The sequence below is a fragment of the Astatotilapia calliptera genome, chromosome 6 (assembly GCF_900246225.1).
Source record: "Astatotilapia calliptera chromosome 6, fAstCal1.2, whole genome shotgun sequence".
NCBI lineage: Eukaryota > Metazoa > Chordata > Actinopteri > Cichliformes > Cichlidae > Astatotilapia > Astatotilapia calliptera.
In genome coordinates this window covers 4793057-4914952 of record NC_039307.1, presented here as the reverse complement: position 1 = coordinate 4914952, position 121896 = coordinate 4793057, and the positions used below count along the sequence as shown (strand labels likewise).

Below are 121896 nucleotides of genomic sequence, written 5' to 3'. Positions count from 1 at the left end.
TTTACTTACAAAAATAATACAAAGTAATTGCCACAAAAAGGCCAAGTACTATTAACTATAAGCTATTCCTATTTTTTTTTTTTAATTAAAAGCCTTTTTACAAAGTTTTTAATTATTGTAAATATTTTATGATTGCAAAGTTGTGACCTGTTTTTGATTCGTGTGTATTGTGCGTCAATGTAATTGATATATGCATACTTATATTTTTACAAATGTAAAACCTTACAATGGATGGAACAGCCAAATTATGTGGACTTTTTTGCATCTACGTTCTTGTGTCATTAACTTTTGTCTTCTCTCTTCTGTGCTTAGTGTTTTGTATTTATGTCATCTGTCTTCCTTCACGTCCTAACTGCTCACAGCATTTGGCCTTGCTGAATCTGCCTCTGCTGGAGGTCGCTTCCTACTAAAAGGGACTTCTTCCTCCCCGCCATCGCCAAGTGCTTATGGAGGATCAACTGGACACAGATGAGTTTTTCGCTTTAATATTGTGGTTTTTGTGATTTACACCTTTGAATATAAAGCACCTGTTGTTTTTGTGAGGTGGTACTAAATGAATAAAACCGAACATATTATGGGATGTTACACAGACCTTGCATATAAGTGATTACTGTCAGTTCAGGAGAAGTCAAACTTTGATAAAGTCTCACGTCCGCGTTGTGTTTTTATGGATGTCCAGATCTGATCTACAGGCCAGTCTTTTGTCCTTGACTCTGTCACTCCGTGCACACTCTGACAGAGATCGCATTACGCAACCAGAGCTGACGTTGTCATGCAACTGAACTAGAATGTGATGCGCTTAAAACCAGCCTGCGGGATCTCTCCTTCTCACAGTCACAGCTGAGAGAGAGGGCAGAATGATTTAATGAAGGAAGAGGGGGATTATATGATATATGGAGGTCAACATCTGCCTCAGAAGGATCCAAACACCAGGAGAAAATACAAATCACAGCTCTGCTCATTCTTTGGTGCTTCAGTTCCTGCTATTTGTGTTCTGTTAGATTCTCGTCTGCAGGGGGCGTGCTGGTGGAGCTGTCTGCTTTTGAATGGGGGTGTGCTCTGTTCCCATCAGCACTGGTAAGCAGCAGCTGAGCGCTTCCCATCATTTCGCTGTAAAACCTGCCGGAGAAAAACTCGCTTAGCTGCAGCTGATACCCGAGCAATCATGTTCTGCAGACGGGCATGGCAGAGAGTCGGGCCGCTGGCACGGAGGTCTTTCAAGCCGACACCCAGATACGGTGAGTCAGGACATTTAATGGGACTTTCCAGGAATTATTACTGTGGCGTTAATTAGAGTAATTAAGTAGAATTTATAGAATAGTTGCGCTCGTTTATTTTCTGCTGCTGCCAGTTCAGTTTATTTTATTTTTTTAATGATTTTGTGGGTTGAGAAAGGGAAAAGTAAAAGTCCAATAAAGAGACGCACTTGCGGGCTTTCCAGTCGAGCTGCAGCAGTCTGATAAAGAAGGTGTGTGCTCTGGGAACACACAGAAGTGTACCACTTGAAATATTACATATTTCAACTTTGTTACAATAAATAATAACTAATCCAATATTTGAACAAAAATAACAATTAAAGGCGATTCTTTATGATGCATCTAAGGAGTGTAGACGATGAAATCACGTCCTAAATCCAGTTTATCTGGATAACAACGTTTATAACCTATTAGTGAACAAAACATCTGTTTTTCAGAATAATTATTTTTAAAATCTGAATCCAGAGAGCGTGCAATGACGGATATTTCAGACTGGCTCTGTTTTCACGCATGCCTGCCTGCCTGGCCCGGATCATCCTTTAGTTTGGGATCAGAGCTTTGTGGAATTCAGCCCGAGGCAAAGCTGCTGCTTCTGCTGCTGCTGCTTTAATTTCCTGCTGAGAAAGCTGTGGCAAAATGCTGCAAACCAGGCTACATCTGGCCACGATAGAAGGTTTTTGTGTTTTTGAACTTACAAGCAGGTAAAAAAAAAAAAAAGCTAAACCCCAGAAGATGTGAAAGAAAGGAGGTGAATACTGCTACTGCTTTCTAACTACACACCAGCTCGACACACTGCATCCTAAGTATGCAGCAGGTCCCTTCCTGTTTGACCATCATGTCCTCAGACATGTCTATCTTGTCTGCTGTTCCCTGACATGCGTGTCTATGTTTACAGGCTTGAACCCAGCAGCCAGGATTAAGTGATTACCTGTATAAATAACCTGTATAAGTAACCTGTCCCTGCACTGTGCTGCTGTGTCATTGGTATTAGAGCAGGAGGGAGGACAAACCTCAGCTCTGTTTTGGGTTTGTAATTCAGTGGAGCTGCAGTGAAACTTTGCACAGTGCTCTTAAATATAAAGTCAAAAACAGAGACAGCGAGTCGGCTTCGATAAAAGGTTGATGGGACGGTAAAAGCTGCAGCTTAGCACAAAGAGTGGGAAGAGGAGGGAAATGGTTCTGCCCAAAGATAAAAATAATCTAAAAGCATCTCTAAAGCTCACTGAAGCCATTTTTACAACTCACGCATGAACTCCAGACGATGCTGAAGAGTCACTTTAGGAAACAGATGTAGCATATAAATGTAAAAGGTCTGTATGATGGCCAGACATACTAGCAATGCTAGAAGAACCCTGGTTTAGTCAGACAGTTGCCTGCAGTCATGCAGGTTTAACAGGACATGACACAGACTTTGTGTTATATGCATATATCCTGTTGGGACTTTTATGTGTTTTCTCACTGTTTACTTTCACTCAAAACTACCATCAAAGGTTTAAGCTCTGAAAGCTCATTGGTTAAGTTTAGGCACTGAAGGAAAAGCATGTTTGGTTAGGTTCTGGCAGAACAGCTAAACAATTACATCAATTCAGTTTAAAGCTTTTTGAAGCCAATGAATGAGGCTGTAGATAGAGTTAAGCCTTAGTGCTTTCTGGGTTCACGGTGTCATTTCAGCTACTTTAAAGGGAACACATTATGCTTTTATTTTTTATCTCTAGTGCTCTACAAGAGTAGCTTTGCTTGATCCACGGTTCAAAACAATCCTTCCTTCCAGAGCTGTGTGCCTGATGTAAGCGATGTCCGCTTTCACTGACATCATCCAGAGCCAACAGTAGAAAATAGTTTGAAGCAGGCTGAAGCTTGAACTTTTGGTTCACAGGAATTGTTTTCACCTCATAATTTAAAACCTTAGTAAATAGTAATATGCACATCCACCGTTCTAACAGTTAATATATGACAGAAAATGTGCAAAAGCATAATGGATCTCATTTAAGATTTCAAAATGTGTCTAGGCCATTTGGCGCAGTTCTTCTGAACCTGTGAGAACAAAGTGACGTTTATAAGAGAAGCCTTTTTCTTGTATTATTATTAAACCAGTTTCAACCTTGTGAAAAGCAGTGGCTGGCGAGGTATGTGCTGGATGACAAAGAACAATCGATAAAGTTTAAATGTCAGTCAGTGGAAAAGTCAAAAGTGACAGGATGGGTTAGGATTTGCATGAACACACACAAACAAAGAGGGGTGAGATGTGCTGCACCCTGTGTTCTGTGACTGCACACTCTCACAGTGTGTGAGAGTGAGAGGTCCAGATAGGAAGAGATTAGATTGAGGCTGTGTGATTTTTATTTATGCCAACCTGCTTGCACCACCTTTAAACACCAGCTGATCTTTTTGCAGCAGCACTCGTCACCAACACCACAGCGGCAGTCCTGATTTGTGCTAAATGACTATTCCATATGAATTTGAACCCATTGCTTTATGTTGTTTGTTTTGATGCAAATCTGAGATCATCATTCAGGAAGTCTTAGTGTTTGTGTAGTGTGTGTGTGCGTGTGTGCCGGGGGTTTAATTTAAGCAAAGATTCAGTGTTTGGCTTGGCTGCTGCTAAATCTTTCCATCTCCTCTGCTACAAATGACCGGGCTGTATTGTGTAACTGGATTAAGGGATGGAGACATGTTGACGCTTTTGATGCACTGTTCTTCGTGCCCGTCGTGCTTGTGATGGAGCGACAGTTTTCTGAACAAAATAAACTCACAAAGTATCAGAGCTGTAGTGGTTTCTATCCATGACTCTCCAGTATTAGTACTGATTCTCATTTTAAATGCACTTATGTGTGTTTATATAAATAAATGTCTTTATTACAAGCTCGCCGGATAACTGTACCCGTGTGTGTCTCTCCACAGCTCCAGTGCGACACATGGCCTTCGGTGTTCCTGGAGGCTCCACCAACATGACGTACTTTGTTTTATGTGGCGGCGGCCTCACTGCTGCAGTTGTTTATGTGAGTATCAGATCAGGTTATAGGCGATGGTTTGTAAGTCCACATTTTCACCGTGTGTGTACTGTTTTTGACTGCTGTAAGCAGGTGTTACACATGGATTTTTCAGGTGAGGAACCTGAACTTGTGCTACAGCGTGGGCAAAAGAAAATCTTTGCGATCATTTGTATTAATATTCATTATTTGTGTTGTTTTCCTTTATATGAGCCGTGATCAGCTGCCCTGTGTGCTGCTGCTCTGAGGTTTACTTCTCTTTCTTGATTTAGACAAGGTAATTCAGTAATAAGCAGGTGTTATACACTGATTTTGCACTTTCTACTCCAGATGCCCATCCTGCTGCCCCACAAAGGGATTCATGTCTAAATTGAACACTGATGACTGCTAACATCAATCTAACCCAGTTTTTTTCAAACTTTTCCTCACATTTCGTTTCAAAAGCTGAAAAAGTTCATGCCTCACAGCCTGTATTTTTTTAAATCAGTAGTTAAACATAAACAAATCCATGTTAAATTTCACATAAATAGAGGTGCATGTCATCAGTGCAGTAGCATCATTAAATTAATTTATTTCCCTTTCGAAGAAAATCATTTTCACCTGGTTGTTCATGTCCGATCAGAGGTGCCCATCCCAGAGTATGAGAACCTACAAGAACCACTGCGTGCTCTGCACCTGGCTTACCTCATCACTGCAAAATGAGGTTAACCTGCACAAGACCACCTAGTACTACAGATTCACTGTAGTTAACATGAATTACAACATTACAAGTAACCTTTAAATTTAAGATGATCAAATAACACTTGTTGACCAATCCTTACCTTTGTCTGTTTCACGCTGTTTTTTTTATTCTTGGCTCTGTGTGATGTCACTGGGAGAGGATATCCCTAATATGGTCATCTCTGGCACACAAGTCACCTGCTGCTTAAACACGTGGTTTACAGGAGACAGAATAATTAAATATTACTGCTGCACACATTCTCAATGAGAATAAATGTATTAAGTCACAAAGTTTAGCTAAACGTGCAGCAGTTATATTCAGTTATTTCGTTAAAGACTTGTCATGTGTTCAGGTGTGCAGAGATTTTGAACTAGTTGTTTACGTGAAGAAAGTTTTCCAAAAGGGAGGGGGTGGTGGGGTTAAGATAGAGGATGAACGGAGAGGTTCAAGGTCCAATACAAGATGACTGAGGATTATTTTGAAGTGTTAGTCATGCAAAGCTAGTGCAAGAATAGAAACACAGAGCTGGAAATGAAAGTAATTCATCCCCCTTTTTCTACTTTTCAATAAATTCGTGTTTTTCAGTGTTATACAGGAGTGTAAAAAAGGTCTGCTCTCTTTTTACATCTTCAAAGAAACAAAATCCTCTAGTGCGTTTTTTGAATACTCATTCAAAACCAGAACAACAAGCTGCTGTACTGGATATATGCAGTTACCTGGTAGTTTTACAGGCTTCTGTCCTTGCTGGTGCAAACTGGGAGCGATGCAGTCTGAAGCCAGGCTGGTCTGCAGACGTTACCACAGCTCAGACGCTGGACGGGACAAAAGAGGCTCTTTGTGCTTTTTGACAATCTCTCCCTTTTTGCTGCCATTGTTCGGTCAAATTTGTCACCCATTCACCGTCAGGCTCTTGGCAAAGCAAACAAGTGTGTCTGACTGTGTTGGTCCATGTTGGACAAAATGTCAGCTTGAGGTTGGATTTTGTTTCGTGCCGTTATCATTAGCTGTGTGCTGGAATGTAATGAGTACATGTCTGCTGTGTTTCTCTCAGGCATACAAGACGGTCAACGATGATACCGAGCGTTACGAGGAAAGACTCGCCAACATGGGCTCCACGGCGAAGGGTTAGCTACTTTCTCACACACAAACACACACACACACACACACACACTCAAAAACAAACACTGTTACCCACAACTCAGCTTTGTGAACATGACATTGTGCAAGCCGTACACGCTGCACAGACAAGACACACCGATTTCAACTTATGTGATCGCAGCTAAAGCAAGAGATAGTCTGATATGCAACTTAAAACACTAATTTCTTGTAAATTAAATGATTTTCAAACCTTCTATTTAACCAGTATGTGAAACTCAAGGATAGGCAGCACCAGCCTAGCTTGTTTTTGATAGTAGAAAAGCTGGAGATCCTACAGGAAACTCACACAGCCACAGTGAGAGAGTGCAAACTCCCCACAGAGCTCCCGTGTGTGGGTTCAAACACAGCGATGAATGAAGAGCCCCGAAACACCATCCATGACTGTAAAAGGACCGGTTTTATCAAAGAAATCCCTCACTGTGAGCCTCCTCTCTAAAACAGGTTAAAATGGTGCTACTTCAGCTTGTGCTATTAAGATTAAAATTCCCCAAGGTGTGACAGCCTGTCGGAGTCTGTAACTGTTTAATCGAAGACAGAGAAAGCAGAAAGGAAGAAGCGAATGTATTTCAGGGCTGATTCCAGCTTCACCAGCTGCACGGTAGACTGATCACTCTGAATGTCTTCATCGTGCCTGTCTGTTTTGATTTCTGTCTGCGCAATTTTTGTCTACTCAGCCCGGAGAGGCCATGGCGCTGTGCCCAGAGCCGTTAACTGTGCTGTAATGGTGCTAAGCAGCAGCTGTCAGTGGGTTAGTTGTGATCATGCAGCATTGAAGTGTTGTTTTCACTCCGGAGTAAGAAGTCAAAGTGCTGCTGCTTACAGCGATGGAGAGGAAACCACCGCTGGTCTTTAAGGAGCTGAATGCACACATTAACCTGACGTGCTTTGCATCTATAACAAAGATGGGAAAGCTTTCCATAACATTTAGTGTGTTTAGGGGAGTTTTGACCATTCTTCCAGAAGTGCATTTCTGAGGTCAGACACCAATGATGGACGAGAAGGCCGACATCGCTGTGTTCATCCCAAAGGTGTTCTATCAGGTTGAGGTCAGGACTCTGTGCAGGCCAGTCAAGTTCTTCCACGCCAAACTCATCCATGTCTTTATGGACCTTGCCTCGTGCACTGCAGTGCAGTCATGTTGGAACAGGAAGGAGCCATCCCCAGACTGTTGCCACACAGTTAAACGTCTTACTGTGCTGAAGCATTAAGTTCTTTTCACTGGAGCTAAGGGGCCGAGCCCAGTTCCTGAAAACAAGCCGTGCACCATAAACCCCCCTACACCAAACCTTACACTTGGCACAATGCAGTCAGACAAGTCAGACAGTTGGCAACTCGCTCTGTGATTTTTCTTGGCCTACCACTTCAATGCTGAGTTTGTCATTCCCAATCACTTCCACTTTGTTATAATGCCCCCATAGTATATAGTGCTTGATTTTATACACCTGTGGCCATGGAAGTGAGTGGAACACCTGAGCTCCGTGAGTAAATACGTTTGGCGAAATAGTCCAAGTTCCTTGAAAGGAACAGTATAGACTGAAAGATTGACGTAGTTTACAGGTTTGAAAGGTGGGAGTTAAACCTGCATTCTTTCTAATGGCCAGTAGGGGGTGAATTGTGTCGCTGTAAAAACCAGTACAGTAAACAAAAATGTGAGAAAAACAAAGCTACCGCTCACGTGATGTAAAACCTCAGAAAAAGCTTTCCAGCTGGGTTTATGTCATTATAGTACGATTGGTCTGTTAGAGGAAAATAAAAAAAATAAATAAGTGTATGATGTAAGGCCAGTCTAACTTATGAGTGACAACTCAGTACTCTACGCATGTGCTCTGTTTCCCAGTTAATGATACTGGTTTCAGAAATCTAATATGGCAACAGCCAAAAATGTCTATAATATTAGCTCAGATTTGGAGACTGAGACGTTAAACTTTATCTCTAAAGTGCTGACTGAAGTCGTGCTGAGCTTTGATTCTGACCTTTTCACTCCACAATCTTCAATAAGCAGTTATAGGAGTGGTAATAATATATTTCTGTCTTTCACTGACATGTTAGGATAAGGATTATCCTTCACTTTGCTCATGTTTACAGTTTTAACAGCAGCTATGTCACCTTTTAGTCCTCAAAGACCTAAAGTCTTGACCTTTAAGCCTCCTTTCTCTGCTACTGAAACCTGCATTAATAAAAGTGCACAGTTGCTTTCATCTTTAATCTCCAGAGGTTAACACTTTATTCAGGCACAGATAAAACAAGCATCATACAGCTAACATGTACTAGAGTGAAATCTTTCACGTGTTTCTCTTTCTGGCCTCTTACGCTGCAGCTTCTTCAGCAAAGGCAGCACCAGAGGCAGCTCCACCTGCAGTTGAGCCTGCACCGGTGGAGGAGGAAGCCCCTGCTGCTGAGGTCATCGCTGAGTCGGCCCCGGCTACTGCTGCTGCAGAACCTGTAGGAGAGACAGCTGCTGAACCTGTTGTGGAAGCTGCGTCTGAAGAAGCAGAAGCCGCCGCCGCCGTCTCTGAGGCGGTCGTTCCAGAGGCAGCAGCTGAGACGGCAGCTGAGTCAGCAGAGACGGAGGACGCCGCTCCACCTGTGGAGGCAGAGGTGGTTGCTGAAGTGGCTGTGGAGGCCCCAGCAGAGGAACCTGTGGCAGAAAACGCTGGTACGGCAGCAGTAGATCTCACTCCACCTGCTGAAGCCGAGGTGGCCCCTGCTGCAGAGGTGGCTGCTTAAACCTGTGATGGCTCGATAGTTCACCCAGTTGGATGTGCTCTGTCCCTCCTCCCTGCCCCAGAAAAACAGACTCATTAACCCAATTTTTTTTGATAATGAGGGGGGGGAAAAAAGTAGTTTCAGTCTTTTTAAAAAATCTGTTGGGGGTTCATCAGTCCAGTTTTCAGCTCCCCTCCTTCCCTTAGCTCTCCTAATGCTTCACATCCAAAAACATCTGGAATTAGTCTGTGTGATTAGAGCCACTGTGGAAAATTATGTCTGTATAGAAAATCTATCACAAAAAGGAAGAAATCCAAATTATAATTTGGATACTGTACAGTACACGGGGTAAATATAATGGACAGAACTAAGTTGGTAATTAATGCTTTCGAAAAATCTGATTTTAAGTGCTCTTAAAACAGGACAGCCCTGTTTCTTGTTCCTTTCCAGCAGGTTTAGATGGTATTTTATGTGTTCAGCCATGTTTTCTTTCAACCTCTAAACTCACCGTGAAGAGTTACCTGAACCAGTTAGCTCTTTGTTAGCAGACTGCAGTGCTGGTCTTGTGTTCTCAAACTATAAAACAGTTTTTGCACAGAGTGAGACGTGGTTAAAACTTCATTTCCTACTTTGTCTTCTTTTTTAAAAATCTCGTGCAGTAAGATGCTTTCTCATATTCATCATTACCACATATCCATATTATTCTTCTACAGCTACACCAGCCTGCACTCACTTTATTTGCCTGGCACACATTTCTATTTTGTTGCCAATTTGTTCCCTAAAAAATCAAAGTTCTCTTTTTGTTGCTGCTGTCTCTTTCCTCTTTTACAGAAAATGCATTCACCCTTATGTCCGTGCATTGAAAATGGTCTTTGGTACAGCTGTAATAAAGATTTTCTTTAGTCTCTCAGATGTTTTTGCTTGTCGCTCCACACCATTAATATTGTATTTGGAGTAGAAACACCTACTTCCTGTAGAAAAGCTCCTTATCCTGAAGAATCCCTGTGCTGTGTTCATGCTCCTGTCTGGCTTCAGCTCGACTGCCATCAAACTAAGAAGTTTTTCCAGCCTTCATAATTGATTTCACAGTATTTCCCACTCACAGAATAATGAGCAGAAAGAAACCTCTGTTAAAAAAAATGCTGAAAAATAAACATAAATGCAAAAATAAACACATGGTTGCAAGTGCACAGAGGGGATATGACTAATACTTGTTTACGCTTGATTGTTTGAAAAAGAAATTCATCTGGAGAACAATATAAGAATGTGAATAAGGAATTAGTCAGTGTCTACAATACCAGAAAAGAGTATATTGCATTAAACCTGGGATTTGTAGTCTTCTGTAGAGTGCCTGAACCTGTGGTGACTGTAAAATATCCAGTTATAGATTCCTGGTCAAGGTAAGTTGAATTAATAGAAGATGTAAGAAATTATGTTTTTCATTCATAAAAATTAGTGAGAAGGCTTTAAATTCCATTTAGCGCAAAACTAAAGTAGATTTTAAAATGTTGGCATTGAAGTAAATCTGTTGATTTTTAACAGCTAGAAGGTTTTTCATCAAAACCTGTTTCTCAGCCATTACCTCATGTCTTTTTCCCTCCATCAGAGTCCGCACCAGAGCTGCTCACAGATGTTAAGCTCTTGACCGGCTCAACAGCTGAAATTGCCGCAGCTTCTGTTGGTGAGAAGGATCCGATGGAGACTGTCCAACAAACTGAAGGTGAAGGAAAGGGACACGAGGTGCTTGAAACAGAAGCTTTGGAAGAAGCCTCAGAGGCAGTGGCCAAGGAAGCATCTGAAGAGGGAGCAGTTGTAGAAGGTGAGGAGGAGGTGAAGTCTGGAGAGGGTGAGAAAAGTGCAGAAGATGCTCAGACTCCAGCTGCTGAAGAAGTGATAACGGAGGTGACATCTGCTCTGGCTGCAGCTGTGGACGAGGAGGCAGCAGCTGGATCTCATCCTGAAGAAACAACATCTCCAATGACCACTGTGGACGAGGCAGAGGCTGAAGTTCGACCTGCTCCTGAGGAGGCCATCGCTGCTGAAGATGTTGCTCCTGCTGAGGAGGCCACAGTCACCAGTGAAGCTGCCCCACTGGATGAGATTTCACCAGCTGACCAGGCAGCAGCTGAAACACCTGCAGAGGAGACAGCTGAAGCTGCTGTCAGCACGACTCAGCTGGCAGCAGCCTCCGCTGGAGCGGACCTAAAGGTTCTTTCAGTTGTAGAAGCAGAGCCTACATCAGGAGCTCCTGTGCATGAGGAGAAACCCTGCCACTCCTGCCACTCTGCTCCCTCAGCAGGAGAGGAGGTGGCGCCACCTGCTGCTGTAGGAGAGGAGTTGATCACTGATGGTGCTGTGGATACTTCACAAGAAGCCAAGGATGCAGCCTCAGCACAAAGTAAGAATAAAAACCCTCCACTTAAACACTGTTTCGGCTGAAATTCTGCATCATCTGTAGTATGTCCCAACCCGGTCTGAGAAGCAAGGGATCAACAGTGTAGTGAAACTGTGAAGTGAGAATTATTTACCACTTCACAAAGTTAAAACAGTATTGAAAGTATTAATATCAAATTGTAGTTTTGAAACAAATAGGTTTTAGTTTTACCTCAAAATGCAAAAATCAGACAAAAACTAAAATCCTAGGTTTTAGTTTAGTTTAGTTCTGCTCGAACAAAACTGAACAAACAAAAGACAAAGAGGAACCTGGAGTGCAGGATCTGTTGCTTTTAGCCTACTTTATCTTGTCAGGCAGCCAGTCCTGGGCATGCACACAGTGAATCGGTTAATTCATGATTTAACAAGAGGGGGCAATTACTTTGTCAGGTAATGTCAGGTTGGTTTGGATACCATTTTTCCTTAATAAATGTAAAAATATAAAATCTGTATTTCATTGGGTTATCCTTGTCTGATGATCTGAAACAAAACAAATCAAACAAAAACAAACAAAAAAAAACTAAGAAATCAAAAAGAGGAAAGATACTTTTTCACAGCACTGTAAATATTGGCTGATCACACGGCACAATAATAATAATTGCAAAGACACAAAAACAGCAGTGATGGTATATGAAATCAATGGTGATGTCATCATTTTTATTTGTATGTTTATGTAATATGTACATAAAAATAAGGATAAGTTGGTATGTTGACTTCATAGTTGTGTGACTTGAAGTGCAGCCACAGTGACACGGGGAGGAATTCAGTAGACTTACAGCTCTGTCTGGTGATATTTCTGTAGCACTTCCCTATCAAGTTGAACAAACAAGTTTTATCTTTTAGTATAAAAAGGTCTTGAACTTAGTTTGTAGTGTGTATTAATATATTTGCACTTTACTGCTGTTTAAGGATCAGGGAAAAAGAGGAATTGTGACTATATGAAGAATAAAATATTGGGAAGTGAAACCCAAAACATCACACAAAAGAAAACAATTATCAAATTGTTAAAGTAAAACAGGAAACAGCCAAAAGGAAAGAACACTGAGACTAACACCAAACAAGATGGCATAAAAAAGGAAACACAAGAGATCAGAGGAGCTCGTGCAGAAACAAAGAGAGAGGGAAACAATGAGGGCGCTAGAAACACAAGAACCAAAGCAGAGCTCCAAGGAATGAAGATCAAAAAATCAAAACAGGAATCCAAAAATTCAACAAACACAAAAATCAAATCTCAAAGAAAAAAAGAAACTAACAACACAATCATTGGATAAATACAGGGAGTTATACTACGTTTAGATAAAGCTAAGATAAAAATAAAAAGAATCACCACAGGAAGGCAAAACCTCAGGTTCTCAGAGGTGAACAAGACCAAAGTTATGGCCATCAAAGCTGATGAACCTTCCCAGATGACCAAATACAACACATTATCAGTAAATAAATAAAGTAGTAGGTCACTCACTGGTTCCCTAACGGCCTCCTTGCCACTCATTCGTGAAAACTTTGTGAACTCCCCCAAACGCTAAATGTATCCCTGTTCGAGTTTGCCCTCGAAAACAAGCAAGCAAAGACAGCAGTAAAGCCTTTCTTGTATTAGGCTCTGACCAGATGTATTTCTGCCTGTATCCACAGAGACAAAGGAGTCTAACTGGACTGTAAAACGCTGCTCAGTCATGTAATTTTACAGTTAAGAAGGTAAAGCAGCACAGCTGTACACAGACCTAAAGAGAGCTAAATGGACAAATATGCACACATTTTAGCAGCTCACACTGTAACAGCTCCAGTGGGTCTCATAAACATTCACAGACACTTTTCTCTGCTTCAAATGTTAAAAGATAGTTCAAGCTGCACAGCTGTGAATTCAATATTTAAAATCCTATTTTTTAAACTGTAGAAAATGTGCACTGCAAAATCCTACAGTCATGTACACCGAGTGAATGCGTTTCTGTCTCCTTTAAGTTGAAGTTGTGCTTGTTTTCTTGCAGCCATGGAGGCGACGGTGGTGGTGATAGCCCAGTCGTGACGGGACAGACAGTGTGCCTTCCACAACACTCGCCTATCTGTCAACTAAGCCAGAGCGACCGGCAGAAAACAAAAAACATGAATAGAGGTAGTCGCAGGTGTAACCGACTCAAACGTCCTTTCTGAAATGTTATCAGAGTTGTCTTCTGTATTAGTGCTTGTGAGGTGATTCCTATCATGTCCTCTAGGTGCCACTGTTGCAAAACCTTTCATGATCAGCTGAGGCTTCTTTAAATCTTTCAGTAGGCAGTGGAAGTGGGTTACTGTAATACTGTGGTGTATTTTAGCACGGTGATAGACCACTTTTATAGACAATAAGTTTGCCAATGTGGACAAGAATTTTTAATGGGAGTGTCACCTCAGTGTGATTTACCTGCTCATATCAGCTCACATACATATGATAACTTTATTTCAGAACCAGAGTTACAAAGTTCTTCAAAATATTTACAAAAACCAATCTTAAAACAGGAGAAAGTTTATAAAATGAGAACTGCACAAATAGATTTATAAAGGCGAGGAAAAGCATCAGATTCAATAACAGATAACAAAATTCAAAAGAGCAAATACACAGAGAACTAAAGAGGAAAACTACAGACAATGAAGTGAAGAGTAGGGGCACCTTCAGAATTTTTTTCCATAGGGGTGGCCATGTGGGGGCCACTAAAAATATTGGGAATTTCCAGTTTTATTATGCTGTTGTCAAATATTGGTTACTTAAAAAAATGAGAAGAGAAGAGAAGAAAAGGGCAGGACTATTTATACACCTGGGGCTAACCAGTTTTGTGTTACTCTAACGAAATGGTACTAAAACAGGAGAATGAGACACAGGTGAAAGTAATCAGGATATTCAGACAGATGAGTAAAACCCAAAACAAACTAACAAAATAAAATAAAAAACAATCCACAAGACAGGAAGAAACACTGAGCATGTGAGAAATCCATCTATCGATCCATTCAAGTATGAGTTATTGTGCTTGTTGTTACAGGCTGTTCAGTTCTTTTGCAACACAGTGAGAGCTTGGTCCATATTGCCAATAATACGGTATGTTTTGTTTTGGGTTTTTTTGCCTGTCCCATTTGGTTCTTTAGCCGTCAGAATTGTTGTCTGAAGACCAACAAGGATACCCAATGGATTTACTTTGCCAAATGGATCATCATGGCATTGCCGTATTGGTCCATTTGATCGACCTTTGTTTTTATTATTTATTTTATTTTATTTTCAGTTGTTACAGACGGGACAGACATGAGTGAGGGATAGGAAAGGGAGAAAGAAAGAGGAAGGAAAAGAAAAACAGAAGAGGAGAGGGACAGTGAGAAAGGGAAAAAAATCTCCTGGATCACCTGTTGAGAGAGAAAGAATAGAAAACAAGCCAAAAAAACAAAGCAACATACTAAACACAACACCATCGCATTAATCTAGCTAAGTGTAAACAGCAGTAAATACTAAATATTAAATTTTGTTGTGCAGCACGCAGGACAGACAGCGCACAATGTGCTTTGAAGTAGCAGCCAAGAAAGGTGTAATTTAAGTCTACGAACAGTGAACACGCGTGTGCACACCTGTGTGGATCAGCGCGCTTGTATTCAAATGGTTTCCCCATGTAATGGTCTGCAAGAGGATGTAGAGAGCCATAGCCCCGTCCCCCAGGGCATGAAGCAGGCATGGAGGAGATCCAGGCCCCAGACATCCAGAGGCCCCAGAGTGCGAGTGATAGGTTTGTAGCTTGAACCCATCCGCTGGAACGTTGGAGACAATATAATTACACTGCAAAGCAAGACACGAAGTAGGCAAAGTTCTTCATGTTTCTCGTGCACGGGAGAGACCGGACAGGCGCCGTTCCTTCGCTTGACCCCAGTTGCTCTCTCTCCCGTAACACTGCTCTTTTATTGAGGTTACATGAATATGCATAGGGTCATTAACATATAACATCTCACATAGGTATACATGTAAACAAAGAATAGTGTGTGTGTGTGTGTGTGTGTGTGTGTGTGTGTGTGTGTGTGTGTGTGACCCCATAAACGACTTCCTTAACCTGCTGGTCTGGAAAATCCAACAGTTCATCTAAACACAAAAGCACTTAGACTAGAACAGACGTAGCTACGTTAATCCTACCATAAAACAATAAAACAAGGTACGACCTCTCCATGCTCCTAGGATGTAGGTGTGCATTCCAGTGTGGAATACACACCAAGCCTTTGCAGCCTGCTAAAGATCACAGTCCTATCACAACACAATTGATTATACACCTCTAAGCATATATGGTTAAATATTTCTAAGCATAAATGACAATCAACAATACAAAACCTAACAGCGAGAGCCCAAGGAGGCCCACCGGAGGGGTATCCGTGCCACCCTCATGGGAAGGGCTGAGGATCCCCGACGAGGCGCCACCCAGTAGCCACCGAGCAGAAGCTAGAGGGGGCTGCACCGGCGTGCCCGCCGGCTCTGCCGGCAGCCAGCTGTGCCAGAGTGAACCGAGCCGCAGGCCCAGAGGCTGGAGGCCCGAGGGCCCCCCGCACACGGGGTATGTTGGATTTAGTCCTGATCGCAGTTTGACAGCCAGTGCTGTCCTCTGTCTGGGATTCCTAATTTTTATGGACAGGATTTCTGTGTGTAGGCAAGTAGTCTCCAGTTTTGTGGCCGCTTGATCTCAAGTGCTTTGAGTGCTCAAGCAGAGTAGAAAAGTGCTATATAAGAATCAGTCTATTTGCCATCTCATATCTGTTTTTATGGATGCTGTGGTTCTGTTGGCTTCATCAGGTGACAACCTCCAGCTCGCACTGGGGTGGTTCGCAGCTGAGTTTGAAGCAATGAGAATGAAAATGATCTCCTCTGAGCCTGGGTGGAGTGCTCACTCTGGGTGAGAGATGAGTTGTTGTGCCAAGTGAAAAAGTTTAAGTATCTCGGGGTCTTGTTCACAAGTGAAACGAACAGGAGACTGACAAACAGATCAGTGTTGCATCTGCAGTGTGGACACTGTACCGGTCTGTTGTGGTGAAGAAAGAGCTGAGCATGAAAATAAAGCTGTCCATTTACCAGTTACCAACCTTACCTATGGTCACAAGCTCAAGGTAGTGAATACAATGATGTAATCTCAAATACAAGTAATGGAAATTCCTCTAACTTAGAAATAGGGTGAAGAGCTCAGTCATTTATGAGTGTCTTAGATTAGAGCCGCTACCCCTCAGCATCGAAAGGAGCCAGCTGAAGTGATTCAAGCATCTGACTATGATACTTCCTGGGTGCCCTCTGGGTGAGGGCAGACCCAGCACACGCTGGAGAGATTATATCGCTCAGCTGGCTTGGACACATCTTGCTGTCGCCATAAGTAAGGTGGAGGAGGTGCCTGGGTAGAGGGAGGTCTGGGCTTCTCTGCGTAAGCTGCTCCCCCACGATCCAAACCCAGATAAGTGGCAGAGGATGGATGGATGGATGGATGGATGGATGACAATCTTTTTCTCATAATACAAAGGCAGGTACTTACATGACTGTCTTATTATCCATACATATCAGAATTTTCTAGGTTTTAGTCTTCCTCTACAACTGCAATAAAAAAAATAAGTGGGGTTTAATTTACTCAAAGGAAAAAAGAATTTTGTTTGTCAAATGGCAGAAAAATATTGTTGTTATTTATATTTTAGCTCCTGCAACAAAAGTTTGCTTTAAGTGGTTTAAATGTTAAGTATGTGAACATCAGTGCTTCCAGTTATGTAAGATTGACACAAAAGCTTTATTTTACATACAGAAATAAATGTGTTATTGATGCACTTTTCCTTCTTTTCTGATACCACTAGCACCTAAAATAGTTTAGAAAAAAGTGTTGAAAGGTCAAACACAGACACATATACACACATACGGAGGTGAAAAATACCTGAAGCAAGAAAATATCCGGTAAACACATTTCCACATCCATACCAACACCTGTCTATACTTACACAAATCTCCATTTATGTGCAGACTGGGTAAGAGAATAAGAGAAAATGATTGTAGATATATAGATTGAAACTTTGTTTAATATATCTGCATATTAAACAGTAACTTTAATTAGCTTGTAATTAGCAAATTGCTCTGCAAATGACTTCTCTGTTGTCTGATAATGTACTCAAATTTTAAATAAAGTGAATTAATAACTAATGAGATTACATGTTTTTGAGCATTTGTCTGTTCTTTTTTATCTTTTTGGAATAACTTGGTCAAAAGCAAACAGAAGAAGGATAAATATGTGCCCCCTTAGCTAAAGTTTGTGGTGCAGAACAGGTCGATCTGTTGTCAGATAATTGCATTTCTCTAATAAAAACACTTAAAAGAATAATTTAGAGACTAGACAATTTACTGACAAGCAGTTTCATGGCCAGGTGAGACCTGTTACCTCATTATTTCATGAAAAATAAGCAGATACAAGATCTGGAGTTGATTCCATGTTGTGTTGTTGAACTTAGTAGCTGTTCACTGGAATTCCCATCAGCCACCATTAAGTTGAATACCAAAAAACCTAAAAACTTTAGAAGTGCCTAACTCTACAGTCCACTATATTCTTAGAAAAGGAGGATTATTGTTATTGCTGAGCACTGGCCAGTTCAACAATAACAAAAGGCCATGAAGACCACAGAAGACATCTAAGGTGGGCGATTGCTGAATTCTTTCCTTGGTTAAGAAAAACATATCGAGTCAAAGTCTACAATCAAGAGATACATTAATGTACCTGAGACAAAATTAGACTTTACAAGAAAACACCTAAAAGAGCCTGCTTAGTTCGGGGGGGTCAAAGGTGGAAAGCACGATCCAGTGCAAATGGATAATGACCCAAAGCAAAGTGCAAAAGCAACAAAAAAAGATATTCTTCAGTTTTCAAGTACTGATCTCATGTTCTCTATGCAAACAGAGCATGCTTTTCATTTGCTGAAGACAAACCCGAAGGCAGAGAGATCCACAAACAAGCATCTGATGAGAGGAAACAGCATTTGGTCTGCACTTTAGTCACGTGTGGACTGTTTGATTTAAAACCCACTGTGTACAGCTGTAAAGAATGACTCTTTAATTGTTGGTGGGCTGGGATTGTTTATGATACGGCGTGACGTCACTAGTGTCACTTGCCTGAACAAGCAGAGAGTAAACTGACTGAGCCAGTCTCCATGAGCCTCTGCAGACTCGACCGACCGTTTCGCAGCTCACTCACGGACCCGCATTTACACCCCAGAATCGCGGATAACTTGATTCTGGTCGGCCAGGAGGATCCGGGAGGTCTCCTCCTCCCTCTCCTCACCATGAAGGCGACCAGCTAACGCTAGCCGAGCAGTGTCCGCTAACAGCGGGACTCCTCCGGGCTGACAGTTTACAGCAGCGGCGGGTTCAGAGGAGGAGGAGGAGGTTAGCACCCAGCTAACCACACACTGCTGCCTGTGAGCCGATCAGGAGCTGAAAGGAAGGATTAGACGGTGAGTGAGCTCTGTAGCAGCGTTAGCCACATGGTTTGTTGTTATCCTCTGTTTACTTGCTTTTCTTTCATTGCTAACTTAGCTAGCTAGCGTTAGCGAAGTTAATGCTCCACATTCAGTTTCTGCTCGGGGCTCTCAAAGAGATTTGGGCGTTACATGCTGAATTGAGTAGACTATTAGTTCAGGGAGGTATCATTTCAATTACAGATTCCCTCCTGTGGGCTGCTCTTTATGTCCAACATAGTCTTTGACTCCAGGTTAGGGTGAGCAGGTGTCCCAGTTTGTATGGGACTGCACAGCACCTTCAGCCTTAGTCCAGTTGACATGTTTAAGTTATTGTGTTACAATGAGAGAATAATTGATAGACACCAGCGTAAACCCCCCCAACTTTAGCAAGAGTCATTTATATGTATGAGAAGCTGTAAAAATTGGATAAAAAATTAAATGCAGTATATTTATAACTTTTATAGATCTACACACCAACACGTTGTCTTTATGAGGTTTTAATTTGCTTTCGGAAAGGCATCAGACAATAACACAAAATACAGCAGCTGTTTGTTTTTAAAGTTATATACGCTGTTGACATCAGTAATTTCTTTGACATTTAGTTTGTCGGGATCTGGTAACTACTGCATGCATGTAACATATAAACCTGTGTTGACAGAATAGTGTCAACACAGGTGAGTGTGCGGGTTGAGAGGCAGATTTGCATTATGATGTTATAACAGGTGTTGTGGTCAGAAGTAGGTCATTGTTGCTCATGTATTTATTCTTTTCCCCCCTCATTTCCTGTTAGAAAATGTGATTAGCTGAAAATGGAAAGATTTCCTCTACACGCTGTAATGCATTTTGCCATCAATGTTGTTAATTAATTTTATGTAGGCCCTACAAATATCCTGAATAGGAAATGTAATGACACAACTAAGTGGTGGGGGAGGGCTTGCTGGGGGGGAAGAGAGTATTGCTTTACAATACTTAAATAAATAAATACGATAATATAAAATATTATAATAATAAACACTTGTTGCAGATTTTCTTAAATCTTTGTCGCACATCATTTTTCTGCAACAGTTCTTGGACAGATGGGACAAAAATGAAACCAACACTAAAACCTCATTGCAGTTGTGAAGCATGGTGGAGGCAGCATCATGGTTTCAGAGATCTGCCTTGTGAGTGAATGAGTAGATAAATTAACCTTGTGATGATTGAACAAACTGTGTAGAAAAATAGCCAATATAATAGTGTGCATTATAAGGTTGATTTATGTGTGGCTTATATGGGATTTATTTATTTATTTTAAATGTATCTCTGGCCTGATTCAGCACGTGCCCCCCTGCTGGTGCATGTATCAGCTTAACGTCCTGATGTTAATCTGAGACTCTGAGGAATGACCTGCGAAGGGTTAAAGATATCCCGACTGTTCTTAGGGCTCCTGAGATGATCTGAGATCATTTGTATGGGTAATTATTACATTAGTATTAACAAAGAGTTCACACTCTTTCTCGCAGTTGTGTGCGTTGGTGTGTGGAGGTATTTACAGTTTGATTGTGTGGGGCAAAGGACCTATTTAAATGCTGCAGGCTGGGAGTGTCCACTCTTTGTGCTCGTTCATCATTAACCAGACACCATGTCCTGCAGTGCGAGTCAACAGTTGAACTGTGTGGTCTGAAGGTTTCACAAATGTTCTCCACTGCAAACATGGACCCTGGGTCCAAGGGGTTGGTTGCCACAGAAGATGATGTATGATGGGATACAAGAGAGGTGTGCAAGTTTAAATCACAAAAGGTTGCACTTGTTGTGTGTGTCTTTATATTTTGGGCTTGTGTGACTGTGGCCGAAATTATGCTCATTATTATTTAATGTTATAACTTGATTTTTGGGACATCGTGCACTTGCTCTTGCTCCTTACTACACTTGAAACCAAAGTGTTTCCAAAGAGATGAAGTCATTTTACTTCATCTGAAGCTCCAACAGCCTGTAGAGGGAGTGAATTTGGGGTTTCAGAGAAGAGTGAAAATGCTTCAGCCTAAAGAAACAAGAGTGACAGCATAAAAGGAACAATTTTCATCTGAATTATTATGTTCTTATAGTTGTTCAAAGCCATATATATGTAGCTGATGAGTTTTCTGAATCACATGCATTATTCAATTTGCACAGAGGATAGAAATAAACAATGCATTTCTAAACTGCTAATTCCATCTCATTTATACATTGTATTGTGATAAATATCTCTGTAATAATTGTGTCATTTAATCCTTCTAATATTCATAAAAGGCAGTTTTAAGTAGTTTTAAAATGAAAGTTGAAACAAGTTAAACTTGAGTTAAATATTTGATTAGTCTGTCAGAAATTCAGATGAATTATTTATTTATTTTTATCTGTTTTTATGTGGTTTTTTTTTTTTTATTGAGTTGGCCTCATTCACTACATTGAGTCACTGGACTCTACTCTGTTTGTGCAGGTTGGAGACTTTTGGAGTGTTTTTAATGGATTGTCTGACTGATATTATAGTTTGATGTGACGTATAGATCATCTGAGAAGCTTGTCTTTAGTTCTTTTTAGTTGGCAAATAATTAACGTGTGTGTGTGTGTGTGTGTGTGTGTGTGTGTGTGTGTGTTGCACCTGCATGTTAGAGTTTGACATGATAAATTACAGTCTAGCTTCAAAATGCAGCCTCCAGAACTATTAGGCGATATCATAATGTCTACATACGTCTCTTATCTTTCATGTTGATAATGATATGAACGATAGTCCTGGAACTGCATTATGATCTGGTAGAATAACACCAGCACGGAGATATCAGATACTTCATATTCAGCAGAGGTCGACCAAGGACTCGGCTGTTAATGGCATTTTCCCCCATGAAGCGTGGTACTTAAACTCTCCACCATCAATACGCAAACTGACTACTTGAATAACTGACATCCAGAAGTTAAAGGTTCAGCATAGCTGATTTACTTCACACCATTTTGGCAGTGCTGGCTTGTGTATTGTAAAGCAAACTAAAAATTAAATGTATAATCAGTAACTTAATGGCTGTTTAATTCTTTATATAAGCGGAGTGTATTTTTCTTTTGTGTGCCTGTATGAATGGAGTCGGGTGGGTGTCAAGTAAATCCTGAGGTCATACTTGCTGTGTATGTGCTTGTTCTGTCATCTGTGTGTGTTTGGCGAAGGCCAGCAGGGCAGGGCACAAGGCATGGCGTTGTATCGTGACCAGCAGCCCCAGTTACTTGGAACAAAAGGGCTGTTGTTGAGAGATCATGTGACTGTGTGTGTTCCACCCTTGTCATGTGATGTGAGCTCAGGGCAGGGTCTGAGAAGTGCTGAGTCGCTCTGAGAGGTTCCTTCCACCCAGGGAGCAGGCAGAAAACGAGCATGCACACAGGGAGAGGAGAGTGCTGGTCGGGTGGATGGATGTCAGGACAGAGAGGACTACGGAGACATCTTCAGAGACGCAGAGAGATTCAGAATAACTTCTGTTGCTTTCTCATTTCTACAGCAAGAAAACATCACATCCTTCTTTCACTCTCCTCGATTCTCTTTTTCTCGATTTCAGTAAAGATGCAACGCAGCATTTCGCATCGGCTCTGCGGCGAGGCAAGTTTATTCTAGTTTTCTTTTTAGTTCATTGAGATTGAGTGGTGGTGGTGGTGGGATGGCTTACCTGATGTCACAATGGCTGCTTAACCTCACAAAATCTGGAGACTTCGCTTACTGTGAACCCAGAACAACATTTGTAATTAAATTTAGCTGCTACTCTGCTCTCATCCTGGCAATCGGTTATGAAGTTAAAGGTGGGTTTCGCACACATGCAGAGGAAATGCAGACCGGCGCAAACATTTCCCATTCCTGGAATACCAGCATGACTAACTGCCTTTTTACTCATTTATGTTTGAGCTGAGAAGTGAGACACAGCCGCGTGTCGTGTAGCAGGTCCTGTAATACTTGTTTGAATCAGTGCAACCGGCCTGAGAGAGCCGGCTCTTAACAGATCTCTTTTGTGTGTATGTGTGTGTGCATGTAATCAACCCACTGTGGAACTGGCCCTGCAACCTACATATTCAATACCACTGCAGATTGTTTAGTTGAGTAGGTGAAAGGGTTTTTGCCGATCTGTGTCGTCATATTAGTGAAAACCTACAGTACACTTTCCACACGCAGGAGTCTGTACTTTGACACTCAGTCGCTTTCTGATGGACAGAGTGAGATAACTTGGATAGTTTACAAAAACCCTGTGTGTCACAATCGCTGACTTCTCCATGAGCTTGCATAATAACGTCTGACAGTTTGAGCGGAGTAGTGAAACACAGAGAAACACACACACACCTATATTTGGTTACCCTGTTTCTGTGTCAGAGAGCAGGAGGCATGAAACCTCAAACCTGAAAAGGTACAGTGTCTCTAACGTCTCACTTTAAGCGCACTGAAAATTTTATGATTTTATTACAGATAAAGCAAACAGTTATGATAATGCCAAAAGGCCATTAAAAAGTATTCCAGTACAGAATACAGTGCGGTCGCTCAGTCATTTTAGCTGCTAAGTAGCCGGATTGCTTGAGAGTAAAGGAAGGTTTACTCATCTTTACTTTCAGAATGGAAACCTGCAGTGTCTTGATTTCTGGAGGCTCTACACTAAATGTCCGTCTTTGAGAGGGGTCACATGATTGCCAAACATGTCTGTGAGGATAACGTAGCCCTTACAGCTCTGCCAATTAGTGTCTGCCATATGATGCTGAATAATTGAGCAGAGGACTTCTACTGAGCTGATAGCATTCTGGTTTCAGTAGCCGAGGGAACACCGGCACAGCATGGCTCATCCATTATACAGCACTTGGAGTAACCGGCCATGTCCTAGTGTCCTGAAACACACTGTGGAGCGTGTTTTGTGGTCAGCTTGGTGCACCAGGGTGGGTATAAAACTATAAAATACTAGCAGTGGCCAGTGGTACCCCTCAGCCTCCTAGTAGATGCACCTATGGTATGAATCGCTTCGTTCTCGGATTCACAAACTTGGGTGTCCAGGCTGTGTGCCCACCTGGCCGTCAGGGTGACGACAATACCGCCTTAGCCTTTTATGGCTGAGGAGCAAAAAGCCCTGGACCATGCATGAATCCCATGTCTTGTGTGTTGTAGTTAATGACCTGCTCAGTTTGTGTCTTCTTTGATATTGAAAATAGAGTGTAGTGCATGCTTCAGACAAACCTTTTTCTATAAAATATATCTGCAATAAGCTATATTTGCATTAAAATCCTATAATTATCTTAAAATCCTGTCCATGGTGGCTTTCCTTTCTTGCATAGAACATTAGTAAACATGTATTGAAATGCATAGTTACTTACTTCTGAAAGTTTTTGAGAAACCGCTTCAAGTGCTTTGTTTCCTATTTCAACATCTTCTTTTAATATTCCAGCAATGAAGTGGTGACTTCTTTAATTTTTCTGATTTCAACAACTATCAGCTGCCATGAGTCGAGCTCTCTTCAGAAGAGATTTTGTTTTTGTATTGTGAGCATCAAGTATTGTAACAGTTTATATCATGTTAAAAAGCAAGAAAAACCATAATGCGGACTGTTCTCCACACAGTGGATTTTCTAGTCCTGCACGTGCAGTTGCATACACAGTGTAAAAGCCCTGCAGGTTGGTTACTACTGTTACTCAGACATAGTTTGTTAGCCAGACCGAGTAATGCTTTCACTGCAGAGCATATGAAAGCCCAGCTTAATTCATTTCTTACACTTTTTAGTGTATTTAGAGTTAAAACCCTTTCAAGTACATGGAGGAAGTTTGAAAGGGTTTCTGTGTCTATGCTTGGTGAACTATGATTGTTTTAGGGAGGGTTGGAGGTGAGATACTTTGATGCTTTTAGTTTTACTTTTACTGAGAAGTTGAGTTTTGTTTTTTGTTTTTTTAAATTTTATTTTCTGTTTGACATACCTTTCTTTCCTTACTTTCCATTTGACAACATCAGACCACACCAACCCTTTAAACAGTGGGCAGTTAAAGATTTAAATGACTTCCTGCTGTTGTGTTCATGTTTGTATATGTTTTGGCCCAGCAGTGCAGCTCTGACGGGAAAGCGAGGGCCCTGTGGTTCCACCTTGTCTTGATCTTCCACTGGACACTGTGCATGTGTTTCAGGGGGTGGATTTGGCTTGTTGTCAGCTCATTTCTTCCTGTTACAGCAGAAAGGCACTTCCTGTAGGCTAAAGCCAGAAGGGTGGAGATGAGCGAGATGAGATTGCTCCCTTTAATGAGAGCTTGGCCTGTAGTTTGGACAAAGGAGGAAGGTGTGGCAAGGAGCTGGCCAGTTTACTTCTGTTTTGTAATGATTTGTACTCTGATTTTCACAGCTTTGGGAGCTTTTTAGTGAGACTGGTGTGTGGACTTTTTGTGTTAATGAAGTTTTTGTTTTTGTTGCCTCTTCTATTTTTTTCCAGCCCACCAGGCAGAGCAGCTGTGGCAAATTGCAGACGAGCATGAGTCATGACCTCAGTGGTGCTGGTTGACACTGGTGGGACAGTGGTGGAGTATGTCACAGCTGAAGAGGACCCAGAGCAGGTGCAGCAGACACAGACAAACTCATTTCAAACTTACTCTTTCAGTTAGAAAAATCTTTTTGACAGTTTCTCTTTTTTTATTCTCCTTGCCGACTTTCTCCAGGAGGAGGGAGAGTGTGAGGTGGACTTGGAGCTGGAGGGAGAGGTGGAGGGTGAGTGTGAAGCCGAGGAGGCCTATGAAGAGGAAAAGGAGGAGGCTCAGGACTACCCAGCAGTCATAGTGGAAGAGATTCCTAGTGCCAGCCTGGCTGAGGAGCAGAATTACTCAGCCCAAGTGTTGTTGTATGGTGATGAGGCCTATATCATGCAGGAAGTGGGAAACGAACAGGAAGTGGAGACGGATCGGGACCCAGGTGAGGCAAAAATGTTTTGTGTTACTAAAAGTGTGCCACGGTCTTTGTTATGTTATTGCATCAGTCAGATTTTGAATAATCTTTCCAGTTAAAACCAGCATAAAATCAGATTTTTTGGAGAGGTTATTTTATTGCCTCAAAGGCAATCAGAATGATTTTTAAAACTGCACGTGATTGTATTTAAAAAAAAAAAAGTTAGTTACAAGAACCTCGATAACACTTAACTCAGGCCATCAGCTTAACAAAAGACACCAACTAAATCACTGAGCAACATCTGTGCTGTACTTAAAAAATGTCCTTTAAAGTTCAACATAGCCAGACTTTCTTTGTGCTAGCTGGATGAGTAAATCCTTAAACCTCGGTCAGAGATGACTAATATTATGATGGTGAATATCAACTTTCTGTTAACTCAGGCTTTCTGCTTCAGGTGTTGTTTCATGCATCATTTCACTCTTCGTTAGCACAAAACTGACCAACTAATCAAATCAGGAATACGGGTGATAAGGATCAATAAAGAATATTTTTAAGAAGTCAGAAATCAACACTCGTGCTACAGATAAAGCAAGAGAGTAAAACTGCAGAAAATTAGTAATCGTGTGAATTCATTCCTTAACTGTATTTAGGGGTGCAAATTAGAGCTCTGAATCTTTAAACTATATTTAAACTATTTAAAGGTTACTCGGTGCATTCAGGCCCTTACTCTTGAATTCCTGTGATTACAGCAGGGCTTCCCTTGTATCTGTCACTATTCAACTCCCAGTACTTCTTTGGTGATGGGAGTCAGCACACTGGGAGTGCACTGCCACCTTGTGGGTGTTGTTGTGTAGTTGAATTTTCTGTTTTATGAGGTTTTATCCTGTATTTACTGGCTAATAATTCGATTTTGCCATATTGGTGATACCCGCCGTCCAGTCCAGTGCTGTTTTCAGTAATTTGGAACATATTTAAAGGTCAGAGAGATGGAGGTTTCAATTTTCTTTCTAAGAACTTTAAGTTGCAGCATGTAATTAAAATTCTCAACAAAAATCAACTTTTCTTCAGTGAAATATAATAGTTTTGATCATAAGAAAAAGTTGCTAAGTTTCAGGATCTTCTCTCACTTAAACACCTCAAAATAAAGTGGAACAAATAATCAACTGAAAATGTGTACACGCACCTTTACCTGACACATTTTACCGTACCAAACAAAAGCAGGGGCAGCAGATTTAAGTAACAAAAGTATGTTTCCAGTAGAGGTGGGAATCACCATACATCCCACGATACGATATTATCACAATACTTAACACACGATACGATATTATTGCAATTTTTTAAAAATATTTTGCGATATTCAGATTCTGTACATAATGGTAAACTTTGATATTAGATAAAATGAATATTGATAAAGTCTCACACTCAGTCTTTCTCTCATTTCAGTCAGTTATATTGGTGACAAACTGGACGGTTTGTATTACAGTCTAGTCCAACTTAACTGAATGCAACCATCTGGTACAATTATAGCTATTCTGAACTATGCAATTTATGAAAACTATGCAGGCCCTTCAGCAACTGAAGAATTTGAAAGTAAATTAAAACAAAATATAATTTTACATTAAATAAAAAAGTTTTAAACTTAATTAAAATAAAACATGTCTTAAATTAAAATAAGTAAACTGTCATGTTTATTGCTGCCAAAAAAAAGTTAAACACATTTGGACAGTGAAGGAATGTCAGGATTCTTGCTCAGAAAAAGGATCAACATGCTCTGAAGTCAGAGCACAAAAACCTTTTTTTGTAACAAAATATCGATTTCTGCTGTCCCTGTATCGATACATTATTAGCAAACAAAATATCACAATACTACACAGTATCGATATTTTTTTTTTTTCCCCCCCCACCCCTAGTTTCCAGTGAGTTTATAAATTCACCATCTGTCCTTTTTCTCTTTTTCACTCATCTCCATAATTTTCCTCGTGAAAGCTTTGGACTGTTCGCTGCTCGTATCGAGGCCGCTGGCGTATGGCTGGATCTGAACTGTGAATAGCTTTAGCGTTAGCCACTTTGCCTTTCTTAGCTTCTGTAAAATGTCCATGTTCAGCTGGGTGAAGGAGGTTTAAGTGTTTGTTGTTTCCCCTCCTCACAGTTTACTTAAACAAACTTTGTGTCTTCACTTACAGTGAAAAGCTTTCATACTAACAAGATATCAGTGCGTGTTTGTGTGCCGCTGTGCACATGTACTGCGTGCATGAAATAGACCAGCTCATAACTGGACATGTGTGAGACTGACCGGCCGGTGACCTCCCCGAACAGAGAACATTGGAAATTTTGATTCTGGTCCTTAGACAGTCAATCTGTGCGTCTCTATTAAAGATGATAGAAAAAGTGTATTTTTTAAAAAAAAGAATAATTTAGAAGAATAATTTAATAATGAAAAAATGTTATCATAATAATTTTATAAATAAAAGTCTGTCCCTCTGCTCATATTTGTTTTAAAGATGCGGTTACATGTTTGAACACACTTTTTTTTGTGTGTTATGTGGAAAAAAGACACGGTCCACAGAATAGTGGCTCTCAGTAAGAAACCTGTTGAGTTCACATTTAAGATGATGCATTGAAGACATGTAAGAGGCAGTCTGATATAATTAATAAACCGGGAAAACTTTTGCCAGCTACACAAAAAATACCTGATGTAGTAAATCTGATGATGTAGTAAACTCATATATGCAAATTATTCTTTCTTTCTTTTTTTCCCTTCATTTGCTCAGAAGGTTTTCTTGCAATTGTTTCATGGCTCAGACTTTAGTTTGGTTAGATTACCAAGTGCACAAAACAGGAGAGGCATTTCCTCAAGGTGTAGAAAATGATTAATGAACTCACCGCACACTTGGTTTGGGGGTCACTGGTGGAGCGCAGAATATCCTCAACACAATTCCATTTGTTTTGCAGTTTTTCAGTGACATCCTCCTTTAAAATGAGCCGTGCCCGCCTTTAAATGATTTATTTTTAATCCCAAAGAGACACAAATACTTTTCAAAGCCTGACTTGCATAGGTGTCCTCCTACCACACTAGGTGTTAGTGCAGTAGTTCATGTGTGAGTATTTAACCTTTGCTTTACCAAACTCCATGTCTCAATTTTACTTAAGTTGTAAAGTATGTGATTTAAAATGAACTCCCACAAAGATAATAGATTTATTAAATTGCAGCGTTTCAATCCAGCTCACCTTCATACACACGTGTGTAAATAGGCCTGGAGCTCCATGCTTGAAATCAGGCTTTGAAGCTTGTACAAGAAGAGAAAGACATCCAATCAATTTAGACATACAGGTTTTTCGATCAGGTGAATACTTCATACTTTTTGCTTCATGTGTAGCATCATCATCAGGTAGTTTATTTCTCTTAGTCGTCTCAGAAACCACTGAATCACAATTAAGCTCACTGACATTCATCAATAAATAAGTTTTAACATAATTGTATAAATATAAGATGTTAAGTCGCAACATATGGCAGATTTGATCTTCTTTATTTTTCCACTAGCTCTTTTAAGTTGACCAATCCTAATTTAGTTTGCATAAGTTCATTATTTTAATCCTCACAAAGCAAGTTTATTTCTTATTAAGCCACATTCCCTTGTGTATATATTGTATTTCAGTTCAAAATGCTGTCATATATTTAAAAACAGTGCTGCTCTGCCCTCCTGTGGCATTGTTATGTGCCATGACCTGTAAGCACATGCATGAATATGTATCTATATGTATTACAGATAGTCAAAGTTAAGTTAGTAAAATGGTAATATGACAAAATAAATAAAACAATGATAAATACTTTCCAGCTCCAGGGGCGTAATTTCGGGGGGGGGTTAGGGGGGTTATGACCCCCCCATAATCAGACCTAAACAATATAACCCCCCCCCCCCCAATAAAATTATGAATTATCTTGCATAAATAGGCTGTTGATTTTCTTTACTCATTTCAGTTATCACCAGCAAAATAGTTGCATGTTTAATCATCTGGGAATTTACCCAGATTTATTTATTTATTTAGACAGAGATCTTGACACCCCCCCCCCCCCCCCCCCCTCATGTATCTCATGTAAGATACATGAGAAACGTTGCTTAAATATTTATATAACATATATCAGTAGCAGAACTTTACTGGTCACCAAAATAATACTTATTTAATTGTATTTTATTAGACCTTTAAAGCATTTTTTTTAAGTGCTGGGTCTTATACTGACATGCTTTTTTAAGAGACTCACAGTAAAAATCCGTGTCAGTTTGCTTCAGCGATGTGAAAACGGTGAGCTTATTTTAAAAAACGGTGCAGCTTTTATTTGACGTGCTCACTACGCAAGAAGGGGAGGTCGACGGAAGGATTTCCTGTGTTGGTGGCGGATGGGTACCTTTGCTGGCGCTGTGACGCGTCGCGTTCAATACGAAGAGATTTCCCATTAGCGGCGGAGTGATCTGAACTAGTAGCTTCCCATACAATTCAGTGAGGAGTCAATGTGAATCTGCAGCGAGGGGGAAAACATGGCGACTTCGCAGCATGAGGGGCACGCAAACCAACTCGATCTACTCATCAGAGCCGGTAACGTAATTTTTCGCACTCGCGGCTTCGATCTGAGCTGCGCGCGGTTGTTGTTTTTAAGTGCGTCCGCTGCGCCGCCGTCCGCTGAGAAGAAGTGCGGTGAAGTAATGGAGGGCAATCAGGAAGTGATCACCTTGGTTAGCAACCTGCATGGCGTCGCCACACGGTTTAATCGGAGCCGGTTTATAAGGAGGGAAACTTCAGTTGGATGCGGTGGTGTGTACAGGTGGAGAGTTACGTGCATGAGTGGTGTTTTGCACGCGGGAGGAGTTTTTTCTGCCCTCCGCGTGGTGTAGAATAACGGTCTGCAGCTCGGCTGCACAACCAGGAAGTGTGGAGATGTTGTCTTTCCTACGTCTTTGCCACGCTGTCTGAGTCGGAAGGACATGTGGGTTTATTTTTACCAGCATCAACGACGTGTGCACAGTTAAATATTCCCTGTGATCGTTTTTATGGCCGTTTGTTTTGGTGTTTGACTGCGGCTGGCTTCGGTTTCGGGTCAGTTTAGCCTGAATAATCTGCAGGCTGATCCTTGATTAGCAGCTCCGGGGAGTGAGGCGCCGTCCTGTGTTATGTTTGTGGATTAATGTGTGATCGGCTCACGGTGGCACCCTCTGGGTCTCGGGTTTTGGTGTGTGTGTTTGTTTGTTTCACGGTTTCCGTTACCGTCCTGTGGAGCCGCTGTGTAGGCGCGTGGGACGGCCTGGCTCACGCGCTTTCTTCCTTGTAGCCGTTTGTTGTTGGCTTCAGCTTTCCAGCTACAAACTCTCTTCACCTGCGTGTTTCCTGATTTTGAATAACGGGCTTTTATCGCTTAAACGCCGTGTTTGTTTCCGCCTCTGTTTAATTTTAATGTCAAAGTATTTTTTTCTAATATTTCGATGGCGGAAGCATTGTTTATGTGAGGGGGCGGGGCGTGTGTTTGATTGACTCGTCCGTTAGTCCTGTAGTGCGCGCGCTGATTCCGAACGTAAGCAGCAGTCCAATCAGATGCGTCTGGGGGCAGGCCCTTGAACTGAGCGACAGCCAATAGGAGGCAAAGCGAGTGTTGCGTGACAGGAGGATTTGTGTGCCTCTTCGAGGAGAACTGGAGGGAACGGGTGAGGAGTGTAAACACGGAAGTCATCACGGGCAGCACTACTTTTTGTCGGACTTGCTGCTGTTCTTGGCCCCGTTACCGAGCTGTAAATGTGAATGAGAGATTTTCCCAACTTTATATATTGTAATTTTGCTTACACTTAAATAATTATTCTAATAAACTGAACAATTTTGCAATTTTTATTGGATAATCAGACATGAGTTATAACCCTGATAATTCAGATTTTGACATGTTGGTCAGGCACATCTGCAGCTGTTTGAACTCAACCCTTTCGGTGGCCTTACTGCAGCACCTCTGCTTACTTTCAAGGGCGACTCTGCAGGCCACAGGACCTCTGCAGTGTGTCCTGTTTGCTTGTGAATGAGTGGGACAGCCTAAATATAGCCTATTTCTGTCCTCGACACAGTGCCCATTGCCTCAGCAAGATAGCCAAACATGGATAGGGCAGGGTGTAATGGGATCTTGTGTTTCCCACCGGTGATTGACAACGACAGCAGGTGCTCCTGGGTGCCTTCTCAGAGCTCCCTCAGACAGGTCCACGTACAGTTTCCCTGACAGCGGCTGTATCCTGTTTTTGAATAAAACAGGAGGGCTGCGCACGTCTGAGTGGGTCAATAGTTTGATTGTTAACATATTGAATTAAACACCCAACTTTGCAGGAAGTGAGTTTGGGCTTTATATGCAAGAAAATTGAGTTTTTCCTTCATGTAAAAAATTGGTCCTCAGAGAGGTTTAGATCTTCAACTAAAGAAAAATCACCAGATTTAAAAACAAAAACAAAAAATTCTGTGAGCAGGTTTTAGTTTACCCAGGCTTCTGTTTTTGCTTAACAAACAGCCATAATTATTGGGAAATTGCGTATAAGTCAACACAAGTATTTTGTCTGCTCATGCTAAATTGTGTAGACAAAAAATTTTGCTTAATTATGGGAAGCCAAAACGTTTTAATACAATATATACGTGACAATTAAATGTAAATGTAAGTGACGAATGTTTCTAGTTTTAATTTATGTGGGAAGAGTGAATAAGACAAACATTTCAAAGGGGAAATCATACATGCCAAAAAAACCTATGAAGAGGAGAAAAAAATATATAAAAGGGGTGAAAGAATTGAAATTAAAACATTTTTGGGTGTCTACTTTGTATGTGGTCTTTGTGCTGACAGTGTGAGTTCATTGAGTTCATAATGTCTGATCTTAGTATCCTTCAGTAATTCATCCAAATGACTAAATTATATATCATAAACAAAACATTGAATAATCACATTAATTATTGTAAAACAGTGCAAAATTTGTGCTGTTCAAGCTTAAGATGGTCCCTATTTGCATATAGATAGAAATACACCTTTTTGATGTCACTATATTGCAGCATTGTATTGTACTGTACTGTGACACCATAATGATCCAGCAGGTAGGGAGTGAACTGGAAATCGAGTACTGTGCATAAGTCTTGAGTCACATGTTGTTTCTTTACATGTTGGTTACAAGACTTGGGAATTCTTACAGTGGTTTTGAGCAGTAGTTGGTTAATGAAGGTCTTACAAAGTTTTTGTTTGGACATTTGCTGCTTTTTTTACTTATTTTCAGTCCAGTACTTGTACCTGACCATTTTGTCGAAGTATTCAACCCTGAACTATGAATCAGGCAAGCATAAAAAAAGTCCCCTAACCAATGGATGAACACATAACAGCTTAGAACAAATTTTAAATTGCATCGTTACACGCATTATTACAAGCAACCTGTTGGAAAAACACATCATTTTCCACATTTCTTTAAGCAAATCTGAGTAAAATAGAACAGTTTGACAGGCATAAAATTATATTTTTGCATCAAAAAGACGATTCCCAAAGAGCTCTTAGCTGAAATTAGCATGTGTGATGTGCAAAATCTGAGAAAAAAAAGATGTATGAGGCCTAAAAACTATCTGCAGCAGATGAACAGTATCTGAAGATCTGTGGTTAAGAAACATGGGGGGGAAAAATCAGCATAAATTATGATAAGTGTGTATGGAAGCTATCAGGAGCGAGGCACAACAGTATCTACAGCCATCTGTAGAACACAGTGGAGGCTCTGTCATGGTTTGAAGCTGCATTTCAGGCAAAATTGGTGAAATTATGAACTCAGAATGTCAAAATACTTGTATTGCAATACTGGTGGTTTCCTTTAGGGGGTGCCAGATGTTTGTTTGTCCAGGAGAACCCCCACTTTAGGATTGCTGCTGTTCTCCACTCTGCAGACGGAAGCTAGAAGGCAATCTCAGTTATTTAAAACTCATTAACGTATCATATCTGTTTAGATTAAAAATGTCTTAATATTTTCCTTCAAATGTAAAAGAAGTAGATTGATGAGATCTCATGCTTAATAAAGAAGAAAAACACTAACTGTTAAAAGTCCAGGCGAGTGTTTGCTGACTGTTTTCGTGTCTTCTGTTTGTCGCAGTGGAGGCTTCTGTTCACGGCACCAATGTCCACTGCTCTGACAAAACAATTGAGGCTGCAGAGGCTCTGCTACGCATGGATTCGCCCTCCAGCCTCAAAGAAGACCACAGCCCAGGTAACACACACACAGATACACTGTTAGTGGACCACCGCTCAGGTTTATATGCTCAGTTAGCATAACTGCTGGCCAGTCTAGTAGATCCTCATCAACCCTGTGATGATTCCTCTGTGCAGAAGCGTTCCTTCCACAAAGTGGAGCGACACAAGACTTCCTCCACGCTGCCATGCGGCCTGACATGATCACAGAGTCCGAGGTGGAGATATCAACAGAGGCATGTTGTGAGGAGGAGGATGAGGATATGGCTACGGTTATGGACGATCCGGAGCCAGAACCCGACCACGAGCCAGTCAGAAAGAAGCGAGGTAGACTTAAAAGAGCTGGAAGTTAACTTATCTGTTATGTGGAGGAAGCCAGAGCCCAAAATGTTAATTTGATATCTTTAACTTTCTGGGGGCTTGTTAAACTTTGGGGAAAAAGGAAAATATTCAGTGTTTCAAGCCAAAATTTAAATGCAAAACATCTGGAAGCACTGATGCCAAGTTGTAAATCCAAAACCAGAACCTTGTAATTATGCTCAGTGACTTTATCCAAGAGCACCATCTAGTGGTCAATTTACCTCGGTCTCACAACTGACTTCTTTCAAATGTTTCCCTTCCCAGCTGGACGGAAGCCGAAGACGCATCAGTCAGCCATTTCCAACGGCTCACCGGACGTCGGCATCAAGAAGAAACCAAGAGAAGGAAAAGGTATCCGAGGTATCCATTTTAGCTCTTCCACACAAAAAAATGCTGCTTTCTGGTTAACATAGACAGAAATTCACCGTGCCTGCAGCTGTCGGAAACTCGTACTTTTATTTCATGAATCAGTCAACATGCTTTAAACATTAATATGACCTTTCAGTTAGCTTTTCTCCTTCATGAACTAGACTTTGGTTCAGTTTTATTTATACAGTGCTCAGTGCTTAACTCTCAGCAGCAGTCACCTCAGAATGCTTTGTACAGCCAGGTGAAGACTGAGTCATGTTACAGAGAAAACCTCAACGTTTCATGTTTTTAAGTTCGGTTTCCTCATTTGAAGAATAATTGTGGAGCATTTTTACAAAGCAGTCCAGCAGCGCTGCATAAATACACTGAGTACAGATGTTAATTATCTTTGATTTCCAGCAGGGAGCACCACCTACCTTTGGGAATTCCTGCTGGACCTCCTCCAGGACAAAAACACCTGTCCCAGATACATAAAGTGGACCCAGAGGGAGAAGGGCATCTTCAAGCTGGTTGACTCAAAGGCCGTGTCCAAGCTGTGGGGCAAGCACAAGAACAAACCAGACATGAACTATGAGACGATGGGGCGGGCACTCAGGTAGGCTGTCCCTATCTGGGATTATAATCGGATGTGTTACATTTTTGAAAGAAACAAAGTATATTACATCTTTATGATCCAATAAACACTTTAAATTTGGCAGCGATAAAGGCAACAGTAGAGGTTTGATAAACAAAAATAGCTCCGTATCTTTAGGATTACCTTGCTAGACTTCACAGAGGCTGATTTCCAGTCCTCTGCTGACATTTCATTTTTATTTTCTTTGAAAGCAGCATCTTATGTTCTGATGCCTTTTCTTCAGATATTACTACCAGCGCGGCATCCTCGCCAAGGTGGAGGGCCAGCGGCTGGTTTACCAGTTCAAAGAGATGCCCAAAAACATTGTCATCATTGACGACGATAAGGCGGAGATTCCTGCTCCAGAGGACCTGATCGGCTCGGACACAGCGGCGTCCTACGAGCGCGTGCCTCCGCCGTCAGACATGCTGCTCCACGCCACCGAGCTGTCATCCTCCAAGAAGCCCAACATCTTGCGGGGCGCTAACAAAACCAACGTCGTCCACACTCCAGTGGCCACAGGCAGCAAGCCAGCAGCAGGAGGAGCGGTGACGGCGGGAAGAATAGTGACGGTCTCAGTGGCGTCGGACGGGAACCAGAAACAGCAGTCCCACGCGGCAATCATCCCGAACGCCACAGGGGCGAGGTGAGGCCCCTGCACGCAGATGTTCACTATGTGGCGTCTTTGCTCATGCGGATCTTTACCCTTCTGACTCTGTCTCTCCTGCAGGACGGTCCGGGTGGCTATGCAGGTGCCAGTAGTCATGACAACATCACTGGGTCAGAAGATCTCCACAGTCGCCATGCAGCAGCCCGCGGGAACAACAGCAGCAGCCGGCCAAACCACTCTGCTCACCAACACCTCGGCTATCGGCGCCGCTGCCGGAAACGCCAACTCCCAGCAGAAGGTGTGCAAAATCAAAAATCGAAAATGATGCAAAACCAAGTTTAGAAATGTGTTTATAACTCTGAGTAATTAAGTTTGTTTTGGTGATGAAACAGTTGAGTCACTGCGCAGCACTGAAAAGATGAACTGATGATGCTTCTTTTCATCAGGTCGTGATCCAGACCATCCCCACCATGGTGCCAGCCACTGCGGAGAACGGAGACAAGATCACTGTCCAGCTCGCCAAGATCATCACCATCCCAGCCCACCAGCTGGCTCAGTGTCAGATCCAGACCTCCACGGGCACAAACAAGCCCGGTGTCGGGGCCTCGCCGGCGGGCATCAGCCTCCTCGGGAGCCCCCTGACTGTCCGCGCCCTCACGCCCGTCAACGTCGCACCGGGAACGCAAGTGATGAGACTCACCGTGCCGACGCAGGCGCAGCAACAGACTCTGGTGGTTTCGCAGCCGGGCAGCGGGGCGGGCGTGGTGACGGTGTCTGCGGCCAACCAGGCGGTGGCGGCGCAGCCTCGTATCATTAGCGGTGTCATCAATGGCTCAGAGCTGGTCATAGGAGGTGGAGCGGTGGAGAAGCTGAAGGCCGCCGGCGTCCAGGTACAGGCCATGCAGGTGCCGATCCAGCAGAATCAGGCGAATCCAAAAATGGCCCAGAGCGTCAAATCGGAGCCAATGGACTCGGCCGACGTGGCGATGAAGACAGAAGAGCCCGAGTGTTGAAATGCGTCCGTGTCTCCTCTGCCAGAGCGTGCTCGTTTGTACATTTCTGAAGTCATTTCTACTTTTCTTCGTAATAACCAGCAGCAGTCTGTGAGACTTTAAAGACGCCCAGAAGTCTCTCCCCCCCCCCCCCCCCCCCCCACCTTTTTTTTTGTGCGTGTCTTTTCTTCCTGAGCCCGTCTTCACATCTTCCATGTTGCTGCCTAGAACTAATCCGGACTGTCTCAGAGCCGCACAGAAACCTCTCCAACATAGGAAAACAGACTTGAAGGAAAGGGATGTGTTGGGAAAAGGGACCAACTTTTGATCACTACAGTTTATGCTTTGGAAATCTTTCACCGTCACTGACTTGAAATCTGGGGAAAAAAGCGAAACACTACAAACACAAATGAAAGCAAATAATCAAAAAGCAAAATGTGAACCGTCACATTCAAGAGGACCCGGAGGATGGGGCTGGGGTGTAATGCAGCTTTTGTAGAGACAAACGTTAAAACCAGCAATTAGTTTTTTTATTAATATTATTATGATATCACTGTGCCGATCAAGTGTAGGTGGTGCTATGAGAGTGAGAGGAAGAGGCGTTCCCACGAGGAGCGATATCAGACAGAACACGGTCATGTATGTACATAAATATAAATATGTCTGCTATACAGTTTACGGAGCTAATGTTAACAGAACAGCCTTAGATTTTAATTTTCTTCTTCATGTGATGTCTGAACGGTAAGCTGTTGTTTTGTTTTCTTTGTGTTTTGATACCTTGTACCAAGCACAGTATTATTGAAACTAGGGAAACTAATTTTTCTTTCTACTGGTTCTTCCGCCTCCATTTGGCTGTTTTAACGCTCACACAGGTTGAATCTGACAGGCCAGACTGCTCACAGCACATCTGAGGATGTGGCTAGAAAGGATCTCGGCTGCTCCTTTTTCTTTTAATTTTGGAACATTTTTGTGACCCTGCAGTCAGGCTGCATGCAAAAAAACGCGACTGAGCCGATGCATGCTGCCACATCTGAAAATAGGAATGTCTGTAGAAGCAAGAAAGAAATTAATCAAGTTTATGCAAAGATGGCTCACTGTGGATCCCAGGTCACTTTACTTCCAGCTTAAAACGAGGCTCCTGCATTTCATTTTTTTTAATCTGAAAAGAGGGAAGAAGAAGAAGAGACAGAGAAGTTTGTGTTCAGACTGAACTGTTTGTATATTCAACATTTGAAGTATATTCTATTTTGTTGTACTCTTGTTTCAAAGTGTATTAAAGTAGATTTTACTGAAATATAAAGACATTTGAAACCTGACGGCTGTCCCTGCATCACTTATTTATTTTTTTGTTCATTTATGTTGGAGCTGGGAGATTTAGAGTTTGGGTTTAAATGATTATGAAACAAGATAATCAGGATAAAATAGGTAACGCTGTTCTTTTACAGAGCAGTTTTCCCTCCCGTCTACTCAGTTTAGCTCAGCTCAAGCTAAAGATGGCAGAGAGACTTTGTACAGAGAGTCAAACTGTTCACAGAGGCTGCTGTCTGTTGTTGTTTTTTCGTTTAATCAAGAAGTGAGGCACTCAAATGTCTCAGGCAGGCGGCGTTAATCTTGTTTTTCAGTAGTGTGAGAAACCGGAGCTCCCCGAGAAAAGCCAAACACCAGAGGGAGAATTGGCCCCCTGGCTCTGGATGGCCTCACCTTGTCCTCCAATAGCACTTTGAGGAATTGAGTCACCGTGACCAGGATACGTTCTTCAACGCATTTGTACCACTTTCTGTTTTCTTGCGTTTGCGCAATATCTAATTAGAAGCTGTCTGAGTGATGCTGCAAAACCAGTTCATGCATTCATTTATGAATGTTGCTCTGTGACTGCTGGTTTACTTGTGGTTCACAGGGTATTTACAAGTAGAATGGGAGGCAGAGCCGTCAGCTTTCAGGCCTGTCTTCTGTGGAAGCAGCTTCCAGTTTGGAATCGGGAGACCTTTTTGTCAAAGCTTAATTAGGGATGGATCAGGTGACCCTGAATGTTCCCTGGTTACGCTGTGATAGCTCTAGGGTTTTGCATCATTAGTTATTGTTAATCTCTGGCTCTCTTCCACAGCGCGTCTTTGTCCCTCCCCCTCCCCTCACCCTCAACTGGTTGTGGCCGACCGGTTCCTAGTAAAAGGGAGTTTTTCCTTCCCAGTTTTGTAAAGTGCTTGGTCATAGAGGGTCATCTGATTGTTGGAGTTTCTGTATACCTTACAAAATAAAGAGGCTTGAGGTGACTGTCGGTTTCTGCTGAGCTGCGGTGCAGGTAGATGTTAAAGTTGAGCAATAAACTACATTTTTAATATCCCGAGCTACTTTATGTTTATCAGCACAAAGCTGAACACAAGAAGCAGAAGTTATGTTTTACCATCCGATATGAAAAGGGTCATGTGAGTCTCCTAATATTATTTCACACATGAAAGTGAAAAAGGGTTTGAAGAGTTAAAGAAATTTCACAAATTCTGAGAATCTGAGCCACCTGTAAAAAAGCTGTTTTAGACTATGATCTCGAGCTTTTTGTACATTATCAAACTTTTTTCCCAAACATTACTCCAGGTGTTTGGATCAAACTGGACAAACAGTCGTGTCACAAATACAGCAGTTACTACATACAGTGATAATATTTACTCATGAGAAGCACGCACAGGGCAGCCTTTCTGCATTCAGTTTGAGTTTACTGAACTTTATCGTCGAAGGCGATAAAGACAAGAATCTGGGTGAAATTCAGTTGTGCAAAATGTCTTTGTTTTGACAAATCCGGATTCCATTCAGCTCAATTGTTTTGTTTTTTTTAGGTGAAGCAGAAATCTCAATTATCTCAAAACCTGAACATGGAAATAAAAAAAAGCAAACACTCGTACACCTGGATAAGAAGAGGAAACAGGCCTTTTATTTTTGGAATCAACTCTTTATTGTCATATCACAAGTAAACAACTGAAAGCACATCTAGTTTTAGTTAATTATAAGAAAAAACAACTTTCTCACAGTAGGAATTTGGCCTTAATGTGAAGAAAGGGCTCCATTTCTATTTATTTTACAAATGATTTCATCGGATTTTCAGTTATTTGGTGTTACCTGCCAAGTCTGCACGGGAGGTATCGGAAGACAACAACAAAGACAAAAACATTCCTGACATGCCAAATTTTTAACCTTGCAAACTACAGCTGACTCATCACTGCAGGCAAAGCAGATCAAAAGAGGCATGAGAGAGGGTGCGAGCAGCTTATTATTATTTAGTCTGTAACGTCTATAAAAAGATGTTTGCAGGGAGGGGACGAGAGGCCTGGCTTCTGTTTGTAATCCACCTGTAGAATAAAGTGCCACTATTGACCAATCACATTTGAGAACAATGTGGTAATGTGGAGGTAGACGCTTTCTGTGCACCACAGACAACAGAAAAGATGGACTTAACTTCCGAATGTTAAAACTGAAGCCCCTGTTGATGATCTAAAAGATGGAAAGTGTTTTCTTTTATATCATGAAAAGGGGGCGACGTTTCTGCTCTGAAATTATAGGGTGGATCAAAAAGAATCATCTGATTTCAAAAGGCTTTTAAAGTAACGGACATGGAAAGTTGTGGTAAATATTAAAATGAATGGCTGAATAGTAAGTTTTACATACAAAACGTACGATGTTCACCAATCCTCAACAGTGCGCCTCTCTGGACACACAACAGCTGTCTGCTCGATCGTTATCGGCGAACAGCTGTGGGAACTAAAGCTCTGTGAAATCAGATGATTGTTGTTTTTTTTAAAACACACCCTCAGCTGACAAGCTACTAGTTTCAGTTCATCTTATGTGATCATGAGCTAAGCAACCAAAACTGGCACACAGTTTCCAGTAGTTCCCTAAAGGTAGTTCAGTAGTTCATCTACATCAGATACGAAGGTGACTATGGCTAAAGATCATAGACCACACAATACTGCAGAATGGCCATGTACTAATACTGAACAAAGCATTAAGTCTATTTTGTGAGTCAGAATGGAGGGCTATACGCAGGCTCGTCACATTCGGTTACCAAACGCCAAAATGACGACAGCTCCTGGGTCAGTGTGTGACGTCACCGTGGCTGCGCCCTTCTTTACTACTGTCTGTGGTGTGGAGAGCTTAAGAAGGAACCAACATCAAGTCACAAAACTATCGGCTACTGTCAAGCAACCATTTATCTTTATTAGTTTTTAATTTATCTGCATTCATCAAAATTTCAAAAAATAAAAAAAAAGGTGCATGAACATAAGGTCTTGGCACAGATATGTGTTGTCGCCAGAAAAGAAGACAGCAGACGATGTCCGATGCATTTCCAGACTCTGTCGTGCCCTTTTTTATTTTTTAATACAAATAGAAAAATTCACTCATCATTTTAATCTCTTAACATCCATCAGGTCATTGGTGACAGATCCAGAGTGGGAAACACTCTACCCTGAGTGGCCTGCAGGATGCTAAGAGGTGAAAAACCTGATTCCACCTCATATGTGTGATACTCAGACCATGTCTGTCCTGTAGTGCATCAGCAGCATGAAGCACAGAGTTCTTAAAGTACGTGTGTGCAGTCTGACGACAGGTAGAGCACACCTGCAGCTGGAATATCTCGTGCTGCAGAGGTACACTGTGTCCCATTAAAGTCTTGGCCATGTTTTGGCACACTGTCTTTATCACTCACATGTGACCTCCTGGTCACACAATAAAGCGAGAAGGAGGAAGCGCTAACCTCAACTCCACAGCGTCATCACTTCCGGTGTGCCGGTTTGTTGTTTCCTTCCCACTCCTCCTCCTTGAAGCTGAAGTCACAAACCAGAGAGAGGTGGTCGGACGGATAACTAAAGGACGGAAGTCTGTTTGGCCCGATCTCCTCCTCGGTGGGCATGTCCAAGACGGCATCCACTCTCAGCGTGTCCTTGGTGTACCAGATGTAGTCCAGAGTACTGCAGCACTCCCCCGTGGGCCGAATCTTCCACGTTGTGTACTCCGGCTCCGTCAAACCGTCCCGGCTGAGTTTCTTGTAAGCCGAGTCCAAGCCGAAAGGCGATGTGGCGAAGCGCCGATACACCTCCTCATTTGGGACTGCGTTGAAATCCCCGCATATGAGCAAAGGTATGTCGGCGGCGGGGTCGCCGGGCTGCTTCTGGACCACATTCTGGAGATGCCAAAGGAGGTCTGACCCCTGAGTGCTGCGGAGCCACTCCCAGCCAGAACGAGCCTTCAGATGGGTCACGGCCACGCACACGCATTTACCCGTGATCCGACAGCGCAGCGTGGTCACTATGGCAACCTGCGATCAGAGAGCAGCGAGTTAGAGTGTTGTAGTTTTATTTTTCCCAGAAAGGCTAAAGCTCCAGAAATACTACACCTGACAAAATTTATTTTTTTCCCCACCTGATTGGTTGGAATCCTCATGGCAGAGAGTCGTATGTTGACGCTGTCGAGGAGCTCGAAGCGCGACTCGTCGTAGAACAGCGCGCAGCCGTCAGGGCCGTTGTTGCCCTCAACGCCCAGGCACGGAGACCACGGCTTGGGGCAGAAGTGGCTGCTGTAACCCAAACCTGCCAGCACCGGCTGCAAGGTGTCGTAGTAGTGGTCGACTTCCTGCATGCACACGATGTGGGGGCGGTAGGTGAGGACTTCCTCCATGATGAGGTACTTCCTGCGGGACCAGCTGAGGGCCTCCAAAGGACACATGACAAAATTGTCGAGTCCTTCGCCCAGAGCTGCAGGACAGGAGGAAGTGGGAGACCAGACTTCAGTAACAACATTATCCACCATGTGTTTTGTGTTCCACCAAAACAGACTCAGAAAGTGTGAATATTAAATTTCCCTGAGTGCACTCTACCTTGAGCCAGGATGTTCCATTGCATCACCCTGATGACACTGCTGGGGGCGCCGTCTCCATCACCGATGTGAACAAATTTCCTGTCGAAGCGAGGTGGTCGGTCCGTGAGGGCCTCCTCGCACTGACGAAGCAGCTCCTCTGGATCAGGGGGACATGGAGAGGACCCCTCCTGCTCCATCGACAGAAGGAGAGACAACACTTAATATTTAGATGAAAATATTCAAAAGAAAAAGTCTGAAGACAAAAGAAAAAGAAGAAAACCTACCGGGCAGAAATCTGGATCCAGCTTTGTGAATGCAGGTAGCTGGGGGTTCAGGTGTGAAGAAGGGAAGGGGAGAAGAGAGCTGGTGCTGCTGAGGGGCTGAGTCAGAGCGTTGTACAGCTTCGTGGCCCCTCCACCCATCGGATACACTGGTGAGGAGGAAAATCAAAGCGACAGTGAAGCATGTGATAGGATGGAGACACATCCACCTTTCTAACATGACGTATAAACTGAAGGTAACACACACATCTGTACTTTTATGGAAAGAATAATCTGTTCTTTCCCAGCGTTTGTTGAGCTTCAGCTCAGGTTGTCGTGTAAGGACCAAGCCATCACAGCGTCAGCAGTCCAGATGAAACAAACCCCCAAAGTGACAGCTGCAACTCAGCCTTTTGTTCTGCTTCAGCAGCATCTGTCGGCTTACACGTGACCAAACTCATTAAACCTAAAAATAACACGTGCGCTTCCCAGTGTGTGCCGGAGACTGAGCTGGATTAAACAGTCAGCTAACAAACTCAGAGTAAAACACCCCTTCCAAAGAAGGCTTTGTACCTTGTTAGCACGTTTCTATGCTTGAGCAAAACAAGCAGTCAATGCAGTGACTCAGTGTTTCACACGCAGAAAACCTAAGAAAACAAACGTGGAGCTGGGGACAGATTCTCAGAGGAGCTGTTTGGGTTTCACCGGTGAAACAGAGAGCAGAGGAGAGAAGTTGAAGTGCAGATATCCAAGTTGACAAAAATTTGTATAAAAGTGACAAAAGCTTCCCCCCAAAAATGTTAAACACAGAAAACAACTTTTAGTTATGAATTACAGGTAGCAGAAGCCACACCCTGCTGATAAAAATCAGTGTGCCACACCGCCTGCTCCACGAGTGTGTAACAGCATCTATATGCAACAACTTCAGAAACCAAAGTGATTCAGATTGGGCAGATGTTGTACCGAGAGACACTGAAAGAGGTGCAAACTAAACACAAAAAGCAATAATCTTGCATCTCTAAATGTTTTGACTTTCAGCAAGACCAAAGCAAAAAAAGCTGTTATGCTTCAGCATTCCAAGGAGAATTAACAGGCGAAGTAATGCACTCCTCTCTGTAACGCGCACTCCAAGTTCCTTAAATCGGACAAAAAATGTGCTGCAGAGATCAGATTGACCTCTGCTCCGACATAAAAATTCTGACATCCAACTTTTCCTCTCAGCTCTCCGAGACCAGAACTACGTGACTATAAAAGGAGCTGGATGTTTAGGATCCGTGCAGTCTCGCGTGAAACAGACGGAGAACAGCAGCACGTTTAAACAAGCATCTTCATTCTGTTAAAATTTATATTAGTATATTATTTATTAATATGTAACAATAATGCTTTAATTCAGTCACACAGCAAGGCCAGGGTCCTTTTCTTGGAGTGGTGACCACGTAACTTTTCACATAGAAGCGTAAAGCAAAGACTCTGTGTTTACTTACTGAACAGAAATGTGCCAAATATGCTTAAACAAACAAATTTATTTCAAGGCTGACTAAATTAAACCCCACAGTTTTTTTTGTACGTAGCAAAAACCACATGTCCAAAAACTCCATCCTCTCTAATAAGACTTTGCGAGACTAAATTAAGAGCTACTGACGACCAAAACACCCAAAAGAAAAAGCTTCTTCTTACCCAGAGTCTCCATTATGCTCCTCTGCAATGTCCACGGTACTCCTTAGTTAAATGTCCTTAATGGCTCTTTTTAATGCTACCTAACAGATGTGCTGCCTGTCCGCTCGGGAGGCTAAACGTCTGCAGTGTGTCAGGAGACAGTGACAGATGTGCGGTCTGTGTGTGGAAATAACTATGACTTGTCACTGTTGCATATAAAGCCTCAGAGAGAGAGAGAGGAAGAGGAATTATGAAGCGCAGACGTCAGCGGACCATATGGAGCATTAGAGGTCATGTGCCAGACAGAGAGACAGAGACAGAGACAGAGAGAGGAGGGAGAGAGCGACAAAGTCAAAGAGAGAGAGAGAGAGCGCGGGGCAAACCTGTTGAGTGGCTGATATGACTGACAGATTTACTCTAGCGACTTGGCCCTCGACTAAATATAGAGGCGCACAAAAACACGATAACCCGCACTCATCCTCGCTGATACACCATAACACCTATCACCCGAGTACACTGTGTTAATAGTTTCTAATCACTCTGTGAGAGCACAGCGTGTGAACGTATGGTAACAACTTCCTCATTTTGGCTGTTGTAACAGCAGCGCGCACGCACACACGCACACACATGACTATAATTAACCATTCAGCAGTGCTATGACAGTTTTTTTCCACACATGCTGTAGTTTTCCAACCTGTCAATCAACTTTTTTGACACAAACAATAACAGGCTGCTGAAGCATTTACAGATCTTACACGAGATAACATTCACTGGTTTATCTGGTAAATAGACTGGTTCTTATAAATGGACTGCTTTACACAACTTGCTTCATTCACCCATTCACACAAGCTCCTTTTTTCTATGCTGTTTCTAGGGGCTTTCTGTCTGTGTGAGCAGTTATTGTACAAGCACTAAATGCTGCAATGTCCATTTCAATGTGCTTTGTGCAATTTGAGAGAATGGAGTAATCTGGAGTGACTGTTAAGTGATCTTTTCACTGTTGAGAGTTCACTTATTTGGATGTTACAGTAACAATAGAGACATTCTATTCGTTACGCAGACCTGATCACGATGGATCCTCTACAATTAATTCTCAGTTGTTGGGCTGTTTAAGTGCAGGGCGACACACCCGCCGTCACGGTGTTTCAGATATTTATCAGAGATTTCGACTGACTGGTTCACCGAGCGCCAGGTCGATTCTTTATATAATGTCTCTCGTAGCACTACAAATAAACAATTATATATATCAATGAACTCTGATTTGTAAATTATTAATTCATCCTACTACTTTTCGAGCATGTAAAGTGTGGGGTATCTCGAGATGTTAGTGGAAAAGCAGTTTATTTTTTTACTTTGCTTTTCTGTTTTCCATGTATTCTATTTTATTTATTTTTACATGTTCGAAATCAAAAACAGTCAAATGCTCAAATATTTTTTTGGACATGGAAAAATAAAACTCCCCTGGGACAGTATTCATTTCTCATATCTACGATCACTTCTGATCTTATACTTGGGTCACCTTAAAGGACGCGTGCAGCAAGAAGACCAATATCTGTTTAAAACTATTCTGTCGGGACGAATGGTGAGCATAGAAAATGAAGAAAGGACATCATTGGCAGACTTGCTCCAACGCTGCAGGCTTGGGACTGTTAATATGTTTATAAAAGAAAAGAGAGAAATACTCCACATATTTCTGACACTCCCTGCAAGGTACCAAGTGATCAGGGCTGGGGCAAAAGCGCAGCTCTGGGGTTGGCAATGGCACACCAATGAAAAGGGGGGAGGGGGATTAAGGAGTTCTGGCTCACCTTTTTGCATCACTGTAAGTATTTAATGATATAATATTAAATAACATTACCTACAGAGAAAGTTTTCAGCTAAAATAACAGATAGAAAGCAACTCATTCAATTTTGAGAGACAGACTCCCCCTCATCTACCTCACAGTGGTTTGGTCCACTTCTTACCTTTACCTAATGCCTTTACTTTGCAAATTGTAATTGTGCATTCATCTAGATATTCAATAGTAAAAGTAGATCTATTTTTGCTGCTGTTCACCTGCATCAGCTGAACTTTTATCGGTACATAAATCTGGTTTCAAATGTTTTCTCTTTATATAATGTCTCTAGATACTTTTTATGTGGCAGCCTGTATTTTTCCAACCTGCCAAATGCATAGAAAGAAAAGCTGCACCTATGGCAGTGCATCTGCACCGGACTGCATCAGGCAGCTGCAACTAATAAAACGACCAGTCTGCAGGCAGATGATGGTAATAACTATAATGCAGAACACCAGGTGTATATTTTATATTTCTGTGCAAAAGCATTAAGAACATATCAACATCTAAAGGCAATTAGGTGAAAAGTGGAAAAACAAATCCGACAGAATCATTAGAACGACGGCAATTTAGCTGGAAGAACCAGATCTAGTATTTTGAAACACCTCAAATTAAACGCAAACAGATAAACACCGGTGCTGGAAAATGACTGTGTAAACACATGGAACCAAATCATACTGAGCACACATGAACACATTTTTTTTTAATAATCAAAAAAATTTGAAAAAAAAAAAAGTTTGAATCTTGTAGAAATCGGTCGGGCTACATTAAATCTGAGGATGGACAGTTTCAGAGTACTAGCTGAAGTTTCTATATCCACATGTGGTGTAAAATTGTGTGGAATTAACACATGTCCAAACATAACTCAGTTTAAAGTCAAATATAATATAAAGGACGGGGATTGGCAGGGATAGTAACCTATAGTTACCTAACGTCTGTACTTTGCAAATTGTAAACACCGGATGTACAGATCTTTTATTGATTTTTTTAATAGATTTATTGTTTGTTATTTTTCCAAACTACATTTTATTCACTCTGTTGCTTTTCTGTGGAATCTTTGCTACTGTGTGGCTGCTGCATTGTTACAGAGCAACTGTTTATAGAAGCAGGAGCTCGGTGCACATTAAAATCATCACACTTCTTTTCTAGTAGAAATTCTTCCGAGTTGGTAGCTGTCTACACCACATCAGATGTTCTGTGAGCCCACAAAACCACATTTGTCGTAGTTTATCAACAACAACAAAACATCTAATTTTAGAGGATGACTCACACCTGCACGCTGACCATGCACAACCCATACCTTAAGCTTATCACAGCTGATTGTAACAAAGAGGAAGTCATTTTTAACTGTAGCAGAATCACGAACATCAAGATCACTGAGCATTCACGTGCACGCCGCTGTGTGGTCAGGATGACTCACATCCTGTAGACGACCTGTAGTAAATCTATGTAACTGTGACTAAGTGCACGAGTGTTGGCAGGAGGGAGGGGCCAGAGAGTTGTCACTGGATCCTCTGGTGGTGTATTGACATTTCCATATTGAGGGCAGCTGCCTTGTCAGATTTCTGTGAGGGGGATTTTATGAGTTTGTGCCTTTTAGAGGAGCTGAAACAGCTTTAACTACGTGTGTGATCTTGTGATGTGAACGCACCACTGCTGCTTTTAAGTTAAATTAGGAAACATTTGAAAGGTTCAACATAACAGAGTCTGATGGTCCGGGGCCAATAAAAACTTGTTAGATCTGTCTGGGCCAGTGATGGGGATTCCACTGAAGGATGTGTCTGACAGGCCCTCACTAATAAATAGTTTTTTCCCATTATTTTTACCTTAAAATAACAGAAAGGTGCTTCATCAAAACCACATGCACGGTCAGTTAAATATAACGAGAAGAATGTTTTTAGCTGCCTGCACCCACCAGCAGTTTGTCTTACACGGTAAGAGCGTCTTAAAAAGAAACTAAAATGAAAGCAGTCTGTATGCAGATCAGCTGCTCGACGTTTCAGTTTGACAGTTTGTGTCGTAGACATAACTTTGCTGCAGGCTTTAACGTCTATCCAGCTGAGAGACATTTTTATCTCTTTTTAACTCTCTGTGTTACACTAAGCCACTCTGAACTACGCTTTAAGCTTTCTCTCATGGGTATTTTTATACATTTTTCTAGTATCATTTCATGAGGGGCCATTTTTAAATTGCATTATCTAGAAAACTATAGTTTTCTAGAAAAAAAAATCAACACAAAGTCAGTTTAAATTTCATGGATATATCCAGAGGTTAAGGAACATGAGCCATTGTTTTGGATTCACAAAGTACAACAGGTGCTGGAGAGACACCGAGACAACCCCATTTACTGTAGGGAGTGGTTCAGCTGGTGACCACAGACCATCACTCTCTCCTCAGCCCTGTCCTCTTCACTTCCTGATAGCATGAAACGGTACCTCCGATCCATTCAGGTTACACAGGTAGTCTGAATGGATCGGAGGTCCCCTGGTATGGCACATCCACACATGCTATCACAACCAGGCTTGCAGAGTCTCTCAGCACAGGAGAGGCCAAGAGACGGGCAGTAACACAAGGAGAGTTGGACAATAGCTTAGCAGGGCTTCAGCCCAGCAGAGGGATGAGAAGACGGAGGAAGAGAATTCCCAGAGGCCTGCAAAACAACCTCCAGCTTGCTCATGTGCATGCTTATGGTCTAACTGTCACAAACAGATTGCATGGAGGTGGAATGAGGGCCTTTAGTGAGCCGTGTGGTCACAGCCCAGAAACATTTTTTGTTTACATTTGGGTCAATTGTGTCAACATTTAGATGTTCAGGCAGGAAATTGAGACTTTGGTCATTTGTTGAATTGAGGTGAGACGTTTAGCTGCAGCACAGCATTTCCTAGACTCCATTCTCAGAGTTGCAGCGGTTTTTTTGGCAGAAGGCTTGGCTGTGAGTTACGGGGAAACTACGTGACCAGAGATCTCTTATTAGCTTGCTCTGTTTTCCAACTACTGAGCTGGCATGTTCTGGGCTATGAAAGAGGCTGGGTAAGAGCAAAGTCAGAAATCTCTGGTTTTGCTCTTACATCAGGATACAAAACTATGAGTGTCTGTCAAATTCAGGATCATCCTTTGAGCTGTTGGAAGCTCCCTGTCAGTTACCCTGGTTTTCTTTTCTTAATCCTTTTGGTTAAACGAAGTTTAATGTGGACCAAATTACATTGAGAAAGGTACGACATGTATTTAAACATGTTAACAAACACGGCCTTTAGTGAAACTGAATTCAGCACTCCTGCCTTAGTAACGATAAAATATCTTAAATGTAAGATGAGAACATCAGCATTTGTGTCTTTGTACATCTTGTTATGACTGATAACATTACATTTGAGCCGTGTGTGTCCTTCAGCTGAAGCCAATCGTTAAAAAAAGGATTAACTTTCGACAACAACAGTTTGAGGTAGTGATGAAATCTACCGTTTGTGAAGCAATATCTCAGAAAAGAACAGCTTGTATTGTGGCATCAGATACACCACACACAGAATCCTGAACACGAGATAAGCAGATTCATTTAGAGACAAAGATATTAAAAACATGAACAAAACTGTCTAAATATAAACAAAGGTCCAGCCAAAGCACAAAGCTACAGATACCTTAGGTCAAAGTAAAGTTTACTTCTGGGCTTTTTGGAGACTTACCTTCTTCACTGGAATAAAATGACGACTTCCTCTTAAAACTGACTTTTTGGCAGCTGCAGCCTTGTTTTTCGTTCCGTCTTAGTAAACCAGTATTTAGCCCTCTGAGTACGTGCCTCTGGATACATGTGTGTGCATGTTTTTGTTGAGAGGAAGTACAAGTGGGTGTGTGTTTGACCCTGTAACTGCGGGGAAAGGTCACGCTGAGGAAAAGCCAGATCTATTCTGCCATCTGCTGGTAGGAGTCACACAGGAAATGATTTGTATTTGTGAAAGTGCATGAGAAGTGCAATTATGCCCATCTCGCAAACAAAAACTACTTTCAAAAATTCATCAGCTCCATAAGTTCAGTTTTAAATTGGACCGAGCACCACCTCTGGTAACATTTTTCAGATAATTGTGTCAAGAAACAAAGTGAACCAACCACAACAAAAAAGTATTTCAAATTATCTTCATCTTATACCAAACTTTTTTTTTGTCCACATTACAGGTTAATATCAGGCTCAAACGTTGCCTGTGCACAGACAGCAGGCTGACATCCTGAAGTCAGTCCACTTGTCATCCTGGATAAAGTCAGCTGCATAGTTTCGCTGTGGTCTTGTCTCCCAGTCGTTTGCTGAAGTCGAGCATTTGTTGGTGAAGGAGCGTGCTAATGTTTCCTAACTGCTGTTTCCGATTCTTCAGATGGTCAAGCAGAGAACTAATCGACATGAACAGGACGCCTTCACTGCTCTCGTGGTCCTGGGTTAACATTAAATCCTCCGCCCAGGCTTGCTGTAAGCTTTCCCATAATGCCTCTGTGTCTTGCCTGAACTTCTGAGCCTCCTGCCAGTATTTGTGCGTCTCCAGTTTGGCTGTTTCGATGTCCTCCGTCATCTGACTGATATGGAACTGCAGCCTGCTGTTCTCCATGGTGACTTGCTCCAGTTTCACACCACAGTCGTAGATGCCCACCTCCACGGCTCTCAGCTCAGATGCCTGTCTGTGGAGCGTGTTGATGTGGCACGTTTGCAGCCCCTCCAGCTCAGCCTTCATTTCCTCTTTGGGCTGAAGGAGTTCACTGGTTTTCTCCTTCAGTGCCTGAATTGAAAGCTCCATCTCACTCCTCCTCTTCCTCAGCTCATTGAGAAGCTCTTCCAGCCTGTGGTGCCTGTTCTGCTCATCGCTCCACTCGGCCTCCACCTTCTTCAGAATCTTTTCCTTCTCCTCCACCTCCCTCTGCTTCTCCTTAACACTCTGAGCAACCTTGTCGACGTCAGTGGTGAGCTGCTGTAACTCCTGGCGCTGCCGGCTCTCGATTCTTTCGTACTCCTCCTTGGACCGGGTCACATGCCTCATCAGGAGGCTGGCATCAGTGGTCTTGGGCTCCTGCCTCAGGAGCGCTTCTTTTTTTTGAAGCAGCTCCTCATATCTTCTCTGGGTACTACTAATGTCAGATGTCATTTTCTCAATATGCTCCTCCTGTTTCCTCTTTGCCTCCTTCAGGAGCTGCAGGAGTTGCTCTTTCTCCTCCTGAAGCCAGCCCACATTCTTTTCTCCTGCATCCATATTGCTGCGTAGCTCTTCCTGATTCCTCTCAACGAGACGCTTGTTAATTACATCAGTTTCCTTGAGCTCTTTGACCTGCTTCTCCATCTCTTTGATCTCCCTGCCATGCTTTATGATGGAGGCAATACGCTCCTCCAGTTGCAGCCTGGACCACTCCAGCTGCTTGGAGATCTGCTGATGCTCAGCCCTGACCAAGTTCTCTTTAGTGTGCCGATGCTTGAACACCTCACAGACCTGAGTCAGGGCTGCCTCTAAATGCTGTTTTGATGCTCTGCCCTCCTTTATTTTACTGTCCATTGTGACAATTTCCTCTTGCAAGTTCTGCACAGTGAGGCTGAAGGCTTCCTCCAACTCATGCAGTTCCTCCTTCAGCAGATCCCTCTGTTGCCTCAGCTCCCGTTGCTTTTGGACTTCCCCTTCCAGCTGCTCCTCATGATGGTGCCGTGACACATTCAGTCTGTGTATGTTGTTCTCGACCTTACCCAACTCATCCATCAGCTCATCCAGCCGTCCCTGGGCTTTGTCTTTCTTGTTGGTAATGCTATCCAGCTCTCTTCTGCTACTCCTGTTCAGGTGGTTTTGCTGCTCTGTCTGCTCCTCAACATTGCTCACCTCTTCCAAGAGGTCATTTCTTTTCACGGAGGAGGCTTGTCTCTCCAGCTTCATGTTCTGCTCCAGGGTTAATCTGTCCTGCTCGACGCCGGCAATGCAGGACTTCAGCTCCTCTATATTCTCCCACGTCATGTTCAGCTGCATCTGTGAGCTGTACTTTAGGGAAAGTAGATCATTCAGAGTAGCCATGATGGTATCATGGTTAGCCTTCGCCTGATCCCGCTCCAGGTACAGGGACTTGTTTTGGCTGAGAAGGGATTCCTGCATTTTCGTAGCTTCTTCTTGGAGCTGAGAGACTGCACTGAGATCTTTGCACAGTTGCTGGATCTCCTCGGCATTTGATGCTCGCGCCGCTGCTACATCAGCCATGATCTCCTTGCTCATTCGTTCACGCATGTTGCTGATCTGGTGTCTCAGTTTGCTGTTTTCTATGCTTTCCACTTCCAAGTGTTCACGAGCAGCACGCCTGTCTGCCTCCAGCTCGCTGACAGCAGTCGTTATCTCCATCAGGTGGAGGCTGGCCTCAGGTGCGAACGGTACCTCCTCCTCTTTCAGGTATTCGTCCAGCTCCTTTAAACGCTCCAGAACCACCATAACCGATGAAAAGTCGGGCACCAGTGAAGAAGCCATATGTGACTACGTTTTGGAGCGTGTTAGCGGCACTCCGAGCCGTATACGGAGCGTTTCAAACAGATGCTCGCTGGCACGGATGACTTGTGTGTGCTGTCGTCGGGGTAACAGCTACCCCCCCTGTCTGCTACTTGTTTAAAAAAAAAAAAAAAAAAGGCTGGTGGAGTCAGTCCAAAATCCTAAGCTATTTAACCCACGATATTTGTTTGATTCACTTTATTAAGTAAAGCCTTCACCTGAAGCCTTTTCTGCAGCGTTAAAGTTCATACAGCAGCTAGCAATCGCCGATAACTTATGAGCGCTGTCGCCAGGGCAACGGTGTCCCCATCGCTACTAGCTCTACGGCAACCCGGTGACGTCAGCACGCTCGAAGCTACCTATCAGCCAAGTGCTAACCGCCAGAAAATAGCCCCAGGAAAACAAAGCAAGTTTGGCGAAGTCAGTGTTTGAAACGTGAATAGAAAAAATACTGTGTGCCCCCGGTCCCAAAATTTAAATGCTACAACTGTCAGCAGTGGGGTATGGTGCTTACCTACCTGGCGTACCCGATTTGGGGGTGATGTTTGGGTTCAGTCAGAAGGACCACAGCTAACATCCAACGCAGGCAGGGAGGCCGGCCACAGCTGCCTGGGTTGCCAGATTTTACGGTTTCACGTAGGGTTTCTGCTGCCTCTCATTTAGCCCGAGTAATATTAAATGCCTAATGGGGCCTAACACACACACACAGAGCGAGAGAGAGGAAGAAAATAGATGGATGGATGATAAATAGATCTGTTGTCATGATGGGTATTCATATTAAAAAAAAGTGTAGCTGACCCTTGTAATCCACAAGGCTTCAAACCTGTCAAAGTGCTTGGTTTCTGTGGGTTTTTCTATTCCCAGCTCTGTGTGATTACAAGGACAGTCAATATTCCTAATACGGTCATGTCAGGAAACCCCACCCACCCGCTTTCAAATAAGCCAATCAAGAGAAAGCTGGTTTCAATAAAGGCATTGGTGAGCTACAACAGTTTTTATTTCAACCCGTCAATAATATGCTGCAGCTTTCGCCAGATCTCACCCTAGCTGAGCACTTTATAGCCGATTTTGAACCAAGGTGATGGTGCTTCCTACCATCATCATCATCATAATATAGCGTGAGAGGAAATATCTTGCGAAAAACTTTTTTTTCCTATGTAAACTTTGTGCATATTTCAGCTTTTTTCTCGTCTGCACAAACCATTAAAAAAATCTTTTACTCTCACCGTGTGTTTATACACCACTCTGCACATAATTATGAGTTATTATTGATCTCTGACTCTCTTCCAAAGCATGTTTTTTTTGTCCTGTCTCCCTCCCCTCAGCCCCAACCAGATGACTGGCCCTCCCTGAGCCTGGTTCTGCTGGACGTTTCTTCCTGTTGAAAGGGAGTTTTTCCTACTTACTGTCGCCAAAGTGCTTGCTCATAGGTGGTCATCTGATTGTTGGGGTTTCTCTGTATTATTATAGGGTCTTAACCATACGAGGCAACTGTTGTTGTTGTGGCACTATATAAATAAAACGTCTACCTTTTATCAGAAGCTCCAGAATCTAACAAGTACTAACATAATACATGAAATAAAATTACATGGATAGTTCTTTTTTTTTAATGTGTGACAATCATTTGATAATTTGTAGCATGCAATGGCAATATCAGGAAAAAAAAATCCTGTAGTAGGACAGCATCAGGTCAAGCACAGCCCATGTCTGCAGCACTGGTCCTCAGGACTCCTGGGTTTTTGGTACCCTTTTGCAGCTGCCCGCTTTACACACACACACACAATTTTACCTTTACGCTGGCTTTGATAGCTGTTTTCCTCCTTAACCTTTTCCGAGGTTTGTGGAGACTGTGTTTATCTTTATAGGCAGTCGGTGTTTTTGCCGGCGTATTGAGAACAAGATGTGGCAACACTCGGCCGTCGCAGTGTGCTGTCGTCAGTCTACAGAGAAAGACGTAAAAAGCCCAGAAATAGAGCAGGTAGAAGGCCATGCGGTCCCACTGGCTGCAGTTCTGTGTGTGTTTAAACAAAAGCTGTGGACGCTCTTTGACCGGTTTCTCATTTTAAAACCAAACTGAGAGCTGTGAGATTTTTTTCACATCTTTGAAGGGAAGTGATTTATTAAAAACACGTGTCGTACACATGCCTGCAGTCAGGAACTTTTAAGATATTGATTGGTATCTGCTGCTTTTACTTTTAGAAAGAAGGTTTTCGCCGTCATTGACCTGAATCTGTGCGGTACAAGAGCGTTGCATGTAATCAGGTGGTGTAGTTTTCCTGTCTATGCATCGCAGATCTGGTAGCGGGGCTGCAGGCTGCAGAGCTACAGAAACATGGATCTTATCAGTAAACCCAGAAGCAAGTCCATCGTGTGGCTGTATTTTGGCTTAAAGGCGGATGAAAAGGGGCGACCTTTGAACACCGGTGAGGCCGTTTGTCGCCTGTGCCGAAAAATAGTGCTGGCAAAAGGTGGAAATACTACTAATTTAAGAAGCCACCTGAAAAGGCGACATCGTGCTGATTTCTTTGAGACCACTTCCTCCGCGACCTCGGGAGCGTTACTTGACACTCAAGGTGATTTTTTTTTAACCTAAAATAATTTCTTCATTGAAAACTTGTGGAATCTTAAAGTATGCATTAACTTATTTTCTCATATGTCTGAACCCTGCATGCCTCCAGCCCAGCAAAGCCGATCAGACATGGCTGCTCACATGGCTCACCTGGGGTTGCTTGAAAGTTGCATTTTAGTGCTGTGACAAAAAAATAGTCCCTGAGCCCCGACGCTGCTTTACTATGCAGCTTTTTTACAGTTAACTTGCAGACAAGGTGTGTTTAGTACTGCGCCTGTGCACACTCACAATCTGGTAGCTTTTCTAAACAACAGATCGATCATCAACCGGATGATACTTGGCTCAGATAATGTGCATTTTTTTATACCGTACGCGCCGAATAAACTGTACCATACTCTATGCACAGCGGTGTGTTTTTTTACATCAGGAAGTCCTGCAATAAATGACGAATAGCTATCAGTCACACATGCGCAGTTGATGCCATGGTATAAACCGCTTGTATCCATAACCACTGTTTCATGCACATTGAGAAAGACTGGGTTTGTGTTCCGTGTAACTCCCACTGCCCACAAGCAATTTTTCTAAAAGGTGTTAAGCCGCCCCCTCTAAAAACAAAACAAAACCCTCCATATGAGGAAAAAATACTAATAAAAATAGACCCCTCTCTCACTGTTTCAGTAATGTTAAGGTTCAGGCTCTGGTGAGGTGTTCCACTATGTTCTTTTCTATCCAGATATACTTTTACAGCACTTTGTTTGGGAATCACTGACAGCAGCTTTATTTTTCAGCATGACAATCAGGTGCTTTTTAGATGGTATTGCATGATGGATCAAAATCCAATGGTACTTTTATGACATCACTGGGTGAAATGCAGCCCCAAGCCATGATAGAGCCTCCACTGTGTTTTACAGATGCCCGTATACCCTTGTTTACCTCCTTTGTACATATTGGAAAACATTTGATCCAAACATTTTATAACTTGGTTTCATCACTTCATCAGACCTTTTTCTTTCAGCTGCCCTCTTACTGACACAGCATGTAGCTCTGGGTATTTGAGTTTGCAGATTTTGATGCCAGATGCAACCCCAGAGGGATTTGTGTCTCCACCTGTGCTCAAACCAGGGATCTCTTGCTTGATAGATGAATGTGTAACTCACTACACAATCTGCCTCCTTTGAAGCACAATATAAAAACTGTTGGCTCAAGACTGTTGCAGAGTGCTTTGGAGGTGCATGACTAAACTGTGTCAGATCGGTTTGATCCACATGTTATCTTCAGCTTTACCTGTATTTTGCCCCTGTCAGTTTTATCTATTTAAAAAAAATGATCTAGGTAAAAGACAACTTATTGGATAACACTGACTAAAAGGAGTCTCTTCGCCTCTCATGTTTTTGAAGATAACTGTCCTGGTCCTGTTCATAGTCCTTGCTCTGTCAGATTAAAATGGAGGCTCTGTTCTTCATTTTCTTGTTGCTTTACCAACTGATGATGGCTTTCTTTCATAACTCAGGGTGAGCACACACAGAGTGTATTGAACTGCAATCAGCTGTTGTGCAACTGGAAACTCTGAGCATCCCGTCTCAGAGTTAATCAGCTCAGAGGTTATGGCTAGACTCTCCCTGCAGGACTTAATTATATGGGCTCAGTGTTGGCCTACATGTGTGAACATCAATCATGCGAGCCAGAATCGATCACAGCAGTCGCACTGTCCACCATCTGCGTGGCCCCGGGCTCACAACGTGCACAGATACGCCGAGGTTTGGGGAATCACTCAAATACAATTTTATTAAGTCACCTGACCCCATTCCTCTGCAGCCGTAAGCAGCAGAGCGTGATGTTACCACAGAGCGATTCAGACAGCCCAGCAGGGCCTGACAAGTGGGTACTGCTGTCAGAAGTCCATGTGAGCACACTGTCTTTGCAGCAGCGGTGCAGTGGCTTCATTATTTCAGTGATGATAGTTTGAGTAGACACCATCTCGAAAGTTAAACTTAAAGCTTCTGTTATGATCGACCCTGATGCTACAAGAGCCACCAGTGACAGCATTTCTTTTTTAGTGCCTTTACAGGCTTATTTTACTCTGCAGGCTTCAGGATGGGCTGGTGGGAAAAGACAAGACAAAAAAACACTCAGTGTGATCTGACTGAAGATCATCAAATCCAAATAAAGAGAACAAAATGAAAAGTGATTAAAAGGAGGGGGAAAGATTAAATAAAAGCCATCAGCCACTTGTAGACCTGATCTGCAAAATTATTGGTAAGATCTCACTTCACGTACTGAACACAGATTTAATGGTGACTGGTGTTCTTCCTGGTGGCTGGGAGCGTTGCTGTCACCCCGGTGGGCGGGCGGGTGGTGTGGACACGCAAGTTTGTCAATACGATAACTCGAGAATGAGGCAATGTAAAACTTTCAAATTGATACCATGGGTGCATCTATTAAATATAGAGTTCAAATCCCAGCGACTTTGACTTGAAGGTCAGAGGTCAACGTTTCTGAAAATCACCTTTTCTTTTCAAATTTGTACAATAAACATATCATATGTGCATCTGCTAGGAGATGGCGGGCTAGCACTGGTGGCTGCCTGTAATACAGACGTTAAAGTTTGTCTGTATTGTATTATTCCCCTCATCTGAATACAGCAGCTTCCTGTCTTTCTGAATTCTGTTGCTTAAAACGACCCAAGAAAGTGGAACTATGCTCCGTGAAGATGAATCCCGACCCTGAATTTTCAGTAATATCTCTGTTGTTTCATTATTTCTCTATTATATTCTTTTTCCAGGTTTGGATCTCAACAATGAAGAGTTCTTTGAGGATGTTTCCTCGCTCCAGCCTACTTCCAACCAGAACTATGTCCCAGATGCGGTGTTGCCGCCCGGAGACCCGTGGCTCCACAGCGGCCCCTCCCGGGCGGCGCTGTCTCTGCCTTCCTGCCTGTGCCTCTGTGGGGACCTCGGGTCTGGACTATCTGCTTCTGGATCTTTGGGCGAGGAGCAGAATGGGGAGATGAAGGTGTACGCCAAGTGCCACCTTCAGCAGGGTGTCATGTTTGGACCCTTTGTAGGAGAAGTGTGCAAGGGACAGATGCCGGCCAACCTCAAATATGCCTGGGCTGTGAGTAAAACGAACGATCACTTTTGTTCATACAGCATCGTGTAGACAGTTTTTGGATGTTTAGTTTTTTTGTTATAAATTATAAGCCGTGTTGATTTAAGAGGCCGTATGGACAGATTCCAGCATAGCCTCAGCTCTTAATCAACAATGGTTTCTGTAAATTACATAACGGGAAGTACCGTAAAATGGGAAATTGATCAGCGAATTGGACCCCATATCAGTCTGTTGCAGTCTGAAAACTGAGAGGGAAAGCAAAGTATTTTGCTTTAAATAAAGCAAATATTTTGTTGTCTTTAAATAAAGAATTACAAGATATAATTTTATTTTGATAGAAGTTGTTCTTCTAGCAGAATGACTGGGAAGAAACCCAACAACAATGACAAAAGCTGTGTGTAAAGAATCCCTTTTTGTGCTTTAAAAGTTTAATCTTTGGGTTGTTTCCTATTGGCCATATGTTAACACAAAGATGGGCTTTTTGTGTTTTTAGATCAGAGACGATGCTGCTTTTATCTACGTGGACGCTTCTGATGAAAACAAATCGAACTGGATGAGGTGGGCAGTTTTTATGGTTCCTTTTGCTTATTTTTATCTTCTGATGTAGTTGCAGACTTCACGCATTTGTTGTGTGTTTCAGGTATGTCAGATATACCAGCAGTGAGGAAGAGCACAACCTGGACGTTTTCCAGTTTTACCGTCGTATCTACTACAGGGTTTCCCAGCCCATCTCAGAGGGAGCAGAGCTCCGGGTCTGGATCGGCAAGGATTATGCCACCCTTCTGGGTCTGGGGATGGGTGAGCTCTGTCCCAGTTTTTAATGCAGTACAGACTGAAAGGTAGCTCTGTAAAGGTGCCTGATACATTTGTCTTTGTCGGTGATGTACAGGTGACAACGTGAAATGTGAAGTTGGAGACAAGGAGACGGCTCTGCGCCTCCTGCAGGACATTCAGTTGGTCACCCTCCCGGAGCCGAGCAGCACTTCCTTTTGGTCAGATCACAGCCAATCACAGAGCCCCATGCCTGTCATAAGCGACGTGACGACGATGTCGAACTCAGACGCCGTCAGCGACCCAGGCAGCATGATCACTGGCTCCTCCTTCGTCTCCACCTCTGTCATCTCCTTCCCGTCTCCTCACACGATAGAAAAGTATGATTTTCTGCCTGGAACTGAGAAACTGCTGAGCAACCCCAACGCCATCCAGAACAGCCCGTGGTACTTCTTTGGACTCGAGCCCGACCCCACCGGTCGGCCTCTGGACCGAAACACGGCTGTGTGCAAGCTGTGCATGGAGCACGTGAGCTGTGCGGGAGGAGTGCCAGATCTCCAAAACCACCTGACCAACAAACACCACTTCAAGCTGAAAGACAAGGACCGGAGTCTCACACTGGGTAACTCTCTACTTCCTGTTTGCAATGCACAGTGCCAGAAGTTATTAGGTTAAAAGAAAGAGTAAGTGATGCAGAATCTCTGGGGGAAATTTCATTAATAAACATCCCAAAGTTATTAAAGCATTTAGTTATGGGGATTCATCATCTTGGACAGATGAATGGGTGTATTAAATCATGTCCTTATCTATTTTGTAGGGATTGTATTTTGACCACACTTTGACTTGATCCCACCTAAATCAGTGGGATTCATAGAAAAGATTATTTTCCTCAACGTATTTTGTTATTGTGCAAAATCTGTGAGTTAGAAAACTGTTGCTTTTATCAAATATGCAGTTGCAGTTACTTAACTCTTGTTTGTTATAGAACAGAAAGGAATTTAATTCTGTTTTAATTTCCTATTTAAAAGCTGCTTTTTCACAAAAACAGGTCAACAACGCTCTCAGCCGCTCACACTTACCAGCGGTCTCATCAGCACTCTCCCCTTGGTTCTGTCCACTCAAGTGACCGATGCTATCGTCAACTTTCTTATCGTGGACCTCCAGCCGCCATCTCTTGTGGAAGGCGAAGGCTTCAGAAAGCTGATTCTCACACTGCTGCCTAATTACAAGGAGCTGCCGTTGTCCTGTCAGCTCGAGAGTCTGCTGACGGACCACCACGCCCGAGGCAAGGCGAGCCTGGCTCGGCTGCTCAGGAGGAAAAGTGAGAGCGGAGAGAGCGAGGAGGTTAAGGACTACACTGCTCCCATTGAGTTCGAGCACAGGAGACGTGGGCGAGCTTCCAGCAGTCAGAAGGAAGTTCCTTACTTTGTGACATTGAGCGCAGAGGTTTGGCTCCACAACTGGCAGGGAAACACTGAGAGGTACCTCACGCTCTGGGCGCACTACGTAGACAGTAGCTTTAGCTTTCAGAACATTGCTTTGGCGACCCAGCGGCTGACAGAGAGCGGGGGGGAAGAGCACGCCGTCCGAACGGTGGAGGCCCAGGTGAAGGTGATGGCGCACGAGTGGGGAATCTCCCAGCCTAATCTGATGTTGCTGGGAGGTGAGATAAGGAACAAGATGAGGACACAGCCAGTAAAGAGCAAGAAGGGGGCAGAGGTTGCAGGAAGCGCCTCCCATCCGAACTCAACAACGTTCCTAGAGAGGGAAGACTCTGTGTCGCCCGGGGAGCCGGAGCACGCTGACAGTAGTGAAGGACTTCCGTCTGTTCCTTGTTTTTTCAGAGCCGTGCAAGACTGTGTGGAGGAAGTGATGTCACATCCCGTCATCTCCAAAACTCTCAGCCAGTTCCAGGGTTTTCTCTCCACCCTGTTCTTACCAGTTGCTCAGAACAAATGCTCATACCAGCCTCATACCCAGAACCTCCTCAAAAGTCTGACGAAACAGGAGCGTGCCAGACTTGCGTCGTGGGCACACAGCCAGCCAACCTGGAATAACCTTTACACTTTACTGAGCATGCTCATCAGACACAAAAGCCTCTTTTGCTGTGTAATTAAAGAAATAAAAGGCGAGGGTTTGTCCAAAGAAGATTGCGCTTCAGAGTCCAGTTCAAGTGGCAGCTCCCACGCCAATTCCACCTCCAACACATCCTCTACGGGTGTAACGTCTTTGCGCTCTGAATGGAAGGTTCTGGAGGAGCTCTGCTCGGTCCTCAAACCTCTGGACGTGGCGTGCCGGACTCTCGCCAAGGAGGCGTTCCCCCGACTGTCCCTCATCAAACCTATCCTCACCGGCTTGCTCTCACGGCACCTCGTGTCCCGGCCGTGCGATTCGTCGTCCATCTTGAAGGAGGTAAAGAGGATGATGAGGCGGAGCCTGGCACACTGTTATGACAGCCCTGCTGTGAACAGAGTCCTGAGCATGGCGTGCTCCCTCGACCCCCAGTTCCACGGACTGGGCTTCATGGAGGAGAAGGTGAGTCGGAAAGCTGGCACGCAGGGAAAAGAGTGCCTTAAAACAGCTATAGCACTCTCTACAAATCAAATCAAGATGGCTAATTTTGATATTCAATGAGACATTTAGCAGGCACGTTGTATAGCAGTGTATCGACTGCCAACTTCCAATTTGTTTTTATGTCTAACATGTTTTCCTTTTATTATTAAATTGACTTTAATAAACAGGATTTACCAAAAAGTTAAAGATAAAATAAAAAAGTGGAAGCAAACAAATCTGTCCACACAAAGGTCTTTCACTTCTTTGGATTTGGAGTTGGATAGCTAGAGGGTTTCAGGGTGGAGTCACAGTTGATCTCTAACACAACACATTTTCACATTATGATAAGTTTCTGATACAACAGAGAGGTTTACATTCTTGTTTTTTTTTTTTATTTGTGGTTTCTGGTGTTTTCTAGGACCGGACGGAGACTTTTGATTGGCTGAAGAAAGAGGCTGTGAGGATTGCAAAGGAGGACAAGAAGCGGAGTCGAGGTAAGAAGAACAGCGAGAGGAAGAGAAGCCCCTCCCCCGGGTCACCAGAGTCAGAGAGCGACTTCTTGCGCAGGAGTAAACGCCTCAAAGAGTCCCGCCCAATCAACTTCAGAGAGCTTTTCGATGAAGATGATGAGAGCGACGTGGAGGACAGCGAGCCAGGAGACCCGGGCTCTCAGGGTGGGCTGTCAGGTATGGAGTTTCTGCTGGGAGACCTGTTCTGCTCCGCCCCCAGGAGCAGACAGAGCTCTGTGGAGGAGTCTATCGATATGGAGATGTCTGTCTTCAGAGCTGACAAAGGGGCCTCGTTGGGCGTGGAGCCCCTGCAGTGGTGGAGGACGAAGACGGTGCAGTTCCCACTGCTGGCCACAGTGGCACGGGCCTACCTGGCTGCCCCCGCGGTGGTGGGAAACGGCGCGCAGAACTTTGTGGAGGAAGGAGGAGGAGCCACGTACAGAAAGAGATCAAATATTCCTCCAGAAAGTTTGGATGCAATCCTCTTTCTGCATCACAACCACTTGCTCACAACTGAGAGTGGGCAAACGGCAGCTCGGAGTGACGACAAGATGCCATAAAGGTGCAAAGTTAAACATCCCCAGCTGTGCCATTACAACTTCGCAAACAGAAACCAAAGCCCTAGCACAACAATTAAAAACACATGATCAACAGGTTGGCGCACACTCAACGGCGCGCTCATTAGAAAGAGTTTTTATTTTCAGGTGTGTCGTTTGCGAGGCTGAAACATCCGTCTCTGCCGTCCAACACTTCCTGTACTGAAAGCTATACACAACACTATGCATGCAGCAGATTTAAGGAGGCTCCCATTAGGCTCATTTTTAGCATTATCATTTTATTATATGATTCTGCTGAAGCAAGTTTACATGCTTTAATTTTTCCAGCATATTTTTACCCAAAGCTGTTTGAGAAGAGCCATCCTGTTTCACGTTACGAAGAAATTGCTGCATTTCAGCACAGTCGGCTCACGAGTTAATCCTCAATATTTTCCATCAATGTATTTTCCTACAGCACACACACAAAAAAATCTAGATTCATTCTGAACTCTATCAACTACTTTTAAACCTGAAGTCCAAAGAGTGCGATTTTTGATGATTTTCACTTTTATTTACTTGGAGATCAAAGATTTTTGGACTGTTTTACTACTGATTTACTTTCAACTTTATAGTTTCTATGATTTAGCTTGTAGCATCCAGTGCCTTACCTCATTTATATAGTACTGTTCCACAGTAGATTAGAAGCACATTAACCCTAACAGTAGATATCACTATACTAACTGTAGGTCTGCTATGGGCTCAGCATTAGTACCATGTTTACTTCAGACTGCTGCGTTCTTCAGTCTTTGCATATTCACATCAATGCTGAGTAACTGTTGTAGCCCTAACTGTTCAATAAATATATATGTAAAACGTTGCTGTTTGTGCAGTTCATTACTTTCACCATAAGTTGTATAAATGTATAGTAAAAACAAGCTCTGTATTGCATACTGGGGTTTCTTATGCCGTTAGGTCCATACCTTTTTGAACAATGAGGCAATTTTTGAGGAAGCTAAAGATTCTGTTACCCGCTTTAGTTTCTGCTTGTTCGTAGGTCTTTCATTTTTGTGTTTGATCCATTAAAAGTTACAGAAATACAGTGGTCCAAGAAATGAAAGGAAAACTTTAAATATATGTCAGATCTCTATGTGGGAAAAACCTATGTCTTTTCTTACATGCTCTTGAGGGACTCATCAAAGCTTCAGGCAATGGCACATATTGATGTGTCATCCAGGAGTGACTGGACTACCTGTGCAACCTCTGTAGAGTCTAGGTGTCACCTCATGCTACAAATAATGACACTAACCTTTGCCAAATGCAAAATTAGTGCAAACAGTCAGAAAAGATGTGGAGGGAAATTTTTTAGTTTCCATCCCTGTTTTGGCCGTTGTGTCATTGTTGGCCCTGCAGTGCACCTGTTGTTAATGTCATGAACACCAAAGCAGCTGAACTTGATCAACACCATCCTCTGGTACTTGACCAGATCAATATTACAGAAATTGACCTGTGATTAATGGAAACATTGGTTTCCATTAAATCAATTTGTGGTTTTATATATCTATATCTATATATATGTGTGTATATATATATATATATATATATATATATATATATATATATATATATATATATATATATATATATATACATGTGTGTATATATATATGTATATATATATATATATACATGTGTGTGTATATATATATATATATATATATATATATATATATATATATATATATATATATATATATATATATATATACATGTGTATATATATATATATATATATACACACACACACACACACATACATATACATATATCTTGATCTATTTTGAATGTTATTAAAGTCTTTCAAGGTGTTAAATGGCTCAAACAAATATTTCTTCTGAACCATAAAGTGTTTAACACAAAATTTTATTGGATTATTACAAAAAACAGTTCACAAAAGTGAATTAATAAGGATCAACAAAACATTAAAGCAAATGCTTGTGCTTCTAGTTTAAATCAGTGAGCAGGAACAAAGAGAACCTGAACCTTCTACAGGCTGAAACACTCGTCTCACCGTCTCTGTACAGACGGTGAGACGAGTGTCTGGCTCGATTCTCAGGATGGTCCTTCCTGAGGCGGCCTTGTTTTCTGCAGTGGATGAAGACGTTTGTAGGATGGATGAACGCCAGCAGAGTGAGAAAAATAAGACTGATGTCCACCTGGAACAGATTCAGACAAAAGTTTGCATTCACATGAGCACAGCTAATGCAAGAAAAGTGTATTAAATATTGACCTGTGTTGATATTAAGCCACTGCTGGGTTGTTCAATGTTAAATCAATCAGAGACACTCAAGTATAGTGACATTTAATGAAGCAAAATATCAACTTTTTGTTGTAAATATTTACAGGACCTCATCGAGGTGGGGGAATTTGGTACTTATTAATGTTACTAATTTTTCAGCACTTTTGACTCATCGTAACTTCATAACGATATGTACAATGTAAATAGTCATGAAAATACAGTAAACCCATTAAATGAGATGTGTCCAAATTTTAAAAAGAAAATCTATGTTTGACCTTAACCTTGAGGTCACTGAGATTGGCACCTGTCCGAGATTTTTATTAGATACATGTATGAGATCAATTTGAAGCTCCTACATCGCTCTGTTTTTAAGCTATTGCATTCACGTGTCCTGTCTGCCCGCCTAGCAGGGTGGCAGTAATACCTCATCAGGTTTTTACGGATGAGGGGTAAAAACCTACATAAAACGGATATTCTCTGACCACGGAGACGAGGGGGTACTGCAGCACAGAGACTCCAGCGGAGACAGCCATCACCAGGCCATACAGCTTCCCAAAGTGACAGGCTGGAAAACTGAAAGCAGAAACCAAAGGATTATAACGTGTCTGTGTCTAACTGATGAATAAATTCTCTGTTACCTCAATCTGAAATTATTTTGCCTCCTGAAATTGTATTTTAATTGAAACTGAGAAGTTTAGAGGACAGGGGAAACTCAAAAAAGCGAAACTAGTGAAGTTTTAAATGTGTGTTTGATATAAACTCACGCGATGCTAAGGAAGGCTGCATTCCCCCCATAAAGGAAGGAGCGATTGAGGACCTGCAGGACGAAGGTGAAGTACTGCAGTGGGAGAAAAGCAATGGAGGCGCACACAGAAAAGAGGAGGCACTGCAGGGCAGTCAGGAGCAGGGACAGGTAGGAGGAGCGCAGGTCCGCCTCTTGCTCCGTCTCTCCTACAGTACAAGAGAGATTCAGAAGGAGTTTCCACATGAAAACAAGTCGTTCTAACAACATTCACTGATTTACCCGGAGCCAGAGGCTTCTTCTTGTGTCTGTCCATGATGAGTCCGTTCCAGGGGGCACACAGGATGCCACACAGCTGAGTTATTGCGAATGCATTGGTGTACTGGCTCACTGATGATTTAGGGATGGATGAGAAAACAAGAGAATGAAGTCAGACAATATCTGGATCAAAGATGATAATGAGGACAATGACTTACCCAGGTTGGAGTCACCATCAGCCAGCCGGTTCAGCATGGAGTTGAGCGTGCCAATGAAGAAGTAGTGTCTCAGCTGCATGATGGACAACCACACCAGGTGAAATATGAAGAACCTGGACTTGACACAGCTGCCGAACGACTGCACTGAACACACAAAACAGGGTGTAAAACATCAACAAATACATGCTACTTTGTTACACGTATTTGTATTTGTATTTGCCTGCAGTGGTTTCTTTGTTGGCCAAACAGTAGAAACACTTGACACAAACAGTTTTGGATGGTAAAGTGGCTATAAGAACCTTTTTCTGTGTTTTGAGCCTCTGTCCTACCCTCGGGTGCCAGCGACGTGTTCTCCGTCTCAGGGGATTCCTGTGTCGGCGGACCTTCCTTTATCTCAGTCTCCTCCACAGTGTCAGTGTTTCCCTTTCCACAGTTTATCCTGAACGTCAGAAAAAAGTGTGATTAACAAATGAATGCACATTCAAAATCAACGTTGCACTGATCACTTTTGTTCTTTTGTTAGTGACTCAGAATTATTAAAAATCAAAAGGTTTATGCTCGTCATCTGTGGTGAAAGATGAAGAAAACAAAGAAAGTGTTGTGACAGGGAAAGCGGAAAGCAAGTGGAGAACATATACCACCTGATCTGTTCCCTGAAGATCAGGACCTCACTGCTCACTCACTCATTAACCAAGAAAATTGGGTTTAAATAATGACATCCAGCATGGAAAACTTCTTTTTTGCTTGGTTTTTGTACTAGTGAAACTTGTAGGTACAATAAAGCACCTTTTCCATTGGTACCTATTTGGATTTAGTCGCCACAGCTCCACTTGGATGGACTGCGTTAAAAGTCCACTTCTTTACGGCACCTTCTTTAAACCACGTTACCCATGATGCACCTCAGCATTGTACTTCCATTTGGGAACGTGTTCAGTGCGGTTCTGCACAGGTGTGTTGGAGGAGTAACGTATTTACTTGTGTGAGTTAATACTATGTGCGTGCTTACCACCTGACCACACACGCACTCACACCCCCTTTACATTTAAATATATTGTAATTCAATCACATTCCCACAAATGCTGTTCATCTGGTTTATGCCATCTGCCATCTCCTTCATTAAATTTGTTTGAACTACATCACTGTGGAGTACCATTCCTTCTTACCGAGGATGACACAGTTCAATTCAATTCAATTTTATTCATATAGCGCCAAATCACAACAAAAGTCGCCTCAAGGTGCTTTATATTGTACAGTAGATACAGAGAAAAGCCCAACAATCACATGACCCCCTATGAGCAAGCACTTTGGCGACAGTGGGAAGGAAAAACTCCCTTTTAACAGGAAGAAACTGGCAGAACCAGGCTCAGGGAGGGGCGGGGCCATCTGCTGCGACTGGTTGGGGTGAGAGAAGGAAAACAGGATAAAGACATGTTGTGGAAGAGAGACAGAGGTTAATAACAGGTATGATTCAGTGCAGAGAGGTCTATTAACACATAGTGAGTGAGAAAGGTGACTGGAAAGGAAAAACCTGCCTACGTCTATTGCAGCATAACTAAGGGAGGATTCAGGGTCACCTGGTCCAGCCCTAACTATATGCTTTAGCAAAAAGGAAAGTTTTAAGCCTAATCTTCAAAGTAGACATAGTGTCTGTCTCCCGAATCCAAACTGAAAGCTGGTTCCACAGAAGAGGGGCCTGAAAACTGAAGGCTCTGCCTCCCAGTTGAAGCGTGATCGGCAATCAGTGCAAACATATATTACAGACTGGTTTTCCATTACTATCCAATACCATCTAATGTGTATGGTCATCTTCACAGCAACGTAGGCAAGCATCCCATGACATAATTATGACGTATGCGACACGAACACTACAACAAAGGTGGAGGTTGGTGATGATATACCTACCGTTGTTGTTGTAGCCATTTCCCTCGTTCTGGGATTTAAAAAATGGTGGTTTTGATTTTCACGAACAACAACAAGAATTAGAAAAATATATACTTCTGAATTCAATCACTACACCATCCAAATGCTACGTCCACTTTAAATTAAAAAGGTAAAAGACTTCAACTTTGTCAGTAATATTTTGTATTTGATTCCTTATTTAGGTAGTTTTTCACAGAATAAGAACAAATTACACAAAAACATGTTAATAATACTGAATTTGTGCTTGAAATATGTGTTTAAGTACAGATTTTGTGTGTATCAAAGACGCCCACTGTCTTTATGACCTGAATGGCAAAAACCTATCATGCTCTCACCCGTAGGTGTAGTTTTCAGGCAGAGTGTAGGGGATGTGGGTTTTTGGCATCAGCAGGAAAGTTCTCGCCACGTGAATGCTGCTGCAGATGGTCAGGAAAATGAAAGAGTAGTGGAGAGAGATTCCCTGTTCGTACAGAATCTGCAGGGGAAAAAAAGGTCACTTATATATATATATATATATAGGTGGATGCTGACACAGGTGGCTATCTTCCCACCTCCACTAATTTAAGTCACTATGCTAGGCCTCTGATATGTGTGTGGCTCTGACCAATGAAATGGCGTGCTGTGTCTTACAGCCAATCCAAGAGGCCTTTGCTTAAATTTTGATAAATGCAATTCTAGTAGGCGGCGCTATCTAGATACCATCTCTTCTGTTTAAGGAGGATGTGGTTCTGTTGGTTTGTTGGATGATCACCAGCTCTTACTGGGGCAGCTGAAGCAGGAGTGAGAATTAGCACCTGGAAGTTTGAGGCCATGGTCTATAGTTGGAGATGGGTGGATTGCACATTGCTGTACCAAGTATCTCAGGGTTTTGAACAGTCTGTCTTTAGGGTAGACAGACTGGTGAAAGGTCCGCAGTGACTGGATACCATGCTAGTCTTTTATGGTGAAGAGAGCTGGGTGTGAAGGAAAAACTTTCAATATGCTGACTGCTCTATGTTCCCATCCTCACCTTGGGCATAAGCTGAGAGTAATGACCGACAAAACAGGATGAGCTGCTTCAGTAGGGAGCCTGGGCTCTCCCTTAGAGATATGGAGAAGTGGGTCATTCAGGACTGGATGAAGGGATGTAAATTCTAATATTTTATTTATATAGTATTCAGCACAAATTCACAGTTATATTTGTTGGTGCACCAGTACAGCTATGGGATGCAGCTTGTTTCCACCTTTTTTTTTTGCCAAATAATAATAAAACTGCACTTCAGTAAAGTAGTAGTGGCACTAGTGTGGGGACAGTGTTGTTTTATCCATCTAATGTGTGTGACAAATATGAGTGTAGCAATTATCAGTCCCACCTTAACGATGAGAAGCACAGCAGAGGAGGAGTCAAAGGCACCATTGTAGAAGGTGATGATGGTGGAGCGATGAGCAGGGAACAGGTTGCCCACCTTTCCGTCACACAGATACACGGATCATCAGGACAAAATATGTTTGAAAGTTTAGAAGTGGCTCAAGTGTATTTCTGTTTAGGAACAGAAACTTTCTACAGGTGTAGTTACCTGCATGTTAGTTATGAGCAGTAGGACTCCACCCACAGCAAGGAGAGACAGGGCGGGGTAAAGCAGATTTGAAAATTCTACAAGACACAGAAATACAAACATTAGGAATGTGATGTTGCACAATATTAAAGGCAGTTAGAGTTAAAACTCCAGAGTCACGGTGTAGAGAGCAGCAGAGCAGCAGAAGTGCTGACGAGCAGTTAAAATGCTGCATAATCATGTTTGAAAACAAACTTTTTGCTTTCCCCAGCAGCAGTAAAGGGTTACAGTCAGGGATGGATTCAGTGACCCTGAACCTTTAAACTTTCTATAGGTCAGGCTGATGGGGCGTTTTGTTGTTCGTGGTCGCTCTGTGCCCTCATTCTCTCTCTCTTCTCTTTTCCCCCTATTCCACAAACATCGAGGCTGAGCCTGTTTCTGCCGGAGGACTTTTCCCATTAAAAGGGAACACTTGCCTGTAAACAGGCGACAGCCTGATTTGTTAAGCTTTCTCTCTAATATTGTAGAGTATTCACATTGCGCCTTAAGATAACTGCTGTTGTGATACGATATAAATGAGACTGAAATCAAATGCCAATGGCTATACTGGAAAATAAAGAACACGCGTTAAATATGTTAATGACCAGAATTATGCACAGTTGTGCATAATTCTCACAGTGATTGTGATTATTTTACTGGGATTCATCATATACAAGAGGTGTTACAGTGACTACGTCATCAGGCATGTAGTGAAAACAACTTTTACCTGTTTTCTGTCATTCGTGTTTGGTATGGACCGAGCAGTAGCTGAGGAGATGAAACCTGCTTTGTGCTTAAGATGAGAAAGCCAACACAGCTGCTCTTTTTTAAAAAACAAAGGTGATTCTTTCACAGGCTTGTCCACAAGAATATGAAATGTGAGGCCAACACTGGCTAGCACATGCAAGTTATACTACTAACTGCTAATTAGCTAAAATGGTGTTGTCACAATAGCTAGGGTGTTCAATTTCTACACTTCAGCACAGAGAATAAGCTTTCAGGTATTCAAATAAACCCAACACAATGTGACCAGAACACGAAATTCCCACAAGGAAGGGATTATGGAAAAGGTGGAAATTATGAGACAGAGGTGAAAGGTGAATCTAATAAAAACAAAAAAAAAGACTCATAAATATGTGTTTTCTAATAATCGTAACCTGTGCACCTACCTGGGCTAGAGAGGGCCACCAGCAATGTACCGCCACTAAAAAGGGCTCTGGAGAGGGAAAAGTATCATAAGGACACATAAAAGTTTCTGTTTTTGCCATCAGACATCAGCTACGAGGAGCAGAGTTCCTATGAGGGAGCATTGAGACATTGGTTGGTGGCCTTAGGGTGATTTTGGCCTGCAGCGAAGTCGCCTTGAGCGTTAACAGACATAAGCTGGCAAGGTTTTCTGAATCCACTCAAACTGTCCATTCTCCCCTCAGATACCACATAAGCTCATGCATGTAGCCTCTCTCGACAGGACGATGAAACGTGGAAGAGAGTGAAAAACTTAACAGAAAAGTCTAGATGCAGCTTAATGCTGAAAAACAAGTACCAATCAGGGGGCAGCATAGTTAAAAACAGCAGCATAAATACACAAAACAACTGAGTTTTGTGTAAGTAGTTTTTGTATATATAGCAAAAGTTGACCTTGAAAAGGCTTGTTGGTCTGTACCAAATCTTGTATTTTGTAATCTGAATAAATTGCTCTTCAAATGAACACTGACTAAAGAAATAATCTGGCACGATTTCCATTAACATTAGAACAATATAATCTGGTACTGACAATTAACTACCTATTTTATTTAAAAATCAAGTAGTGACTCAACAACACTCATTAATTCCTAAATTGTGTAATAATTCTTGTTGCGCATGTTTTACAAAGTTACAGACTTTCTCTGCGTCTCTCCACATGTTTGAGTATAAATCATCTGACAGGAAGTAAAAGATGAATTTGACTGAATAACTGCATATTTTACCAAATTTTCTATAAATAATCTCATTGAAATTAATTACTGAGATTCTCTAACCCAAATCTCACAATATAATCTCATACTCTCCTGATCACTGCAATAAATAAGAAACTTAAGTGATAACATGTTACACCAAAGCTCTAAAGCAAATCTGCATTGCTAAGTGTTCCAGCAATGATTAACATAACAGGTTTGGAATAACAAATGTTTTCTCATGGGAGATGGATTATTTGAATATTGTGAGGTAGATGATTTCATAGTACGCGCCTTGGGGCAGCTATAGTATGTGATTGTGTGATTTCGTGGTATATAAACATAACTGAGTTTTTTTGGACATTTTTTTGTAACCTGTGCAGAGAAAAAGTTCATTTACTAAAAAAGAAAATAAATAAAGTGTTACCTATTGATCCGGACTCTGAACCAGATTAAACCATTAACATTACCAAGTATTAGTGCTGATACTAGAAACTGTCAAATATATTTTGGGGTTGAATGAGGTGGGTTCTGTTTCAGTCTAATCTCTGCGCCTTGTTTTACCATGTACTAATCTTAACTAATCTCAGACTTTTTGTGTTTCTTTGCTGAAACTAATTGGCAGACAAGGTTTTTTTTTATTCTGCTGGAGGTCTGACCTACAAAGGTATCATAGTTTACTTATAAAATATTGTTGATTAACAACATTTTGGGCAAACAGCAAGAAATAGTTAACAATTGTGTGTTTGGGTCTGCAGCCCAGACGTATTTCAGCACTGACTTACATTGCCAGCAGTCTGGTCAGCAGTGTGCCACAGTGATCAAATATGTAGCCATTTAATAGAGTCAGGAAGTTGTTGAGGAAGGAGGCCACAGTAAAAACCAGCGAGAACTGCTCATCCTGACCACTACAGTCTGGAAGAAAAACAAACAGAAACACACACAAATATATCTGAAACCTGCTTCTGTGGTGTCCTGGATGAGTGTCCTGTCCAATCTAAACTCCAGAGTTGCTCACCTTTACTATCCGTTGTGCTGTTAGTGTCGACACACAGCCAACCAAAGTATTCCTCTTTCTTCAGCACAAACACCAGGGAGGCATGGCCAAACACCAGGCCGGCAAATAACAGACACTCCAGCAACCCCGTGATCAGGGTCAGCCAGTAGCGCAGTCTGTAACCAACTACAGTTCCCTGCATTTTTCACTTCGTCTTTCCAGCTCACACAAAGGTCAAACAGAACTTCTAGACAGATCTCTGTTCCTAAACCATGGAATAAAAAAAATAACAGGTATACTTTTTCAGTTTTACATGCCTGAAATACAGCAAAAACTGTTCAAGAAGTGATCACGAACGCAAGAGGGAGCAACATCTGTGTGAGCATGGGCAGTATATGAACTGAAGGCTAAAGATGATAAAAAATAAAGTTAACATTTTCTCATAGAAATACTGAATGTTCATCAAAATTCATTGTGCAATGTGAAATGTTGCAATGTACACAATCACGGCAGCACTGGCTCTCTCATTTGCTTTATTTTCCCTAAAAGCCTTCCACACATTCATCTTAGTTTCACTTCATATTTGTTACTTGGTGCTCCATGCCCCACCTGCCGCAGCAGGTTCAGAACCACCACATGAGAGGGAACCACAGTGTGGCATCTATACTAACTTGAACCCTGTAGGTTAAGATTTTACATACAAACAAATAGTAGCTGCACACAAAAAAGCCACAATCAATTTCATCTTAACTCATTAGAATAGAATAGAATAGAATAGAATAGAATAGAATAGAATAGAATAGAATAGAATAGAATGATCCTTTAATTGTCCCACAAGGGGAAATTTGGTTGTAACAGCAGCCAAAAAGACACATATACAAACAAACAGTACACAGGACACAGAACAGAAACATACACAATTTTTCTTACATATTTACTAATTAATAACCAGATTAGCAATAACTCCACTTTTCCTTAAAACAGTTCCATACTTTTGTTAAATAAAACTGACTACAATAACACTGTGATGAACACACTTTTACCTTAATGTTTCCCAGTGAGTTTATTTGCATGGTGTATATGGTCCATTTATATTCTCCTCAAGTTAAACTCATTCTGCAAAGCGCAGAGACTACAGACAGGGCAACAGTTATCACCAAGGGGTGGTGGCTGTAATCCAGATTAATCCCGATAATCTACGTAATGACATATGGCACTACACAGACAAGAACGCTCCAAATGTGACCATTAAAACACGATTATTCAAGAAATTTATCACAGTGTGAGGTTTAATAGCATAAATACTTGTATAAAACACAAATATACGTCCAGTTTTCTATGCAGAGGCAAATAATTAACTCATTTTAGTAGAAATCCAACAAAACATGTTTCTAAGCGCTGACCCTCATGAAAAAGAAAAGAAACAATGCTTACCCCATAACCTCTGGGTAATCCACACATGAGACTCTGTGGGGCCATGATGCATCTTGCACCCGATAAGCAGCGTTTAATGGGCAGAGAGCTTTACTCTCTGTTTATAGATGCAGCTTTAATCCCAGACAGACGGACACAGGGCGGGAAACCACGTTTATACACTGATTCCAGTATCAGTCTAATTATGAGTTATAAACGAATCTAACGGACATGCAGTCCAGCCTGTTGACAGGTTTTCTCCCTGCTTCATTTGGAGCTCGTTTTAAATAAAAATCAGCCTTAGGATCTTACTGCAGGTAAAACAAGAAAACCCATTTTCTTTCAGAATGCCCTTACTCAAATATAATCTGCTATTAATGCATATTTCACACTTTTTAACATGCCCTGTGGCTATGAAAAATAAAGGTCAGCACTCATCTTATGGTGTAATTTCCAAACATTTCCTGTGTAATTTTGGTGGGTACAGCCAAACAAAGGATATAACATATGATATTCCAAGTATTTTTTTAAATTAATGAGTAAGGCTGTTCGATATAGCGATATATATCGGGTGACGATATAAAAACGTCTATCGTTTCATTTTACGCTATTGTTTGTTTCGTGGTGTTGCAAAATAAGCTGTTTACGGCAATATTTTTTCACCGTTTTGATGGTCACTGTAGTGGCTATATTAATTTCTTAAAGTTCTCTCTTTCTCTTATATTTAATATAACCACACTGGGCTACACCGCCAGTGTGGTATATATTATACTGTTGATGTGGTGAAATTTTCCTGAAGATCTACTACAAGAAGCTCATCACTGATATGCCACCCTGTGAGTTTTTCTGAATTTTAACTTAAAATGAATATAAGGGTTTTAATAAAAGTTAAATATGAAATACCTCTCACACTTGCGTCCACTCATATTTTCACTTCCTGCTATTGAATGTAACTCACTGCCTTTATCAAGGCTTTCTCTGACCAAACTAAAATTGATTAATGATAATATTACATGTAAACCTTACATTTACTTTGATAATTTTAATCTAGCTCATCATCTTTGTCATCAAGGTTTTATGTGTAAGGCAAGCTTCACAAGAAGCATTTTACAGCAGTGTAATAATCACCTTCACAATTTACCGTCAGTATAACATATCTTAACTTGTTGTTGAAGGGTCAGGCTAAAAACACTGTTAGCTACGTACTTACATAACATAATGAATATAATAACATAATCAGTATAACCAGGGTTCTATTGACTGTTTATTGACTTCTTCATGAATTATGGGAATGCATTAGCTGCTTTCACAGATGAATCTGTATTATTAAAGTTTCCATGATATTTTCAGGCACCAGAAATGTAATGGGCTCATTAAGCCCCCAGCATCAGAAAACTTGTGATTTTCCTTTCATATGGAGGCAGTGTATCATTTTTGATTATCCCATTCTGGCTTAAATAATAAGGATAAGAGTGACGGATTACTTTTACTAGTTTATTTCCCAAATCAATTAAAAAAAAAAAAAGACTGGAGATGCAACAGAAGAAGAAAAGTTTAATACTACACAAAACCCACAGAATTATATTCAAGATATGAATGTATTATAAGAATTCTAAAACAAAACTGTACAATCAATTTACACTACTAACTACTCACTGCAATGCAGTGTGTTTCACTGCAATCCTCAGTGCAGAGTTCATTCAAACTAAACCGGTGTCTTTTATACCTGTTTCTTGATGTTTTACTTACATCTGTAAGTGTGGGGGAGGGGACCTCACTAAAGGTGCCTAGCCTCCCAACAAAATGGCCCTTCATCTTATTAAAAGAAAACTAAACAAAGACAGAAAGATGGGGCAGGTCAATTAAAATACCATTATTTTGTGGTCAATACATTAAAATATAGAGTCAAGCAGCAGGTACTGTGCAGCCAAACACAGAGTCACCAAAGAAAATAACAATGAAGAATTTGAAGAATATCAAAGAGGAGTACCTCAGTATCTTCCAAACTCCAGGGACTTGTGCCGAACCTCTGATGAAGATGATGGTATGACAGGAGTTCAGACAGCAGTTCTGATAATGAGGATGTGTAATACACCTCTTCCTCCAAACATCTTTTGTGGCATCTAGATGGTATCAGAAGAGGTGTGGATATTATTTGTTAAACAGTTGCTAGCTTTGCCCTTGATTATTTTGATAGTAGCTTTGATTTGCATTTTCTGTTAATCCAGTAGTCTGGATGATAGAAGTTTGGATGATGTCCATCAGCATGAATGTTCTTATCTGCCACGACATCTGCTCCAAACCCAAGTGCTGGCTTCCTCCACCGTACCTGAGTCGTTTGTTGTCCTTCTTTGTTAAATCTGTGAGATGTTGAAGCTACAAATAAACTAGTGCAGCGGTCTCCAACCTTTTTTGCGCCACGGACCGGTTTATGCCCGACAATATTTTCACGGACCGGCCTTTAATGTGTCGCGGATAAATACAACAAAATAAAACTAGGGACCGCTGAACTAGTGCACTTTTTGTTCCATTCCTCTATCTTTGAGTCAAGTGTTGGTGCTGTTTGCGCTTAGTTCTGAAGCTGTCAATAAGAAACGAACATGGTGACTCATTATGGGTCAGTTAACTATTAGTGGTGCTTCAAGGCTTTTGTGTGTATTTGGAGTGTGGGGGGTGGGGGCAATGATTCATAATGTTGTTACATTGTTACAAAACCTGTACAGCTGAAACTGTAGAGAATATTTTTTCCATCAGTTGGACTCTAGTCACAGATACTTTTTGTTTCCCAGTGTCAGGTGGCCTTAACACTTTGTATATGACTGTGTAGCATTTGAAATGTATAGCCAGCAGCTTGTGATTTTGATATTTTTTTAATGCAATTTGCAAGAAAATACACATCTTTTGATTGTATTGAAGATTTAAGATTGGTTGAGCCTCATCGGATTTTCTGTTTTTTAATTTTGCTGCAGCTTTCTTGTAATGGTTGCTTTACTACATAGCACTACACCTCTGATTATAACCAAGGTTTGCAGAAGAGCATGTGTAACCCTGGTTAACATAGCTAACAACAAATAAAAGCCTGTTAGTAAAAACAGTCATAAGAAATATATTACAGGTGATAAATAGTCAATAAATAGATCATAATGGTTAGAAAATTCATTAAAAACATCAGCAATGATATAATTCATGGTATAGGATTTCATTTGTGTTTAAAAACATGTTAAAAGGGTACAGAACTTGCTAATTCATGGTGTTTTATGTTAATTCAGGTAAAATGGCTAAAATATGTGTTGAGACTCTTATTGTGAAAGGGCACGCTGCAGCGTGACTCCTGTGATTAGCCACACCCAATCGGGTTGTTCCTTCTTTTTGATGCTCGAGAGGGAGAAATGCAGACAGTCCTTGCAGAGCTGCTGCTTAAATGAGTGAAAAAATAGTAAAAATAAGCCAAAAATCTACTTAAAGCCATTTTTGTACTCTGGAGAATGTATTTTTGTTTTTTCCGACCTGTCCTTGCCTTGGTGACGTTGTGAACATAACCGAACGGGACTTGGTGAGTTCAGAAATTGTCTTTTATTTCATGCAAGAAATTTTTGTTGTATTATATTGCTAATTTCATGCAAATGGAGAGCCAAGGTAGCAGATTTATGTTGTTTTATGTTAAAAACGGTGGATTCGTGCTTAAACGACACACAGGCTGCAGTTCAAAGGCCTTTGACGGTGTTTCAGCGCGCCATATTGGCATCACCTCATTTACGGCTAAATAAGCTGGAAAAAACGGACTTTTACTGTTATTTAAGGGCTACCCGTGTGTTATTTTCGAATGTTTATGCACTTTATTTTGTTGTTATGGTAGGCCATTAAGGTTTGGATCGGGAAATGCTGAGCTAGAATCGGAGTTTGATCCGCTGAGCGAGAAACAAGATGGCGAGCCACCCACGGACCCATTGAACTGTACCGAGCAGGAAAAAGGAAAACGCCCCCTGCTGGACGTTGAGCTCTTTCGCTGATAAAACTGGTAGGATTAATCCATACACCTCTGCAAAAGAACAGCGGACTTTTCAAAGCACTGGATAATCATTCGGAGTAATTCCAGGACTAATAGTTAAAGGACACAAAGACAACTTTCTTTTGTTTATTTGTTTGTTTAAGGGATTTATTCAGCCTTTTGCTGAATTGTTTTTTGTTTTACATTTATTTATTTATTTTTGTAATTTATTTTGGTCAACCTTACATTTTAATGCTGTAATGGTGTTAATGGAAATGTAAATAATTTTGTTGGGTTAAAACAAAATAAGAACTGGTTGAGAATTTAAAGGTGAACCTAGACCAAGATTAAATTAAATCTTGGGCCTAAAGAACTGAACTTGATTTAAAATAACACAGTGTTAATGCAAATAGATCAAAGGATAAACTTGAACTTAGAACTTGAAATAAATAAAACAATAACCTAGGTTGAAAATAACATCCTTCTAAAGCCAAATAAAAGGTTTTGAGATAAATAGGATGAACTGACAGAACATACTGAACTAAGAAGGGGAAAGAAAACATCTTGTTTTCCTTAAATGTGTGATGTTGAATGTTTTATGTAATGTGTCTATAACTGTCTATTCTCTGTCTTCACAAAATAATAAGCCGGCAATTTAAACGTATTTACTGGTCTGTGGTCTTTATTACATGCTACGCTCATTACTGCTCTAGTAGTCGAACCTAACTGGTCCTAGTATACTGTAACGACTCCAGAAGTGTTACACATGCATGAATGCAAAAAACATTAAACCTTAACGTCACACCAGCTGAAAACTGCACCAGAAATGGACAACAGAAGACTGAAAAATTGTTGCCGTTTTCCCACAGTCTTCACATACTATACAGGTTTAAGGCACCTCTGCATTGTTTTCATTGGTTCTCATGGAAGATAAGTGTCTCAAAGGGTAAATTTGGCTTTGAAAACAGATTACATACTAGCATAAGGCAAAAAAACAACAAAAAAACAGGGAGCTTAAGCTGGCCTGATTACCACATTGACCAACAACAATCTGTTGGGAAGTTGTAACTCCAAATGGTGCTTAAAAATAAAAGAAATATTTACCAGAAAGCAAGTGTGACAGGTGAGAAATGGGAACTGGGGAGGCACCGCCACTGGGTGGAGCTTGTGCAAGAGCCAGCAATAGCAATAGAAAGAAGAAGAAGAAGAAGAAGAAGAAGGGGAAAAAAATCTCTCATCTACTGATCGGAAGGTTGGTGGTTCGATCCTTGGCTCCTCCAGTCTGCATGTCAAGTATCCTTGGGCAAGATACTAACCCCAAGTTGCTCTCTGATGCATCCATTGGAGTGCGAATGTACTTAGAAAGCACTATGTATAGAGAAAGTGCTTGTGAGAATGGGTGTGATTGGGTGAATGTGGCATGCTGTATAGAGTGCTTTGAGTACACTGGGAGAGTAGAAAAGCGCTATATAAGAACCAGTCCATTTTTACCATTTAATAACCCCTGTCCATGAACTACCCCGGCCTTAAAGCTCTCCAACTACTTGGTGCTCTGTGCTGCAGTTTGGCACAGTATTTAGAAGCTTTTAGTAAACTTTAAAAAAAAAACCTAATAATAATAATAACAATAATAATAATAATGAAATACAATGACCCAGCCTAGAAGTAATGAATGCATGAGCTAGAGACCTGGTTAAGCTCACTTGGCTGAGCAAGTGACTCACAAAGTCACTTACTGTAAGTGTGCAGGGTTTACACCTCGTGAGTCACTTGCAAAGGCCCTGGTTTAAAATTGCCCTAGGCCAGGGGTCGGCAACCTTTCTGATGACGAGTGCCATTTAGAATTTCCTCAGAGGCCAGTGTGCCATATGATTGCATTAGCAATAAATTTAAAAACGGTCTGTATTAATAGTTACACACTATATAGAACCACTTTATAGAATTATATTTGTTCGCAGATGTTGGCAGCTATCAGCGAATAGTTATCAGCTATTTCGAAACAAAAAAAGGACACTTTTTATCAATAACAAGAACTCCATAACAGCAAATGAACTGTACGACAGAAAATACAAACGCTATTTATGGTCTCCTCACAACAATGATAAGTAAAATAAACTGGGCCAATATGGCATGTTTGTTAATACAGGGATACACATGTTAATGTGATCTCTGGTCTCCCACTCAGAGACACAGGTCTCCGAGTGTCCAGCATTCAGAGGCTACCCGAGGACTCATGTGAGAGAAAATCTGCTCACACAGACATGTAGAGCCAAATACTGTCAATAAGGCCTCTGCAATGTTCTGAAGACAGTTAAACTTGTCAGTAGTGATGTCCAGCAGGTGAAAATGCAGCTCCATGAATATGCACACGCTGTGAATTCCAGCTGCTTCAATGTTGCATTAACTGGCATTAACTCAGCCAGTTAATGCGAGACAAATCTAGCTGCTCATTAAAGATTTCTGGTTTGATCAGAAAATAAAACATTGGTCCATACTCCTGAAAGTCCCAAAAAAAAATGCATTGTGTCTCGAGTCTACAGATGTATCCGTGTATTTCTGTGGTGCTGATGCTGTGCTGAGCGGACAGCTCCTGAAGCTTTTGAAGTGTCGGAATGTGGAAATCTAACAACATCCCTCTTACCAGTAGGCTAAGTTATTTTTAGCCAATTACAAGTTGAATATGGTAGTTGGGGTTGTTAGTTAAGATACCGTCATTAAGAAGCAGCACAACTAATGTGTTTATGCGAGCTAATTTGGAGGGGCACTGCTGGCGCGGCCATTTATTTTTTAATGCACCTTCTCAGATTAATTCACTGCATGTCGTGCCCAGGGCTGCACTGGGACAAAAAATCGGCCCGGCCATTTTGACTAGAGACCGGCCCACCAGGTATTAAAGCCATAAAGCCTTTGAATGAAAACAAACGCTGCTGTGACAGAGATGTACAGTCTTGTTGGTATATGTATGATTTCTATACATTTTACGTCAGATAAAAACTTTGGTTGTAAGCTTCAGATAATTATTTAATAACAGACAGACATTTTAAATGATAATAAGAAAGTATTTCTTTGTGCCCCCCTTTCCCTGTTAATGCCTACCTGGCCCCCTGGCAAAACTTTGCTAGATCCGCCCCTGCACAGTTACCAGGTGTCAGCTACATAGAAAAGGATCCTGGTGTTATTTGTCTCTCAGAAACAGTTCACAACTTCCCTTCAACTCATTCATGTCACCTAAAAGATAAACCTGTTTCTTCATCACCTGTTCAGCTCTGATGATTCAGTAAGGACATCTCCTGGTTTCATCTTCATGTTTCCTTCTGACCAGATAACCAAACCAATATCATGACCAGCAGCTTTTACAGCTGTGGCTCCAGCAAACATCAGCTGATACTAGAAATTAATTGGTGCTGTTGTTTAGAGCGACATCCTGCGGTTTCCTCTTTCTGGTGCAAAGTGGGCGATAAACAAACAAGAGAGACGGGACTTGCGCCAGAAAAGCCGATCAGCTGATCAATTGATCAGTTTTATGATTGAAGTAGCAACAGGAGAGAGAGGGGAGAGAATGTGAGAAGAAGAGGCAGCTGTGCAGCGTAATGACAGAATAAATCCATCTTTGTGTCTTTTTCCTTTCTAGCTGAAGTACGGGACAAACTGTGTTCCTTTTCAGCTCAATATGAAATACGGAATATTTTCTCTGACGATTCCTTCTTTTTACAGGACGGTTGGCAACTCTACTAACTAACCTTATGAATAAAATAAAGTTCGCTATACAGTGCTGGTGAAAACTGTCATGCTAGCTATAGGCAGTACGACTTATTGTAACTGACTGTAAAAAGTCAGCACAACGAAAATAAACTCCACCTAAACTTTGTTTATATCTGACCCAGATAGACTGCAGGTCATAACTTCTTACCCGAAGTTCAGTTCACCTGACACTCGGACCGATGCTGCCTCGGGCGTATGGATGTTGGCGCTCACAGTGCCCTAATGTTTCATCAAGGCTGGTTGACTTGTCAGGGAGGAAATAGGGAAAATGCTAAAATACATAGGCTTTAATCATACATCGTATAGCATCAATGTCCAGATTAAGAAAAATTCAGTCGTACATATTTGTTCAATAAGCATGTTGAAGGACAGGTCCTGGTCAAAAATGACTCCAGGATTGCTGGAGGCCAAAGTAATCTAGAGTAAATATCTGGTTAGACACCATGTTTCTAAGATTTTTAGAATGAAGTACAATAAGTTTAGTTTTCTTTGAAGTTAGGAGAAGAAAAATATTCCAGGTCTTTATGTCATTAAGACATGTCTGTACTTATGCTGACTAATGCTCTACATCATTTGACTTCATTAATAAATAAAACTTGGTATCATCTGCACATCAGTGAAAATGTATGCAGTGTTTTCTAATAATATTGTCTCACACAAGCATGAAAATAGCTCTGGTCTCAACATGGAACTCTGTGGAATGAATTCTATCGTTGATTTAAACTAGCAGAGCACATTTCTTTGAATTCATTTTAATAATATTGGTTAGACTGTAAGATAATTATGCATAACCTTCACTAGTGAGGTTTCAGTGTTATGATGAATCCTAAACCCTGACTAAAACTCTTCAAATAAAATTATCATGTCAATTGAGGGTGTGTGGCAGGCAGGACGAGGACCTGAATGCAGGGTTCAAACAAAAGGTTGAACTCAAAACGGCAGCTTTATTTGCTGGAGAAAACTAAGACATTGAATACAAAAACTAGTGATGGCCCGCTTGAAGCTGACGCTCCGGTGTGTGTGTCAAAAAAATCAACACACTGCTTCAGAAGCACTGTGTCGAAGCTTGATTCGTTTAGCCACAGTCACGTGATCAGTGACGCCCGAAGCTTCATTTAGAACCTAACTGCTTCAGTATCTGATTCAATGGTTTAAAAGGAAGCGAATCATTCGCGGGATTTGTGGACTGTTTTGATGGCGACAGATAGCAAACCACTGATATTTTTACTGAGAGATTTGGAGCCAGCGAGGAATAGAGGAGTTTCTGTTGCGTGGGAGTATTTTGAGTTGATTTTGGTCAATCGGGTGGGTTTTCCAGCTTTGTGTTCTTGTTGTTTGCTTTTGTTTTGTGCGTGTTTATTTTTTCTGACAACAGGAAAAACTTAAAATGTAAAAAATCTGCTTTTCATAATATAAATATCATTAAATAACTTTAGAAAGACTTCTATTTGACTCTTTATATTTAATGTTATAAAATATATATTTTATGTTTTAAATAATCTTAAGCTGTTAGTCTGCAAAATGTGCAGCAATTTAATTTATTTATTCTCTTTAGCTGATAGTTTGTGGGGCCCAGTTAGACTGTATAACTGCATCTCTACCAGTTTCTGTGCACTCCAGCCTCTTCTGTGCCATGTGAAGGGATTTTCCTTAAGGCAGGAGAAATTATCTCCACAGTGGAACTAATTTTCTTCTTAAATACAAATGGAAAGGGTTACCTTAAATGCATCACGTTAATTTGCAAGTTCATAAGCATTTTCCCTTTCTAGTTCACAATCAATTCTACCCCCAGGTCAAAAATATGTATAGGAAAATTTCCCTAATGTAAAATTATTTATAAAAATACCCGTCTAGCGATTAACTGCATAAGTACATGGAGGCGGGACCTCACAGCAGAAGCCTACTCCATAATGTGTTGTACATTATTATATGTATATTATATGTAACGTGGTATTTTTCATTATTGTATTTACCAACATCAAGAAGTCACAAGCAAAGAAAGACCACACCATGGTGCATGTTTAAACAAGGAAAGTTTACTGGTCAAAATTATTTATTAAAGAAATAAACAACATTTTTGTCACCCCAACAAATACACGTTTAAAGCAACACAACAGCAGCCCAATATCAGACAGAATTCCACTCTGTAGAGTGGGCAATCATTGCAGTTGGTTTTATTTTGTGGATTCAAGCTGCTCTTCATATTTTTGCCCACCAGATGTCACCAGAGAGGATTGTGTTGAAAAGCTTCGAGTAATGAACCATTTTTCAATACAAGCTTCAATGCTTCAGAAAGCTTCATTTGGCCATCACTAACAAAAACTAACCAGGAAGTTGAAACAAGAAACTAGGAACTGTCATGAGCATGGTGGAGACAGGGAGCAACGACGGCATACAACACAACAAGGGGCAGTGGAAAACACAGGGCTTAAATACACATGGGAGTAACGAGGGAATGGGAACGGGAGGGAAACACAACTGGGACTAATCTGACATAATGAGACAAGGGGGAAGCAAAAGTCAAAACACTGAACACAGCACACGAGACTATCAAAATAAAACAAAACACAAGACAGGCATGGAGATCCATGCGATCTACTCCTTCAAGAATTTTAAAAAATACAATAATTTGGTCTGCAGTTAGCTGAAACAACTAACTGACCTTCAAAGTAAAAGAAAGGTAGTGGTGTGTAGCCTGTAACAGGGATCAACTGATCAAATTCACCAGTCTTGTAGGAATTGGCCATGCTGATGATTTAGAGGAAGACGCTATTTAAGTTAGTTTGGAAAGCTTGACAGAAGAGAAAAAAATATAAATAAATATCAACAGTCATTAAAGTTGCTGTATTTAATGAAAGGCCCGCTGGAATCCTGTGAATATTTTTATGTAATAATTATACATTTTTATTTGTTCAGAAATGCATGAAGTCATTAAAATTTTCACTTGAACATACTATATTGTCAATAAAAAGTTAAATGATAGGTATAGAATGACACCCATCCCTACAGTAGATGTGGACTAAATGGTTTTAGATGCCATGAAAAAAGTGTAAAAGTGTGTTTTTTCAAATCAGCGCCACAAACATGCTTTTTCACCATTTTCACAATTATTCTGTTTGTTGTTAATTAAAAAAGTAAATAATAATCTTACAGTTATAGCAGTATTGTGCAAAAGTCTTGAACTACCCCAATTTTTTTTTATATAGAAACAAGACACTTCACCCGTTGCCTACTGGTGGTGGTCAGAGGGTCCGGTGGCGCCAGTGTCCGGCAGCCTCGCCTCTGTCAGTGCGCCCCAGGGTGACTGTGGCTACAATGTAGCTTGCCATCACCAGTGTGTGAATGTGTGTGTGAATGGGTGGATGACAGGTTGTGTAAAGCGCTTTGGGGTCCTTAGGGACTAGAAAAGCGCTATACAAATACAGGCCATTTTACCATTATAAACACACATACATAGTTACAATGCTATTATGATACATTGTGAGACACCATTGTGATCTGACATTCCATCCTATACTATGACATTGTCTTTGGTGCTTAGCTGAACTGTCAATGGTACACGATTGAGGAATTTATATAAAAATATTTGCGTATAACTTATAAATGTTGGCACTCACAGTGGCCTAGGCATTGTTTAGTTAAAGTTTCATCTAGATTGGGTCACTTGTCTTGGAGGAAATAGAGAGATAAGATAAGATAAGATAAGATAAAACTTTATTAATCCCTCGGGTGGGTTCCTCTGGGAAATTCGGTTTCCAAAAAGCACAGCACCGACAGAAGTTACACAAAGTTACAAATAGGGAACATACAAACATATAAGGCTAAATATGTTTTGAGACTACAGACAGAATTTTTGGGTTGAGAATTGCTTTAAAAGCTTTTTTTAATAGTAAAAGACGACATGGTTTAGTCAAACAGTTTTGTAAGGATTATAACTAAACACTAGATGGAGACAAACACAAACTGAACTTCATGCCAGACACTGGTTTTATTAAAGTAAATGAAATTTAATACCGCGAAACTTCACATTTATTTGTTAACTAAAACACGGTTTGATTAGTGTCTAATATTTTCTTAATATGGAAAAATAAAAATCAACCCATTATGAACGATGTATATATATGTATATATATATGGGTGTGTGTGTGTGTGTGTATTTACAGTGGTCCTTTACTTTGAATCCTGTATTTATTGACTGTTTATTATTGTTGTCCATTTAACATTTAAGAGATTAACATAGTTAATTAATCATAGCATTTACATTAACAGTGTAGTATTTTTTAAATGATATTGAAATGGACTGTTTTTTCTTTTTCTAGAACGGTGCAGGATCTTTAAGGTTCTTTTGTTTTCTTGTCTAATCTGGCCTTCTTGTTCTTCAGTGTAACCATCTAGGTGCTCTACACCTTGTTATAAGCCCTCTGTATTTTCATTTGCTTGGAGACATAATAATAATAATAATGGTTCTCTCACGCCAACCGGTCGCAGCATATGGCCCCGCCCCTCCCTCAGCCTGGTTCTGCTGGAGGTTTCTTCCTGTTAAAAGGGAGTTCTTCCTTCCCACTGTCACCAAAGTGCTTGCTCATAGGGGGTCATATGACTGTTGGGTTTTTCTCTGTATGTACCATTGTAGGGTATAGCTTGCAATATAAAGCGCCTTGGGGTGATTTGGCGCTGTATAAATAAAATTGAATTGAACCACTTTAATTGTCTTCTCTGGTGCATAAGTGTTTCTGACCTGGGTGCATTATTCTTTTTTAAGAATTCCAGTGAAGAGATGTCAAATGTGAATTGAAAACATGGAATCACACCCAGTTAAATTTGAGCCCCCCAAAGTGAGGCACTGTGTATAAAATTTAATGTAATTCCTCAACTGTAAATGCATTTTTTTCTTTTGTTCAACTCCTTCAATTAAAACTGAAAGCCTGCAATTAAATTACAGCTTGACTGTTTGATTTAAAATCTCCTGTGGTACATGGACGTACCTGCACACCAGTTTGACTTCACTTACCCTTTGAGCTATTTAGAGGTGAGAAATGCTGCCATTGCCATGAGTGGTCTGATGGGGGAGGCAAAGAGACACGAATGTGACCTTGGAGGGAGTGGTTGAAGATAGAAAACATGGTTCCTGCTATAAGAAGGAAGAGCAGAAAAAAGGGGGGAAGAAAGAGCGAGAGGAGGGGGTGCTGACAACAAGCCTACAACACTGTCTTTCATCAAACTGTCATGCTGTTGTGTTGGCTGTTTCCCAGCTCCTGCTTTTACTGCCAGTGCATGTACCAAGCAACACCAAACAAGCATAATCAATCCCAACCAACTCGCCCCATACCCTCCTCCTTCCCCCCCTTTTTATCTGGTGGTGATTATTGACTGGATCTGAAGGATTTTCTTTTCCCCAAGACTTCCACTGAATCAATTTCCTCTCCTGGAAGACGTTTTTGGCTCTATCAGGGTCCAGAAACCCCAAACCCTCCCTCCTGTTGCTGGGAAACCACTCCAGTGATTTGTGTGTTGTCAGAGTGCATTACAGACGGTGATGTGAGAGCGAGAGAAAGAGAGAGAGAGAGACGCAGAGATGAGAGAGGAACCTTAGCTGGAGAGCGTGGAAGAAAGAGATGGAGAAGAAAATATACTATACGCACATCTACTCCAGCTCCATTTTTCTTTCACGCACTGTCTCCCTATAAACACACACTGCACTGTGGGGCTCGATTAACATGCTTTGATTCCCCCTCCTCCCTTTCTGTCTTTTCTCTTCCTCAGTTTCAGCTTTTGGGATTAAAGGAATGAGGAATGTGTTTGGCAGCAAAACTGTTGGGGGAGAATATTTGATGTTTAATTGATAGAGGCTGGAGCAAAAGACTTGTTATTTGCAATTACCCTAAATCATGAGATTGTGTGTGTGTGCACGTCTCTGTGTCCGTGTGTGAGAGAGATTTGCTGCCAGGAGTTGTCTGTGAGTGCTCTTAAGTGTGAATGCGCTCACACGAGAGTCAGAAACACCCTTCGCTGCCAAATACCTCTCACGCTGAAAAAAGTGTCACATTAATTAAAATCAACAGGGCCATCGTGAGCTCCGCTTCTGTGCCTGCATAGATTTTAACAGTGCAACGTCACAGTGTAATAAAACCTCAGTCGCAGTATTTAAAAAAAGCCTGCATGTAGATCTACTTTAGGTCATTTAATTGGTTTTAGGACAAGTCTGAAAGCTTCAGACGGAAAGATATTTAGTTTAACAAACATTACACAAATATAAACTTTTATTATCTAATAGAATATAATCATATTGGGCATCTCCTACCCAGTGAAAAGCAGTTTTTAACAGCAGCTCACACCTGTCATGCTCTGTAAGACTAACAGGTGTTAATTAAGTGCAGTCCCTCATTATCTGCACGAGAAAAAAGGAATATGGACGTTAAGGTCTCTTGAACACTGTTATTCAGAGAAATGACTCCCTATTTACTTAATTAGTTCATTACTACCTACCACTTAGTTAAGGTCCTCTTTGTGAATGGGTTTGATAGCAGCTGTTTTGACTTGTAATAATAAGAAAAGCGCAGGTGTTGCTAATGTTGACTATTCAGGTGTCCTAGTAATGACAATGTGCCAGTGAGCTGTCACGCACAATGCCAGGCAGCTACAAAAATTCTGAGGTGTTAAATATCAGAACGTAATAAAAAATCTATTTCACACCAGGTTGTGAGATTATTTAAAAACAACCCCAACACATGACTGATTACGCCATGTCATTATTAATTTAACTGTGTGTGAAGTGGTTAAAAAAAAAAAGCAGTATGAGAAAAAGTAAGTGCACCTCATGACTCAGTAGCATGCAGATGCACCATTAACAGCAATAACCTGAGGTAACTGTTCTCTGTAGTTCTTTCTCAGTCTCTCACCTTGATGTCAAAGAATTCTGGCCCACTCTTATTTGTGGACAGATGTTGTGTCACAGCTCTTGCACCACAGAGGTCTGGAGTTTGACTGGGACATTGCAACACCTTCATTCTTCACTTTTTCAGTCATTCTGTTGTAATTAGCTGCTGTGATTGGGATCATTGTACTCCCATGGCTCGGGCTTTAACTGACCTCATGTTTGACTCTAGAATACTATTGTAATTGGACGTGCTCATGGTTGAGTCAATGGCTGCAGGCTACCCAGGTCATGTGGCTGAAGACAACCTCAACTCAAGATACGTCCAACACTGTGCTGACTGTTGATATGCTGTTTGTTTGGTTTTTTTTTCCCCCAAACGTGGAGTTGGGAATTATAGCCACACATCTCCACTTTGGTGATTTGTTCAAAGGACATTCCAGGAGTTCCAGGAGTTGGTTTGTTAAGATCCAACTTTTAAAACCTAAGCCCTGCTGTCATGGAACGGACATATTATAGTTGTTTAAGAAGTGTTACTACCACCTAGTGGTAACTAAGCAGAATGTCTTTTTTGTAGAGGAAGTGATATACAGGAAGTTGTGTGCTCTTTAGCTGCTGCAGTGACAGCATTTGTAATCTGATGGCAATCTCTGCAATCCTGGTGTTAAAGTCCACAATATCGGCTTCATCCGTAAGTTCCTATACATTTAATGTGTATTGGTAAGTTTTGACGCTGTTTTGAGTTAAATCATATGGAGGCAGGTAGATGCTTGTATTTTGTCAGCAGATGCTTTATCTGTGGTCGTGTGTTTTTCGCTAGAACAATGTTATTCTCCCAGTGTAATGGAACATGTCTTCATTGTGTATTTTGTATTCCTTTTCTTTGTACAGTTTTACAAAAAAAAGAGAGAGAGAGAATTTATTTTCATCATTAAATCCTGCCAAACACAACAAGCGGCCTGTTTCTTGGAGGATGAAGTGCTGGGAATAAAGATTGTTAAGCTAGCTGTATAGCTGAAATTACGTTGCCTGCAACAAACTTTAGTGAGGACAGCATAGTAAAAGGATGACCACTCAACGTGGAAGTAAAGAGAGTGAAGGATTGTCAGTCTGCATCACACTGCAATGGAAGCCACAAGCGCCTCAGCACAAGCTTTAAAGGAAGATAGAGCTGAAGGCTCACGAGATGAAGTTGAATCGGGGTCTATTTATTCACGCCACAGCTCAAAGAGGTCACGCTCTTCACGCTCATCAACAAGCTCCAGAGTAAGCTATGAAGCAGCCAGGGCGCGAGCCAAAGCAGAAGCGGCGAAAACCAGACTAGCGTTCACGGAAAAGGAAGGCGAACTGAGAGTCGAAAAGGCCAGACTAGAAGCCAAGATAGATTATATTAGTCTACAGAAAGAAGCTGAGGCTGCCCAAGCTGAAGCTGAGGTGTTGGAGGCAGCTGCAGGAGACGTGAATGAATCCAACAACAAAGAATTTGACTTTCTGCCCTTGCCAGAGAGTGCATTGAAAAGGACTGATCACTATGTTACACAGCACACAAAAGATCAATTCCCACAAGAACCCAAAGTAGAGAATGATTCGACTTTACCGCCAACATCCACTCCATTTCCAAGCTACAATCAGAATGCACAGCCCCAGCTCATCGACAATGGAGCCAGCTTCCCTCCAAATAATGCTCAGCCACTCCATATGAACTTCCCACAGCAAGAAGATGAGCGCTATCAGCACAGGGTACTGCCCGACAATCGACCACATCTAAACAGCTCCCACAATAATGACTCATCTACAGATCTTGCCAAGTTCCTTGCTAAATCCCAGCTGGTTTCCTCAGGCCTAACAAAGTTTGATGACTTACCCGAACACTATGAAGCCTGGAGAGAAACGTTCATCAACACAATCGAAAGTCTGAGTCTATCAGCAAGTGAAGAAATGGATCTGCTTATCAAATAGCTGGGTAAAGAATCTGGTGGGCATGCAATCAGAATACGGTCTGTGAATATCAGACAGCCTAATGTGGGACTTAGAATGATCTGGGAAAGACTAAATAAAAAATATGGTGCTCCAGAGGTGATAGAAAGAGCTCTCTTTTGTAAACTTGAGAGTTTTCCCAAGATCCACAACAGAGAGAGTCAAAAACTACAAGAACTGGCTGACTTGCTTACTGAACTCGACGTTGCTAAATGAGAGGGTTACCTGCCAGGTCTAGCCTATCTTGATACATCAAGAGGTGTGCAGCCAATTGTGGAAAAGCTCCCTTTTTATCTCCAAGACAAGTGGCTGTCACACGGGTGCAAATACAAAAGAGATCATCATGCTGCCTTTCCTCCTTTCTCCTACTTCAAAGAATTCATCTGCAGAGAGGCTGAAGAGAGAAATGATCCCAGTTTTAACTATCCAGATCTTTTCACTAATTCTTACAGAAAAGAGAAGTCAAATCAAGCGAGACCTGTCTCCGTGCACAAGACGAACATATGCATGGCTTCAGAGCCCAAAATAGGAAATCCAGAGAAGCTATGCCCCATGCACCACAAGCCTCATTCTCTTCAAAAATGCAGAGGTTTTCGAAAACTGCTCTTGGAAGAGAGGAAAAGGTTCTTAAAAGAAAACAATATATGTTTTCGCTGCTGCGCCTCTACGACTCATCAAGCCAAATCTTGTGAGGCCACCGTAAAATGCGAGGAATGTGACAGCGATAAACACATTTCCGCTCTGCACCCCGGACCAGCTTCGCGCTCAGATGCAGTTCCTACTTCCTCGACAGAGAATGGCGGGGAGAGGTCGGACACAGAGGCACAGAGTGTCACATCCAGATGTACCCAGGTTTTTGGGGATGGGTTTCAAGGGAAATCCTGCTCAAAGATCTGTCTGGTGAATGTGTATCCAAATGGCCACCAAGAGCAATGGCAGAAGATGTATGTCATTTTAGATGACCAAAGTAATGTTTCACTGGCCAGATCTGAGTTTTTTGACATGTTTGGTCTCAAGGGAGCAACCATGCCATACACACTGAAAACCTGTGCAGGCGTCATAGAAGCATCTGGGAGAAGAGCCCACAGTTTTATGATAGAATCGTTGGACGGGAAAGTTACCATGCCTTTGCCTGCACTTATAGAGTGCAATGATATCCCAAATAACAGGTCAGAGATACCCACACCCGAAGCTGCATGTCACCACCATCATCTTAAAAGAGTGGCAGATAAGATTCCACCACTTGACCCAGAAGCAGACATTCTTCTTCTATTGGGAAGAGACATTATAAGAGCGCATAAGGTTCGAGACCAGTATAATGGTCCACTAAACGCCCCATATGCACAACGCTTAGACCTAGGGTGGGTCATAGTTGGAGAGGTGTGCATAGGAGGTGCACACAACACGACTACAGTGAGTGCTATGAAAACCTGCATCCTGGAAAATGGCAGACCAAGTCACTTTGCCACGTGTGAGAATAAGATAAAGGTGAAAGAAAATCCTAATGGCAAAGATGAGAAAAAGAGAACCCCACCCAATAGAGACATTCAAAATGCATTGACAGTGACTAATCTTGGGGAAACAGTCTTCAATGCCACAGAAGATGACAACCAGCTAGCACACTCCATTGAGGATTCAGTCTTCCTACAGATCATGGAAGAGGAATTCTTCCAGGATGAGACAAAAAGCTGGGTTGCCCCTCTTCCTTTTCGGCACCCACGTAAACGTCTGCCAAATAACAGATGTTACGCTCATCACCGTCTGATGTCACTGCGGAAGACTTTAGATAAGAAGCCCGAAATGAAAATGCATTTCACAGACTTCATGCAAAATATGTTAGACAAGGGACATGCTGAACTTGCACCACCACTCCAGGAGGGGGCAGAATGCTGGTATTTGCCCACGTTTGGTGTTTACCATCCCAAAAAACCAAGCAAGATTAGAGTGGTATTTGATTCCAGTGCTCAGTATGATGGAATCTCGCTAAACGAGGTGCTGCTGTCTGGACCAGATCTTAACAGCACTCTCATCGGTGTCCTCCTCAGATTCAGGAAAGAGCCTGTAGCCATAACTGCAGATATTCAGCAGATGTTTTACTGTTTCGTTGTTCGTGAGGACTGCAGGGATTTCCTTAGGTTCCTGTGGTATCAGGATAACGATCTGAGTAAGGATGTGGTGGATTATCGCATGCGTGTTCATGTTTTCGGAAACAGTCCATCACCTGCAGTGGCAATCTTTGGCCTCAGGAAAGCAGCAGAGCACCAAGAAGTTGAATATGGCAGTGATGCGAGGCACTTCGTAGAAAGAGACTTTTATGTAGATGACGGCCTCCGGTCTTTTGCTACAACAGCAGAGGCCATTGATGTTCTGCGTCGAACACAGCAGATGTTGGCAGCATCTAACATCACTCTGCACAAAATAGCTTCAAATCGAGCAGAAGTATTGAAAGCATTTCCTGCAGATCAAAGAGCAGACAATGTAAAAGACCTTAACCTCTTTGTGGATGACTTACCAGTCCAACGCAGTCTTGGAGTCAGCTGGAACATAATGACTGACACTTTTGGATTCAGTATTCCTGAGAATGAAAAGCCATTTACACGCCGTGGTGTCCTGTCAACAGTAAACAGTCTGTTTGATCCTTTGGGGTTCATAGCTCCTGTTGCAGTGACAGGGAGACTGATTCTAAGAGAGCTAACAACCGAGAATGCAGACTGGGACGTAGAACTCCCTGAGGCTAAAAAAGAAAGTTGGAGAAGATGGAATGAATCATTGTCAGCACTAAAAAACCTGGATGTTCCACGAACATATGCCTCTTTCTCTGTTTCAAAAGCACAGCACGCTGAATTATTGGTCTTCTGTGATGCCTCTGTCAAAGCAATATCTGCAGTTGCTTATCTTAAGACAACGAATGAACAAGGTCTCCAAGAGGTGGGCTTTGTTTTCGGGAAATCCAAGCTCGCTCCCAACCCAGGCCTCACAATCCCAAGACTGGAGTTGTGTGCTGCTGTCATGGCCGTTGAGATAGCCGATCTAGTAATGAGGGAGCTTGATCTAGATCTCAAGACAGTGAAATTCTACACTGACAGCAGAGTTGTATTGGGATACATACACAACGAGACTAGGAGGTTCTATGTGTATGTGAACAATAGAGTGCAGCGCATCCGGCAGTCAACACGACCTGATCAGTGGAACTACATTCCTTCAGAACTAAATCCGGCTGATCATGGGTCACGTTCTGTTCCAGCCGCCGAGCTTGCCGACACCACGTGGCTAACAGGACCAGCATTCCTAATGAAACAAACAAAGGTAGCTGCCAGTGGCGATAAAGGATCAACATTTGACCTTGTGAACCCAGATGCTGATGCTGAGGTACGTCCTGAGGTAATCTCGCTCGCCACACAAGTTAGTAGAGACAAACTTGGCTCAAAACGCTTCCAGCGTTTTTCTACCTGGACCACACTCAGTAAGACTGTGGCACGTCTGTGTCATATTGCTCAGTGTTTCTCTCACTCCTCAAAGAATCAAAGGTGTGTTGGATGGCACATGTGCAAAAGTGGCCTGTCAGTCATTGACATTGTCAGAGCAGAACAGATCATCATAAAATGTGTGCAAGAAGAAATGTATTCAGAAGAACTGAAATGCATCAAAATGAAACATGACCTTCCGAAAACCAGCACTCTGTACAAACTCCGACCCATTCTCGACAGCGAAGGTATGTTAAGAATAGGTGGAGGCATTGGTCGAGGACAACTTGAAAGTGGTGAAGTCCATCCGCTAATAATACCAAGCCGCAGCCATGTAGCAAGCTTGCTTGTTTGTCATCATCATCAGGCTGTAAAGCACCAGGGCAGGCATTTCACTGAAGGTGCAATTCGCAACAGTGGTCTGTGGATTGTTGGAGGGAAACGTCTCATCAGCAGTATTATTCACAAGTGTGTTACATGCAGGAAACTAAGAGGAAGAACCGAGCAGCAACAAATGTCAGACCTACCCACAGAGCGCCTTCAGGCTGACCCTCCATTTTCCTATGTTGGCCTTGATGTTTTTGGACCATGGGAAGTGGTGATACGCCGTACCAGAGGTGGTCAAGCTCAAGACAAAAGGTGGGCTGTCCTTTTCACATGTATGGCCACTCGAGCCATACATATTGAGGTTATTGAAACAATGACGTCCTCAAGCTTTATAAATGCGCTCCGAAGGTTTTTCTCCATCAGGGGTCATGCCAAACAGCTTCGCTCGGACTGTGGGACCAATTTCACTGGAGCGTTCAAAGAGCTGAAGATGGATCCTGGCAATAAGAGCGTAGAGGATTACCTTCTTCAACAAAAATGCACTTGGGTTTTCAACCCACCTCACTCCTCTCATATGGGCGGCGCTTGGGAGCGCATGATTGGAGTGGCAAGACGGATTTTAGATTCTATGCTTCTTCAGGTTGGACATGTAAAACTCACTCATGAGGTCTTAACCACTTTTATGGCTGAAGTGAGTGCCATTGTCAATGCAAGGCCGTTAATACCAGTTTCTACTGATCCTGAGGCGCCTTTCATTCTAACACCTTCCATATTGCTGACCCAGAAGGGGGGTGTTCCCTCTCCTACTGTAAGTGAGTTTTCAAGAGGGGATCTGCTCAAAAATCAGTGGAAAAGAGTTCAGGCCTTGGCAGATACCTTCTGGGCTAGGTGGCGCCGTGAATATTTGAGCACATTACAGAGTCGGCACAAATGGCAATCTCAGAAACCTAATCTCAAAGAAGGAGATATTGTTCTGCTCAAGGACGATCAAGCCAAGAGGAATCAGTGGCCTATGGGAATTATTGTCAAGGTTGTTCCCAGCAGAGATGGACTTGTTAGGAAAGTTGAAGTTAAGGTGATACGGAACCAGACAGCGAAGGTCTTCTCTAGACCAGTTTCTCAAGTAATCTTGTTGTTTTCACCACAGGACAATGACTCATCAGCAAGCTAGAGGATTGAGACTGTGCCATAAAGTGGCATATCTTTAATATGCCAGGCGGGGAGTGTCATGGAACGGACATATTATAGTTGTTTAAGAAGTGTTACTACCACCTAGTGGTAACTAAGCAGAGTGTCTTTTTTGTAGAGGAAGTGATATACAGGAAGTTGTGTGCTCTTTAGCTGCTGCAGTGACAGCATTTGTAATCTGATGGCAATCTCTGCAATCCTGGTGTTAAAGTCCACAATATCGGCTTCATCCGTAAGTTCCTATACATTTAATGTGTATTAGTAAGTTTTGACGCTGTTTTGAGTTAAATCATATGGAGGCAGGTAGATGCTTGTATTTTGTCAGCAGATGCTTTATCTGTGGTCGTGTGTTTTTCGCTAGAACAATGTTATTCTCCCAGTGTAATGGAACATGTCTTCATTGTGTATTTTGTATTCCTTTTCTTTGTACAGTTTTACAAAAAAAAGAGAGAGAGAGAATTTATTTTCATCATTAAATCCTGCCAAACACAACAAGCGGCCTGTTTCTTGGAGGATGAAGTGCTGGGAATAAAGATTGTTAAGCTAGCTGTATAGCTGAAATTACGTTGCCTGCAACAAACTTTAGTGAGGACAGCATACCTGCTGTCATTGGTATATTTTAGAGAGAAGTGGATGTATCTTTTTCCTAATTATTATTGTCATGAACATGAAAATATAAGATTTTAATTGAGGCCTGTAGAGTCTGAGGTGTAGCTTCTGGGCTTTTGTAGTTTCTGACTCTGGGGGAAATTTGTTTGGACACTCATATCCCTCCTTTTCTATGCAGGTAGTTGACATTATTTGAAAATGAACTCCAGAGTACTGTCCTTCTTCCTCTACCCTCTTCCTCAGCATCATGTCAAAACACACCTTAATGCTCCAAACCAGCAAACTGCCAAAACATCTTTTTTCATCGCAGTGGTCACACTGATGATGATCAGTTAATTAAAATTATTTGATTAGCAGCCCCTGGATGCTACTTATGCAGTAAAGGTCCCTAATGTTTTTCACACTGCGCCTCTGCATTCGGCTTAGTTTTTGTTAATAGTGTAATATGCAGTTCATTTAATTTTTTTTATCATTAGCACTGTGAAAACAATTTAGTTCAAGTGCGGTTAGTGCTACTATGAAGCAATATGCGGTTTATTACACTAATTATATGATTTGGACCAATCATAGCAGTGTTTTGAGGAGCAGGGGAACAGGAAATGGTTTCATAAGTTAAAGCATACTTTTCTAAAAAAAAAAAAGAGAAAAAAGAAAGAGGTAAAATATATTTTCAGTTATTATTTAATCTGATAAAATTAAATTTAATAATAAATAATTTCAGGGTGAATAACCACAGCTTGATTTATGAAGTAAAGATAGCTTACAGTATGTACATTTTAATCACAAAGAAAACTCAGATGACATATTTTAGCTGCTAATACACTGACTAATAGGACTGACACTAATTTCCTGCATGTTTATAACATGAGTGACACATTTAAATTTTTGTCTTTTTTTTAAAGACATATTTCAAGTCAATGAAATGCACAAAGCTTTAAAGCTTTTGTTGCAAAGAAACATCCCACAGCACGTCTGTTTTTTTGTGCCCTCTTACGTTTGTTTGTTGTCGGTGTTGCAGAGGATATTTAAAGCTAAAACAGAAATATCTGTCTATCTGTGTGTCTTTCCACACAGAGTACTGACCCTCACATGACCCCGTGTGAAACATGCCACAGAGGACAGGCGGTAAACCCATGGTTGATTAAATCCTCTCAGGAACTCGGCTCAGTCAACACTTTGTTAGGACTCACAAACAGTATCAACAGTAAAAATCCTGGATCTTTTATCTGAGCTTAAACCCCAAAGAAATGCACATAACCTCATGACACACTCCAGAATATTGCAGGGTTTATTGTAACATATTTGCCCTTTATCATGAAAAACAAATACAAAAAAGCAAAAGAAGTATTGATGCGAACAGAACGTGACAGAGCTAAACATTTCTGCTTCATTTATCATCACTGCAAAAATGTGGCCCTCATGTAAAGATAAACCTATCTGAGGGTATATATATTTATCAGGTGATATGCACTCATAATCTAAATACCCAACACACATCAAATACTTACAGGTTATAATGAGACAGGAGAGAAAAAAAGAAATTTTATCTTTTAGCTCTAAACTAACCTTCATGTAGACTTGTTCTGTCAGGGAACATACAGGGCTTTTAAATCAAGTGTCCCAGCTGTAGTGCAAAAAGTTCTTTGAGTTGTCAGTAACACTAGAAAAGTGCTGTTTAAATGACACTCTGTTTACAGTTTACTAACAGGCCATGACTGTGAGCGAGTATGTACAGTACCAGCATCCTCCTAAATGGAAAAACCTGGTAAAACGTCCGCTTGCTGGTACAAGCAAAGGCCTACTGGTGCTTCAAGCTGCTGTGTGAGTGAGTTGACATTATCATACCTGACAGTATAACCTTCATTACCACCTTTGTAGTTATTATTAAATCCAAACTGTGCATTTCTTTTTCGGTGGATGAAGTTCGATAGAAAGAAAATATTTCATACATGAAATTGCTCACAATAAGGTTAATGGCATGTTGGCTGCTTTTCCAACCATGTGTGTAGATTTAAAAACATTTTTTTGGTTCTTTTTTACTCAAGTGAAAGTCAATATCTACATGTTATATCCTCCAAGATGAGGATCTCAGTCTCAAAAAGTCTTGAGGGATTAATAGCAGAGCAAAAACCACAATCCTGATTGTTGTGTTCATAATTGTAAGTTTCGTTAAAGTATTTCTTAGTGTTTCTTTATTATGACGAAAATTTTTGTTTCAGTGTCTTTTTAGCTGAATTTTCTCTTCAGGTCATCTTGGATTGGGGTGAATTAACCTGTGATTGACTTTGGGCAAAAACAAGAAAAAACAATAATAATAACAAAAAAAAAACCAAACACACAATAAGAGCTTCATAGTGAAACTATTGTTTTCTTTATCCCTGTTAACTTGTCTTCACAATCACTGAAAGCTGAAAATCTAATTTCATTGCTCGGCCATATTACAGACAAATATGTAAATTATGCGTTTTTGCAATGTTTCCTGATTTGGACGTTTTCCTTTTGATCTCGGATTCATTATGCTTCTCTTAAAGACCAATGTAATCTAGCAAAGCAAAGTTTGTCATGTGCAGAGACAGTATCAAAAAAAGTCAAGCCAATGCACAAGCACCTTAACCCTGCATTCTTTTATTGGCCAACAGAGGGCGACTCTTCTCGTTGCAAAATAATTTCATTGTGCAGAAGTCTATGGATAAACAAGTCTACACTCCTTTGCTGTGTGATCTCAATAAATATTTTTCTGATCCTGAGATAACAGCTGATGTGATAGAAAAAGAAGCATACCACAGGGTGGATATACCCGTAGTGTGACACGTAGCCTTGCTTCACAGGATTGTTTTCTCCTAACCTTTGATCTGCTTTGACAAACCCATGTATTTTCCCTCTTCACTATGGCTCATTTACCACAAACTTGTCTGCACACATTCTTGCTCAGTCCCACATATTTTTTATTTTGCATCACAGTGCCATTACTTCTAAAACATAGCAGCATGTGGATCACCCTGAATTCCTGTCATGTGCGTGAATTCCAGAGTAGAGTACGTATATATATATATATATATATATATATTAGGGGTGCAACGATATTCGTATCGATATTGAACCGTTCGATACAGTGCTTTCGGTTCGGTACGCATATGTATCGAACAATACAACATTTGTAATTTATTTTATCAATTTTCCTTCTGACGATGCTGTCTGTGTTGAGCGCTCAGTGAATCTGTGTTCGACTACTCCGCCTAGGCTGCACTGTCGAGCGCAGATCCACTGAGCGCTCAACACAGACAGCATAGTCAGAAGGAAGAGCGCAGGGCAAGCTAGCGAGACAGAAGTTAAGCTCTACTTGCAACAGGCAAATTGAACCTCATTCAGATCTGGCGTTTGGAAATATTTTGGTTTTCATGTGACGTATGACCCTGAAGGTAAGCGAGTCATGGACTAAAGTAAAACAGTATGTTGGATGTGCCATGCAATGCTCAATTACATTGGTGTGAACTAGTGTGTTAGCGCAGTTAGCTCGTTAACGTGTTGGCCGTCTAGCCCCATGCACGGAGCGATCGGCGGTAGCTCGTTAACGGAGATTTGCCGTGTTGTGGCGTTAAGGTCATTTCAACGAGATTAACCTGAAAGCACTAGCGGGAACACAACGAATATGACTGCACATTTACGCCGACATCATCCTAGTGCAAAGACAAGTGGAAGCAGACAAAAAAAAGCAAGCATGCTACTAACTTTAGCCGAGTCATTTAGACAGCTGTTAGCACATGATTCTCCTTATGCTGCTGAGAATATAGCCCAGAAGAAGCGGATAGTATAGCTTTTATTTTGGAAAGAGCCATTTCTCTGTAATAAACTCTCTTTTCCAAAGATGAGTGATTCCTCAATCAGATACAGGGCTTGCAATATCGCTAGCCCGACGTCCTGGAGCTAGCGATTTTTTTCAGTCGGGCTACCAAAATCTTTCTCTTCCCTGCCCGTCGGGCTATTGTAGGAAAAATATATGTCAATGCTTTTGCATTCTTTCAGAAATGTAGCTGGGTAATTATGTCATTGGCATCGGTGAGCCACTGTCAATATGTGACATATTGAAGTCGCGTTTGAATTTGCGCTTGTTTTTTTGCTTTCACTTTGCAATCGTGCGAACTGTGTATAGAGAGCGACAGCACTGATCTGTGAGTGATGATAATTTGCGCACCAATTCCTCTGACATCGTCTTATCAATCGTTAGCTTACTATGCAAACATGACAAGTGAAATCTCCCGCAGCTTAAACATGTGAGAGGTTGATCGCGCAGAGAATCGCTGAGCTTATGTGAGTGAGTGTGTAAAAGCATTTCAGTTCTGCTGAGCCAAATAAGACAGGTCAGGGTGAAGAAGTGACAGCCAAAGAAAAGCTTACCACAAAACGGAGAAGTTATGACAAATCAGACTATAAGGCAAAAAGAAAGTGCAGCTTTATGGTTTCATGGACAAAAGAATTTCTGTGGCTGCGATATGATGAGCTAAATAACCAGGGCTGCACATAAGTGGTCCGCAGGTGCGCATTCGCTGTCAAAATAAAAAACACGCACAAGGGTTAGGGTTAAATTTAAAAACTGTACTTTTGAGTTAAAATATATATTTATAATTTTAATAAATGACAAATTAAAAATGCATGAACATTTTTTTGTATCGAAAAAATATCGAACCGTGACACCAAAGTATCGAATCGAACCGAACCGAACCGTGAATTTTGTGTATCGTTGCACCCCTAATATATATATATATATATATATATATATATATATATATATATATATATATATATATATATATATATATATATATGGCTCTAATGAGCCTGAAGTCAGAGATTTCCTTATTACAAAGGAATAGACTAGGAGTGCCACGTTTTCACGTGTTGAAAGTTTGCCTTGAGTGCTTTACAGATTCCCTGCTGTAAGAATGTGTTTTGTACATGCAGATTGAAAGAGTTTAAAGTATTTATACTTCATGTAGCTGAAACAGTTTGGTGTGGATAGCCAATATTCATTAATAGAGAGTTTTTGTTTAATTGCCTGGCATTTTTCACTGCCTGCAGTTAATAAGAAAAAGCTCAATAGGATTGCAAACCTAGGCATTAAGATTACTGTTCAGCAGCAACATATTATGCATTTAACATTGCAAGTCTCCAGTGTTGGAAAAGAGACATCCTCAGTGATGTATCACAGCCTCTTCATAGTATAGCCCTACTATCTTTAGCACGTACAACAGCAACACATATCCAGGCGTGTCTGGGAGTGAGAGCTGGTACCAGCCTTAGATTAGAATTTAGGAAGCCGTTTTAACAACCTTCAAAGAAAGCACAACATTTTGCAAAACATGCAGGAAAACTATTCCTGTTAAAGACGGAAGCAACAAATGTGTTTCAGCACTCGAAGCAAAAACACAACCAGACTATGAAGGCATATGAGGAGGAGATGCTATTAGGCAAACTAAAACAAATGACCTACTGTGCAACACTGGAGCTCTGGCTATTTGGCTCTATATAACAGGAAGTGCAAACAGTGGGTAGAAAAGACTGACTGTGGTTACACAATGGAAACGGAGAGCTTTGTGTAGCTGGTTAAAAGCTCGACCCAAGATATAAAATCCCAGGTACAAAATAACTTTCAGTTTTATTCTGAGACGATATTGTGCAGCTCCCGAAGAGTTAGAATAATAAGTTACTTTAGTTACTGTTAAAGTAAAAAGTGAATCAAGTTACATTATACCTTTACTTAAAGAGTTAAAGGGAAAACATTTATATGGCAGTTATGTGCTTACAGCTCGTTGTCATGTATATAAAACTGTATACTATTGCATTATAATGCTACTGCTGGCACTTTGTTTCAATAGATTCACACTTTGAATTAGTGTGTCGTCCGTGACAGCAGATTTTCAAGCTACAATCATCAATAAAAAAAGAGTATGATTTTCCTGTACTAAATATCGTTATCATCACAAGATGACCCCATTATGCATTTTAAAGTTTGAAAATATACAGCTGTCATGTTAGAAATAAACAGTAGTGCCTAGAGCGAAATTAAATTAATATGTAAATATATTTACTTGATTTTTTATATTTACTGTTTTATGCAAAATGTAAGATTAACGATTTTCTGCAGCATTGCTCTCGTGTCTTATGTTACACCCCGGCCTAGGCAACCGGGGTGTAACACTTACTTGTAGCATAGCTTATGCATTCTGCTGTTTTTTATTCTTTAGAGATCTCTGTTGCCTGTTCCTTTGACAATGCTCAATTGATCTATTTTGATCTGCTTTGTGAGGAAGACAAGTGGGATGACATGTTAAACACTCACTTTTATGTGAGTATGTACAGAGCCTGAGGCAGAAAGTGCATTAACAACGAAAGCTGAAAACAACTGTTGTGATACCTGTTATCTCTAACTAGGGTTTTAGGTTTTGTTAGGTCAGATAAAGCAAACAAAGCCTGGTTACGTTGGACATGTTCAACCCTTCAGTATTTAACTTTGACTTTGATATGTATTTAACAAAAGCAACAATCCTACGACTCTTCCTGCATTTTAACTTTTGCACACACGTGAATCCTTTTAGCCCTCTCCCTTCCTCCACGCTCTGTCACCTGTTTCTTTCTCTTCCTCTGTTCTCTGTCTGACACTGAGGGTTGAGGAAGGGTTGAGGAATGCTCGAGGGCCGTGAATGGAGACATTGTGCCCAGAGGTCAGGAAAAGTCAGAGAGGCACAGTGTCACAGTCAGAGTCGCTGCTCTGATCGCCCAGCTACTTGACAGTCACGTCTTACTGAGCCAGAAGAACCGCAGTCAGGAACACAGTGAATCACAGACGGAGGAATATGAGCTGAAAATCTGCACAATAAAACACAAAAACACAGTTTCAAGGTAGCTCTCTTTTAAATATTTGAAGAAGAAAAAATATGTGAAGAAAGAAGAAAAAAGATAAAACATTGTGTGTTTTCATACTGGAACAGAGACAGGAACACTTACAAACGGGAGGGCAGATAAAAATAAGAACTTTATGTGTTGCTTGAATTTCTTTTAAAAAAAACCCAGCCTTTAAAAGGACCGTGTCCTTGGCGAATGAACCCTCAGATCTATTCTAAGTGAGCACTTAAAGCACTTTTTGGAAGACACATTCACACAGCTCTTGAACTATCACTCACACACACACACACACACACACACACATCAGGGGGAATTTGGGGACTCTGGACATGAGGATTGAACCGTCAACCTTCCCATTAGTAGTCTTCCGGACTGGCAGCCTCTGTTCCTCGTGGAGCTGCTAAAATGAGACCAACTGATAATCAGATATTTAGTGTTTCTTTATTAAGACGAAAATGTTTTGTTTGAGCGTCTTTTTACTTCTTGAGTAACACATTACAGGAAGCAAAGGGAGTTAAACTGTGGATTCACCTTGTTTGTTTGTGAATTACAGACTTGTCAACATTGCAATTTAACATCTAAAGAAATGGTTTGGGTGAATCATGGCATCCTGCAGGTAGAGAAACATATGATTAGGTATTAGCTAGGTGTGGGAGGGGTGGGGTGTTTGCTAGTGTACTTGCTCTCCCAGTTCCAAGCCCAGATAAATGGGGAGGGTTGTATCACGAAGGACATCTGATGTACAATCTTTACGAAATCAAACCTGCACCAGTAAAATTTGCATACCACACTTGTCTAGGCCGGGGTTAACAATGACTGCCACCTGAATTGACAGTCAAGACAAAGGCTGGGACAGGGTGAAGCCACGTTCAGAGGCAGCACGGCGGCAAGCCCTAAAAAAACAGAAGCATTCAAATTTCTTAGAGCTGCTACTGTGAATAAAATATGAGCATATGTGGGTAATTTGGAGACCGGTGTAGTAGACAAGCTGCTCTTGGCCCTGCTTTCACTGCTCTGACATATCTGTGCTTTATTATACACATGTGTAGATTTGTGTAGCACAAAGTAAACAAGTTACTCTGTAATTTATCATCTCATGACTTTGGCCAACATGTCTCGTTACAGCTAATGGTAAATATTTTGATGATGAGTATATAAGTAAACATATTTTACAGTTCTTCAGTTGGGAAGGGGTGTGGAAAGGTTGACGTGTCCATGCAGATTGCAACGGCCTATCGGAGGCTGTCAGCATAAAAGAAAACTAGACCGGCAGCACGAAATCATAAAAAGCTGTTTTGATTTGGTCCGGTTTGTCTTGTTGGTGTGTTTAACTGTGGAGAAAGGAGTCGCCGCTCCGTTTGTACGAAGTTCAAGCAGATAATCAACACTACTGGCAAAGGTTGTTTCTTCACAGTTGATTTGTTTGATGACATTTATTGTGGTGCACCAACATTTTTTAAACTTCAGGAGGCAGATCTGCACTCTGGGTGTTTAAAAAATTAACATAAATGAAAATACATTTTTGATACTTTAGAAAACAATTATAAAAATCATTATGTTCTGTGTAGCAGTGTAATTTTATTATAGAAACAAGATAGTCTAAGAACATAGAAACACTGCTGGTACAGTAGAAACGTTTACTCTCTCTCTCTCTCTCTCTCTCTCTCTCTCTCTCTCTCTCTGTGTGTGTGTGTGTGTGTGTGTGTGTGTGTGTGTGTGTGTGTGTGTGTGTGTGTGTGTGTGTGTGTTTCCCACTTCATCGTAATTATTTTCTGTTTGTGGAAATGTCTCGATGTGTGCAAATGGGTTGTGGTCCTTAAAAAAGTATATGAACAGTGCTAAGGACTTTGATGCAGGCAGCGCTGCTTCAGTTTTGTTGAGAAAGTGTTCTTATAAATAGACATAATGCTTGATAATCACATCTTGTACTTTCCTCACCATCTCCACTGAAGTGTTAATGCTCAGGTCTGATGCTCTGTTTCTAGTCTATAAACTTGGCCTCAGCTGGAACAACCACCATCTATTAGCTGACCTGCTGCCACACAGCCACGAGACGATCAATACCTCCCGATAATGATGTCATTTACTCACAGTAAAGTATAGATGATGACAAGACTTGTTATTGCCTCATTTCATGGCTTTGTCTCAACTCTTTGCTACATGCAGTCAACATGAATTGACGCTTTTCCTTTAAAAAGAAAAACATCATGTACAGATATCGGCTTGGTCAGTCATTTATTAGACAAAGTCAGTCAATCAATATCGATGTATTCTTCTGTGGATAACAAACAGTAATTACACCCGGGCACCAGACAGCATTACCTGCTTTAGCTGTCAGCTTTTTCTAATCTAGGCTGTAGATGATGTCAGTGAGTGGAAATATGTTAATAAGTTTGCCTCAGGCTCACAGCTCCAGCTGTAAGCAAAGAAACTCCACATACTGATGTTCAGACCTTTTGTTTGCAAGGATCGAGCTACCTTAGATCTACTTCATGCTCATGTTGTTGTCGTTGTGAACGGAGGCATGTGTTGAAAGTGACATCAACACTGTTGATGGTTTGGCCCCCTGTGCAAATCTCGATTTTGGTAATCTGGTGTGTGTCATGCGGCTGGATTTAAGTAGCAAGTGCAAAATTGTATCAATGTTTATCCATTTCAGTCATCTTTCAGAGATTCCCAGATTACAGAGGAGGAGAGAGCTTCAAAAGATGAATATCCATCGATCCTTGCATTCACACATCCAACTTTTATCTGCAGCCTAAGGTGAAAAGTGAAGACCTCCCTCTCCTCAGCCATCTCCTCCAGCTCATCTGGGGGAAACACCGAGGTATTCCCAGAGCAGCCGAGCTCCTCCCACAGGATCACCCATTCTCCCAGTCCACAGTTTGAAAATAACTCTGTGATTTCCTTTCACTTCTGCTCCTCCTGAACTGGGGCTGATGCAGAGTGGCGACACCTAAATGCTTTTCAGGCTGTGCTGACGTCACAGTTGAGGCTTGAAAAAATCAATATGGTGGCCATTTAAACTAGGCTTATTAGAGGGGAAGAAGGGAGCTTGTTTCCGTCAGTGGATCTTCATTAAAGCCCAGTATACCCTAAATAAAGTGGATTTTGAATTAGGAAACTAGCATGCTGTAAATGAGCAGAATTAAACATGTATGTAAATCATTTTAACGGGATTTTGAACATTTTGAGTTATGTGAGATATGTGAATACATTCTTATCAAATATATCAAGTGTTTATGGGGGTTTAGGGAATATTTACATCCATATTTCTGTGATACATATATCCGACTTGTTTGCATATTTAAAATGCAGATTATCAGACAATACCACTGTTAATCTGAAGGCTCTCTTTGCAGAAGGGTGCATTTCTTCTTTCAGTGCTTGTTTGTAAGCATATACAGACATTGTAATGAGGAAATGTCTGTGTGTGTTTGTGTGTGTATGTGTGCACGCTTCTGTGTTGCAAATTCATGCCGAGGTGAGGTCTGAGCCTCAGGTTGATCCATGGTTGATCTGACAAGAAGCACAGGGAGTCAGAGTCCGCCTCCAGCCAGCTAGCCCCCCCACCCCCGTGCACTGCCTTCCACACATACATAAACACATTCACCCCTGCTACTACTTCCACAGCCTCCTCCATCCCTCCTCCTCTCTCTCCTCCCTCCAGGATGTGGGTAAAGACAGCTAGGCTGAAGTGGATGTCGGGGGGAATTAGACACTGGGAGACAATTTGATTTGTTCTTCTTCAAGGCTTCCTTCTCTTCCACAGATGCAGGCAGCAGAGACGGAGACAGAGAGAGAGAGAGAGAGCTTGTTTGATCCTCACGAAAAGCAGACAAGCAACTCTGAGAAGAGTACAAGATGCAGACAGAAACAGACAGAGAAACAAAGCAAGGTCGGGTGTGATAAAGACAGAAAAGGAAGGTGCAAGTTGGAGGCATTCGAGGTAATTAAGACTGACACAAAATAGGAATAACAATGAAAAGACAAAACCAGAAGGGAAAAAAATGTTGAGGATGTCAGTGGGAGTGAATAGCAGAGGCCATAGAGGCACCTAATTATTAATCCACCCACTCACTGCTGTCCAAATGGGCAGATTGATGCCTCTCAGCTGCTTTAATAGCTCTTATAATGGACCGCAGTTTAGGTGGACAGCGGGAAAAGGAGCCATCATGTCCAAAGTAACTCAATTCCTCGGTTCTGGTCTCTTGTTTCAGCCCTTTTCAGCGCATCAGGGCGGTGAGCAGACACCGTGCTCTTACCTCGCTGCGATCATGTGCACAGATAGATTTACTAAGCCACAGAGGACTCTGGCAAGGTGAATTATGGTGTGTGTCCGACCTGGTGGTAACGTAATGTCAGCCGGAGCTGTGTGTGTTTGTGGGTTCTGTACATTATGCACATCGTGAACGTAACACACACACTGGAAATGGGTGGTGAGTGTGCTTTAGTGATTTTGTGGCTTTTAAATGCTCAATCTTTGCACTTTGCTTATTTTGTTTGAAATATAAGAGAAATCTCTTTGTAAGTCTACTATCAGCCGAACCACATCATTCAAAACCACAACTTAATTTTGGAATCACACAAACATCAAACACAAACATTTTCTGAAAATATTGTTTCAGGATGAATTTGGGAAACAGATACTGACGAGATTCAGAATAATTATATTAATTTTATACATGGAATAGTCGTATATTTATACATGTGGTGAAAGGGGTATTTTTAAAAATATGAGATTAAGTAGCTTCAATGGCTCATACAGCTTCATATATCTACATTCAAGCATGGAATACTCTAATCCTAAACTCTAAATGTTTACTACACATTAGGACCTATGAAAGCTGCCGTTATTTTGCTTGTGCAAATGTGATTCATCAGGTCACTTTCTTTCATTACTCCGTGGTCCAGTTCTGATGCTCAGCGATGCCCAGGGGTCATCGTGGGCACGCTGACCGATCTGTGGCCATGCAGCCCCAAATGCATGTCCATATGTATTCTGACACTTTTCTACCAGAGCCAGCTTTAGCAATATGAGATACAGCAGGGGTAGGCAACTCCAGGCCTCGAGTTCTCCTGCAGGTTTCAAATATGACCCTGGGTCAACACACTTGAATCAAACGATTAGTTCATGAGCTAGATAGATCGGATGGGTACGATCCACACAGGCCCGTCTTCACTCGGTTCACCACTATTCGGTCCTTGCACCACTTTTGATAGATACAGACCACTGCAGACAGTGAAGGACTCACAAGAGCAGCAATTCCAGAGATGCTCTGATCCAGCAATCCAGCCATCACAATTTGGCCCTTTTCAGACTCACTCAAATCCTTGCACTCACCCATTTTTCCTGCTTCTAATATCAACTTTGAGGACACAATTTTCACTTGCTCCTTCATATATCCCACCCACTTACAGGTGCCACGATGAAGAGATAATCAGTGTTATTCACGTCACCTGTCAGTGGTCATAATGGTATCCCTGATCAGTGTATATTTACTGTGCTACGCCTGTCTCTGGGCAAAAAGATTACTAAGGATACACCTGTCCATTCTCAATTACAGCCTCACTGGCAAGCTTCCTTTCTCCAGAAGCTTTTTAAGAATTGCAAGTCCATACATAGTGTAATGAGTTTCATTTTTGGATCACAGGTTGGAAACATGCTGTATGGAAGCAACCTGCGTGCTACTGGACTTGGTGCACTCTGGCAGAATAGACGTGTAAAAAGTTATAAGTGTATTAAAAAGGTGAAGCTGCTGGTTATCAGTGACCACTGTAGACTTACAAGATGATCTTCCATCAGCAAAACCCTATCCTGAACTCAAGCGCAGCAGTGCTGGCTGTGTTCACTGTAGTGCTGTGGTTACACAGTGGCGTTGCCAGGCATTTACTGTCGCTGCTGTTTGTAAAATATCCCTCGCAGCTGTAGGTGGTGCCTCATTGTCAGCTGTACAGTCACCGAGCCTGCCGGGCTCTTAGCAGGTAAGGCAACTCTACAGCTGTTCCAGTTGTGGACTGCCAGACCTTGAGCATACATGGAGTAACTTGTCAAATCTTCTCTGTGGGTACACCCTGGCCCAGCAGCTATCCCCACTGGATTCATCCCACAACACTCCCAGATGTAGGTTGCCAGGTCCTCAGACCCCGCATGTAAGTTGCCAGATCGTGGTAACCCCATGGAGTGTGGAGGGGATCTGAGGTGCTGGCTGTGGCTTGGTGCCACGCTGGGTCTGGTTATTATCTCCAGATGACATCAGCGTGAGCAGCAGATGCCTTTTTGGCCACAGGGGCCAACAGGCAGAGAGAAAGTGTACGTGTGTGTGTGTGCTTGTGTCTGTATGCTGTTCACAGGAAGATCAAGCTATTTATTACCTCCCCACTTATCAGGCCATCTCCCTCACTCAGCTCGGAAGGAGTGTCTCTTTCATTGCAAAATGGCTATTCCTTCTCAGAACGATAATGTAATCATACAGAGACGTACACGCACACACACACGGAGATGAACCATTTAATAACAGTAATTGTTATGTAGTTGCTGTGGCAGCACAGCTAACAAACACATGTGAAAAATGACATGATAATTAGCCTCATGAATAATTATGATGATACTAATTGAAAGCAACAATCACAGCAAAGGCAATGAAAGAAAACTGCTTGATGCCACACTGGAATACATTTTACACGACTATCGTCTAAGTAACAGCGAGAATACATGAATATTAGTGTGATTTACTCACAAGCACATTACCGCGAGATACTTGCAGCTAATGATGCTCATCAGGTTTGTCATTCAGGTCACCTGGATATGCATGTGTGTGTGTTTGTGTGTGCGGTTTTATTTATGCTTCTGTTTTCTTTGAGAGACAGGCTGAAGAGGCAGGAGATTAAACTCATGGAAGCAAATCAAAGCAGAGGCAGACGATTTAGATTAAAGCGCCCGCACCCCAGGTTAGGCAGGAGCACAACACTGTGCAGACGTTGCGTGCACCTACACAGCCACATGCATGTGTGGATCGCTCTGTCTCTTAGCTTGTTTGAGGCAGCAGCCGGTGTGGCCGTTCCCCGTCTATCACCTCGGTTATTTTGCAGTCCTCCCTCTCCTGCAGCTTATTATATACAGTCTATCCCGGCACAGCGCCGACCAATTTAATCGAGGAGGAAAGACGGGCGTCAGGAAATGATATTTCTAATCAGAGCGCAACAAAGGGCCTCTTTTATTAAAGTGGGTGTGCCTTCTCTTTCTGTCACCACGTCTGTGTTCAGACGAGTCTACAAGGCTGATAATGGCCTCTGCCGGCCCGGTGTCATCATATTAAAGCACTGAGCTATCACCCCCCTTTCTCACATATCCACGACCTCTCCCCCACATATAGAAACTCACTCCTCCTCCTCTTCCTCCCATTCTGACCCATTCCCTCTGCTTCTTCTTCATGCTCTGCTTTTTTTTTTTTTTGGACACTTTTGTTGTTCCTTCTTTTATTGCCAGATACCAACGTGTATTGTACCTTTTGGAAGAATATTGAATTCCATCGAGTCCTCAGGGCCGAGCAGCCGCACCTCATAAAAAGCAGCCGTGGATTTGTAGAGCGGTAATGTTCTGTGATCTTGTGCACCGCGGCAGGTGCATGATGAAGCAGAGCAAACACTGTGAATGCCTGCAGCATGTAGTGTTAGTACAGGGAATTGAATTAAATTTTTAAATGGTATTTGATTTAAATATTTTACTTTGAATGTAAAATGACTTAGAAAGGAGTGACTAGTATTTTTCACACAGAATACAAAATAATTTCAGATAATTGATTTTAAAGAGGGAAATGTGAGAGCAGGGTAAAAATCGCCCTGTGATTACTTACATTAGAAATGTTCATTTTTGTAACAGGAGGTTTGTGAGCTTTCATGTTAAAAATGCAACTGCTTTGTGTTATTTTCTAGAACATCTTTTGTCAAATCTAAGTTCCAAATTCCTGCTTATTTCAGATGACATATTGCAGTAAAAGCTTTTTTAACAGCAAGGAAAAGTAAATTCTTGGCATGTTTTGGGACTAAATTGATCTATAAAACAGGCTCTCAATAGTGTGTAAACAAACACCCAAATATGGGGGTATGTAAGGTCAAATGAAGCATAAAAAATCTCTGAGTATGAGAAAAACACAATTTAAAAGCTATAAATCTCTGCATTTTTATTGGAAAACACAATTTACTGGTAACATTTTTACCATATAAATATGACAAAGAATCTTCCCTAGTTGATTACTTACATTAAAACGGTTGTTTCTGGTATTACAACATTTTTAAATCCAAATATGCATTTTTATTGATCTTCATATCTTTTTTTGGAATAAAACATTATTTTAACTCAGCCTTTGAATGATAGATGAACAAACTGCTTTGTAAAAGAAAAAAAAACACCTTTTAAAATATAGATAGAAATAAAAATGCCTCGTGTATGTAAGTGCTGCTGAAGAAGAGATTTCTGGCTCAGAGTAGAAGAAGAAAATGGCCTTTCAGCAATTGTGTCCATAAACTTTTGTTATAAAATACAATTTATCTGTAAAGATTAACAGCTTTGTTTCCCTTTTGTTTTAAAAATGTTGTATTTATTAAATGTGTGTTTTGTATTTCTTTTCCCACTAGTCTGAATGAAGACACCCAGAATTGACCACTGCATAAAAAAAACATATTTTGCCTTCGGCATCTTGCTGTAAGTGAAGTTTTTGTTAATATTTCAGCAGTGTCGGGCCACGAAACACAAACCAGTCAGTCCAGCGAGTGCACCACAGCATTTTTGTGACAGTTTAAATTCTGAGTCAAGTCTTTGACAGTGCTGTCTTTGTTTGAATGGATTCAACAAAAACAGGGCATCTTAAGTGGCTCTATTTCTCATCTCCTTTATCCTCCATCCTGTGACCTGGAAATTTATCTCAGTGTCTCATCACAAAAAGTCTCAAAATGACACTTGGAGAGGAAGAGAGATGCTACTGGGCAGGTGTGTCGCTTACAGAGGTCTGTTCACCTGTTCACCTGTGCCCATCCAACTCATGCTAGGAACCCATTCGTTGGTGAGATACAAGAAAAGTAAGAGTGTGCGATATATGTGGATTCTTTTCATATTGTGCCACCTTGATCAACGTCTTATCAATATCATGAAAACAAGACTCCAAAGCAAAGGTGTGGAAGTTTTGTTAAGCGCCTGCTGCTTCGACTCCTCTCTCCTGCTGCGATTTCCTCGCTTCCTCCACTCGCACCTCAGATTGGATAGACTAAAACGCAAGGAGAGAAAGCGAGGGAAGGAAGTGAGAGTGTGAAAGCTGAGAAATGAAAAGAGCAAGTGTAATTAAATCTTTGGATGGTAATGATGTCACTCAGGGTAATCTCCTCAGCCGCTGATGGACTGATAACCTCTCACTGACGCTGTAATCACATAGTAACACATCTCTATCGGGAAACATTCGAGTATAAACATTTCACAGCATTGCAAGAAAAAAAAAAGAAACACTTTATGCCTCAAAATCAAATAATGCAGCTCAGTGTATCAGCGCTTTAAAGTGTTCTTCACTGTGGATGCTTAATCTGCACCTCATGTAGTGGTGTTTATCCAAAATGCCATAGATGGGAAAATCAATAATGTTTAATGGCTTTAAACAGCGCCTGATAAAAATGCTAAACACTGTTTAGATAGTGATTCCACTTAATAGCAATAACTGCATCTAATCTGAGTGAGCGGTGGTGCTTCTGAGTGTAGTAACCAGTAGGTTCAGGCACATTTAGTAGATGATTTTCTTCAGTGATATAACAGCTGAAGTTATTCATCTTATTTCTCCATGTGACTGTTTCTCTCTGCCTCTCATGCTTTTGACTGTTTTACATGTTCTTATGTATGTTATATCTATAGTATTTTGTTTTTAATTTATAATATTTATCCCTGTGATTCCCTTTAAATATTTATATAATAGATGCATAATACAGACTTAACTATGATACCATGAGATTTTTCTCAGCTTTCTTTGCTTAGCCAGTGTTGTGTCCACATTCTGTGGTGTCTCTTCTTTTTCTTTTAGCTTGTTTGTTGGATTGGCCTTTCATAAAAAACATTGCACACACAAAAGGAGGCTGTGGCCCTAAGCTCCTCGCGTTTCTGACTCATTGCTCAACAGTTCTTGTAAATTTGCACCAGCACAAGGATGAAGGATAATGTTTTCAAAAGGAATCTAGTTGTAGTCCTACAAGTAGTCACTCTGCAAGATTCCTCATGTCTGCAAAACCCGATAGTTCTGACACACTGTCTCAGTGGGTTGTCGGACGCGTAGATAATGTTTCAGGCTCTTCAGGAACAGAGCAGAGATGACTAAAAATCATACCAAAAGCTCATATGTGGGATGTGTTCTGAGAAATCTTGCTGAAACACATGAGCTATTAAAAATCACACGTGCACAGACTTCTTAAATGATTCAGTATCAGAGAGACGTTACACTCTAACTGTTGCTTCTGAAACCAGGCGCACAGAAAAGAAGATAGAAGAGCACCTGGTGCCGAAATATGTGTGATGACTTTTTAAATGAGGAAATTTGGGAATGATTATTGAAAGATGAACAATTGATAAGAAATTGACAGTTCATCAGTATAAGGTGAATTGTGATTTTCTTAACTTAAATAAACACACTTCTGCATTGAAACTGATAATGTAGGAATTTAAATGTCGAGTGCACGTAAAGGTTTCTTGAAATCTGCTCTGGTGATTTTGCACATATTCAGCAACACAAAGAAAGTCAGACAGTTTTATCCTGTTTTTTCCTGCGGTGGAAATGCAAATGCTGTCTGAACACTCAGAGACTAAACAGTTGCTCTTGGTTGCATCAGTTGTGTTTTTCTAACTCTGTGCTATATCATCACAGTGGAGCTGAATCAAACCAAAATCCTAATTACAGGCCATTGGTGGCTGCGAGGGAGTTGTCCCTCAGATACTCGGTGGTTAGTGTTGAAACAGAGAGGAAACAGGAAGTATTACACAGGTAGCAGGGCCTAACTGGTCAAGTCATAGCAGTTCTTTAACTTTTCTTTTGCAACAGCCACAAAACACGTTTCTGACATTGTAAGATGCTCAGTTTCTTTCTCTCACCCTGCAGCAAGTGCATATTCACTGGGTGCCCCAGTACGGTCCTGAAACCCGGCAAAGTTAACTGGTGACCATGAGGCTCAGGAAAACCACCTGCATGCATGTTGTCACCCAAAATCAGACACCACCTCCAGGCTTGAGCTCAAGGCAAACACGAGTCCCGCCAACACACACACAGAGTCCATATGCATATACAAATACATACACACAGTAAGTCCTCTGACAAGAACATAAATTAGAGCGTCTACACAATGCACAGAGCAAGAGCCCTGTGACACAAAGCAAACATGTCATCCTAACCTCTGACGCACACATACACACAGCAGCGTATTTACCAAACAGTTTATCGTGGCTGCTGAGTACTTGGCCTGTCTCTTGGCCGTGTGTCACTCTGTCATCTTAATCCCTCTGGTATTTACAGCATGTGACAGTCGCATACAGCAGCCGGTCACGGATCCAGGATCCACTGGGTGTGGCTTTGACTTTTCTTTTTGGTTTCTACACAAACAAACACACTCCTCGCATGAAGTTGCATTTCTTTGTTTCCTTTATGGGTAACAAACCGGCTGTTGCTTCATTTTGCTTTTTTGTGTTTGTTAAACCAGCCAGTTCTGCTGCAGGCTTTGTGTGCACTCAGATAAACCCGGGCTTTTGACGTCGTTTCACTCTTCTGTGTCAGGTGAAAATAAGAAATTTAGGGCCAATGAAGAGCTTTTTACTCTTGATTTGAAATTGAGACTCTGGATCAGATCAGCAAAAACGTAGCACTCTTGGTGATTTAGTCAGAGCCACATTTGTGGCATTGAAATTACCACAAAATGTTTGGATTAAGTTATGTTTAATATTAGAGGCATAGAAGAGGACTATTTATTTCTTAATCAGAAAACAGCCATGTCTATATTTTCTCAGAAATGGCTCTGCACATCTTTGCTCGGCCTTCTTTCGCCATCCTCGTTGCATCATCAGATGTGCCTCAGAACTCTGCACCTGTTCCACACTGAAGTAAATATTATTTGTGGTAATAAATCAAATGGTGTGTTTCCTCTCTATGTTGATGACACCATTATCTATTCCTCGCCTCCTTCAGGAGTGCAAACCCTTTAAATCTTTCAATGTTGTTCAAACACACACCAAATCCATGATATTATTAAAAAGCTAACCCCTCCAGTTAAAAAAATAAAGACTTGGCTTACAGGTTATTCTTACATCTGTATATTTTTATGTGGATCTTTATTTTAAACAATAGCTGACATTTTTACACTTCTACTTCTATAATTTGCAAGACTTTTTTTTTGAGTAACAGTGATAGAGACATCTGTAAGTTTTGTGTGTTCATCTGATATTACTCAAGTACCAAAGACTGTCTACAAAACAGTCCACACTCTAAATACAGTTTCAGACTATCAGTGCAACCTGGCAACCTGACTCAAGGTATGTGTGTACAGATAATCTCTGTGCACACACACCGGCTTGATGATGAATTTATTAGCTCTTGTTTAACCTTTTTAGTATTGTTTACTGTGAAGACAAAGTAAAGATCAACACACCAAAATACATATGGGCAAGTTTTTGACTAATTGGAAATCCGCAGTTGTAAAGATTTTCATTGATTTGAGCTTCAGGAAGTACTGCTGTGTTATCTAAACATGAAAATGATGAAAATGCAAACAACATATCTTTCCAGTCGTAATTGTAGCTTCAGCAGTCTTCATCAAAATGATCTCAGTCAGTTATTTCTATCTGGTTGTTCAGTGATGACGCGACGAATCCTACTTCCGGGTCTAAAGTAGTCTGCGTTTAATATGGCTTTTGTGTTGTTAACATGTTTAATGCTATGTATTTTCTTCTATTTGATCTCAAAAAGCTCCTAAAACAGTCAGTGATCCCTGTTGACCTCCCTCGGCTTTTATTACCGCTAATCATTTATTTAAGCTCAGTTTTTAAAACCTTAGGATGTAACTACAGCCCAGCCCATGCAGCAGTATATGAATGACTAACTTTGTATTGTAGATGAATTATCTCAGTTGTTCTCCTGGCTGAAGTTTGGTCCTTTTACAGCATCCTGCCATGCGATTACATTTGTTTCTGACCACCGAGAAAACTCACGTTAACTTTTATCGAGTGGAAAAAAAGTTAGCTTGTTTATATTATGCTAACATAGCTATGTCGCTAGCGGTCACGTAGCACATCATTATATACCAGCTAGCCAAACTTCAGTAACCCTACAAACGTCACTGCTGTTTAGTTTACTGTCTTCATTTATGCTGGAAGTGATAAGAAAGCTGTATGTTTTAATTTGTTTCCAAAACCCCGCAGTCAGGACTATATTGTATTTAGATAGAAGCTAGCGAGCTAACTCCCTGCTAACTTCTAACTCCGTTAAATGTCATAAATTCCGTTTTCATGGATGCCTGGATGTTAAACTCAATTGTTACACCTGGTAGAGCAGAACGCTGATCATTTTATTAAAGATGAAAGACTTTAGACAGTTTTTCAACTCTCAGTAATGCCACAGTGATCGTTTGATATATGGACCTGCAGCGGAGTTTAGACCCAGACACGGCTAGTGACGTCAGACTGAACAACCGGATAGCTGGCAGAGGCGGAGCCAGACATTTGAAACACCCGGGGCTTAGCCCTAAAGGGTAGTATGCATGTGGGATTTTTTTTTTTTTTTTTTTGGGGGGGGGGGGGTAGAAATGACTGAAAGATTAATAGGCTCTGTTTTGAGTTTTGTTCAAGAAAGAATGACTTCATATAGGGAAAAATATATATCACATATGCAGGACACCTTAAACTAGTTTTTTAATTAAGCAGCAAGGCAGAACAAAGTCGGGGCTGCATCAAGACACGTGGACTAAACCCCAATTCAACCAGGCAGAACTGATCCTGAATTAAAACAGGACTACAACAGTTCAAAATCAGGACTACTGAGGACTTAACCAAGACAGAACCAGAATCAGAACTAGATGATAGTAGCACTAAAAATCATCATAGACCTGCACTACACTTATTTTTTTAATTCTACCAAAGTACAATATTTAGATTGAGAAAACTTTATATAATTATTTAGCCTTGTTGTGCAAACAAGCCTGCATAACTTAATAAATGTAGAATTTGAAAAATAGTAAACCTAAAAAGAAACACTAGGTACGAGATACATGAGTACCTATGATACGGTGATACTTTTGGTAAACAACCATTTGACTAACATGTCTGTCTCACCTGCTCTTGTTCATCTCTGTTCTGTTGTCATTCTCCTCTCTCCTCTCTCTCCCTCTCTGTTCCTTTCTCTCTCTCTTTGTGCTGACAATCATCAAATATACAGCTGAAACCAGATATTTACACTGTTAGACATTTTATTGTATACATACTCTTCAGATCAAAACACTTTTTTAATTGTAACATCAAATCAGACTAAATGTTTATTTTTTTTTAGATTGATAAATATATTATTTATCAATAACATATTTGTTAACTTTAAGAGTAAAGAGAGAAACTATTTGTATTTCTTGATTGTAAATGGCACCAAATTGTATTCAAAATTGAGCCACACTTATGGAGCTCCACAATTCTTTTCCTGGTGTTTTGGTTGACATCTCTTGATTTTCCCATGTCACAGAAACAGGCTCTGTGTTTTGCCTTATATGCATCCACAGCTGTGCCACCAATTTACTCACATGGACTCTACTAACCTATCAGAAGCTTCTTCAGCTTCTTCAGCTCAGAATGGAATCGTCTGTGCTGACGGACGTGGGTTACTGACCTGGTAGCCTGGCTGGCCCAGGGTGGGTCCGGGATGGGCGTGGGGTCCTGGGGGTGCTCCGTCTCTGGGCTGGGGCCCAGGCCGGGCCTTGGGGGCTTGGGTCCTGGTTGGTGTGTTGCCGGGGTTGTGGGCGGGTGGGTGCATGGGGGCCCAGCCCTGGAGCAGGGTACCGCCGGTGCGTCGAGCCGCCTGGGGGGCTCTTCAACTGGTGGGGGAGATGGTCACATCTTGCAGGAGCTTTCCTCTCTTCAGGAACTCTCTCTGCAGGAGGGGGAGATACAGGAGAGGTGGAGGAAGATCTCAGCCTGGGCGTTTACTGTCTTATGTAGTCTGGAAGATGAGTGGATGGTGGGGTGGGTGCAGTTTTCTCTGTGGTGGGGTTGGGTGGACTGTCCCGGGCTCTGTGGGGCCGGGGGGCGCTGCTGCACTGGGCCCCGGTCGCTTGGGCCCCTTCGGAGGTGGGGTGCCCCCGGCCTCTCGGCCTGGGGCTCGGTCACTCAGGCACAGCTGGGGGCCGGCAGAGCTCATGGGCGCGTTACTGCAACTCCCCCTGGCTTCTGCTCCGCGGCTGCTGAGTGAACCCTCATCTGGGACTCTCCTCAGCTCTTACTGGAACAGTGGCGCGGCTGCCCCTCTGTTGGTCTTCCATGGTCTCTTGTGTTCTGGGGGCCTCTGGATGTCTGGAGTTTTGATCTCCTCCATACCCGCTTCACACCCCGGAGGACGGGGCTGTGGCCCCCCCACACACTCCCTAGCAGATCATTACATGGAGAAACCCTTGGAATACAAGCGCGCTGATCCACACAGGTATGCACACGGGTGTTCACTGCTCGTAGACCCAAATTACACCTTTCTTGGCTGCTACTTCGAAGCACATCTGTCCTGCGTGCTGCACAACAACATTGAATATTTATTATTTACTGCTGTTTACACTTAGCTAGATTAATGCGATGGTGTTGTGTTTAGTATGTTGCTTTGTTTTTTTTCTGCTTGTTTTCTATTCTTCTCTCAACAGGTGATCCAGGAGATTTTTATTTTTTTTCTCCCCCCCCTTTCTCACTGTCCCTCTCCCCTTCTGTTTTTCCTTTCCTTCCTCTTTCTTTCTCCCTTTCCTATCCCTCACTCATGTCTGTCCCGTCTGTAACATCTGAAAATAAAATATAATAAATAATAAAAACAAAGATCGACCAAATGGACCAATACGGCAATGCCACGATGATCCATTTGGCAAAGTAAATCCATTGGGTATCCTTGTTGGTCTTCAGACAACAATTCTTTTTTTTCTTTTTTTCTTTTTTTTTTTTTTTGCCTGTCCCATTTGGTTCTTTAGCCATCAGAATTGTTTGAAGACCAACAAGGATACCCAATGGATTTACTTTGCCAAATGGATCATCGTGGCATTGAGATCATCCATTGGGTATCCTTGTTGGTCTTCAGACAACAATTCTGATGGCTAAAGAACCAAATGGGACAGGCAAAAAAAAGAAAAAAGAAAAAAAAAAAGAATGGAATCGTCTGGAGTTTCTTATTAATTAACAATAAACTTAGTATACATGTACTCCTAAATTTGATCAAAGTGATAAAAAATAGACAGCTCTGTCTCTCTTTATTCTGACATTTAACTAATTCAAAAGATATTTCAATATTTATTTATCCAAAACAAAACAAGTTTACTCTAAATTGATGTTGTACAGTAAAAAAATGTTCTTGTGTTTTCCATAAAGTGTATGTAAATATCTGGTTTCAACTGTGAATATACTGCTGTGTATTGAAGTTCCTCTTGTTTTGCATAGAAATATACTGAACAACATACAAAGCATAATATATAAAATAACATCTACCTGAGTTTTTTCTTTGAAAGAAGCTCCTTATGTCCATTCTTGTATATCAGTGCATTACTGAAACTGATTTATTTAGCCGTGGAGGGAAACAACTGAAAATATGAAATAAACACACATGTAAGCTAAGACTCTCTAAAGAAACAGCATTGTTGTTGTTCGGCTTTTCATTTCGCCGTTTGTTGATTCACTTGAAGAGCAAGTAACGTAATATTGGTCAAGTGATCAGTTTGATATCAATCTTTCGTGATTCACCGTCATATTTACATTATTTGTACGGTACGAATGATTTGCTTTGGTACCTGGTCAACCTTAAGCTCTCCTTAGTATGGCTGGCTCCGTTTCTCCAAGAGCGCACTCACAGGCAGCAGCTGTCCCGCTCCCTCGCTCAGTCGCTTAGTGCCTGAGCTCGGATCATACCAATATCAGGGGGGATTCACGCACAGTCGTAAATTCCCACAGTGTGCACTATGTGCTTCGAATATTGTGTGTACTTTTTGTTTTATACAGTTGTCAGCCAGGCATCTAACTATGAAAAAATTACACTCCAAAAGAGTGTATGCGAATGGGAACCATGAAGAGGCAGCTAGGAAAGCTGCAATCACCAAGTACCTGCAGAGGGTCAGGCAAGTCCTGAGGAGTCAGCTGAATGGTAAGAACAAGATCCGGGCCATCAACACCTGCCCGTGATCAGGTACCCAGCTGGTATAATAAGTTGGCCAAAGGAGGAGATAGAAGCCACTGACATAAAGACAGACAAGAAAGCTCCTTACCACCTTAGCTGTACGCTAAGCGGAAGGAAGGGGGCCGGGGACTGGTGAGTATCAGCACCACAGTCCAGGATGAGACAACGAACATCCAAGAATACATTGGGAAGATGGCCCCAACTGACCGAGTGCTCAGTGAATACCACAGGCAGCAGAAACCCAAGAAAGAGGAGGGAGACGAGGAACCATCATGCAAGGACAGGCCCCTGCACGGTATGTACCACCGGCAGATAGAGGAGGTGGCTGATATCCAGAAATCCTACCAGTGGCTGGACAAAGCTGGACTGAAAGACAGCACGGAGGCACTAATTGTGGCAGCACAAGAACAAGCTCTGAGATCCATAGAGGCTGGGGTCTGTCACACCAGGCAAGACCCCAGGTGCAGGCTGTGTAAAGATGCCCCAGAGACAATCCAGCACATAACAGCAGGGTGCAAGATGCTAGCAGGCAAGGCATACATGGAACGCCATAACCAAGTGGCCGGCATAGTGTACAGAAACATCTGTGCCGAATATGGCCTGGAAGTTCCGAGGTCAAAATGGGAGATGCCCCCAAGGGTGGTGGAGAATGACCGAGCTAAGATCCTGTGAAAATGGTGGTGGCTAACCAACCGGACATAGTGGTTGTAGACAAACAGAAGAAGACGGCCGTAGTGATCGATGTAGCGGTTCCGAATGACAGCAACATCAGAAAGAAGGAACACGAGAAGCTGGAGAAATACCAAGGGCTCAGAGAAGAGCTCGAGAGGATGTGGAGGGTGAAGGTAACGGTGGTCCCCGTGGTAATCGGAGCACTAGGTGCGGTGACTCCCAAGCTAGGCAAATGGCTCCAGCAGATCCCGGGAACAACATCGGAGATCTCTGTCCAGAAGAGCGCAGTCCTGGGAGCAACTAAGATACTGCGCAGGACCCTCAAGCTCCCAGGCCTCTGGTAGAGGACCCGAGCTTGAAGGATAAACTGCCCGCAGGGGCGTGCTGGGTGTTTTGTTTTTTTTATATATTGGCTCTATCGTCTGCCTTACCCCATCTCTAGCATCCTTCTCTGTCACACCAGCCCTCACTACATCCCTGAATCT

General features: G+C 41.7%; 6 protein-coding genes across 19 annotated transcripts; 3 read left to right on the top strand and 3 right to left on the bottom strand.

The window, feature by feature from the left end:
- The first annotated feature begins 531 nt into the window (after positions 1-531).
- Positions 532-14377, top strand: mgarpb (mitochondria localized glutamic acid rich protein b). 2 transcript variants are annotated; one of them, XM_026169842.1, is made up of 7 exons: positions 532-1238; positions 4158-4255; positions 6019-6091; positions 8443-8781; positions 10438-11229; positions 12894-12956; positions 13247-14377. In XM_026169842.1, the coding sequence occupies exons 1-6, from the start codon at positions 1166-1168 to the stop codon at positions 12938-12940; spliced, it is 1422 nt and encodes a 473-aa protein (XP_026025627.1). In that variant the 5' UTR covers positions 532-1165; the 3' UTR covers positions 12941-12956; positions 13247-14377. The 2 variants fall into 2 exon arrangements, with proteins under 2 accessions (XP_026025627.1, XP_026025628.1); XM_026169843.1 differs by lacking the exon at positions 12894-12956 and having other exon boundaries at positions 543-1238.
- Positions 14378-18350: 3973 nt separating this feature from the next.
- On the top strand, positions 18351-38089 carry elf2b (E74-like factor 2b (ets domain transcription factor)). 7 transcript variants are annotated; one of them, XM_026169835.1, is made up of 11 exons: positions 18351-18719; positions 22280-22320; positions 25160-25280; positions 25383-25632; positions 33735-33848; positions 33968-34156; positions 34454-34549; positions 34958-35153; positions 35416-35817; positions 35902-36079; positions 36228-38089. In XM_026169835.1, the coding sequence occupies exons 3-11, from the start codon at positions 25206-25208 to the stop codon at positions 36792-36794; spliced, it is 2067 nt and encodes a 688-aa protein (XP_026025620.1). In that variant the 5' UTR covers positions 18351-18719; positions 22280-22320; positions 25160-25205; the 3' UTR covers positions 36795-38089. The 7 variants fall into 7 exon arrangements, with proteins under 7 accessions (XP_026025620.1, XP_026025623.1, XP_026025622.1 ...); XM_026169838.1 differs by lacking the exon at positions 22280-22320 and having other exon boundaries at positions 34454-34540; positions 34961-35153; XM_026169837.1 differs by lacking the exon at positions 22280-22320 and having other exon boundaries at positions 34454-34540.
- A 2846-nt stretch (positions 38090-40935) lies between these two features.
- Positions 40936-54699, bottom strand: noctb (nocturnin b). 7 transcript variants are annotated; one of them, XM_026169830.1, is made up of 6 exons: positions 53671-53754; positions 53366-53539; positions 42899-43044; positions 42634-42802; positions 42180-42511; positions 40936-42075 (listed from the first exon to the last, which is right to left on the bottom strand). In XM_026169830.1, exons 3-6 carry the CDS (start codon positions 43034-43036, stop codon positions 41533-41535), a joined length of 1182 nt encoding a protein of 393 aa, XP_026025615.1. In that variant the 5' UTR covers positions 43037-43044; positions 53366-53539; positions 53671-53754; the 3' UTR covers positions 40936-41532. The 7 variants fall into 7 exon arrangements, with proteins under 7 accessions (XP_026025615.1, XP_026025614.1, XP_026025618.1 ...); XM_026169829.1 differs by having other exon boundaries at positions 53646-53750; XM_026169831.1 differs by lacking the exon at positions 53671-53754 and adding an exon at positions 54637-54699 and having other exon boundaries at positions 40942-42075; positions 53362-53539.
- On the bottom strand, positions 50192-53348 carry ccdc175 (coiled-coil domain containing 175). Its single transcript, XM_026169826.1, has one exon. It carries the CDS (start codon positions 52827-52829, stop codon positions 50613-50615), a length of 2217 nt encoding a protein of 738 aa, XP_026025611.1. The 5' UTR covers positions 52830-53348; the 3' UTR covers positions 50192-50612.
- Positions 54700-54758: 59 nt separating the features above from the next.
- Positions 54759-63770, top strand: LOC113023629 (uncharacterized). The gene is made up of 8 exons (XM_026169824.1): positions 54759-54825; positions 55141-55420; positions 58199-58530; positions 59018-59082; positions 59165-59322; positions 59414-59917; positions 60344-61830; positions 62267-63770. The coding sequence occupies exons 2-8, from the start codon at positions 55180-55182 to the stop codon at positions 62915-62917; spliced, it is 3438 nt and encodes a 1145-aa protein (XP_026025609.1). The 5' UTR covers positions 54759-54825; positions 55141-55179; the 3' UTR covers positions 62918-63770.
- Positions 63771-64792: 1022 nt separating this feature from the next.
- LOC113023628 (solute carrier family 43 member 3-like) lies at positions 64793-74234 on the bottom strand. Its single transcript, XM_026169823.1, has 13 exons — positions 73876-74234; positions 72854-73097; positions 72621-72750; positions 71071-71117; positions 69884-69960; positions 69680-69772; positions 68663-68802; positions 66707-66846; positions 66408-66551; positions 66214-66321; positions 65954-66140; positions 65651-65762; positions 64793-65106 (listed from the first exon to the last, which is right to left on the bottom strand). Exons 2-13 carry the CDS (start codon positions 73032-73034, stop codon positions 64894-64896), a joined length of 1572 nt encoding a protein of 523 aa, XP_026025608.1. The 5' UTR covers positions 73035-73097; positions 73876-74234; the 3' UTR covers positions 64793-64893.
- Between the last annotated feature and the right edge of the window lie 47662 nt (positions 74235-121896).

Bases quoted from the DNA above. Each gene is read 5' to 3' on its own strand.
- elf2b (XM_026169834.1), top strand. From the start codon at position 25,206: ATGACCTCAGTGGTGCTGGTTGACACTGGTGGGACAGTGGTGGAGTAT. The intron at 34,550-34,957 runs GTATCCATTTTA...TTTGATTTCCAG, and splicing joins AGAAGGAAAAGGTATCCGAG to CAGGGAGCACCACCTACCTT. The intron at 36,080-36,227 runs GTGTGCAAAATC...TCTTTTCATCAG, and splicing joins ACGCCAACTCCCAGCAGAAG to GTCGTGATCCAGACCATCCC.
- ccdc175 (XM_026169826.1), bottom strand. From the start codon at position 52,829: ATGGCTTCTTCACTGGTGCCCGACTTTTCATCGGTTATGGTGGTTCTG.
- LOC113023628 (XM_026169823.1), bottom strand. From the start codon at position 73,034: ATGCAGGGAACTGTAGTTGGTTACAGACTGCGCTACTGGCTGACCCTG. The intron at 72,751-72,853 runs GTGAGCAACTCT...TTTTTCTTCCAG, and splicing joins CAGCACAACGGATAGTAAAG to ACTGTAGTGGTCAGGATGAG. The intron at 66,552-66,706 runs GTTCTTATAGCC...TTGTGTGTTCAG, and splicing joins GGCTCAAAACACAGAAAAAG to TGCAGTCGTTCGGCAGCTGT.
- LOC113023629 (XM_026169824.1), top strand. From the start codon at position 55,180: ATGGATCTTATCAGTAAACCCAGAAGCAAGTCCATCGTGTGGCTGTAT. The intron at 59,323-59,413 runs GTGAGCTCTGTC...GGTGATGTACAG, and splicing joins CCTTCTGGGTCTGGGGATGG to GTGACAACGTGAAATGTGAA. The intron at 59,918-60,343 runs GTAACTCTCTAC...TCACAAAAACAG, and splicing joins GGACCGGAGTCTCACACTGG to GTCAACAACGCTCTCAGCCG.
- noctb (XM_026169827.1), bottom strand. The intron at 42,512-42,633 runs GTAGAGTGCACT...CCTGTCCTGCAG, and splicing joins ATGGAACATCCTGGCTCAAG to CTCTGGGCGAAGGACTCGAC. The intron at 42,076-42,179 runs GTGGGGAAAAAA...CTCTGATCGCAG, and splicing joins TGAGGATTCCAACCAATCAG to GTTGCCATAGTGACCACGCT.
- mgarpb (XM_026169842.1), top strand. From the start codon at position 1,166: ATGTTCTGCAGACGGGCATGGCAGAGAGTCGGGCCGCTGGCACGGAGG. The intron at 4,256-6,018 runs GTGAGTATCAGA...TGTTTCTCTCAG, and splicing joins TCACTGCTGCAGTTGTTTAT to GCATACAAGACGGTCAACGA. The intron at 11,230-12,893 runs GTAAGAATAAAA...CTGTATCCACAG, and splicing joins GGATGCAGCCTCAGCACAAA to AGACAAAGGAGTCTAACTGG.